The 144,179-nt window shown below is 39.9% G+C and overlaps 4 protein-coding genes across 8 annotated transcripts; 2 read left to right on the top strand and 2 right to left on the bottom strand.

Moving 5' to 3' along the window:
• The first annotated feature begins 37,305 nt into the window (after nt 1-37,305).
• hnrnpa3 (heterogeneous nuclear ribonucleoprotein A3) lies at nt 37,306-47,625 on the top strand. Of its 5 annotated transcripts, none has more exons than XR_014907838.1 (12): nt 37,307-37,538; nt 38,940-39,062; nt 39,176-39,322; nt 39,421-39,631; nt 39,725-39,814; nt 39,922-39,993; nt 40,638-40,685; nt 40,924-41,061; nt 41,179-41,295; nt 41,375-41,442; nt 42,903-42,972; nt 47,543-47,625. XR_014907838.1 is itself a non-coding variant. In XM_085383640.1 (11 exons), the coding sequence occupies exons 1-10, from the start codon at nt 37,533-37,535 to the stop codon at nt 41,425-41,427; spliced, it is 993 nt and encodes a 330-aa protein (XP_085239766.1). In that variant the 5' UTR covers nt 37,306-37,532; the 3' UTR covers nt 41,428-41,442; nt 41,545-42,243. The 5 variants fall into 5 exon arrangements, 3 of the variants coding, with proteins under 3 accessions (XP_085239766.1, XP_085239765.1, XP_085239764.1); XR_014907839.1 differs by lacking the exon at nt 47,543-47,625 and adding an exon at nt 44,115-44,291; XM_085383640.1 differs by lacking the exons at nt 42,903-42,972; nt 47,543-47,625 and adding an exon at nt 41,545-42,243 and having other exon boundaries at nt 37,306-37,538; nt 40,924-41,049.
• On the bottom strand, nt 44,638-51,634 carry nfe2l2a (nfe2 like bZIP transcription factor 2a). The gene is made up of 5 exons (XM_085383637.1): nt 51,426-51,634; nt 48,197-48,442; nt 47,827-47,916; nt 47,537-47,728; nt 44,638-46,553 (listed from the first exon to the last, which is right to left on the bottom strand). Exons 1-5 carry the CDS (start codon nt 51,459-51,461, stop codon nt 45,333-45,335), a joined length of 1,785 nt encoding a protein of 594 aa, XP_085239763.1. The 5' UTR covers nt 51,462-51,634; the 3' UTR covers nt 44,638-45,332.
• A 4,469-nt stretch (nt 51,635-56,103) lies between these two features.
• Nucleotides 56,104-84,527, top strand: agps (alkylglycerone phosphate synthase). The gene is made up of 20 exons (XM_085383952.1): nt 56,104-56,376; nt 61,513-61,602; nt 62,754-62,844; nt 62,932-63,052; nt 63,175-63,249; nt 64,305-64,376; nt 64,937-65,016; nt 66,195-66,275; nt 67,404-67,529; nt 67,655-67,763; nt 71,267-71,394; nt 71,747-71,798; nt 73,264-73,340; nt 73,426-73,538; nt 75,275-75,344; nt 76,293-76,354; nt 77,093-77,182; nt 78,614-78,713; nt 78,892-78,949; nt 82,612-84,527. Exons 1-20 carry the CDS (start codon nt 56,111-56,113, stop codon nt 82,731-82,733), a joined length of 1,983 nt encoding a protein of 660 aa, XP_085240078.1. The 5' UTR covers nt 56,104-56,110; the 3' UTR covers nt 82,734-84,527.
• A 3,886-nt stretch (nt 84,528-88,413) lies between these two features.
• Nucleotides 88,414-143,882, bottom strand: pde11a (phosphodiesterase 11a). Its single transcript, XM_085385134.1, has 20 exons — nt 142,745-143,882; nt 142,076-142,234; nt 129,942-130,031; nt 129,191-129,331; nt 128,972-129,036; nt 127,209-127,341; nt 124,390-124,465; nt 112,951-113,018; nt 112,768-112,860; nt 111,886-111,936; nt 108,735-108,881; nt 108,496-108,603; nt 104,017-104,126; nt 102,434-102,524; nt 97,140-97,240; nt 96,865-96,942; nt 96,705-96,768; nt 96,336-96,410; nt 95,394-95,477; nt 88,414-91,202 (listed from the first exon to the last, which is right to left on the bottom strand). The coding sequence occupies exons 1-20, from the start codon at nt 143,531-143,533 to the stop codon at nt 90,969-90,971; spliced, it is 2,757 nt and encodes a 918-aa protein (XP_085241260.1). The 5' UTR covers nt 143,534-143,882; the 3' UTR covers nt 88,414-90,968.
• Between the last annotated feature and the right edge of the window lie 297 nt (nt 143,883-144,179).

Here is a 144,179-nt window from a genome sequence, read left to right as displayed (position 1 = left end):
CTGTGGCCAGTGTTCTGAAGAGTGGTCACTTTCATTAGAGAAGTCATTAAAGGAATTACAGGAGCTGAGCCATGGATTTTTTTTTGGATTATTGTGCTTGGATTTAGCTCAGTTCCACAAGCACATGACTAAAATACCAGTGCAGCCGTTGCAAAAAAAAATGTTTCCCCTTGTGTGTGAGAGAAATGGGGGAGAAAACAGTTCTGCTGATGTGTGTGGCCGTGTGATTGTGCTTGGCTTTCAAAGATAAAAAACTCAACAAGGTGATGAAAACCTTTCTCGTGGATCTTGTTGATTCAGTCAATCCTTCTATGCACCCTTATCCTGATCCCAAGGGGGTCTTTTTGTCCAGTTAATTAGGATAAACTATTGTCTCTGGCACATCCCTGTATCCAAGTCTGACCAGTGTTTTTAGCCAATCAATAGTTTTTTCAGGGTATTCTGTTCATTATTTTTCGTAGTTTTTCAGCTCATCATTAAAACATTACGAACAAAGAAAAACAACAATTTCTCTTAATTATTTCTTTACTTTTCCAGCTCTGAACCGTGTGCCATCCATGCTGTCCCTTTTGAATGAGAGCCTTTCCATCTGGAAGCAGAATAAATGAAATCAACAAAAGCCTGTATCCCAAATGTGTAATTATAGAGAGGAGTTTAGGATACTCTATGTTACACTCTCGCCAGTAATAATAATGTATTATACAATATGAGAAGGGGATGTTAGACTACTCTATAATACAGCCTGCACTCCTAGTTATAATGTGTAATACAGTGTGAGAAAGGAAAAATACTCCATAATACAACCTATTCTCTACTTTGTAATTGCAATATACAATTTTATTTTAATACAATTTTATTTTAATACCCTAAAGAAAGCCTTACAGGAAAAATATTTAGCATAAGCATAGTATAGCATTTTCTTCTTTCCTTTAAAACTGCCAAATGTTATACTCTTGTTATACTCTAATTAGTAAGTAAGGCTGTAATTTTTTTGGGAACTAACAATTACACCCTACATGTCAGAAACGTGACGTGACTATTTTATTACTTTTAAATGTATTACAGAAAATATAAAAGTATAAAAGATTTGAATGTTGTGTTTCTTGCTATAGTAATCTCTTCAGATCAGATGCAGTTAGTAACTTGTCCCTGGACACTAACTCACTTTTTAACTCACTATTTTTATATAATAACTGTGATGTGATCAGTGGAATATCCTGTTAAATTTCAAAATAATTTCACTACAAAGTCCTTTCACCAGGTATTCAGGAAATTTCATGTGATTTGGATGAAATCGTCTATGTAGATGTTTCTTTCCCCTAAAAACTTGTAGACTTTGTGTTGAGCCTAGTTTTGTTATAGGTTATATACACAAAATTATCTAAGAAAATTTTATATGTAAAATAAGAGTAGCTTGATTGTTCCAGGTTCCCTTATCATAGTAACACAAATACAACTTCAGTAGTTGTGGCATAGCTTTCTAATACTCAGATTTTAACATTTGCACTACAGATGGCGGTTTAATAAAAAACAAACCAAAAAAAAAAACAATTAAATCCATGTTCAGGGTGTTTATTTTTTAATGTTTGTCGAATAAAAGTCACTGGTCATGAAAACTGCAAACAGTGTCTATGTGTGCATTTCCACCTCTTTCCCCTTCCGCTCATTTTTCATACTTACATTGTCATGACCTAGAAGTGTGTGTGTATTCAGGGGGATGTTTCTGATCTCGTGTCCCGAACTGTGGAATAATGTAAGAGCACTGGTGTGTTGCTGCTGTGGCTGGGGGAGCGTGTTGCCATAAAATATTAACGACTTGGAAGCCCAGCCACATGACAAGATGAATGTAATTGGCCCTCGCAGCTCTATCTGTGCATGTTAATGAGATAGGATGGTATTTAAATCAGTCGCACCCCAGACACTGTGGATGCAGTCTGGAAAACCACAAACAAAGACGCAGTGAGAGAGCACGGATTCAGTGAGATAGATACAGAAAATGTCACTTATTATTCAATGCGGGGACCTACTACTAGCATTTCCTTGTATTATGATTGCTTTTTGTTTATTTAAGCAGAACAGTATATGCAGCTCAGGCTTCAGCTCACCCTTTTGATTGAATACTGAAAACTGATTGTGAGATAAATTTGCTTTTCCAGAACATGCATAGTTTGAAGTTCACAGGCAGACGATGCAAGTTGAGAGAACCTGTGGACAAAATGCATATATAAAACCGTGGTAAAGCTGTGCACCTGCACAGCACCTGTCCTACTGGAGCGCCGAGGCTGAGCCCCTGCCTGTCGCCAGTGATATGGAACAAAGCTGTGGTCCCTAAAACAAACTGTGACCACCTCAGGAGAGAGGCTGTGGTAACTGCAAACAACAGCTTGAGTCTGCTCTCAGGGGACGAGACACAGGAAATGTAGGCGGTAGCAATAATATAACCTTAATCTTAAAGGCAAAGAAGGCCAGCAGTGAAGTGTGTGGGTGCTTCTGTGGGTAAAGCCTTTAAGACTTGAGCAAAACTGAATGAATTAAAATAAAAGTCAGCAGATGGGGCTCTGTGTCGCTTTACTTTCATTATCCTGACAATTCTTGCCTTTTACAGCACTGTGGTCATCCTCACTGGCACCTCATAAAACCACACTCGGGTCCTCGGCTGCAGACATGTGATGCCGGCTGGACGAAGGTGTGATGTATCAAAGCCCCAGACAAAAATCTTGGCATGCTGTCTTTCTGTGTGTGTGTGTGTGTGTGTGTGTGTGTGTGTGTGTGTGTGTGTGTGTGTGTGTGTGTGTGTGTGTATTTTGCGTATTTTTGTGTAGACCGGGAGAGACCTGACGCCAAAGGGTGGGGGAAGTGCAGGCAGGAGGACAGATGGTCTCCCTCATGGTGGCTGAAATAAAAGAGGGAATTAGAAGACTCCAAGGTGTACACTCTGACGGCAATTACAGCAAATAGATTGGAAGTGGACCTCCAGGCACCCGGGGAGACAGCTCTGTGGGGGAGAGCTCCACCTCACTGCATCTGGTCTGTACAGGCGAAACAGTCGAGAGAAACAAACAAAACAAAACAACACACACCTTTTCTTTCCTATCACTGACCAGACCATACTGGCTATTAGCATGCAACTGTATATCAGAAGAAGTGTCAGAATATCAAATAAATAAATAAACTTCATGTGTGCTGAGTCTGAAATGGATTTCTAAATTATCATTTTTCTTGGTTTGGATATGTGGTTGAAGGATTTGCAAAACCAATTTCAGACATCCCTGGGAGCTGTTTTGGTTAGTTATTCTGCTGCCTGCAGGAGTTTGAAAACAGTCAATTATTTTTGTCTTGCTTGCTTCCGCCCATTGATTCTCAAACGATTTTCACTGCACCTCGAAGTAAGGATATGCAGCAATTGAATTAAATAAGCCCTCCCAATCAATATAAAAAGCGTAAAACATTCACAGTTCACTTTCATAGCCTGTGGAAAGTGAGAATTCATTGCAGATGAAAATGCAAACAAAATGAAAGATACTTTTATAGATCTATGAAAGCTGTTATGAAGTTTATTGATAGCCATCAAATATTTTGAATATAAAATATTTAATGCATTACTTCTGGCGATATTTGTGCGCAGAATCTCAAGCAGGATTTGGGCCGCCGTCTTACTTTTCTGAAGCCATTTGGAGCGGTAGGGATCAGCAGATTCCATTAGCCTTGCCCTGTGGCTGAAATAGTGAAATACCATTTAGAGAATAAGTGTCTCTAACCCCAAAACCTTGTGTTCCCATCAGTGCATAAATGATAAAGACGCAGTCTAATGAAACAAAAGGCTCCCTGCCAAAGTCGGCCATAAAAATAACATTTGGGTAAGAGAGACCTTAAGCTTATCCATTAACCTCCGAAAAGTGTCTGTACTGTTACTCCCACACGGTACGCTCTGCAGTGACAACACCACTGAAATATACACAAGACAACAGTAATAAAAACTTGAGCGATTCAGTCTCAATCTCGACTTTTCAAACTATTTAAAGGAATATTTTTATGAGAACACTTGATTTTCGCTGTAAAAATGTGTTGTTTAATTACAAATGTCTTAAAGAATGTAGCTTGCAAGCTACGCATACTATAGACCTTACTTTCTGGTTAGTGCACAGTAAAGTTCTGCACTATTATCGGCTACATGTATTCCCATGAAGATTTACTCACCGGGTTTAAAACAAAATGAGGAATCAGGTTTGTGTTGTATACAATGTAAATAAGGCCAACTTTTGGCCTATGAGTTATGGCCTCCAGAACTGGCTGCTTTCCCTTCTTGCATATATTCATGAACAGTAAATCACTGGCTTCTGAAAAAAAAAAAAAAAATAGGGGCAAAGAAACAAATGCATAAAAGATAATTAGTCAGGGAGCATATGTAACCAATCAAAATATTTGTTTGAGTTTAGTTATTTTTAGATGAAAATGCAGTGAGAGAGAGAGAAACTTAGAATAACACCAAGAAAGAAAAATCATAACTTACAAACTCCTTTGAAAAAGTCAATATTTGTATTGATGCCTGACTGCATAGAAGCACATAATTATCAGTGAACAAATACAGTTAGTTTTGTGCTAAATTATCAGGAACCATAATATGGAAGAGGGGTTAGAAGAACAACAAGATCATATTTGCGGTGTCATCAGTGGAGGATATTACAATCCATCATGTTTATGGTGCTCTTGTTTTTAGTGATTTGGTTTCTTAAAGTATCTTGTGTCTCACACACCCTAAAATTGATGCCAAGTGGTTAGAGCCTTTTATTTTGCCATCTTATTTAAAGTTCAACAATTTGTTAGCTTTAAGCATTATAAGTTAAATTTGTGTCAGGAAGACTGGATTAGTACAACACAACGCTGCATGGGTGTCATAAATTTGGCACTGGAAGACTCAGGCTTAAGTTGCTGAACGGTGACAATGACCCTTTTTTTCCTGAACGCATCCCAGTTTTGCTCATGAAACTTTATTACTGGTTTATTCATCAACGGTCCTCCTCCTTTCACACTCAGGGCAATTCGAGGGAGAGCACAAACAATATTCAGATCTGCATGTACACATGTTGTTTTGTGACAAGTTTTCTGATGCAGCACCAGTATAAATCTAATAAATCTATGCTTTCACAGGCACAAATCAGTCTGTTCCACTTTAGGTTATTCATTCACTCTTCGTCTATAAGATAGGAGTTTATAGTGTGCCTATTTTAAGCAACTGTGGGAGTATTTGCAGCAGCTTTTTAACATGCAGAGAAAGAAAACATCTGACCTTCACTCTACATGACTCTTGTGTTTGTGTTGGAATTGAAGAGAGCCTGAGAATTAAATTTTAAAAAGTCTGTTGAACTCAACTTGGATGTGGTCATAAATCATCGGCAATATTTCTTGGAACAAGCAAAATCCAAGATGAAATGCTAAAGGCCACATAATTAAACCTAAAAACTGTAAAATCACAAAACCTCTGCCTTATTTCTGTTCTGAAGCTCTGCGGAGTAAGGTCTGTATTTTTTCCTTGACAGCAGGGAGTCAAAGGTACTGAAAAGAAAACGTAGTCGTATTTAGGTAAGAAAAGTAACTCGGTAATAGCTCTGTTGTTCCAGTGACTTAACTACCGGTGACACAGTGACATATTGAATATAACACTGAATTGAGGTTTGCAGCAAAAGAAGGGGAAAAGACAGTACGGTAAACAGCTGCCATGATCCAGCACAGATGGATGAATACCACTGGGTAGTTTGCTAAGTGCTCATCTCCCTGCACAGACAGTGTGTTTTGTCTGTACAGTTAAGCTTTTCTTCTCCCAGAGGTTGCCTGTTTGCCAGTCTGCAGGTCTTTTTGGATTCCTCTGAGAAGCAGCTGCAGGAACCTTGAACATCTCCTAGTAATTCAGATGAAATGACCCAAACAATCTAATCCGAGGTGCAACTAAAAGTATTCATAGCTAAAGCCAACTTTCAACATGCGAACATACTGTTTGCTTCAAAACCTCCAACTGTGTGATGATGATAGTATTTCATTTAGTCTAAAGAATGGTGTAAACATCTGCACAAATACAAGAATTCTTAAAAGCGATTGTTTCCCAACAAATCGAAACATCGCATGCTAGCAACTAAACGCTGCTGCAGATTTTGTCTTGAACGTGCTCATCGTAAAAATGTTTAATCAAATGAACATAAGTCTTATCAGATATTCGAAGTCTTTAAAGAACTATTCAATATCCTCCATGAATGATTTTAATAGAGTGAGTCATATTTCAGGTGGCCTGCTTTTCAGATTGTATCACTGCTCAACATTTGTCACCTGTCAAATTATTTTCCCCCCGCATGTCATGTTCATTTGTCAAAACAGCGCTGTTCAAAGTTGCCTACTGCTTCACGTCCAACTAAATCAGATTTTTTTAGGGGGGTGGATTTTTATTTGGATGTCATATTTATGGTAATGATACAATAATGGAATTGCACACAATTTTAAATGCAATTTATCTACGTCTTAACGTATTTACGCAAATATTGGGACTAATGGTGGGAACATAAAGTGAGAATAAACAGATGAATTTTTCAGAGGGAACGCATTTAATAAGCCATCATGCAGTAATCCTGCAGAACCAGCTGCTGCACACAGCAGCCTTTGCTGAGTATGAGTCTCCTGCCAAAAAAAAGAAACAGTTGTAGTCTTGTTCAGGTTGAAGACAAAATAAAAATAATTGCGTTCAAAAGCCAAGTTACCTTAATTTTAGAAGAACATTTAACCTTTTCACGTTAATGAGAGCTGGACTTGCCCAGAATCCAGACCACCAGAAGCAGTTCCCATGCTAGAGACTTACCGCTGCCTCTTATCAGGGTTTTAACGCATTAATATTTCTACAGGGTCTGATCAATGCCAGTGAAAGCCATTTTTTATCATTCTTCCAGCTACGTAGACAACATCTGAGTTACGGTTGGTGCATCCGATGCACATTTATTCTTCCTTCCTGACAGTTTTATGGAACTCATTATCCGCTTTGTGGCCATGGCTTTGAATGGAGGACCTGTTTGGGTTTTATGTGAAGCCAGTAGCTCCTCCACTGACCACATTTAATGTCCTCTCTGAAACAAAGAAAAGGAGGGGGGTAGGCAGGGTCAAGGGGGTGCATCCAAGCTCCTCTGATAACAGCAGCAAGTTCTACTACACACAGAGTGCCAATGTAGATGTGAGGGTAAGGGAGAGGACTGAGAGCCAGACCAAAGTTTTATTTACCTCAGGTGCTATGGCTCATTATAATGGTGTTAATGAGGAGCAGATGCAGCTGAGTGAAGAAAAAGGAGGGGAGGGGCTAAAGGAGCAAGGTGCTGCTTGTCCAGGGTAAACCTACATGGAGGTCTGTCCAGAGATCCCCAAATCCCCCTCTCAGTGCAACAAAAACAGCCTCTCTTCATGTGTTAATATCTACTCAGCAAGTGCTATTAGCAAACACTGAGAACTGCCTACCGCAGTGATTTAGCACATCCATCTAAACCTTGGCTATGCTGAAAGGTTGTTACTGTAGTCGTAAATGATTCAGACCTTTGAAAACCCCTCTTGTTTCATCTATGTAATGCTATTAGGGCTTTTGAGTTCAAATCCAGCTCTATTTTATGCCCTGGATTTTACTTCTAATTAACCATAATTAAAAATAGCCATAAATAGATTGATATCAGAAACCTTTGCATACTATAGGCCTGTGTTATTATGAAAATACAACAGCTCTAATGATGCATATCGCAGCGCAGAAGAAAGGATTATAACGTACACAGTTTTTTGGTCACTAAGTACTCACTGAATAACGAATATGAGTCAGTCGATAGCCAGTCTGGGAAGCTATCAGCTATGCTAACTTAGCGCCTGGGATCAATGACCATTTTTGAGGCCCAATATATAGATCTCTGAGTACCTGTCACTATTTAAGTGTACAGATAAATGCAAAAATGCAAATAAAATGTTGTCTAAACGTTGTTGTGGAAACAAATGTCAGCCCTCCATAGATCGCCACACTGGCTATTTCCTTGCAGGCAGTTAAAGCCTCCTCAAATGCTATTGGCCAAATGGAAATGGAAATTGACTGCAAATGGAAGCAAGAAGAGACTGAGCGGAAAGGATTTCCAGCCTAATGCATTGTTTGCTCCTGGTACAGTAAGTTAAAAAGCTAAAAACTACTGTGCTCAGCTGTTTCAAGAATGTTTTGTAAAAAATGAAAATGCATCCATTCATCAATTCTTAATCATGGAGGAAAGAGCAACAAACTATCTTTTGTTTCACAGTTTTAAACAGGAAATAGTCATTAATATTCTCAAGCCACAAAGGTGTCACACTACTTTTGTTTGAATTTTTTCAAACTTAAAATATGTATCAGTGTAAGTGGTATACAAACATAGTTTTCAAAGTAAGTTGGACACCAGAATTACAAATAAGGAAAACAAACCATGCTACTGTGCTAAGTAATATGATCCATTATAAAAATAAACATAGGTGGTGTAGTTAATTGTTGGTCTTAAGTACATTCATTCCGGTGTTGCAAAAATGCTCAGTGGAGCTCCAAATATGTAGTTATTAGCTTAAAATAGTCCAAAATAAATACACTATTTACTCTTGACTGAGTAACCTATTAGTAAAAGTACAGCCTCAGCTGTTTCAGGTAGAAACTGGGCATTTAAAAAAAAAAAGTGTATATTTGTGAATTTGTGATCCTACAGAAACGACTAGACTTGATGCTTTTAATTTGATTATATTTATCATGACAAGCAACTAAACAATATAGGGCAAAGAAGAGTCAATATTACCACACTATTGAAACAGCAAAGTCAATATCTAACAAAATTCTGAAACTATCAATAAGCTTTTCCTATCTAAAAATACATTTTCATAAATCGGTGATATGACCGTTTATCCCAACATTAACGCCTCCCTGGACTGTTTCAGTAAAGAGAAATGCAGCCCTCTGTTGGTGCCAAGCCTCTATACTCTGCTGACAATGGAATGGCTTCAGCTTTGAGTTTGCCATTGTGTCTTCTTCACTGAATGAGAGCTGGCAGTAATGATCTCCATGAGCCCCCCGTGCATGCCAGTGGTGGACCATAACAGTCTTTATTCACCATGAAACCTCCACTGGGAGCATCTCATGGTCCCCAGGACAACAATGCTGGCAGCCAAGCCCACAGTCCGCTTTACGTTTTTATGGGCTTGGCCTTCCCTCTGCTATTGAGGCAAACGCAGGCTATCAAACAGAACAATTTATGACCCAGCCTGGTTTTGACCTTGGGCCTCCTGAAATGCCATTGCTCAAAAAATGTAGAAACCTCATGAATGGAAGCATGTTTATATTTATGAAGACATGAACTGATTTCTTTATTTTGGATAACACTGGAATATTTTGCCCAGAAAATATGGTTGTTTTGCTCCAAGTTGCTGCACAGGATGGATCCTGTTCAACAGGCATGGGTTTTTTTAAGTATTTATTTTGTTGTCTGACCTCAGATATTTCTCTGGCATGAGTTGTTTCTTCTTTTTTTGAGTTCCTGATGCAGCACTGATCTGGCTGATAGCGTCTGGTTTGTTTGGGTAGTTTGACTGAATTCTGTCTTTACTGGAGGGGCGTGCCTTGTTTTCATCGGCCAGTTCATGTCAGATTTCTTTTTTCCCCTTCTTTTGCCGAAAAGTTTTGTTTTTTGTAGCTCTAGTTGTTAATGGTGCATACGTCCTAGAAAGCAGAATTTGAAATTTGGCTTCTCTTTGCCAGCGTCCCAGCGGTCATCATGTAAAAAACAAATCCCGCAAGAAACACCCATGTTTAAAAAGATATTTTAAAAGAAGAAAAAGCAGATTCAATCTGATATATATTGGAAATGCACAGACACACAGCGTATACTGTGAAAGAAAACAAAACCCTGCATATGCATAAAATCAAAGGTCAAAAAACTTTAGATAGACTTTCTGGCTTGATCTGTTTCGCTTGGACTTGAAACATTGTGTTGGCCTTTGTTACATCACAGATTGTTACATGCAGATTTTATTAAAAAGACTAGCTCACTTTTCACTGCAAGAGAACATCTTTCTTCCGAATATCTGTACACGTGTCAGCTGGATTCTTCAATGTGATGTAGAGAGTGACCAAGAAGCATGAATGATACAAGATGAAAGAACAGCTTTCCGTCTCTGTGTGTTATATGGATTCTTCTCACGCAATTCCCTCAGAGACAAGGGGGTTCAGTAATCTGTATCCTTTAGTGAGAGAACCCCATGGAGATGCATTAAAGAGATAAATTGGTATCATCCCCAGTGTGACACACTCCTCATCTGTCTCTGCTTGCCTCCATTGATCACAATTTATTTTATTTGTGTTGTTTCATTATTAGGCGGAAGAAAAGCATTGCATTAATAAAGCCCTGATTATAAAGTTAAACAGAAATGCTATACTGTTAGACAGGAAGCTGGGGTTTAAGCACAAAGCTCCGGCACGCCTGCCCTTGTATCTTCTTACACAATAAACTGAGATCACAGGCGGCACTGATCATTCACTGCGGATTTAATTTATTTCTTAACGATTATCCGGCTCTGGAGTGGACACACTTCTCTGAATAGATCACTGAAACCCTACATTTCCCAGTAGCCCTGTCATATTTGTGAGACAAAGCACTGAGCTGGACTGATTCAAATAATTTAATTGATATACAAAGAACAAAGGAAAAAAAGACTAGTTTGTTGTTTGAATATGCAAAATGAACACCTGAAAGATTTCACAGAGTCATAAAACTGCAGTGAAACAACAGAGAGGTCATTTGGTTCAGATCACTGTGAACAAATCTGTACATGTCTAGCCTGTTTTCTGCATTGGAAAAGGAATTTTTGCAACCAGTATCTCAACAATCATTCAACTACTATTTAAATGAGGAGTTTTAGAATCCCTCACATAAAAAGCCTATGATACTCTGCAAAAGTAGGGGTCTTTTATAAGTTATTTGAATTTGCTGGAAATCTAAAATCAAATATTTTACAGGTTTCAATCATACCTTGTGAGCATAAATGGGCTTATGAAGTTTTCAAATGTCAAATTGGTTACAGAGTTGTGTAAAACTGGTAAGTAAAAGACTTGCAAGAAAACAAAATAAAAAGAAATGACATATTTCTCACCAGGTTTAGTAGATGTGAAGTTGGAGAATTTGAGCAAAGTCAAGTCATGCCAAGATTCCCACATTTAACCTGCTGGCTGTATCCCAGGGTAACTGTTGTGATAAATAGGCTGATGATAATTTCTAACAATAACAAGGAACGGTACCATTTTGCAGGGGTGCAATTAAAATAATTGCAATATTTAGAAAGATTGGACGTCTTCTGTGAATGCTGGTTGTGTTTTTTTCAGGAGGCCGCCAGTAACAACAATGTGGTAAAGAGCTGGCCCTTGTGCTGTGTGCCCTCACTGTATGTCAAGAGGTGATGGGGTAATGTGCTGACAGCATGAAATTTCAACACCATTTTAGAGTGGCTTGACTTAATATTCTTCCTTATGAGCCAATCCATTTGACAATAAACATGTTCAAACTCACTGCAACCTGGGCTTGGACTGATTTCTTTATTTCTGCTCAGTTTTAGTGGTCGCTTGGGCTCAGAGACCAGTTTCCAGTCTTCACAGAGGAACAACAAATAGTCAAGTCAAACAGCCCGGCACATCAGGGGTCTATGGGGGTGGGGGGGTGGGGGGGCAGGTATAGTGTGGAAAAATGTAAATAATTTTGGTGTCTCAAGGGTGTTTTTCAAATGGAGTTATAAAACAGGGGTCTCAACTGAGGAAGACCAGACAGTCACGAGTAAGGGGTAGGAATGCATCCAGTGGGCTCAGTGATGGAAAATGTTCAGTCCCAGTTCAGTTTGAACTTTGACTGTGAACCTGAAAAAAAAGAACCAAATACCTAACAAGATATAAGATCATATACGACCTTTAGTCTTGACTGGATGTAAGAGGAAGTTGTCAGAGGTAAGAATACAGAGGTATGAGAAGTCAAATTAAAGTCACAATGAAAAAATAACACATACCTGCTGAATAAGACTGCATGATGATCTACAAATACATACGGACATAAAAACTTTTACATTTAGGTTTACACATGATGTAGGGTTGTGTAATGGGTTATATTTAGGCCACATAGTGTGCAAACATGCTAGCAAAATGTATAGATTAGCCCAAAGGCAATGCAAAAACACATTTTCTGTCTTAAGCTTTACCCATCCATCCATCTATTTTCCTCCACTTATCCAACTGACTTTTGCAGAGGATCTGGAGCGTCTGAGAGCAGGAGGTGAGGTACATCTAGGACATGTCAAACTTTGTTTATTTCAGAGTATGTATAAAGATAAAGCTAATCTATTGTAAATTGTGGGCATCATATGTGTCTGAAACATTAGACTACCATGTTACGCTGACTGATATTCTCATTCTTGAACATGTAATGCTGCAAATGTTAATTTCTGAAAAAAAGTATTGCATGTTTAGTTGAAAATTATCACTAAGATATCCACTAATTGTGTTTTTTATGCAATTAACTGGTCTCATCACTTCTTTGGCAACTTAAACTATTACAGTCCATTTGCTTTCGAGGCTCACATGCTTTTTTTTAAAAATAATGTGAACTTTCTCACATGGCAGCGTGAAATCACATTCATTCCACAGAGCACAGGTCACCCATGAATTTGCAGTATTTATATTGCTATAAACTGCACATCACAACAGTCACTGGAAGCTGTTTTCACATTCTCCAATCTCAGCTAACAAGCCAACAGGTATAATTTGAACCAAATAAAACATGTGATATAATGGTAACATGCCCTGTGAGATTTGGTTGTGAATGTGTGGCAGCCTGAGTGTGACAGAACTGGAATGGGGCGCCGTGGATGCCGAGATGTCATGTGCTACACACCCTCTTACAGCAGGAGCTCCTGTTAAGGTTATTTTTACCCCAGCACCTGGAGGTGCTACAGACCTGCTCCGACCTGCACATTCTTTTCCCTCAGCACAATCAGGTGTGAGAGCAAGTGATCTTCATTCACTGCAATTAAGATTCTGTCTTCATCTTCTCCTGGTACACAATTACTGCTCTGCTGCTGTTTGCTCTAATTGCTCTTTCTGCAGGGATTGGTGGGAAGCCAGTGATTGTGATGGGAAGGGGATTATCTGTTTCCTTTACTCTGGCCCCTTAAAAAAATCATCTGTAAACTCCCCGGTGTAATTACCGAGCCTCATGATTAATTGTCTATTGAAATTAGCGCTGGTCTAGCTTTCATTTTTACTGCTACGAATATTAATTTATGTTAACTCTCCCCTTTTCTTTTTTTTCACCCTTTCTAAGGCACATCCTTTGAATATTCATCAAGGTCTTGAAAAATGGGCACAAGCCAATATTTTGACTTGGAGAACTGACACTTGGCTATCACAAAAAAAGCATATCTGGAATTAAAAGATGTTCTTTTGGACCATTAATAATATTTACAGGAGGTCGACAGGTGAGGAAAGCGAGGTCTTATTTAAATCACGTCTCATCTGTTAGTCGAGAGATGTCAGAGAATATGCAAAGCAGCGGCCCGGCTTTTGTTTTCCTTTGGAGAGGGAAGAATTGTTACATTTAATTCAGTTTGTGTTTGTTTAACCCTTGTGAGAAATGACAAGTTGAATAAGTGCCATATAATCACATTCTGCATATTTTCACGCCATAATGTATAGATCTCAATGTCACCTTGAATAAAATATGCACCAGAGGAATACATTTGGGTAATATGGAAATTTACACTAAGGTCTGAATCAGATTAACTTTTGAATATCTCCATACTCTATCAAGCAGCGAGGACTCTTATTGGCCAGGATGGAGCATAGTTATGCACACATGTAGGTGCAAAACTGCTACAAGTCAGCATAGACTAAAAACACTTCCATTCTAGTTAAAACATGCTTTAATTGCATTTAATTACGTGAGTTATCCCCTTTGTTTGGGGCTTATGTTCTTCGGATAAAGAACTTTTTGTGTATTAACTGAATGTTTAATCACTTTGACATGTGTGTCACCTGTGAGATGGTTAACCAAAAAGTGCATTCTAATGTTATTCAGCTTGTTGGTGTATGAATGCATGCTTTTTAAACATTTGGACATGAAGAAGATCCACTGGGAGATCTCTGCATTTAAGTCTTCTTGTAGGAGTCAAGTACAACAAATCAAAGTCCTGCATATGTAGCCAAACTCTGGCTTCATCCTTATTAAAGCTCCACTGTTTTCCAAATATATGTGAAAACATATATAAGAGCCACATTTACTCTGTTCACTCTGTCCTTTTAATGAAAGGACAGAGTGACGCATAGTTTTGGTCTTTTTCATGCAATTTGTTGACAATGACAAACATATATAACAACATCAAACCAATTTTTTCTGCCTGATGATGTGGTGATGTACACTGTTTTGTCTTCGTCTCAGTTCATTCACTCTCTCTCTCTAGCCACAGTCACTCTATCATCTTTGTCCACCTGTACACTAAAAATCCAGTCGACCTTCATCCTGCCTCGTTCAATCCACATTCAGATAAAGGGATCACACCGGGCAGATCAAACTAATGTCTTCCCCCCTCAGCATCTCTGAACGGCCGCTGAATAAAATTGCTGCTGCTGTGAAACGGCTGTGACATAACTTGATCCACGCAACGACGGCACACACCACAGCTTGCTCTCTGCAATATATCAGTGCCAGGAAACAGTGGACGTGGAGACACGCTGATTGAATCAGTGGCCCTGGGGAGAGTTCATCTATACCAAACCAGAAGCAAACACACAAGAACCCCTTTAACTGTATCTGCTGTAACAATGTTTAAGGACTTAGTGGTCACTCATTCAACTTCCTCCTGACTAAGCACAGAAAAGAGTAAATGCAATGTAGAGCGTTTTTACTGTCTTCAAGTGGAATTCAAACCACACTAAAGCAGCCGAGAATTCACAGTAAAGCCACAGAACTAACTGCGTTACACTGTATTCTCCTTTTACTAAATACCCTAACCCACAATGCACCATTAAATGTGTGCATAATTTAAACGAAGCACTTAAAAGTTATTTTGATAAGCACAGACTCACCCTGAAGATTCAAATATTACTGTTCGTCGTAGTGGTTTTAAAGCAATTTGATTTACAAAAATTGCGCTTAGGATTTATTTTCTGTGGGTATAAACAATTCAGTATTTACGACTGTCACCCTATGCTCCAGTCTTTATGTCTTTATGAGTCACCAAGTATTATGCGTTTCACTGTACTGAGACATATTATCATTCTCCAAGGATAAATGACCAATAACGTTGACAAATGACAGTAAAACCGCCTTAAAGAGAGCTAATAGGAATCAGAGTTCCATGTTTGACAGGTTATGTTATGCAGTTCAGCATTTTTAACAAGAATGTTACAATAATATCTCATAAAAGAGTGCGATTGTAAGACTGACAAAGATATTTGGTTTTAGATTTAGCTGCTCAGGGAGTAATAAAATTGTTTGAAATCTTGGCTGCCGCTAACTGTGAAGGGTACGCGCAGTGGATGTACAATGATCTTGTGGGGGATTTTTTCCCAATAGAAGGTAAAATGAGTACCAATGAATGATTCATGTCATGTATTTTTACTTTTATGGTGAGAGTTAATACGGCTGCAGAGATTTGAATGCAAGCTGATGTTTCAGTTCAACATTTCAAATCACGTTTGCCCCTTTTTGACCCAAACAATATGATAAATAGCAGTAAAAACAAACAAACAAAGGAAATGTTGTGTACTACTATACTGCAATCGGGTAACAAACTATCATAACAGCAGGCTACGAAGTTATTCATAAAATAAATAAGTGTTTGTATAGATTACAGCAGGCATACAAAAAACTTTTATGTTTACTTATTGGTCGTTTTTTATACATCTGATTCTACAAAGCTATTTACAGTGTGTTTTTCATTTAAATGTTCTCACACAATCATACAGTTTGGTGCTTGCCAAAGTCCTCTCAGTGGGTAGAGGGGTGGGCCTTTGATGCTGCAGTTAACATTTTCAGATGCGGTTGCATGAGTTTATCCTATTTATATGTGATCATGAATGTCTTTTAAGGTTTTTTTAAGGTCATTGTTTTACCCTTTTATTTTAGTGATGTTCGGAACATTAGTTCTAATTAGCTGATGAACTCCTATATTATATTCTAATAATATATTTTGTAGGATCACAGTGGCCTTTGACTTTTGACCACCAGATCTTAATAAGTTCATCCTTGAGTCAAGCTAAATGTGAAAAAACTCCCTCGAGGCATTCGCGAGAATGAGATAAACAACCTAGCTGTCACCAGCAAGACTGAATTGTAATTTATGGAGAAGTTCTCTGAGAAATGAGATGTTGATGTAATAAATAATATGACACAGAAATGTTCTTTGTTTTATATTATGTAGTCCCCGAATCCACTTAAATTACTTTTGAAAATCTGATTTATTTTATTGGCCAAGTGGACACTACCTGTGCTGTGCCATAGTGCTTCTCTCTGAGAATATGAGGTTATTAAACTGTTCCCTCATATGCTAATTTGTTAATTAAAGTGTCTTTGTCTCAGAAGAAATAAGCGATTTAAAAGAAGTACTCTCATTTGTGATATTACAGTTAATAGTGACTGTACATCAGTGATGTTTCTGTACCCGTGTCTTCTGGCTGCGAACAAGGGCGAGTGACTAATTTTCCTTACGGGTGTTCGAGTTCACCGCTCCTAAAGAGAAAGCAGGCCCATCCCATCTTCTGCACCACTGTGACCCTGATCCTCTCTAGAGTTCCTATGCTCCACAGTAACCTGTGTTGCTATAGTTACCTTTTCCCGGCTACTCTGTAAGGTCACCAGCTCTGGTGAGCTCTCCCCTCAGAGAACAGGCATAACTAATGTCCTGCAGGTTCAGGCTTGATGTAAATAGTCTCAGTTGACAGCCTACTGTACAAATACTCAATTACATCTGCTTAAAGGAAATGATTTGTTGTAAGAGAGAGCACTCAACTTCTGTGACATCGGTGTTGCCAGGGCAACAGCAGCTGATTGCACAGGCTGGAATTAGGTATTGATCAGAAGGGGGGGCCCGGCGCCAGTGAGGGACTGGAAGCGATCCGCCGCTACGATTTACAGAGGATGGGGGTGGGGGTGAACCTGCACACTTCGCCCCAGCTCAGAGAGCTGAAAACCCCTCAGGAACCAATTTACACACCGCTACAGTGCAATATCTGCAGCAGTCAATAATGGAAATCTGATGCCCCCTCTGCCATCAATGTGACCGCTCCTCTCCCTCTCATTAGAGCACCTTGAAAGTTCTAGGCCAATCCATAGGCATGGTAGATCTTTCCAGTGGAGCAGGACTATTTTGACTTTGGTATTCTGTCTAATTACACCTCTAAATAAGGCTGCAGCCGTAAACACGCTCTCTCCTTTGTTGTCCTCTTCATCTTAATCCTTATTTAATTTAATCACTATTAGATCAAATTCATCCTCCTTTTTATTATATCTCTATTTACTCTTTCCACTCATCTAATAATCAGCAGCTAGTGTTTATTGTGAGGCTCCTGCTGATATACACGTGATTCAGAAATGCATCTTCACCTAATCAATTTTAAAGTATCTTACTATGGTCACATGGCTTTTATTTTGTGCAGTCAAGAGCATTTTGAAAGAATAATCTTGTGAATGATTAGCTCTGTAAAACCATTCCTAAAATGTGCTTTTGATTTGTTTGTATCACAGCTATTTCATATTTTCTGAAACAGTGGAAGAAATCGTCAGAGGGAGAGAAAAAAAGACATTGCATATCTAAATCTGTTTTAGTGCTGAAAATGGACACGTGATGACACTGTGGTTAGAGATGAATTAAAAACAATCTGTTTTACCATATTTGTGGAGTCTGTTCTTCTCGTGCTCATGTGGGTTATCTGTTCAGTTTGTCTTTACAATAAATATGGAGTTAACTATCAGCATAAAAGGAACTGGCCTTAAAACAAAGCACTGCATGGACCTAGTTTTCTTTTAACAAATGATGCGTCAAACTTGAACTTGTATCTACCAGACAAACTGTAAACGTCCTTAACATGAGCGGCAGATGTTTGTAAGTAGAGAAATCGAGACAGGCTACATCGCACACACCACACTGTGGTTTGACAAAATGTGTTTTGCATGAAGCACCTAGGAGCAGCTGTGGAAACCTGACTGCTAAGGCCTGATTTTCCTACAGAGAATTTCTGTCAAAAAGTAGCTCAGTCCATCCACACCACTGGGTAGACATGGAATAACTGAATGGTAGTGCACCACTATGTCTATAGACCCAATTGCTTTCTTGGAAAGAAAAACTCCCTCTCCTGGCAGTGCTCTGCAGTGCATGCCACGGTGTGAAGTAACACCCTGTGACATCTGAGGATGCTTAACCCTACAGGGCACATTGTGGCCAAATTTCCTCTATCCTCCACTGGAGACTACTGTGGTGTAAAAGAGAGAGCTGTCTCTTTTACATTACACAGACCTAGGACATGTCAACAACTTGTCTAATCACAGGAACTGATTATAGAATATATTTGCTATAATGTGATATATGCATATTAAAGTAAACTCTCAAAAGCAACAAAGATGGGCTCTTTAATAGAATCCAGCTATCATCAAGAGTAAATTCCAAGACCTCGATGTAATGGAAAAAATTCCTGTCTGATCTTCCCAAAGCTTTTGTCAGGAATCTGAGAAGCTGCTGGCTGCAGTTGTTGGAGTGTGAGCCTGGTCTGCAGTCACAGGAGTGTTATGGGTAGTCAACCATCCAGGGGAAGAGAGCGCGCTTACATTCCCTCCCTGATGGCAACAAAATTATGGCGCCATCACCAGAAAAGACAGACAGAAGAAATTGAACACATTGCAAGACAAAAACTACAATGCTGGGATGATATCTGAAATTTTATATGAGATGAATGGTGCTTGATTGGAATTCTCACATTGACATGCAGAGAACTGAGACTCTAATCTAGAAAACAGCCTGAAAAAACAAGCCTTTATAATGCAATAAGAACACTTTAGTTTGTGCATATTTGTTTGACAACATGTGTGTCGGAATGCCAAAGCAGCTATAAATTTTCTTCCCTTTGCATAGTATTATTATACATTAGCTGGCCCTGCCAATTTAATATGTTGTACATCTTTTTTGTCTCATTCCTTATAGTTGATTCAATGTCATCTCTTTGTTGTCTCAAAATGCAATCAATGAAGGTCTTCCTACCCCATCTACTGAAAGTCAAACCCAACCTATCCTGAGCCGCTCTGAGCTGTTCTGTCAAATCTTAGAATCAAGCCCATATTTCTTGAAGTCATGTTGTGCTAGTCCTCACTCTAGTTTGTGTGTGCTCTCGCACCTAATATACAAAAGATCTATTGAAATATGCATGAGACCCATGATGCCTGCACTAAAAATACACTCAAATAGGGAATACATTGACAGCTCTGTTATTGAGCTCTCCTTGAGTTTCCTCTGTCACAGCAGCCACAGATCGCTCTCAGGGCTCATGTATTATCAAAACGATGCAACACCTTTCTCTCAGTTTCCCTCTGACACACTCACAATTTATCTCCCCCTCTCCCTGCTCACTGTCTTTCTATCTATGCCTGGCAAGTAGATGCAAATGTCCCATCAAACGTTAGTTAAACAAATCTTCTTTTTTGTCAAATTCCCCAAATAATAGAAGTTAGGAAATGGTTGCACAGATTGCAATTCGATATATCTCAGATATAAGTGTAAGTGTAAACATTTATATATTGGATCAAGTTAATATACAGCTGTTAAAGATTGCTTCATTCTAACTGCGATGTGTCTCACTGACAAAGCTAATGTAATATTAAAATATAAGACCAGCTTAGACTGAAAAATATTGAGTTTGTCATATGTTTTTATCCTGACAAGTGTTCAAAAATATGTTAAATAACGATGGAAAATGACTGTAAAAGTACTTTAAAAGCCTAACATACCACAAATCAGTGTACCTCTAACAACAAGCTAAACAATTACCACAATCTGATTTTTTTATTTTTTTATAGAATTTCATAAAGCCTTGCACTTACAGCATAGGAAAAATGCAAAAATGTAAATAATTAAAATGAAATTAAAAATGTTAAAACTAAGTAGCGGCCCACTGGTGCTAATCAAATGCACTGGAGTAATTGATCATTAGAAAGTATGACTACCTCTATAATAGAAATTGTGTTTGCAGGTCAGCTTTTTGACAATTATCTCAAGCACAGAAGCAAATCTACAACAAAAACAGAAAAGAATCAATGTGCTGCAATGGACCAATCATAGTTCAGACTTCAACCTGACTGAAACGTGGTGGTGAGATCTTAAGAGAGCTGTGCATAAATGAATGCCATCAAGCCCCAATGAAGTGAAGCAATGCTGTAAAACAGAGGTTAGTATTAGTATTAGTCAGATTAGTTAAAGCTGCCTGCATTAGTACAGTATTTCTCCATATACCATAAGTTAAATAGCCTAAAAATACATTATCTGTTATAACCCTGAAGCTTTGTAAACCTCTCATTTAATCAAACATGTTTAAACCTTTACGGTGTAACAATGTTTATTAGTCACTTATATGAACTGAACCATAAACAATACTTGGTAATTGCCATCTCTTAAAAAAAAAACCAAGGCACCAAGTGAATGAATGTGAGAGCAGTTTAACCAACACCTTCAGTGTTCTTCCAACAATTATTCCTGTAATACAGTCAATGCTTCTTTTTACTGCTCTAGATGATCTAGAGGGCAGAGTTTTATGCCACATTAGCTGCTGCTCTACCATAAAGAATAGTAGGAGTTATAGAAATTGGCCACCAACATACAAAAGAGGACACTTTTTATTTGACATAAAATTACATTAAAAAAAAAAAAAGCAGAACTCAACAACCTTGCATTATTGGTTCTGTTAGGATATTTCTTTTAAGATAATCACTGTAAACTCCACTGTTATCATGTCAGCTTTGACAAAGGCGATGGTGTTTTATGTTTTAGAGTAAGGGCCAAGATGTTAGGCATCCGTAGCAGCTACACCTCTGTAATTGGGCAGAATTTAGAAAGCCGCTATGAAATACACCCCTGCAACTTTAATAAGTTCCAGAGTCCTAGGCTCCAGGTTGCTGCTCCCAAGGTGCTGGTCTGAGTTAGCTAACATTTATCACATAAACATCCAACAGCACTCCTGCTAAAGCAGACAAATGCCTTCCTGCTCTGCAATCCCTTCCATAGCCATCAGAATCAGGGCAACAAATCCAGCTTTAATAGTTATCTATGGAGTCTCTCGCATGCAATGAACACCCACATTTATTTCTCTGCTTTCTCCCGATGAGGGTAAGTGGATCAATTAGTGAAGACTACAAGTTCAGCATCTTTACACATAGTATCAATTGTTAAGTTGGGCAACAGCAGGTCCCCAGATTATCTCAGATCTGTGCCTCGCCTCGCTCCCATCCCTCCTTCTCTCCCTTCTCCAGATCCAAAGCTATCCTCATTACAAATGATCCTCTGATACACACAACCTTGGGACACACCTTCGCGCTAATGGCCCGCAGATTGATTTTTAATTAGTAACACTTTTGGATGTTGGCCAACTCAAATGGACTTTTATGAAAAACTAATCACCTTTTAGCTTTTAAGCGTTGAAAGCTGTAAGTGAATGGTTTAAAGCTTTACCGGTGTTCACATATTCACTATAAATAAAGGCTACTAATTATTCACAACCTTGCATTTGTATGAATTATAGCGGGAGCAGCCTTTCTCAAAGAAAAATCTCTACACAGAGTACAGAGATGACCTCAGAGTTCTTAAAGTTGTGTGTTGAGAGGGCAGACGTGGAGTAGATGAAAAGTAGGTCAGGTCAGATATCTTCTTAGGGTTCCTGAAAACTTTCAAGCCAACAAAATGTCAGTCCACATTAAACAAGCAGGTCAGATGAGCCCGAAACTCTGTGCCCTGTGAGTTCATCTGGCATGAGCTCATTATTAAAGCTCACCAAGCTTTTATAAACTGGGCCAATATTTATGATGGCAAAAAGAGACACAGACTACATCTGTAACATTTTAGTCCCAGATGTGCACAGTGCAGTTGCAGGGTCAAGCCCATGTAGTCTGCTACAGAGGAATACTCATCCTTCAAAATCCTGTAGGAGCTGCATTATCTCTTATTTAATTGCTTGGCATTATTATTATATTTTCCACTCGTCATACAGGATCCATTCCTGTGTTTCTAGGTGTATTTTGTTTTTTGGAGGATTGTTATTTGTTGTAGCTTGACTTGACCCAGAAAAGCGTCTTTCGCAGTTCGTTATCATCTACTAGGTATTCCAGGAGTATTGGTATGCAATATTTTTTTTTTTGCTGAATGTTTTGAGACTCGGATGCTTTATTAGCATGGCTAAGGTTTCAGGAACTTTTCTGTTTTCAAAAGTTCTAAACTTTTTGGAAGTTATAAAAGATTATGGTTAAAAATTAGCAGAGGTGCGCAAACAGGGATGAAATTTTGAAGAGTGCCCTTTGCATAAAAGGTGAAAACTGCAGTACGGCAGTATGCAATTTGTTTTAAAAAAAAAAACATATTGCATGCTACATATAGTAAATTTAGGATTAAGGACTTGTGCAACAGCTGTTTAAAAACACTGCATGTTCCTCAATATTTAAAGACACACAGCTTGTACTTGCTATTGTTTGCTTTTTTTTTTTGCCTGTGTGCGTTTACCTTGCTGGAGGGGTATTCATAGTTTCCTGGGTGCTCAGGGCTATCAAACATTTGCAGCAGCTCACACACACACTTCCACATCTGACCTAACAATCCACTCAACAGTAATTTATTGGTGTGATCCATCATTATCATGTTTTATTATGGCCACCATTGGAGATATAATTCACAAATAGGCACACTCTGTAGAGATGACAGTGAGGGAGAGGGATGTCCTTTACCTTCGTCCTCTGCCACGAGCCTTCAGGAGTCTCTGAGGGCCTATATGCAAGAGACCCAACCTTAGAATAAGCAGGAAGGCTCGTGATCTGGGGAACAGGAGCCTGCCCTGCTTGCCTATTGCATTGTGGGCCAGCAGGACTTTCCATTAAGTGCCAGAGAGAGAGCGAGAGAGAAAGACAGAGAGAACACACCACGGCAGCAGCAGAGCAGTGTCCGTGCCATGTCACATGACCACCTTTGTATTCAGTAGCCATAACTCACTGCTTGTGCACAGGGATTGATCCCAGGCTGGACACTCCCAGGAGAAGCCCTGGCACTCAGCGGACTTTGATCCCTCAGATTAATGCAATAGGGATTCCAGGCCTTTGTCTCCAGCCAAACACTTAACGTCCCCCGAATTTGTATCCAGCAAAGGTTGAGTCCCATGTTTATTTGGGTAATGAATTGCTGTAATTAATGCACGTATTGATTCCCCCTCAGTGTCTCTTGCAAAGGCCAGTCCGATTTCTAATTTAAAGGGAGTGGGAGTGTTAGCAGGAGGGTGAGAATAGGGGAGGAGAGCCCAGTATAGGCAAAACAATTGCACTATGTGCTTGCTGAATGAGAGTGTAATTGTTCAATGAATCACATTTGAATACATTCAATTAAATCCTTCAAGTCATGTGTTTGGTGTGTGCATTTGTGGTGTTTTATTATTTTGGTTTTCCTCTCATGTTGTAATAAAAATGTAAATCCTTGGAGGGCATCCGAGCGCCGATGAGGACATCTGCCAAGTAGCTTCTCTGAGCTCTGGCATCACATTAATAAGCACGATGCAATTTTCCCACACAAACAGGTAATACTACATTAGCATATAATCCTCTGGAATTATGACTATACTCATCTCCATCACTGCGCCCTCACAGAGGAATTCTGCATGCACTTTCAGAAAAACTATGCGTGTGAGGGAATTATCTCCGCGCTTCAAGGACAGGAAGTTTTCCAGTTTGCAAAAGCTATCCAGTGATTGCGCAAAAACATGTTATTGTTTTCAGTCTGGGTAGTGCGGCACAATACATTATGTGTCGTCTCTTTGATCTGAGACCTTTGCATGGCTCCTTTAAATGCTCTTCATGTCCTTCCCCTTGCTGTGATGCTGTGTGGCTGTGCCCTGTGAAAACACCTGGTCACCACCGCTGTGAAATGTCTGACCACAGAACAATGAACAGCCAGCTGGTCCATCTATTATTGTTTGTGTAGGTTCACCTCAAGAATTGCATTCCCCCCCCCCCCCCTGTGAGTAATTACAAGAAAATGAGTCTTTGACTTTTGATGCACATTGGGGGGGGAAAAAAACTTTAAGGGTAATACAGTATCGTCAATGTGTTTGTATTGATCACAGCTGTAATTATAACTGCAATAATTTTCAAAAGTCTTGAGCCACCTCCCATTTTTTAAGTTTTGTTTCCAAGGAGGCAGAATTTCTTGTAATTTTTAAAGTAGTAGTCTTGAGCAGTAGTTTCAGGTCTTTCACAGCTTTGGACATTGGCTGCTTTTTCACTCATTTTCTGTACAGTCATCTTACCTTACCATTTTCAAAGGAACGTTTTTTTGTTTGTAAAGCCACTTACCACTGACCTATGAATCATTAAAGCATAAAAAGTCACCTAACACAAGGTACTAATCTGTGTTGTGTCTACATATAACAGACAACTTAGCAAAAAAACAAGTTTAAATGGTATCTTTAGGCACTTTGTTACTAGCAGCCTGTTGCAAACATACATCATTTATTTCCATTTTTTACTTGAACGAAAAATGCCAACACTGATAACACAGGCTCTGACAGGCAAAAATAGTATTTCTGCAGCAACAAGATTATTCACAAATATTTATTACAAGTGGAGGGCAAAAAAAGTGACAGGCCTAAAAAGTTACAGAGGAACAGTCTTTTGAAAGTCACGCCCTTGAGAATTAGGAAAAAGTCCAATGAAAATCTGGACCTGAGATGCATCTGCCCCTTCAGTTTGAGAAGCCACTCTTAAGGAAGGGAAAGAGTGAGAAAATTCCTCGGTATGGCAAATTGCACAAGAACTGTACTGAAAGACAGTGGCAACAGGTCTAATGGAGTGACGAATCCAAATGTCTACAGCTAACTATCATCTGGAAAGCATCTGACTAGAAACAGCTTCATTTTTCAGTATGACAATAATCACAAACAGAGTGCAAATGTATCAAAAGCATACCTGGATGAAAAAGCACACAGAAGATCTCTATCAGTCATGGATTGCCAACATCCAAAGAAGGCCTTTGAATGTCCCTCAGGAAGCCTGGTGAGCTATTCCTGACAACTACATCAAGAAATTACTAGAAGCTTTTCTAAGAGGCTTCACACTGTATTGAACAATAAAAGGGGTCAAAGTAAATATTGACTTTTAAGTCTTTTAGAATTATTAGAGCTCTGTTGTTGACTTTTATTCTCTATTCCCATGTATGTTTGCACGTTTCAATAAATGACTGCACCTGTGTCCAATTTACATAGCAAATAATAAAGAAATGAGGGGTGATTCAAGACTTTGCCACAGTACTGCAAACATATTTACCATACCAGTTTTACCATTTAAAAGATGTTGAATGAAGTGTAATACAAAAGTGTTTAATATTTTGTGTAATATCAGAATAATATTCTAATCTAATGTAGTCCAATAGACTTCTTCCAGCTTACCATTACGTGTGATATTTAAATTGGTTTGATATTTCACGAGAGCAGTGATTGTGTGAGGACCAACAATGTAACAGATCTGCTTATTCAACTCATTAATAATACACTTTAACTAAATTATAGCCAGCAGTTCAGTCTATTACTCGGTTTTCGCGATTCTAACAACAGTGATGATGAATAATGATTCATTCTAGCATCCTAGATTTTCTGAGAACCTATGGCATGCCTTATTAAAGACAAAATAGGTAGAAGACTAATTAAGCTGACCAAAAAGGAATGACGGCATGCCCAACTGCCAGAGCCAAGTAAGGGCTTGAAAAATGGCTTCGCTGCAATTTCAATTAATCAGTTGTATTTTGCTTAATTTTGTTTGACGTTGGCAGAGGAAACGTCCTCTGGGAGTATCTGTCCTTTGACCACTAATGCTTTAGTAATTCTTCCATCAGTAGAGCCCATGATTGAAACAATCAAGTGTGTGTGTGTGTGTGTGTGTGTGTGTGTGTGTGTGTGTGTGTGTGTGTGTGTGTGTGTGTGTGTGTGTGTGTGTGTGTGTGTGTGTGTGTGTGTGTGTTCAAAATAAATTTCACTCCTATCAATTTGTCATGAGTTAATCAAAGAATATGTTAGTTTTGGAGAATTTGTAAGTTATGAAACTTCATATATTCTAATTTATACAAGCAGTGTGTGTGTGTGTGTGTGTGTGTGTGTCTGTGTGTGTGTGTGTGTGTGTGTGTGTGTGTGTGTATGCACTTTCACTGAGGGCAGTATTTGTGAGCATGTCCCTCCATGTATGCCTGTTCTTTAGCTTACATACAGTGTTGAGTAAGGAGGCTGATTGCAAAGCCCACACAACTGAGTGTGGAACCTGATTAACCTTACAGTGACTCCAGAAGCATGTGACCGCCACTGTTTCCCCTCCTTTCCAACCCACAGCCCAGGAAAGAGATGTTGAACTTAACCTCTGCAGCAGTGATGAATTAACAATAGAACAATTCAATGCCCCAGTAATTACAAAACACTTCGGACACGCAACATTTTTCAGCTCTGCCACACAGGTTTGTCGGTATTGGTAGCTTTCACCTGGAATGCTGGGGCTCTTTGCTCTTCCTAACTTTGTTTTCTCTCACGCAGATTAGATCTGCCACCCCATTACAGATTCATTTTCCTAATTTTTCATGTCTGCGCCGCGCCCCATCTGCACAGGGCTGATAATTGTGGGGACCAGCCCTGGTGATTAACATCAGCAGAATTAATTACGCCCGCCATTAAGGCTCCAGGTTGCACACAATGATCAAGAGAAATTAACTTTCTCCCAGGCCCCTAAATCATCTCACCTTCAAGTGGAGTGATGGCAAAGAGACAGACCCAGAGTCCTGGACCCCGCTCAGCACCTTCTTAACCAAACATGAGGTGTGCATCCTGCCTCCCACCAAGGAGATTATAGCTGCGGCTGATGGGTATCAATTACGCCACCTTATGTGGTGGGATAAGCGAGAGGTGTCCAGGGTCTGGTGACTAATGGACCTGGGTTAGAGCCACCCTGCAGCTGGAGACCAGGAAGCTGACTGTTTCTCTAGCCAGGGAGCAGCCGCCAGATGCTGAGAGCCTCAGTTCACCAGCCTGACACATACGTATATATCTGCACATCACATTTGCACTCTGGAGACCAGTGGCAAGGCGATCGTAAGTGAGACAGAAACTGATGTGCCAAAAAGACTGTCACCTTAGTTGGTCACAGAGTTTGTTTAACTGTCAAAAATATAATGTATTTCAATTAGAGCCATAATTAGAAAACACACAGGGTACAAGAAGATATTTCTAAGCCTTTTCAGATATCATATACAGTATGGCTATAGGTAAATGAGCACTGGGTGCCTCAGGGAGAGAGAGTGATGTGTTTGTAAGCTATGCTAATGGAGCAGACCCTATGCCCCTGCAGCAGGGAGAACAGTGGTAATGTCAGGAGGAGATAAGCAAATTGCGTCTGTATCATATTGACTTGTCAAGGTTAAGCAGTGTGAGCAGGGGGAGGAGTGAGAGGCGAAAACTCTCCCTCCTTCGCACTTGCTCTTTCCTTGACTACTGAAAAAGATGCATGAGAGGTGGGAGAAGAGGGCGAAGAAGTGAACAAGAAAAGACAGAGAGGTGGTTTTGCTTTGAAGGAACCCTGCCTCATCCTCCAAACAAAGTCCTGTTGAGATAGCAATCACACAGAGTATACAACAGACACACGCTTGGATAGGGAAGGTTTGTCTCTCTGCTCTCGTTTAGACTGATTTGATTTAGCTCCACAGGATCTAATTAAGCTCAGACCGAAACCTCTTTGGAGTTTCAGCAGTCATATTGTGAATGTCAGGCTTTGAGAAATGGCCACGAGCAATCAAACCTGTGTATGTGTGTTTTTATGAACACACATATGCAGCGATATAATAATAGCTGTCGATGGATATATAGCAATAAAAGCTGACAATTGTTATGCATGAGGGATCGTATAAATTTTAATGACAACAAATGCAATGCAGTATAGTAAAAATAACAACCGAAACAGTAACAATAATGACTCCAGCAAGTTAACTTGCACAAAAAAATTGAAAAGTGGTGTAAAAAAAAAATCACAGCCCGAGGTTCATCCCATGGTGATTGTCACAGTGCCTCCCTTTCCCTCTAATTAGCTGTATGCTTTGCTTGAATTCAGTGTATAATCCCCTGGATGAAGTGCAGTCAGCATCTTTCCTTTTCCTAAAAGCACGAGAGGTGCAGTATCATCAACTCCATCTTCGCTCCAACACTGCCTCTGGATGATTTAATAAGGTTAAAAGACTAGTCAGCAATTACCCCCTGCTCAGTGGAGGAAAACTCTGAAACACAATTGCATTACAGCTGTAGATAAATGCCAGACACCACATCCACAAAGAAAGTGGCTATCTCCACCTTTTTACAATCCGGGCACAAATAAGCTTTTTTAGTTAGAAAAGTACTGACGAGTTATTTCACTTTTGATTCTCTGCATTTGTGTCTCTACAATACAGAATCACAGTGGTCAGGGTGAGACAGTCCAGAGAGTGTCATAGAGTGGCATTTATTGCTTCTGCTGTGGGGAAACAGGTAAGCAGAGCACACCATCTACAAAGTAGTCCCCTTTGACACCAGCACTCCACAAATCAGGGCTGAAGGGCAGGCCAGAGTGGGGGCACTGACACAGAGGTCCTTTAGAGTTCCAGCATGCCCCAGGAATGTGGTAGAGCAAAGGCAGCTGCCGGCAGGACAACCAGACATCTGGGATTTGTCTGGCACCATGTCTGATTTTATTGTCCTAACCATAAGACAACTCAAAGGAAGAAACACGTCTGGCCAGTGCCTGTCCCGGTACACAAACTTGCTTCCCAGTGATGAAAGTTTCTAACTGGGTTAGCCACTCTACAGCGAGAAACTTGAAAACTGCTCGTGGGGGGTATGAGCTCCAGTGAAATTAGTCCTCCTTGTTGCACTTATTAGATAATACTTCCTGTATTAGTGGGGCAGCCGTGATAGCAGGCAGATTTACAGCTCTCTGTGGCAGGCAGCTCACTTTAACATGAGCTGTGTTAACTCTGGTCATTAAACAGAGGATGTCATCACTCCACGCCACCGCTGCATGTTAGATGTCACACACATCCTCCACAGGGCAGCCTCTGTCCACTTCCATCCACAACATCCTCTAAATCTGTCATTGCCACCTGGGCATTTGACCACACCACCCTGCCGCAGCTTTGTACATACATGTGGAGAGAGATACGCAGGTGTTTGTGTGCATGATTAAGCCTTACACGCACCCACCCACCCATTGCATGTGTGGACAGATGTGTGGGACAGTGGCCGGTCCATCCACACGGGGTGAGGTAGAGGCGTGACGCTCATTACAGACCCAACTCTGTACACAGGCCAGATAAGCAGAACAGGACAAGATAAGGACGCGTAGCTGGCTACAGCAAAGTGCAGCCAGATATTCTGATGGCACCGGCAGATGAAACATCCACTCTTACGCTAAGCATTTACTCTGTTGTTCACCAGGGAAAGTATTATTTTAATAGTGCTGCTGCATTTTAATCCTTGCAGGGTAAGCAACTAGAAAGTTGCTGAATCAGCAGGCTTTGCTCTGAATATTTTACTGTAATAAAAGCATGAAGAAAAACAGGAAATTTTCATGTAAGTGTACAAAATTAAGTATTTTGAATATGATGTCGACATTACAAAGGAACATTGCAAAGTTTATGAAGGGTCTTTAGATCAGATGAGTATCAACTTCATGCTTAAGGCTCCCTCCAAAGTTGTGTCTAAGCATTGCATGCAATGTTTTTTTAATCACTTTAAATTTTATCTTCAAGCATGATTTATTTCAAGAATTGTGCAATTTAATTTTGCATTTAATAACACTTGCATTTTAAAAATGTACTTAAAATAGGTCAAATATAAAGGCAATTCTTGCTAATATAATTATTCCCATGATATTTGATCAAATAAGTACAAAATGTATCACATTTTCCCCAAACAAACAAGGATATGAAAATCGTATTGTTTATCATTTCAATATTTTTTTGTAACATATTTTAATAAAATGCACTCTTAGTTGAGTTTGTATATTATGGTCCACCTCATGTTATTGTGGATATTATATGATCAAAATGGATTTCTTTAAAGCCTAAAAATGTGTTGAAACACATTGATAGTAATCATTTCTCTAACTGCATAAAAGACCGTGGAGGATTTGCTTGGGTCGACTTGCAAAATGACCCGTGCCAGCACTCGCTATTATACTACATTAGTCATCGACTCCTGGGACCATGGAGACCTTATGGTTATTCTTCTTTAAGTGGAGTATCATCTAATTCAAAACATTACATAAATGTGTGTATCTGGCCGGCAGTGCACATACATTATGTTTGCATATCTGTGCACCGCTTGTGAAGTTTATATGTATATAAGTGTATATGTGAAAGTGTGCGCTGATTTGGGTTTCTATATTGTGGGGGCGGATCCATGTGTGCCACACTGTACTCTAAACCAATATTCAATCACTATGTGTAAAGGTCATAATTCAGCAACTTCATAGCGTTGCAAATACTGTTTACTGTATCCAAGTGGTGCCGTTAGACATCATGTCTGTTGAAATTTAGCTGCCCCCTCTCATCCAGCACGCTGCAACTCCCATCATCAACAGTACAATCATTCTCAGTGATAGCAAAGCACAGGGGAGAGAAGAGGAGCTGGCCCTCCAAGATGGATGTGTGTTATTGTTTGTGGGATGACAGTGTGTTTCAATCAGGTCCTCTGAGCTCTAATCCCAGGTAGAGCTCTTAAAGTTGCTGAGTCAGTTACTGCTTCATCGATCCATCACAGTGGGTTAGTAGTGGGCAGGTGTACTCCCCAGCTCCCAGGAGACTGAGGAAACACCTGCCCTGCACTGCTCGGGACTTCATCATCCCGCCATTCCTTTGTCTCGTTCTGCAGGGAGCTCAACGTCGGGCCACAGAAAACTGTGAAAGCAGCACTTTTGTGGTCGTTTGTTGCCCGTACACAAGAATTAGGGGAAGAGAGATATGCTTTTCCCTCGCCTCCTGCACCTGTCCCCTCCTTTATTTCTCACCCAGGGAAAAGGGGCATGCACTAAATGGACCGCACACAACTGCCTTGGAGCTGCACAGATCACAGCAAGCTTATACCATTTAAACTGTGAGAAGTCACGCAGGGTAGCGCCGAACGACACACTGCCCACATCTTCATTTTATTATACAGTCCCTGAGTTATCAAAATGAATACTCTTTTTCAGTAGCTATAAAGGACAATGAATTTGGAAGTGCATTAAGAGAAAGCATAGTGGTTATTATTACATCTGAGAGAAGTGCGCCAGCGAGGGGTGAGAGTCTATGTTTCTCCTGCTGCAGGCAGTCAATTAGTGCCAGAGGGAAACACAGCACTCCTCTGTTGCTCTCTGCTAAGGAGCTGTAAATAAAGGTTTTTATTGCACCGCACTATCTGCGCCTCTCCTCTGGACATCAATAGGCCAATGCAATGGACTGTTTCCTAGTATAATCACTTTGTGACTTGTTTTTTCACTAAAAGGAATAGGGTTGAACAACTCAAAAACTCTCACATTCTTGGATCAATCTATATTTTCTGTCCTGACCTTCACAGAAATACCTTGAATCCTATCAGTCCATTCTTCATTTAAACAGGATTGGCAAAGGCAACAGTCTTGCACAATTTATTGCTCCCACAGAGCATTTGGAGAAAACCCACAATTTAAAAAGCCTTTGTTAGGCCTGTCTGACAGTATCAATGCAGACTGTAATGGTCCCAAGGTATCAAACTAGAGAAGTCAGTAAATATGAAATAGCAAAGTTAGTGTACTGCTCATGCTCATAGCAACATGAAAATGCATTTTAACCCTTAAATGGTTCAAGCAAAACTTAACTAGGGTGAGATTCAGCCTTGATACTTGCAGAAAATGCTTTTTAGTGATAGTTGTAAAAACCCTAAACCCCAAAAAATCAAGATGATGTGTGTAACACAAAACAGTAGAGAAATCACATGACTTCATGACTCATGCTATTTTTTATACCAAGACATCACTGCGTATGTTTTCATTCCTGTTTTTGCATGTACATATCTCACAGAGTATAGAAGCCAAAGAATTAATGTGTACGACTCTAAATAACAAACCTATCAATTTTAACCATTTATCATTTTCACTCTTGACAAGTGTTGCAGAATTCATATCTAGCAAAATACTCCACTGGCTACTCATGTTTTTCCATAAACAGTATTCTCTAATTCCCATGTCAATTACTGTAATAAATGATCTATTAACAGATTTTGTTTTTATGAACTGCAGAGAAGAACTGAAGAGTTAAAAACGGATCAATAAATACTCTCTGAATATTAAATCATATCTTAATGCTCATAGAATATTGGCTGTGGGTCTATCTCCATATTATTTGTTCAGAAGGCAGATTTATGCCTTGTGTTGGATCGAAGTGAGCAAAGTGTCTTCTTTCATCTTCGACAGCAGGGGCAGATACATATCAGTGACAGAAAGAACTAAAATCCAAGGCCACTAGTCACCAACTTTACCTCCTGTAAATTGAATGCTGATTCTATTTATATTTGGTTTGATTTACACCCAGTTTCCTCCATGCAAGTGAACAGGAAACAGATGCTAGGAATTGTTCTGTCCCTGAATTCCTTAGAGAGAGATTCTAGTCAACACCAACGTGTGAGATTTGCTTTGTACTTGCATGCGAAAAGGTAGTAGACGGTGACTAAATTGACTCCCTGGTTTCCCTGCTCTGAATGTCCATTTCCTCACAGTTTCCACTTGCGTATGTCCGTCTGCCCAAACCCAGGTTATGGCAGGCGGGCTTCCCTAATGGAGTCATGGAGCCAAGTCTACGATTTCTCAGGACAAGGTCAACCGTAACGCCTCAGGCACCAACAGCAGTGGGAGGTAGCATTTGTGGAGAATATTAGAGTTCATAACAAAATTTCAGTGATAAATGATAAGGCGAGGCAAACCCATATGACTTCCGTGGCTAAGAAAAAATGAAGCAAATCCAATTGCAATATATTATCCCCTGTAAATCTGCTAAAAGATAGTGAGCGGTGCTCTAAATGAATCATTTTGCCACAGTCTCCCTAAAGTATGCTTTCGCTGTGCAACAGCTAATAGGTGAATAATAAAAATGTGTTCTCCATAATTACATTAATTATGCAAACAAATAGAAACACACAGCAATAATTAAGGCGTTAAGATTATTGCGGATGATCAAGCACCCAGACATGTGACACAAGGGGAAAATAGTAATTTAGTATCGAGGAATATTGTTTGACATTTACAAGGTGATATGATTTGAAAAATAAAAGGCTCTTCTTTTCATGGACCATGGCGCCATCTAGAGGACACTGAAAAAAAACTAACCAGACTCAACATGGCCATCATTTGAGAGGTTATATTCTAGTTGGTGGGACTATTTGCGCTGAGAAAATTCAGTTGAGCAAATGTGGTGTCATTATAGCCTAGTAAAAAGTAACTCATTTTTCTCAGGCTTTGGGTGTTTGTGTGCATGTGCGCGTGTGTGATGCATTGTGTGAAGCATTATGATATGGTGCCACCTACTGTTAGATCCCTTGCCATATGATTGAAATAAAAGCACAATCCGTGCGTATATCCTGTTGATAAGATCAAATTAAAGTGAGACAAAGGTCAGCTGTACAGTGTAATATTACACGCCGCAAGAGAGGTTTTGTGTACGATGTGTGCTCCCATATTCTGTGCCACCAGATGAGAACAAAGGGCAAAAGGTTACAGTCATGTCATCCCTCACCTCACATATGATTTGCAACCGCTGGCCCCTCCCTCACTCAAGATTTATTGTACATTAAATTTCTGCTGACGTTGTTCTGCTCGGCCGCTCCTTAGATATATGGCAAACCATAATTTGGAGGTGTAAAAATGGGTATAAAACCTGTATTAATTATTTCATTGTGGTTCTACAGTAAGTGCTGTCTTTTAGCCCAGACGAGGATGTCATCCCCCTCTATTTCAGCAGATCATTATATCACTCATTTGTCAGAGGCTAAATTACAGTCAAGGCCAGTGCTGTACTGTTGTATGGTAAATCAGGGAAAACCAAGACTTTTTTATTGGTGTCATGAACTAATACTTTTATTCATTTTTTACTTTATTTGATGTAAATTAGCTGATAATTGCATTTAAATCTCTTTTTTCTAGCAGTGGACTGACAGCCTGGCCTATTGCTGCATTAAAGACCCCAAACTACAGTGATAAAACAAAAGCTGCAGGTTTTCGCTGGCTTGTTTCTTGAAATGGCATGAAAACAAAAAGCAGCCACAGTAAGCACAGAGACTGGAAGTGCCCATGACGGATAGCAGTGTGTGGGACTTGTGATATATCTTTGTGTCGCGGGGCAGTTAGGTACAAAGACTGAGGGGTGTGATCAACAACCAAACAAACACACTGTCCTGAAGCGAGGGCGAGGAAGTGTACACAGAGCATCCATCACACCACATCTGTGAGCGGCCGATACTGTTCTGTTTAGTCTCACTAACCCACTACACTCAGATCATGCCCCGCTGCCCTTGCAGGTCTCACATGTAGTTATAAAATTATGGCATAATTTATCAGCCTTGCAGCAATAGTTGCTTGTACAGCATCTCCAGCAAAGACATAATTAAGCTGAACAAGTAACACAAAAAGCAACAGTTTCTCTAAGTACCAAGTTACATTCTAAATACTTTAAGTGGTGAAAGCCACATATCAACTGCGTGCATGCTATTAAGATGTTCTAAATAACACAAGAACTACTGAACTTCTCATTTACAACCATGCATTTCTTCCCCAGTCAGTAACTCTTAAAAATGACACGTAAACACGTCATGATTCTTCTCATTATGTAAATCCTTGCTCCTGCTGAGACTTTAAATGCTCTTGTGAGCAGGAGCCAGATCAGTAGCTTGCAATTAAGAAGCAATGGCACACTTGACATGGATTACTCAAAAGCCGTTTTTTATTTGAAAGGGGTAAACACTGTATACCTAAATAGAGTTGAACCTTTCACTGATATCAGTTACTAACACTAGCTTGCAAAAAGGCTGTTGTAAAATGGATCTCTTATCACTGAGACTGAAACATTTATGTCTCAGTGATAAGAGAATGTTGCCATTTTATTGTTGCATAGGTCAAGCGAATTTTATCTACTGAATAAGCTCATCATATTCTGTATTATTAAGCACTGATTACAGTAGAAGTGTAATATGGTAGTAGGTTAAAGTACAAATATGGCAAAAATGTACTCTTGCATATAAACTCAGTATGTATTACTTTTCACAGTAGGTATATTTAAGGGACTAACATGAGTTTAACAAATTCTCTGCTATTTATACCAATCCCTAACCATACTGTGGAAATATACTATACAGTGATAGATTTAATAAAATAGAAATTTGATTTAAGGACTATCAGTCTATGAATGCAACAAGTACAGATAAGTAAAGACAGATTCCGGTATGCTGTTGTTGTTTTTCCTGTAGTGCAGAATGATTTCTTCTCATGTGTGTTGCATCGTGCTTCTTGTTTGTTCCAATACAAACAGGAAAAATTTATTTAAAAAATAAAAGCATGGCATTTGGACAGTGTTAAAGACCATCTGCTCTACTTCAACGGTGGTGGACGGGGCAGGATTCACACTCATCTTGCTAAACAGGCATCTGCTGCAACCAGAAAATGTATTGACCTTTATTGTGAGCAGCACCATTACCATGCTGAAATAGTCCAACGGGGCCCAGTTACCAAAGCAGAAGATGATTGTTATATGTTCACACACAGCAAGACCTTTGCAATAGAGGTTCCAGCATAGACAACCTTTATTTATGTAGTTCCAAAAAAAGCAGGACCACTCTCACTAACGTCTGATTTTTTTTTTCCATAATTTATTGTAGACTGATTTTCCACCATAGAAAAAGATCTGTGTTGTAATGCACAAAATAACTGATCAAGTGTCTGAAAGCATACATAGGCTGCAGCAGGACAGAAGAAGCCAAACATGGACTGGCTCTTGAATTTGAACTATGGACCGCTCATAAAAACTCATCATTAATAGTGTCAGTAAAACATTACCCTTTTTTATTGGGGCTGTATTTTCCTCACATACTACAGTAAAGTTAATGACAGACATTGTCTAAACCATAAAACCGTCATATATTTGGAGATGCTGGTCAGCTTCACCAAGGCTTAGTAGCATCTGGCTCATAGATCATGCCTGTCCAATCAAGTGTTCTCGTAACACAGAGGAAACTTGAACTGAAAAGATGGCTTTATGTCTCATTTCCACACTTTCAACTGAACATAATTGTTATTAACTATTTTCATGCAGACATTTCTAAAACTTCTTTAAAGGTGTACTTAAAAAAAAAAAAGAAAATAGAAAGTTGTAAACATTCTGCCATTAAAATACTAAAATATCTGATAAAAACAACTTTGTAGGGTTTTAAGTTTGTTGTGTTTACTGGTCGGGGTGGGGGGAGGAGGGGCTGAGTGCTAAGCTAGAGTAAAAAGCGCTATATAAGAAGTAGCCCAATCACACTTTGGTCCTCTTACTGAAATTACTTTGCTTGTTTTACTGTATGTGATAATAATCTGAATTCTAATCCTTTTTTGTTTTTATGTATTTATTTATTTTGCTGCAAATGCAACACAAAATTTGGAAGATGCCTGTTTTTAGGGTTTGGCTTGCATTGGAGTTATTTCTTTTTTTTTACTGACATTGAAGCAACGATTTACAGCCTAGATTGCATCAGCAGTTATTTCACTGAAATGAATCAAAGGCAGGTTTGTGTGAAAAGAAATGTACCTGGGAGTCCAGTAGACACTGGTCAGAGATATGTCGGTTATAAATGCTGCTTGTGCTGCAGACTAACATCAGCAGCACAAACATGAAGCATTGACTATGGAGGGCTTGATGGATGGAAGGGTTGATGGTTGGTACTCCAAGTCAACCAGCAGATGGCGCAAAGTAACATTGATTTGTTGCAGGAAACGAGGCGAGCAGTAAAAGACAGAGTGTACTAAGATAACTTTAATCAGAATTAATATTATACAAGAAGCTTTATATGGCAGTCTGTGCTCATGAGTCATGGAGGCTATAGAGTGCTGTGTTTTAAATTTTGACCACTGTAGTTCACGATTGTCTTACGACTAGCATCAGCAGCCACGCCGATTGGGTCACGTGATCCGCTCAGATCTGCGTCCGTGGACATCTGCAAAATGGAGGTGAGGTTCTGGCAAATGTTGCAAATTAATTACGGTTGTGTGAGACATGCATGGAGACAGTGGCTATTCTGTAACACTTACGCGACAGTGCTCAGAGGGCGTATTGTGTTGCATCATAACATGTGGCTGCTCTGTTACTGTAAAGCTGGTCGTTTTAGCTAAGACTGTAGCTAAGCTAATGGTGGTCCAACAAGACTAAACATTCAGCTCTCCGGCTATGGAGCTGGAGAGCAGTATATTGTGTTGGGGTTGGCGCTTTCCCAAATAAATAAATAAACAATCTCGCTGGAGTTTATAAACCAAAGGTAGTTATTAGAGCAAGTGCGTTTTGCTTGTTTATGTGTATATTGTTAGTGTTGCTAGAGTACCTGCGTCTGTCTTGAAGCGAGCTAATGCTAGCTGCTAAAGCTAATGCAGCTCAGGCTAACCCAGACTGTACTATGGACACGGACACGTTAGATGGTATATGCAGCATGTCACGTAATATAATTCCGTGTGTTTTGGTTTTTTAAGTGTTGTGGGGTTGTTGTTTTTTTAACTGAGTGTGTCGCCTAAGAGTTAAGGTCACAGTCTGGTATTAAGGGCTGACACTACAGCTGAACAGCCTAATTTCATAACTGATAAATATTCAAATATTGTTTTCTCTTTGTTTTTGTTTTTATCTTTTCTATAAATGATATTTTTAGTCTCACTGTGGAGGTAAATTTGTATATATTTGTGTATATTTTCCACCACAACCGATTTGTTAGTCTGTAGGTGTTGGTTTAAAACACGAATTACATTTTATTAACAAGAACAATAATTGATGTCTGAAGAAACCTTCAGTAAAACACTTTAATTAATGCTGAAGTTGAAATTTCAGGCTCAGAGTACGAAGAAACCACCTGTTGTGAAAAGCTGCCATATAAAAATATTGATTGCAGAATCCCATACATTTCATCTGGCCATTTATGCTTAACTCATTCACTGCCATTGACGTCTATAGCCGTCAATTGCAGTGAATGAGTCAATGGGTTTAACTCATTCACTGCCAATGGCTGGCAGTGAATGAGTTAAGATAATAAAAATAACCATAGGAAATTTCCTTAATCCGTTACATACATCAATATAGTTTTTTATGTATCTCTGTTTTACTGAATTGTTATATTTGATGTCTTTTTTAATAAATTTGTATGTTTTTTCCAAGACACAACGTTGTTTAAACAAAGACGGACATTTTGCTGATTTAAAAAAGAAAGAAAGAGAAAGTGTCTGAAACACAATTCTTGTGTGTAATGTCTTACTTTAGGGTTATTAGTACAGCGTAGTAGCAACTTCTTACGTGTAGGGTCATTTCACAGTTAGTTTTGTGATGCATCTTTAACCAGGTGGTGTGTTTGCTTTTTTTTTTTTTTTTTATAGGACCGTGGCGCTAAAGAGCCTGAGCAGCTCAGAAAGCTGTTCATTGGAGGTCTGAGCTTTGAAACTACGGAGGAGAGTTTACGGGCCCATTTTGAACAATGGGGTACCCTTACAGATTGTGTGGTTTGTATTTTTCTCATGGGCTAGTTTTAAAATGATTTCAAATACAGGTGACAACGTGTAAATGTAATAGCACACCACTTGAACTGTACCTGTTAAACCTGTTTTGTCCCTAGGTAATGAGAGATCCTAACAGCAAACGATCAAGAGGGTTTGGCTTTGTAACATACTCGTCTGTAAGGGAAGTCGATGATGCCATGAAAGCAAGACCTCATAAAGTAGATGGCCGAGTTGTAGAGCCCAAGAGGGCTGTGTCCCGAGAGGTAAAATAAAGGAAGAAATTAATAAATCCCAGACCAGAGCACAGTTACTATAGATATGTTATTGTTTGGTGTGTACTTACTAATGCACTCCACTTTAGGACTCCAATAAACCAGGCGCCCATCTGACAGTGAAGAAGATCTTTGTTGGTGGCATCAAGGAAGATACTGAGGAGTACCACATTCGCGAGTATTTTGAGAAATATGGAAAGATCGAATGCATTGACATCATGGAGGAACGCTCCACAGGGAAGAAGAGAGGATTCTGCTTTGTCACTTTTGATGACCATGATACTGTAGACAAAATTGTTGGTATGGGCTCATTCAGATTTCAGAGTTAGCCAAACTGTTAGTAAACAGAAAGCAGTGAATAAACATGTAATGTTTTTCCTATTTTCCTTGAAGCCCAGAAATTCCACACAATCAACTTCCACAATTGTGAAGTCAGGAAAGCTCTGTCAAAACAGGAAATGAGTGCTATGTCCAATAACAGGGGTAAGCATGCAATCAAAGAAAGATTAAAATTAGACTTACTGATTTGGCATGTACAGTATGCAGTTCATGTCATAAAAATCTTTAAAATTATACCTTTCTTTAAATAGGCAGGAGCGGGGGATCGGGAAATTTCATGGGCAGAGGTGGTAATTTTGGAGGCGGCGGCAACTTTGGCAGAGGTGGGTAGTTTGCATGTCAAGTCAAAGCACTTCTGGCCTTAAGCACATTAATTTGAAGTTTAAATTTGGGATGGAAGCACAGAAATAACATCAAAACTTCACAGTACTTGCAAATATTGCATATACGTGTGTTCTATGTGTCAGTACGAGTGTCTTTGTGTGGATGTCTATATCAAAGTGTACTGTGTATTTATGAATTGATCAATATAAAAGACCATTTGCTCTCAAATTCTGGTGCCTATGCTAATATAAACCTACCATCAGTAGTCTTCAGTAGATTACCGTACTGCATGTAAAAAGACAGTTTCAAATTAAGGTTTGCTATGTGAGCAGAAGTAATATAATTTCTTTTAATTAAGGCATTCGGTTTTAGATAATAGGAGTCTAAAACTATGTTTAGAATCAGAATCGCGTTTATTGGCCAAGTATATGCATTGTGTCTAGCATTGTGACAGTTCAACTGTTTGGGAGGGAGATGGCAAGGGGAAAAAACAGTTTCTGTGTCGGGTGGTCCTGGTCTGCAGGCTTCTATACATTTGGCAGCAGGTCAGGGTCGGTGTCCAGGGTGTGAGGGGTCTGTGATGTTGATTGGGATCATTATAATATGTGATTCTTCTTGGTAATCTCTTTATCTTGTTTTTTAGGTGGCTATGGTGGAGGACGGGGTGGATATGGGGATGATTTTGACAATGGTGAGCCGTTTTTCAAAGGTTTTGCCTTTTAATGAGTTTAAACTATAGCAGGTGCACTGATTTAGGGGTCAAAAGTCACTAAGGTGGTTATTTTAATGGGTTTAAAAGTCATGCTTACACAACTGGTGTGTCTGTAGAATACTCTTTGCAGTAGTGCCATGTTATAACAGTTTGTCTGTGTTATAGAAAAAAAATCATTTATTTTTAATTTTTATTTTGTTTCTTAATTAAATAATAGGTCCAGGAGGAAATTATGATGGCGGACCAGGTTATGGAGGTGGCCGAGGGGGCTACGGAGGTGGAGGTCCTGGGTATGGCAACCAGGGTGGAGGATTTGGTGGCAACTGTGACGGAGGCTATGGAGGTAATGGTGGAGGTAAAAGTTTTATTTCCTACAGAATTTTGATTGAATTGCCCGCGGGATGTGAATAGCGAAGGTGTGTGCGAGATAGTTGAAACCAAAGCTTTCCTTAAAATTGACCTGCATCTTCAGGATATGGAGGTGGTGGAAATTACAATGACTTTGGAAACTATGGTGGTCAGCAGTCAAACTATGGGCCCATGAAGGGAAACAGCTTTGGAGGCAGGAACTCAGGTGGACCCTATGGCGGTAAGTTTCACCCTGCAGTTTCTCGTAGTACCTTCAGACTTCAAGTCTGAGTAACAGCATCGTAATTTTGCGACTGCAGGTGGATACGGCTCCGGTGGTGGCAGCGGCGGCTACGGCTCTCGGCGATATTAATTATTTAATGTTGTGGTAAGTTGCATTCAGCTTCACACCGCCCTCGTAGCACAGTACAGAGTGAGCCCATAAAAAGTGCAGAATAACTATTTGTTCTATCCTGTATCCATTCAACAGGCTTCAGTTCTTAGCAGCAGAGGCGAGGAGGTGAGCAAAGGAATTGTCAGGAAAGCTGCAGGTTACTTTGAGGCAGTCATCTGAAAGCATTAGAGGAACACACAAGTCAGAAATTACTGCAGCTAAATCGGAGAAGTTTATGGAAGAAGGACTGTATACAAGACATGAGTGCAGATGATACTCTACCCTAATTGTGATAGATGTTTCCCTACTGAGCAATTTTTCCTTCTGTGCGTCTGAAGTGTGTGTGTGTATTGTGCCTGTGGTATCAGGGATAAAGAGTAAAGTGTTTTGGGGTTGCTATGTTTTTTTTGTTTTTTTTAATCTGAAGTCAGTTCTAAATATCTTTATTTTTCTTTTTTATATGGGTAAGTTTTCTGCTGGCCAATTAACCTTTGTCTTTTAACCTGGTTTTTGTCACATAGAATAATAATTTTAGGTCCTTAGATAAGATAGCTTTATACATTCATTCTAAAGTTATTATGATTTCACAATTGCAAGTGTCAAGTGTATTTTTTGATTTTGTATGTAAAGCTCAGTGTGTAAATCCCTCGTAGTACCAGTGTCAACAATTACAAGCAGTCTGGAGTAGAATTAAGGGAATCCCTCACTCTTCTTGTTCCCAGCAAACCGAATTATAGATTGTTCAAATATTTTGATTAGTTGAAAAAGACCGAATAAAATTGTGTAGTAAAGTAACATGAGGTTCAGTGCATCTTTGGTTCAGAAAAAGATGAAATGAGTTATTAATATATCTGTTGCTTGCTTATTGTGACTGAAGTGTAGCAAATCAGCTGGTCCACAACTTTCCCATCTGCTGGAGTATTATTTAGGAGCTCTGTGACGTGAAAATAGTGTATGCGTGTTGCATTCATGTACTTGTACCAGGGTCAATATAAAGGGAGTTTTGGGTAGTCCTAGTGAAGGGCCCAGACACCACTTACGCAAGTAGGATAACAGCTACAAGCACCAGCATTTTGGGCTTCAGCGTCACTAGTGTGGAAGATTTGCAGATGACTGTCAGACAGGACGTCTTCAGCCCCAGCACAGTGGACCAGTCAGCAGTTTGAGAGAGAAGGGAGAAGGCAGCATCGAGCACAACGCCCATGGAGGAAGCTTGCAGTGTCGTGCCTGATAGTGAGCATCTATCTTTTTTTCAAGACTAGCTAAACTCTCCAGCAGCCCGTGCTAGTGAAGAAAGACTAGGACACACTGGAGGTCCTGTTGAGTCAGAGATACCGCAGTTTTACCCGCAAATACTAGAACTCAGACATTAAGAAGAAAAGGGAATGAGTATTTCACAAAGCTGACTTGAGAAGATGGAACAGGTAAGAGTAACCATTTTGCTTGATTTACAGATGTGGAAAGAGGAATTCTCTTCTTGCTGAAAATCTGTAAAGACCTGATAACATGGAAGGTTCTGGATGGGTAAGACTTTTTTTTTTTTTTTTTTTTTAAATATTGTCCAAGCCTGCTCCTATTTCAATCTAATGCTGATTACACAAGGTGCAAAACACAGGGTGTTTTAAGATAAACAAAGCAGGTTGACCTTCAGTATTTGTCTACTTTGAGCAGAATCAGCATGTGCCCTTCACCCCACTGCTCGGTACGCTTTGAAGCCAAATACTCTTTATGCTTATCATCAGTATATTTTAAAGCTCAAATAAAGGTGGTGGTGATTGAACACTTGAAACAGAAAGATTATCATCCATTCCAAGAAAGGAAGTTAAGAAAGTTTTATAAGTAACTACTTTCAGTTGCTCCCCTACTTCAAAGGGTAGGTCTGCATATTTCATTTGACCAAATCCTACACCCAATGCCCTTCTTGGCACAACCCTCCAAGGGATTTGTATCTCCTTCCAGGATCAAACTGAGTAAATGTGTAAACCACTACACAAGGAGCTCCCATTTTTAGTTTTATCATGTATCAAACAATCCTAATCCCAAAAGGTGCAAAGTCAGAAAAATCAAGTTATAATATTACAGTATCAATTCACACAGTATAAACTGTGACTTATTAAATAAGCACTTTAAACTGGAGGCTGAGGCTCTCTAGAAAGCTAACATTTTTAAAAAGAAATGTAACCAATTTTTTAAAAGAATTGTTTAAAAAAAAACTATCAGCAGGGGTCACAGGCACGTATAGCATTAAATGTGAGTATACTCAAATATTGGTGTAATAGATGAAAGCATAGTATTTTTCCATTACAGGCCATTTACAAAGTGCTTCCATTTGTTTCAGTTCTCAGAGTAGCCAAGTAAGCCAGCAAATTGAGGGACTTTTTGTAAAGTTTCCATAATCATGACAAGTCCTCCTACGGCACATATACCGTGTAGTTTTTAGAAGTGATGAATGATCTTTCATCAAATGCATAAAAATAAACTTGACATTTAATTATTTTTTTAACTTATTTCTGATTTATATGTATTCATGTTTGTGATACTTTGGTCGTGTTGCGACTAGGTGGACAAAGTTTAGGTGTCAAATGTTTTGATTCCACATACTTTATGTCTAGACTGCTCAGTATAAAAAACAAAAACGGTGCCCACTGTTATCCTGTCTCTCCCAGGATATTATCTTTGCAAAGGCATGTAAAATAACCAGCCTCATGTCAGGAGAGACAAAGAGCGAGTCAACGAAGGAAAGAAAAGAAAAACTTATTTGTTAAGGGCACACCAGTGAACCATTTTGTCTGCTAAGCAGAATATGTAACGTTTGACTTATGTGTTTGAATAAAGGGATTTTTCATGATATGAGTGTTTTATTTCTTAAACTGTTTCTTTATTCCTCAGAGTAAATGTTATCAGAGCATTTTATTATTTGATTAACGTGTGTCCTTGGAATTTTTTTTTTAAACTCTACCCTCCAGTTTTGTTTGCCACGTGCAGAAAACAGGCTTGACAACCAAAGGGGAGAGTCTGTGTGTGAAAGTGCATGGCGTGGGGGCACATTGATTGCAACAGGCTTTGCCTTTGAATGCACTTTCCCGTTGGAGTATTGTGGACTTGTCATTCATGTTTAGCGCTGAGCATACTCGACTGTACCTTGACAATTGTGCCCTTTGTACCGCGTCATAAAGAATGCCGTGGGTGTGAGTTATTTTACCAGGAGTTTTAATAGAATAAAAAGATTTGGGTTACTGTACAAACAAGCTCGCTCCTATACAAGTTGAGCAGATTGTGAAAGCATTTCAATCCAGTGACGTCTTTGTGTCTTTACAAAATTCTATTCATTTGCTGCGCTGTAAGCACTTTAGCAAAGCATTCATGTCAGGAACGGTCTTGAACATGAAGTAGGTTATGCAATAGTATCTTAAAACTACATATCCATCTGGCACCAATCTGTTGTGGGCTGTGGCTGCAGCATAGCACGCAATATTGTTTTCAGTCAGCGGGAGGCTAAGTAGCTATATGAATAGTTTATTTCAAAGCACAGAAATCAGAATAAAAAAGGGGAGCAAATCATAAGGATAAAGTTATAAAATAAGTAACTGATTGAAATAGTCATTAGCATACAGAAATATAATATATATACAATATATATGTACAAACACAGTAACTTTTTTTTTAATCAATCTCAGTGCTTATATTTACAAACTATTGGTTAAAGAATCTGTGAAGGTGTCGGAGTACAAAAGAAGTAAAATATAAAAAAATAGTAGAACATTCAAGAAAGCAAAAACTATACAATAGTTCTGCTGAGCTATTAACGCTTAAAGCTGAGCAACTACAAAGTTATTGCATAGTATAGTATACTATAATAATGAAGTACCATATTACAAAGGAGATCAGTGTCTGTTGTCACTTTTAAAAGTCTTTTTAATGCGGGGAACGAGAAAGACGCTGCCATCCGTTGACTGCTGAAGGGAGTACTCTGATGGGGAGTAGGAATTTCCCTTCTCATCTCTCAACATGCCAAAGACCTCCAGGTACAAGTTGTTGAGCTGCCACTTCATTTCCTTCAGGTCTGTCATGTTCTTGCTCTTCTCACTCAGCAGGCGCTCTTTTTCTTCCTTCAGCGAGTCCAGCTCACTCTCCAAACCCACTATGTTCTGCATCTTGCGTTTACGGCAGTTCTGGGCTGCCACCTTGTTCTTTCCGCGGCGGCGTATGTCGCGGACCAGGGCCAGCTGGGCCTCGTTCAGTTGGTGTTTTGACATCATCTCATTAAAATCATCAACGGGGAGGTTGATAATCATGTCAACGGTAAAGGGGATTTTTAGCGCCTTGGCTCTCTGTTCGTCTCTGGAGAGACGCACATTAGAGCGTTTCTTCGCTTTATCTTTGGTGAAGGGGGCGTTCTTGTGGCTGCTCTCTTCTCCTGGGTCCACCTTATGTTTGGGATTCTTCTCGTGCTCGTTTGGTTGCTGAGATGGTATAGATACGGAAATTGCTGCGTGTGCGTCATCTGGTTGGAAATTTAATGAAAACATCTCAGAGTAGTCAGATTCTGCGCTGCCAGGGTTCTGGTCCATCTCCTCCATGTCCGAGTCGCTGCATCTAAAGGACTCGCTTCCATATGCAGATTTTGCAGGACTTGCATTTGTAGAGATCCCCGAATCTGAGTCTGGCTGTTCTGTTATTAGATTTTTCTTGCTTCTGTCAAAGGCATCTCCGGGTGAGAGGCTGTACAAATCCATGGGAGTGAAGGGGGCCTCGTTCGGGACATCAGACATGGCAGCACTTTCGTTTCCTTCGAGCTCATGCTGACCACTGCTCTCTTCCAATATAGTGTTCTGATAAAATATGTTACAGAAACTTTCTGCGCCTAAATTGCCATTTAATTGAGAGGTTTTTACTTTTATCGGGCTGAGGCCATCAGCTGGAGCCATGCTGGGAACGGAGCTGTCAAATGTGTTCATAAACTCTGTGGGATCGACATTTAAACTGTTTGCTTTCTCATCTGTCATGGGGTAAAAAGAGTAGTTTGGATTCTGTATTTCAGGGCTGTCTTGAAGGGGATAGGTTGTGGTCTCCAGTGTGTCCTCCATTTGCATGTTGAGGCATTCCTACAAAAAAAAATTACAATTTTAAAATAAATGCACTCATTTTAAGTACGGCTTAAAAAAATCTCAACATTTATGTGGTAGGATATTAAAAAGCCTACAAAAAAAGACTTATCACACATTCAAAACTGAATGACTGTTATTAAGTGGTTTCATTGTTGAAATATTGAAACCTAAGATTAGTATGTTTTATAAGTATAATTTTACTCTATTAAATTCTCCTTCTTAATCTGTTATCATCACTAAACAGGGTTTCAGCTAACAAAGTCTGAACCATTGAGCTGTTCAGTTGTTGCAGCTCCCTGTGCTCCACTGAATGCCGGTAGAGCTGGTTTTAGCACAAGATTGCCTACTGTGATTAACAAAACTATCCAGTTGTTGAAATGTCAGAACTTCCTACTGCTGTAAACAGAATATCTTATCTTCATGAAGCAGCTTTTACAAGTTTGAGCACAATTCCACTCAGCTTTCATGTCTACACTTTTAGTATCATCACCAACTAACTAGATTAGTCCTGCCAATTCTATTTTGTGGTTACAACCGCAGCCCAGTCCACTCAGTCAAAGGTCGAGGCAACTAATGGTGCAATGCTCCACCCACCAGCTAATGCAAATATGAGGTGCCTTGAAACAGAGCTGATAAAGCAGCTAATGAAAATGACTTCACCTTTCTGCTACTAAGCAAAGATTTGAAGACACACTTGATCTGAGCAAGCTATCTTTTGGCTCTGCGCAAAAATGTTAGTGGCTATTAATCACATGAATTATATAACCCCTGAGCAACCATGCTTCTAATGCTGTAAAATGTCTAGATGATGAAATTTAGTCGGAGTGGAATTAGCAGTGTGCACTGGATTCCTAAAGCAAACAACAACTGTTTGTCTTCTAATGTCAAGCTCCTGCCATTTATCCATTTTTTTTCTTTTTGTATTTGTTCCACCACACGAAATGCCATGTCGCTGAGTTCGTAGAATCTCTGTGTCATACCTGCAGCTCGGGGAGGGACAGAATCTCCATCCAGGCCTCCTCCAAATCTGGGGGCATTCCCTGTGGTGCTGGTGGTGGCAGCTGTCCTGGGGAGAGGGTGGCAGGTGATGGAGCTGGTTGTTCGGGGGACATCATCATGTTGCTGCTGATGGCTGCTGAGACAGCAGGTGTGTCCAGACAAACTGAAGTGTTCTAGGAGACAAAACAGATATGACAGTTTTTATACAGCTAAAAACGATGCCCAACAATCACGCGGTTCATTTCTGTTAATTTCTGATCAATGTTCTTACCTCAGTTTCTTCTACAGGAAACGTCTCTGCCAGTAGCTGCAAATATTCATCGAATGACATGGCGTCACTTGTTTCTGTGAAACTGGCATTCTGCAACAGAAGTTAAAATACCTTGTGTTACTTTTTACCATCTAGCATCTACCAGCTTTTTGGCACACCATGTTTTAACAGCAGCACATGATTGTGTATTTATAGCGCTCAGGTCCCTGCAGAGCACTGATGCAAAACTGAAGTCCAACCTGCGCTGCTGCATTTACACAGGATGAGGTGGTAACCTAGCTACAACACAGCCAGAGCCTATAAAATGAGGTGGGAGGGGTGTACCTTTGACATGAGTAATGATGGAGCGTGTATGTACCTGTGTACCTACCTCTAGAGGTGTGACGGCAGGCTGCAGCGGGGCTCGAGGTATGTATTCTCCCGTCTCCTCATCTAGCTGTAGCTGTGCCAGCAGGGCCTTCTCCTGCTCCCGGAGCAAATGCAGCTTCTTCTCCTCCTCCAGCTCCCGCTGCCTCTGGAGCTCATGCTCTTTCTGACGGTGGTTGTAGTCAAACACTTCACGCCTGGCACCAAGATCAATGTCTTGCTTCCACAGTATGTCAATCAGGTCCATGTCCTAGAAAGACAGCCGCAGATCGGTTAACAGAGTTTGCAAGCAGCCATGCTGTCCTGCATAGGAGTGTTCTGAGCATCGCAGCCAAACAGAACGTCCCTGCTGCGAAGCGTGACTGTTGCACCTGCCACACCCTGTCCCTCAGTATCTGATCACCGACAACAACACAGGCACTAATGTCAAGGGACAGAAACTGCATGAATAATGAACGCATTTCTCTCCTTCCTCTGTTGTCACCACACACCAGCAAAAGACACATATCCTCATTTGATACTTTTTCCAGTGAAGGGAAGTAGTCACTGCTTATCCAGTTACGCAGAAGTGTGAATTTGTTTGGCGTATTCAGACTCCCACACAGCCAGGGATCGTTTTTTAGCGAGTACTTAAAGTTCAGATTTAAAGGATGGTTCCAAACTAGTTTAGAAGTTAAATCATATTACACCATTTAGAAAATGTGGCCATAGTATACAGTATTATGGTTGGTGAAGAACATATGAGCGAAGAACATATAAACATATAAACAAAGTAGAATTGGCACTGTAATTCGTCAATTATGATTATGCGGTAAATGTATAATAGTGTTGCATTTACATTTGCCTATTTGGCAACAGCTACATTGATGCCAACCTATAGCTACAGTTCTTTGAAGGTGCTCAGGTTACGGCAAAGGCGTTACGGCAGGTTACGGCAAACCCTTCTGAGACCTTACGCTGTAGCGTAAGGTCTCAGAAGGGTTTGTGTTACAATGTACCTTTGTACCTAATCACACTATGAGGTCATAATGTCATACTGAGTGAAATTAAAATGCTTATTTCCTCAATTTCACCCTCACTAGGTATTTAAGTCAACTATTACAAGTACTACTAAATTATCTTAGCACAATAATAGTCTTGTCCTACATATATTTACACATTAGGCAGAGCATGCGATGACATTTTAGTACCATTTCCTGTAGATTTCCCCTAACTTGCCGATTGTTATTTGCCTTTTTAAACAAGGATGTCTAAAGATAAATTATGCTGGCCCCTTCTCTGGGCTTTTAGCAGAATTTATTTACAGAAGGAAAGTGTTTCACAAGGCCCAAGGATGTTACATAAACCCGCAATACTGGTTTACACAAAAAAAAATAAAAAATGAGCATGTGACTTGTTTGTGCCTCAGATTTGGGTGTAAACATTACTTATGAGCTTGGGTTTATAATACAAAAAAAGAGAGAGAGCCTAGAGGACACCAAAAGGGAACTCAGGGAGAATAAAGAACAAAGCAGAACAATGTACAATAAGGAGGATGTGGGACTGTTTAGAAAAACCCTGTCAGATAATGTTTTCTTCAATTTTCTTTTTTAATAAAAACAGGATGAGTCACAAGCCTCCGCAAACTAATAATAATGGCATATGAGCACCTATAAATACTTTAAGCCATTGTTGACACCATTTTCCTGACTACAGTTGTGGTGCTGAAGAAAAAAAAAAAAAAGAATCCACTAACCCTCTTTGCCTCTGTGTTGCATCAGAGCTATGACCACTGAAGGATTACACATTACTAAGGCTGCTCGCTGGTTGGAAGGTGAGCACACAACTAGACATTATGGTTTGTACAGGAATGAGGAAGTCCCTTAAAATGTCTGTGTGGGATGTCTAAACTCACTTCTTGAGGTTGCTGATGTTTTCTAACAAACAACAATAAAAAGAAGAAAAGAAAGAAAGAAAGAAAGAAAAAACACTCTTGTCTGTTGGTCACACCTAATAAGCTCATCAGACAAGTCACGCCAGTCCTTTAGAAAAAACAACCACCGCAAGGCCAAAAAACTGACTGTTGTCAGTCAGTGATTTCAGTGTGGTTGTTAAATTAGCCTGTTGTTATAATGCAGCTTTATAAACAGCACATTCTGTATTAATGGCAACTGGGCTCTGTGAATATGGGTGTGCTTAAGTAATGGTGTCACAATCAACTGCCACAAGACATGGACCGGCACCAGAACAAGGGGGGGGGAAGGCTGAGAAAACTACTTCCTGCACCTTGATGCCACACAAAAACCAGTCAAAAAAGCTTTTACACACAGAGCCTTCAGAATGACAGTTACCAGAGATACATATTAAACTTAACAAGCCTTTAGTGTTGGTTGTTCATTTACTTATCTACAGTTAAACACAAGGCCCCGAAAGAGGCACCCGAACCTGCTGTTGTAACATACCTTTTTTCAACACCATTCAGTGGACATCCAATCTCAACTGTGGATGATGAAACACAGCTGCACAGCCCTTTGGGCCCTCATCAGTCAACTGTACTTCCACTGACCCTCACCTATGACAAGCTTAGCGAAACACTAAAGATGCGAGGCCATGTCACAGGAAAAAATAAACTTCAACCAAGTTCAATATTTTCATTCAGTGTATAAGAACAGGTCTAGTAATATTTGGTCCTTTTTTATTAACTCTGTAAAACACACAGCAAAGACATAAGCAGCAGTAAAAGAAATCATTCATGGTGGTTATAAAAGCTATCAGATATGGGATCACATGCTTTGAGCAGGAGGAAGGCGGGGTGGGCAGGGGGAGATGATGACACAGTTACGACAAATGCTTCAACACAGTCCAGGTTCTGTTTGTCTAACTTGCCAGGATAAAATAACCTGTTATTTTATTCGGGCAATCGATCACAACACTAATATCTGAACCTGTTCTGTTAATGGGGATTTTTTCCTGTCCAGGAAAAGCGTCACAAGTGGATGACTTGCAGAACTGAAAGACAGTTAACATGTCTAACTCTAAGACAGCCTGTCGGCGTAGTCTACCTCACACTTTTAAAGCTATAACGTCTGTAACACCGGCGTAAATACACTAGTACTGTAATTTAGCTGTAATTTAACTGATAAATAAAAGTTTACATAAAGTCTATCTCTCTAATAGCCCGCATTAAAAAGGAAGTTGACAGTCAATGTCAGATAGTTTGTCTAATCTTTTCTAGAGAGAAATACTCTATTTACCTGTTGACCGGAATGCATCACCTCCATTTCCATCATTATGGAGCTCTGTCGTGAGGTTTTGAGGGAAAAAAAACTCCGTATGATTGAAAAATTTGTGAGTTATTCCTTATATTGGATATAAAAATGGCGAGCGGTCTGGAGGCGATATAGTCCGTCACGGGAGCTGAGCGGCGAGAAGTGCTGCTTCCTCCAAACCTAATGAGCATTACGGAAATGATGGCCCTCCCCACCGGGATCGTCCCCCTCGCAGCGGCCTATGAGGGCTGGAGATAAGGACTGTGTGTGCGTGCGCATGGAGAACACAATAGTTGCCACGCAAAAAAATTACACAACATATTTATGTGTAAGTTAAACATTTTATAATACATTAACCATTACGTAATTTGCAACATGTTATATCGTTCGTTTATAGACAGCTTTATGTATGCCAGCTCATAAAAGAAATGTGTACCTTGTATTTTAACTTCGTCACTGATGTGACCAGACTTTGTTTGGTGCATAACTCCCCCTGCTGGTGACCGTGACCAGCGTGGAGCTGGAGACCCTGGGGCCCTGATGTTCCTTGTGCAGCTGGGTAGACCATCACAAAATCATAAAGAGAGAAACAGAACACCCACCTATATGTGGTAAAAGTCCCAATGCAGAATGATTCCTGTTAGTTTATATGTTTTTGTTTGTTTATTGGCTTGTTTGTTTTTGGAGGGGAGGTAGGTGCATAAGAGATACTAGTTCAAATGGGTGGAACTGTTACTAACATCTTTTGGGAGGAGGTTGGGGTGTGGGAGTCAGACTCTGCCATAATTCACTGGGTGCTCTAATTGGAAAATCTTCATCTGTCAAGTAATGAATCATTACAGTGGGTTAACTAAATGTGCTACAAGCTAAATTATTCCCTGTTACACTATTTCTCATAAAATTAAACAAAACTGAAGTAATGATCTAAAACGTGTAAGTGAGGAATCTCAAAGATTTGCAGATCTGTAATTCCTTTCCATTATCAACATATATGTTTGTATTACGTAGTGTAGAAAAAATATATTAAAGTTTTAACCATTATAATGCACAAAAGGCTATTCTTCGAAACTGGTACATATATGAAGGTACTGTAGTGTGTAGGGTGTAGAAAAATTGTTTAGGTTATGTTAATAGTTTTATTGTTTAGGCAAAATTTGCTAAGCTTACCGAAATACTGCACATTTCAGTACATTTTGTAAGTAAATATGCAGTTTTTTACTCCATTTATGGGGCACTTATCATATGGTTAGTAAATGTATAGAATATAGTGCAATAATTTTAATGCATTTTATGCTATTTAATACTTATTCAATAGATAGATAGATAGATAGATAGATAGATAGATAGATAGATAGATAGATAGATAGATAGATAGATAGATAGATAGATAGATAGATAGATAGATAGAAACTAGTTAATCAATAGTAGTAATAATATAATATTCTAAAGCATAAGGATATTGGATCACTCTAGCTGTGTTTTATAGCTGCTTTTTATTAAGGTACAGTCTAATGATTTCTTTCACCACATGTGCTGTAGATTATTAACATTAATAATTAACATTAATAACAACATCAAACATTGATCCACCTTGACAAACTAGAACATTAAAATGCTATTTTAACAGTAAAGCATATCCATTAACAAGTTAAGAGTATGAAAGAGGACATTCTCCATAAGCACTACTTTTCATTCAGCTAAATGTTATTGGTAATTCCTCGGACCTTTCCAAAAATTGGAATGTGGGTTATAATTTATTATTACTTTTCCACTTACTAAGTAGGCTAAAGGATGTAAATCTTCAATCCACACTGGTGGAGAGCACAGGTATGCAATAAACGTTGTAGCAGTCGATCTAAGATTCGCCTATTTAAGAACATTAAGAGGAAGATAACCCAAAGAAAAACCCTCATTCTTAATCACATTTGAATCATTCTGAAACCTCGGCGTTAGTAAGAATTCGAAACCGAGGTGCCATTAAGTGGCTTTTCAGATATGCCCGCGTAATAAGACAGACTTGTTCCTGGTTGTAGCACCCATCTGTGAAGAGTCTCGCACTAAAGTGCAGCTCGCTGTGCCACTACGTGAAATTACACTAAAAAAGCCTATTTTTGCCTCTCGTGCGCGCTCCTGAATACGCGTTCACGTTTGGCAGCTCCACGTCGACATTCTTCCAGCTGCATATAGTGAACTGCACAGCACTGGGGGAAGAAAAGGTAAAAGCGGCGGCGGCCACCTTACGATTAGAGCGCTGCAAGTTCGCCGATGGACATCAACTGCAGTGAAAACAGGCGTTTGCAATGTGAATCTATCCGTGGCGTGCAAAGTCCTCAGCCCGCTTTCATCTTTTGCATTTTATGATCTAGACTGTTTTCCCCTCGTGTTGGATTGCAGCTGGTCCCTTGTGTCTACCTATATCAGGTACAGTATGACTTGCAAAGCTCACTTTGCCTTTAAAATCGTACTTCTTAAAGAAATAATCGTTAAGATTCCGGTTGGCACGTTGCAGTGTTGATTTTGAACGTTATTTCTGCACTTCTGAAGTTGCTGTCATTTGGTTGCTGATGAAGTGCCAAGTTTCCAACTACATTCAAACTGATAGAACTCAATACTCCTGGAGCTCAGCTGGCCTTCTGAACTTCCCTCATTGCTATCATATCACTCTTTAGTAAATGGGTTATTCTCAAGAGACTGTTTAATTCAGAAAGTTGTTAAAGCTCAACAGGTAGACTCATTTATACCCGGTGGTACTTGAAGTGGAGTAATCCTTTCAAAAAGGTATCAGCAACAGTGTAAAACTTAAAATATGCCAGCCAGCGTAGATGCAAAATGTAACCTTTGCAAGCAACCAGATGGGCAAGACTAAAGAGGTAAGTAAATACACTCAAGAACCATTTCTGAGGAGGTTGCACTGCAGGATCAACTTTTGCACACACCCAAATATTATTTAGGTCTTTAATCATTTCTGTATTGCTAACAGCGTGTAAAAAGACACCACCTGGCCTGCTATATACCTGTGTGGCTCTAGGGAGGAACCACCAAACAGCTCGCCTTTCTTTAGGCCCGTCCTTAACGCATTTAGATCTTAGCTCTGCTATTTTGAGCTGTTTTCTGTTATATATTTTTCAGTGCAGTCAGTATAGTGAAAATAAAAAAGATAATACAACATGGCTGTCCTGTTTTCCCTTGCTTTTGTGCCTTGCTGCAGGTTGAAGGAGCACCCAGTTATGAGGAGGATAAGGTTCCACACAAGGACAAACCTATGAGGTGGCACTGTGGCTTTCCAAATAAAGTTCTGTGATACACTTAGACTCTAACTGCCCGCAGTCAGTGCATTACAGAACTTTGTTTTGGAAGCTAATACTTTAACCTTTTGGAAATAAAACCTCAAACATCTGGACATTTTAGTTTATAGAACGTCTTATTGTTTCTGTTGGCAAATGTTGTGTAAAATAAAGTTTCTATTTTAAGATTTTTTTTACAGTCTCTTTCCTTCAGTACTTTAATCCTAATTGATATGTACTTCACAATAATGTTGCTTGTGGTGTATTCGTTTCGTGTCAAATCATTAGTTTAAAAGCAGCCATGTGGACCATATGGAAGCGCTAGTCACGCTGGTCAGGTGATCGAGTGGAGGTGAAGCAGAAAGGTAAACAGCGTTGACTGTTTCAAGTTACTCTGTTTTTACAACCACATCAAAAAAAAGTGCACACATGAGACAGGTGATGATGCAGCCACAGTAAAGGGAAATCATTACAGATGTACAGATGTTCTAGGATTAGTTTAAATCTTTAGATTTGGATTCGTCTTACATATACCTGGCTAAAACTAAGACAATTAAAAAATTCTGATACTTAACTTACAGGTTTGCTGAATTGCATGTTTCCACTGTTCACTTTCATGCATTTGTTTGAAAATGGTGTTTAATGTAGGGTATACGTGCTTCTTCATAAACCCGATAAACTCTTTAATATTCCAAACAGAAGGGTTACAGTTGTTTTATATAATTAACTAATTGCATTTACTATCTCAGCCACAAACTGTATACTCAGCCATATAAAAGATGCCTCAGCAGTAAGTGTAACATATGGAACCAGCCCTTTACAGTCTACGCTAATGTTGCAATGCATGCTGGGAAACGAGTTAAATGGTGCATTCAAACACTTCTCGGTAACTCCTCTCAGAATGAGGTGGGAGCTTTGCATTGATGTCAACGGTTCGTTTAAAGGTTGATGGATAAAATAAATAAATCAAATGTTTTATTCATTTATTTATAGTATGAACCTTATGGAGATTGTTAGGCACAAGTGCAATGCTTATCGCCTAGAATCGTGAACAGTTTTCTTTTCTTGGGTCCTAAGATGTGGAAAATCCTTAATCCAAGTTCCAAAAGCTAAACGTGTTATTAAAATCTATAAAAACGCAAAATGCTTATACTTGGGAAGCTAGAACCAGTCCATGTTTAAATAACTTCAAAATAACCTTAAAGAATGCGCTGACCTATGCTTTTCTTAATCGACTTACCGTTTTCATGCATAAACTAGCCCTGTGTCTAATAACAAATTAATTTACCCAAAATAACAACATTTATTTTGTATTGTATGCTTTAAAATCCTAATTTTTACATTTAACACTCGCGTGTGGGGTTTGTTATTTCCTACAGGCATTGAATGTGCCACACTTTCCCTGCTCTGACCTCTGACAGGAGCTCGCGGATCTGCTCCCTCCTGTACAAACACGGAAGCAGCATGGCGTCCAACAGCAGCGGCAGCGATAGCTCTGACAGGCAACGCATTGCACAGCAAAGACTGAGTGTAATTGCCGGACATTTACAGAGACCGGTGGAGGGTAACTCGGGCATCCTAGCCGCGGAGTGCAAAGCCCAGGGAGACAAGCTAGATGTCTCCAGCGAGCGGAGGACTGTGCCGAGGAGGAGGTACGAGGCTGTGATGGAGCGGTGGACGAGGGGGGCTTATCCGCTGTGGTTTTGGCTACTTCTTAAGTCAAACTTAAGTGCATTACCAGCTAAACATGAGACATTTGGGTGGCGTGCAGCGGTAGGCTGGTTGCTGTCTCCCCACTAGACATAGATGTCTGTTAGAAACGTAGCTGAAGCGGAGTTTGGTTAGCTTCATAGCTAACGTTTCTAGGCTACAGAGCAGCCATTCATTTGCTAAGGGGTGGGTGCGGCTAAGTGTAGGAGGAAGAAGTCGACTTTCTTAAAGTTTGCCAGCTGTAACTTTCATCCACTCTCGAAGTACATTCTTTTATTTGTTATGTAACTATGTTTCCTTTCAGTGAAGTCCTTAGTGTTTGATTAATCCGATTTGATATTCATTAACTGTTACTGAGCTGTCCGATTTAGTGGGGTTGATAAGCGGTTCTCCTTTTTTTGGAGTTGACCCGTTAGCAGGTTCACCAAAATTTTGTCTCTTGTGAGAAGACATCTTGGGTAAAATAGTAAAGCAGCCTGTAGCTAAAGTGTAACAACAGTCAGAGGAGACAGAGAAACTTCTGTCTCTTCCGTTTCTCTGATTGGTCAGGACAAGTGGTGGTCTGACTTTCAACCTATTAGCAGCCTAGTGCCTTTTGAGGAACCCCCACCAGAGCACTGACATCTAGTGTCTGTGGCAGATAACAACAGCTAACACAATCGGCAAAAGTATGTGCATCTGGCCTTGTAATGCGTGCCCCTTTCAGGCCAGTATGACACAGTGATAATGCGGCTAAATATTATGTCTTATACCCCTGTCTGCTATACTTGTGATAGTTTGATAGTTGAGGAAATGCAAAGCAAAAACAGTTACACAGCCACTAGCTATCTGCCAAACTTATAATTCAAAGAATCAATTGACAATGTGAGACTAAACTAGTTATATGGTGTTAGAGAATTTCTGTTTCAGTGGTATAACTACACTTCTTTCATTCAGTCCTGTTAGTGTCTCATTTAGAGTGAGGCAGCTTATCTTGTAATTTAAAGACACTACAGCATTACAAATGGAAGCCGCAGGGACTCTCTTATCAGCAATTACTTGGTAAGACTAGGGAAAGAATTTCCTTGTGGTGAGAGGAAACCAAAGCGAGATGCCAAACACGTAATACAAGAAACACTTGGAAGGTTGGTTAGTCCCCATAGACTGGAAACATACAGTTCCAGAGCCAGAGGTGCTTAAAGATGATGAAGTACAAACTGTGGCGGATATGGTATTTGAAAATGTTTTGCATCACCCCTTTTTGCTATATTTTGCTAGGCAAATATGAAATTGGTAAAGGAATTTATCGAGACATGTACAAACATACATGCAAATACAGTATATAAGTCAAAAACAGTTTGTACATTTCTAACAGCTTGAAAATCAATATTTGGTATGACCACCTTTATTCTTCAACAGACCTTAACCTCTCTTATTTAGCACTTCTTGTAATTTCTTTTAGTAGTCTTTGGGAATAGTTCTTCAGGCTTCTTGAAGGAAATTTAGAGCTTTTTGTTTGGTTTTTTTTGATGATGGCTACCTTTTGTTCAGCCATCATCTATTTTCTATCAAGTTGTTCCCACAACGCTTCAGTAATGTTGTGCTCTGGGGGGCCCAATCCATGCCTGATAGTTTTGCATTGTGTATTTGTTCTATCCAGATATATAAGGTGTGCTTTTACTGCTTTGGCAGTGTGTTTAGAATGATTGTCATGCTGAAAAATAAAGTTGTTGTCAATCAGATGCTTTCCAGATGGTATTTCTTGGTAGATCACAGTTTTGACAACACCACTGGCTTAAATGTAGTTCCAAACATGACAGAATCTTAACCATGCTTTACAGATAGCTGTATATTGTTATACACCTCTCCCGACCTTCTCTGTACTATTGATAACAATTTAAACCAAAAACCTCACATTTGTAACCATCACTCACTGAGACCTGTAGCCCTTGATTTTCAGCCCAGTTCTGGTGTATTTTGGCATACCTCAGTCTTTTTTTTCACACTTTCCCTTCTTTAAGAATGGCTTCTTGACAGCCACACTTCCACTGAGACCCTTTCAAATGAGGCTTCAGTGAACAATAGATGGATGAACTGAAGGGCCAGGTACATCTCTCAGGTCCTTTGCTAGGTCCTTTCTGGATTTTTTTCCCCCAGTTTCTCAAGGACATCACTTTTTTATACTGTTTATCTGGTAAAGATATCTTTTTTTGTCCTCGACTTTTTCCTCCAGTTTACTTTTTAAGGTTAGGTGCCAAGTTTTTGTGTAATAGCTGGTTGGGAATCACTGTGTTGCTGCAAAAAATACAATTTAAATTTTTAAATAATTATGTGTTTCTGTGAGAGGCTGCTACTAAGTTTTTTGGTAAGTTTTTTAAGGACCTATATAAATACAAGTTGTTATTATTAGTATGCTTATTTTTTATTATTAAAAGTTTTTAATAATAGAATTTCAAAATTGATTGTTAACTTAGTTGATTATGCAGCCTTTTATCCTTAAATGATTCATAGGTCAGATTTATCGTGTAAGATAACGTTATCTCACTTTCTTTTGTTACAAAATAAGATTGTCAGGCATACCAACAGTAAAACCTGCTCTAAATGTTGCCACAAGATTGAGTCAGTCTTTGAATCGGGTTAAGCAATTACCTGCAGTATCATTTTTTTCCTCCCTCCCCCAATGTTAAGTGGATTAACAAACAGAAAAAAATTCCTCTGAATATGCTCAGGTTCAAGAACTGGGCTGAAAATGAGTGAAAAACAGCCAATACCCAAAGAAAACTTTAAAAGACTTTTAGAAGTCTGAAGAACTATTGCTTAAAATCAGTTAAAAATACAAAGGTCTTGCTCTTTGGATGCTAAATATAAAGAAATAATTGGCAACTCAAGACTTTTTGCACAGTAATGTTGATGGCATCTAATAGTAACCTATAAATGAATGGAAAATGAAAGCGAAAGAGGAGAGTAGGGAAAGGTACCTAATGCCTCACGGCAGGAATCCAGCAGCCTGAGCACATACCAGCATAACTGGTGGGGTTGTTAGGGTCACCTGATCCAATCATAATTGTAAGTTTTATTAAAAACGAAATGTAAGATTCATTGAAAGATGTGATTATATCCTGTTCATTCGGGGCTTTGTGTGTGATGGGAAGCATTTTAGCTTCTGTTTTAAAAAGCATGTTTAAGCAAGAATCTTGATGTACAGGTTGTGTGTTCTCCTAAAGTGGAAGTTGACAAGATGTTGTGTCATCACACATGTAGTAATCTTTCCGTGAGAGTGAAGTAGATTTCTGTCACGCCTTTGGGCTTTGTTTGCTAGGTACTAGAAAGTAGTACGAAGAGCAAAAGTCATGCAGGAAACGGGCTGAGCAAACAGCTTTTACTTGTGGAAGGCATTTTTCAGTCAAAGCATGCCTCATTCACTACGACCATCACATTAACTAGATTGCATCATTTTAAGGCAACTTTACTTTTTATGGATCAGAAATGTTTGCACGGATTTGCTTCTCTATCTGTACAACAAATGGCGTCATCTATCTTTAGACCAGGTTTTGATTAGAAAGAAACACTTGGAAAAATCTTTAAGGGAGGATAAAAGAAGAAACTTTTAGAAGTACAGCTTCCAGGATGGACAGGAATGTAACAGATGTTGTGTGGAGACAGAGTTGGGGTGCACACAGACTATGTCCACCCAAGCAACCCTGCCCCACAATTTAGGAATCCTTAATAGCCGGAAAGAGAGTTTCTGTTTTTTGGTACCTGTACTTTAATAATAATGATAATAAGAATGGATTGCATTTATATAGCGTTTTTCTAGGCACCCACTATTCATTCACTCTCACATTCACACACTTTGTAGCCACAGCTGCCCTGGGGCAGACTGACAGAAGCGAGGCTGCCATATCGCGCCATCGGCCCCTCTGGTCAACACCAGTAGGCGGTAGGGTAGAGTGTCTTGCCCAAGGACACAACGACCAGGACAGAGAGAGCAGGGGGATCGAACCGGCAACCTTCCGGTTACAGATGAGCTTCCCAATCCCATGAGCCAAGGTCGCCCCTATGAAAGTTAGTAGTCTGTACTTACTGGCTTACTGCCAAACACAATGCCCAGCTATGGAGACAGTTTTATTTCGCATGTACAGCAGCTATTACACTCCATCAGTGGTGGTGAGGATTCAATAAAGTATGACTTAGTGTGTCACTCCTGCTCGTAATTTAGAGAAAACCCCATTTTGGCATGTGTTAATCTTAATAATGGCTTTTATGCCAACAGTAGCATGCCATCCCAAGTGACCCGTGATTATTGATCTGTACATGGTTGTACAGCTGTCTTTCTTTAAGAAGTACAGCACACTAGCATTGTACAGTACAGTCATAAGGCGGTAAAGCCAGCATTTGTATTTTGATATCTCAGAACAGTAACAGAATAGTGACAGTTGTTGAAATTTACATCTTTGCAAAGCAAGCACAGCCACGTAGTATCTGTTGGCTAGTTCCCAACTTGGTTCCTGTTTGTACAGTGGAAAACACAAAGCGTAGTTGGTGTCTACGTGCCATTTTTGTTAAGTGTAGCCTGGAAGTTCAGCACACACATTTAAGTCTAATCCTAAAAAGCTGAGGAGTGTTAAAAGTAGCCGTTGAAAAATGTCTGATTGGTGCCATAAATGTAAAATATCTAATGTATTAAATGGAGCTCAAGGACTGTATGCTCACTTCTTCTGTGGATGGACAAGTTGTTTGAATGTGTTGCCTTTGCAATACTAAAAGAGCCATGTGTTTGCTAACCTGTGGGCAAAGCATTTGGGTGTGCCTGTCTGCAGCCTCCCATTTTGTAAATTTGCCACTTCATAGCCACCTCAGGTTAATGGAAAAGCTGGGAATGGCTTAATAAGATTAAGGGATATTCTATATGTCTGGCTTTTCAGATAACATCATGAGATTGTCAGGAAGGATGCTGAGCCAGTATCCAGCCCAGAGGGACTGGGATGGCAAATTAACCAGGGCACCACACCCTGGAATAATCCCCACATGTTCTATTGTAATTTTGAGTGATAATCTGCCCAAGTCCTAACTTGTACCTAAATTCATTTTTTTCACAGACAGGAGATTATGAAATGGAATGGCTGGGGATACAGCGATTCAAAATTCCTGTACAACAAGAAAGGCCAAGCAGAATTTACTGGAAAAAGGTAAAGTATGAGAAAGCAGCCAGCACTCTTAGGTAAAGCTTATTCTTATCTGTTGGTGAAAAATCAGTCATTACTTGGTCTCATCCACTCCCTCTAATCTAGTGTTAGCCACTGTGTTGAGCTTTAGCATTCATTCTGTTTGTGTAACTTGAGGCTGCAGCTTTGCATTGATCTTTTTTTTTTTTTTTTACAGCCCACTACTTGAACCCAGCCTTTGAAAATCAGTTGCTGTCTCTGTGCTTGCTGTGTGCTCACAACAATGTGGTGCTACTGCCACCTAGTGGTTGGCATTTAAACTGTTTATTGTCATCTGAGAAGGTCACTGGTTGTGATTTTCAGCACTCAGGTGCCCATTAGCAGAAACAACTCACCAATTTCTTAAAAATATAAGATGAATATTATGCTGGCAGTCATGTGTCTGATGGTAAATGCAAATGTAGGTGTAAGAAAAAACGTACTTTTAATTGCTGCAGATTCCCAGAAACAACTGTTACTCAGTTCCTCTGCATATCCTTTATCAATGTCTGCCACGACAAGAGCAAAGGTGTAGGTGGGTCTTGTTTCCGTAATCATCACAGACAGCTCTGGGAGAGGTAGCTGTGCTTGTGAGACAATCAAAACAGAGAACTGGCACAGTATGTACGAGCACGTATTATCAAGCAAATTGTTTCCTCCTGTGTAAGCACTTACCATAAAGCCCTCAGGGCTTTCCGTGCCCTACCAACAAAAAAAGCTATCTGGGTGTTGTATATCAGCTGAAGCAAGGGTGACGTCCTCCTTGGCTCGCTTGCTGCAGGAGGGTTTTTTTTTTCCTCACTTAAATACTGCATATATTTTACAAAGGTACACCATAGTCCCCGGATGGGCCCAATCTGTGACACCAGCACAATTATGAAAGTGATGGTAAAGGAAAAGCAATAACAGCACTGTCACTGCTGCTCTGCTTGTCTAATAACCTCACTGGACTCAGATCTCATACTGTATTCTTATTAGCCACAGGTCTGGTTCTCCAAATGAATTTGCCCAGTCAAGCATGGAGATATTTTCAGTTTCAGAGTTTCACTTCTGCTGCATTGAAGCTAATACATGAGACTCGGTTGATTATTTTTAATTGGTAATTCAAACTTTCTTTCCTCTTTTACACAATCCAGGTATAGGCTGAGCGGTATGATCATCCCCGGCCTCAGAGAGTGGATGGAAAGCACGTTCGGTGCCAATCTGCAGCACAAAACTCCAGCAGCAGTGAGTAACAGCTCCTGTTTATTTGTTGCGACTTCGATGAATGGCATTGTGCAGAAGCCATAACCGCTGTGGTTTGTTTTGTTTAAGCCAATTCTGAATAGCAGTGCTGTCCAGCCTCCCACTCTAAACGAGGCCTTCTTGAAGGAGCTAAAGTCCACAGGCATTCCCTTCTCTCATGACGCTGAAGACCGGGTTTTTCGCTCTCATGGTAAGGCAGAAAAAAGTCTTTTAATGTCTGTGAATTGTAATTTAATTTGCAACATTTTTTTCATTTGTTATGAAAATACTTTTAAAATGGTGACGTAATTTCATTTTTAAATTTTTTTCCAGGCCATTGCTTACACGAGATCTTTGCTTTGAGAGAGGGGAAAATTGGCCGTGTTCCAGATTTGGTTGTATGGCCAAGTGAGTTCAGAAGCTATGCTGTCACTGTTAAACATGTGTATATATAATTTCTTTCCACTGTGTGTCTGCTTTTCTCCTCCTACATAGCATAACTGATCCCTCCTACTGGCTTAGGTGATTTAAAGGGTTAATCTCTGCAGCGGCAGGGATATTAATATGTATGAGTAGAAGCTTAATAAGAAGCGTCAGGGGGAGGACGGTTGACACCCAATACTCCACAGTCTGGCCCTGCATAGTACACTCATGAATTATGATTCTGAGATTGGTTTTCTCTTGTTATGGCTAGCACTATTTTATCATGCAAATAAATGTTGACTGATGGTTGAAACTTGATTAGCAGCCTCCCAAATGGGAAGCGAATCACCAGGCAACTGTAGGCACATTCTCATCCACAGTGGCTAATCCCAAGTTTTAACTTTTCCAACCGTACAAATGCACTCTCATCTACTAAATGTGCAGTAGATGTTTTGAGCTATAATTGCCATTCCTCGGTAGCCTCTACAAGTGAATTTTAAGTGGATGTTTAGTTTGTGGAGCTGTAATCCTTTGGCCTACGCTATGTGTTTAATTGGATGCCCAAATGCAGTAGAATGTAAGCATTTCTCACTGCCTCTTAAAAGCTCTCGAGGCCAGTCAAGCACATCCATGTACTTTGGTATTGCTGTTCATCCCACTCACTCACTGCCCCAGTGTGAATGTATATGGGCTCTGATTGGTTAAAATACATCTGTATTGATCTAGCATGTCCCACCCAAGAGAGTGTAGCTTCATGCAGTTTGACTCAGCCTGAAGAAAGCCCGAGGCAAATCAAAGGATGCCCTGTCTCCCCGCTGCCCCCCCCCCCCCCCCCCCCGCTCTAAAGGTTCACGAAATATACATTTTTACGTTGTCAGTGGTATGCAGATAGTGTTATGTGCCATCATTTTTTCCCTTTCCAGTGTGTGCATGCTTTTTTAAAAATATTATTTTATGAATATTTAATATATAAACATTGTAGCAGATGGTAAAAGAGTTATGTTTCAAAAAGACAAAACAATCTTCTATGTTTTTTGCAGACTGTCACAATGATGTAGTGAAAATTGTGGAGCTCGCATGCAAACACAACGTTTGTTTGATGCCATATGGAGGTGAGCTATGAAATCAAAGGCGTTAATCTACATAATTAGCTTTTATGTAAATTACTATGGGGCTCTAGTTTATTTGCATTTCGCAACTTGTAACATATAGTGTAATTTCATCCATCAGTTATCTGTTTTTTATGTGGGTGGGTGAGGGCTTAGTGAAAGCTTTATTATCTATATTATAGATGCTGCTGTTAAAAGTAGAGCAGTGGACACTGCACTAATTGTGGTGGTTACAACCATAGGAAATGATTGTAACTTTTTTGTTTGTTTTCTTCTGTCAGTCACTACTAAAAAATGTCATGCTAATAATATGGGAGAAATAAATCTTACGTATTGTTAGTTTTATTGCAGTTTGCGAACAGGTTCGTGACAATCATATCAATAAAAGTCAGTCATTCATTACTGCAGTGAAATCCTGAAGTGTGCAGACGTGCCATAAGAAAAAATTATATATTGCACCTCAAGGATGAGCTATTCAGATGGTGCTTTTCCTCCTGTAACGTGTCAAAATGACTGCTGTGAAAAGGAGTTTTATTGTAACAGTGGTTTTTATTATCTCTTAGGAGGGACTAGTGTCTCTAGTGCCCTCGAGTGCCCCCCAGAGGAAACTCGTTCCATCGTGTCGTTGGATACCTCACAGATGGTACGTAAACACCTGCGCGATCAGCGTTAAGGACAACTAAACTAAAATCAATCTATCTGATCTTTAAAGTTAGAACAATAATCTGAAAAGAGACTGAGAGAGAGTCAGGCTGGATCAGTATACTTATTCATAGACACCAGGCCATAAGCTGAAATGGATATTAAGATTAATATTCAACGTGTTGTTTTCTGTGTCTATTGTTGATATCTCTTCAGGTTTGGATTACTAAAAAAATGTGTCAAGTAAAATTGTGTTTTTGGCAAAACATGATTGTAGTAATAGTACATGTACATTATTTGGGCTCAGGAATTCCTTCTTTTTATCAGCTGATAACAGCCAAGTAATAGTGGAAACTGTTAGTGTGTGCTACAAGCTATTGCATTATGAGACTGAGTGTTTCCAGTGTTCTTTTTTCCCATATACATCTTTTTTTTTTTCAGTAACATGAGTGCAGCCAGAGTTAGAATTGGTAAATTAGTTGTGTGGATAGGGACAAAACCCAAGTGATGCACCAGCCATTAATCTCAATACAATCCCAAACAAGTCCCCATAAACATGATAATCTTTTATCGGATACAATATAAAGTGGTGAAAACTGTCACTGTACAGTAAAGCCCTTTGATCCATGCTCACCCAGAGGTGATATGCAAGCTGTCTACAAGCTCCTAGCTCACCACTCATTGAGTTTGCTGCCACTGACATCAGTGACCAGCGTTCTGTGTCAGGGATCAGAGGTCAGGTGTCTCCAGCTGAACCACATGAAAGGAGCAATGTAGTAGGAACGTAACGTTTATTAGCTCTGGGGACTAATTTATGACCTCCTATAGGTAGGGCTAAGCCTTTGGGAAACTGACAGTTGTCTCCCATCCTTGTCTGCACACATTCGTCCTCAGACGTTTTGATGAAAAACATACCGTGTTGTAAGCAAACTGTGAAGAGACTGTCTCCACAGCCTGCTCTTGAGTGCAATGTTTATGTCTGAGTCTGAGATATTTTAAGTCAACATAACAGATGTAGGCAGAGCTCAGATGACAGACATGGCGATATACAATATGTGTTTGAAAGCAGCCGTTTTACACAAAGGAAACAGCTTTAAAAAAACATTTCTCCCAAAAAACTTTGTGAAATATAAAATGTATGTTTATGACGTCCTCAGACATGTTGTTTGTTTGTCACAGAACCGCATTCTGTGGATTGACGAGAAAAATTTAACTGCCCATGTGGAAGCTGGCATTGTCGGTCAGGATCTAGAGAGATTGGTAAGTACTGCTCGCCCATCCATTTTAATTCACCGAAAGAGCTTACGTTAATATAAAGCGTTGTGCCAACAATCAAGCTGTGCGCCTGTTCCCTAGGAGGCTGTCTGTGCTCATTCACCTTGGTACTCTTTGCTCAGTAGATCTAACAGGGTGCAGGAAGGAGTTTGCGGTAGGAGCAGAGCGCTGAAGGGGAGAGATTAGAGTCTGAGACGGTGGTCATGAGCAGATGGCACCATCAAGCTAATTCAGAAAAATGGAGAAGGAGCAGGCGTTTGATGTAGAGGAATGCGTGAGCTGCATTTAAAGCAGACTCCACCTCTGCATTTAGACTGGGCCGATTTCATAGAGCAGATGGGTCTGCATTATAAACTGCCTTCCAGAGGAATGCTGTGATAAAACAAGGCTTGACTTTACCCTTGTGCTTCTGGGGAGCATTGTTGTTGTACTTTAAGATCTTAATTATTATTACTGTTGAATGTTCCGCCTAAAGATGCAATCTTTCAGTGCTACGTCTGCCTTAAGGAGAATGTGTGGGCTCCCAATGACCTACACATTCTCCTCAAAGCCTTGGGGATAGTGAATCTGATGAATAGATTTCTCAGAAGTACATTGTTATTACTGCATGGCAAGGAACAAAGCCATACAGTGTGTTTTCTGTTCTTTTTTTCTTTGTGGAAGAGGAATGTGTAAGCAGTCTTGCCTGCATAACTCATACACTTAAATAAATATGTAAAACTTACTATTATTTTAGTTTTACTAACAAAGGCTTGTGTGTGCTGGATGTATCAAGTTTACAGGCATTATTTTTGCACATGACAGCAGAGCTGCTGTCAGACTAAAGAGAGAGAGATCAGTGCATTATTTATTCAGTCTTTCCACTTGGTTTATTTTGGGCCATTATAAAACCACCAATGCCATAAAACCGCCGTTTTTACATTGCGGTATAACTAGAGCAGTGACATGCAGCAGCAGAGGTGCAATTATATTTTCCCTTTGCTTGCGCATTCTCTTCGCTTGTTATTAAAACATTCTCGTGGGTTTACGACATCATTGTTTACCACACATTTCTGGCTCCCTTTTAAGTTAAAAACAAACATGTTTTTTTTATATTTTTCCATTTTATTGCAGCTTAATGAGAGCGGCTACTGTACAGGACACGAGCCTGACTCCATGGAGTTCAGCTCCCTGGGGGGCTGGGTAGCAACCAGAGCATCAGGTATGAAGAAGAACATCTATGGCAACATTGAGGACCTGGTGAGTGCGCAGAAACCTGTAGAAAGAAAATTATTACATTAGGTTTTGTGGGCTTCACATCTTTAAGTTTGGGCAGGTGTTGTTTGGTTCTAAAGCTGCTTTATCGCTGTGTTCTCACTGAATAGGTTGTCCACATAAAGATGGTTACCCCACAAGGTGTGATTGAAAAGAGCTGTCAGGGACCTCGCATGTCCACGGGGCCGGATGTTCACCACTTCATCATGGGCTCGGAAGGTTAGATGACTTTCTCACGTTATTCCAGTTCAGGAGTGCATGTGGGCGTGTGTGCAGTTGTGTAAACATGCATGTCAATGTGGGTTTGTGTGCGTGTCTTTGAAACCTCTGTGATAAAACGGTAACATCAGGATGATTCTCATGCTCTCCGCTTCTTACACATTTACTAGCATTGGTGGAAATGTGATCTGGAGAGGTGTTAGTTAGGAACCAGCAAGTGTCCTCTGCTCCCCATCTGCACTGTCCTGTCCTTGTGAATGCCCACAGAGAATACTGCCATATGTCAGGTTTCCCCTGCATAATGAAGAGGTTCAGAGACTCTTGGCATCGTTATGTTAAACAGCTGTGGATACAAACTTTTTATTTGCCCTACAAAGCTCAGCAATCTGCTCCTCGACTGGGCTGGGACTGCTACAGAAGTCTCTATTTGCGTTCAGCGAAACTGATCTCAGCAACAGTATCATACCAAGAAACAGGGTTTGAAGGTTGGAAGTTGTGTCCTGACCGCGCAGATTAACTGTGAGAGGTCATGTTTTGACTGACAGTTGCCATATATGGGTAGTTTCAAATTAAGCTAGCCACATGTATTTTTACTCTTTATGACTCAGCCACCACAGAATTAAAGATCTTCTCCAAAGAATTTTGCTCTGCCTTAAATACGTTTGGCACTTTACACTTCATGGCTTGAACATGATTCTGCACTAGTAGACTGTAGGGTGCTCGGGACAGCCCTGCAGAAAAACTTTTGTTGTGAGATGACTGCAGTGTCCAAAGTATCTGGTACAAATGATCTGTGGGCTCTCAGTTAGGTTGTTGATGGTCCTTCAGCCAGATGCAGAGTAGTTATAACATACTAATACACATAAGTTACAACATACAAAGAGCTGAAGTGAAACCGAGCAGATCTTGGATGTTTGGTTATGCTTCTCCCATTCCTGGTGAACTCCTGTGAAAAGCCTGTGGCTCCCTTCCCTGTTCCAGCCCACTTGTCAGCCAATCAGCATTCGACCTACGCATAGCTGAGCTCTGCACTGTTGGGTTGTTGGATGCATGGGAGCATTTTTGCATAGGCTGAAAACCCATCTCCTCATAAGCTCTCCGTGGGCAAATACCTACAGAAGTACACAATGACCAAATCCAAGAATTCCTTTCCCAAAGGATGAATTTCTAAAAGATACTTGCAATGGGTTCCCTATTATTTATGCACTATGAACCCTTAGAGCCAGACTGTTTTATCTGCAAATACTATTGGCTTACAATAGCTATTTGTTGATCTGTCCATATCTGCATTTACATCATCCAATAAATTTAAATTTAAAAAGTAAAGAAGAGTTGGTAGGAACACAGTTCAACCATGTAATGAGTGTTACATCTTTTGTCCACTAAAGGGCATTCTGCAACTTCCCTGCAACGTGTTGGAACATCACAAACACATCGAGCTGATCCAACTAAGTGAACAACTACACATAAGCAGATTTCCATAACATCAGTTATATTTCATGTATCTGAAAGAAAACCTCAGCTGATTTGTAAAATATTGGAAATTTAAATATTGAATAATCTAATATCACAGTAGCACATTTTTTCTAACATGCTTCATATCTTCAAAACCCAAGCTTAGAGAAGGAGCTTTTTTGCAATTAAGGTGAGTGAAATTGAAGATGCTCTTGCTTCTGTGGTTGCTACACTGAGCAGAGATAGGACAGGACCACACCTCAGTGGTAGAGCATGTTGTTCTGGGAGGCCTAACTCTTTTGCTAAGAGGTCACACCAGCACACAGTCTCATTAAAATTATCTACCTCCTCACCGAAAGAATCCCATCCTGGTGTCTGACAGTAGGCCACAACAACAGCAAAGCGCCACGCTAAAACCCTCAACTATGCTCTGCATGTTAAGTGGAACGCATCCATTTCATTAGAAATTACTGTGAAACCTCAGACTTCTTATTCTCTGCACAACAACGGGTCTGTGTATCTCTCTGACCTTGAAGTAACCTGAATGCAAAGTAGTTCTTCCCCCTTGCTACAGCCAGTGTAAACAATGATTGGAATGATCAATGCTAATCCTTTTCTCTTTTAAACTCCCCTCAACCATGCAGAAAATACGATATGAAACCAACTAACGCTAACCTAATGTTGAGAGTTAAATGATTGATTTAAAGCAGTGGTTGCACAATGGTCAGTGGCTTTTTTGGTCAAAATATTTGCTGCTAAAAACGCTCTTCATTGTGAATATTCCCTTTCCGCAAATACGTAGCCTTTAAGATGAGGTTAGTCTAATAGCAAGAGTTCCAGTAAAGTTAGCTTAAGCTGCACTCAGTATTTCATTGCATCTGTCCCGAGAGAGTTTTTCCAGCATTGCTGTTCTTATTGCCTCCATTTAGCCCTCACCCTGGCTCCTCCTACAGTCTTTCTTTCTCTCCTTCTCTAGATCCCCACCCCTCTCTCATTAAGTGGCTTCTCCTGCATGCTATCAGGAGGGGGGGGGGGGGGGAGAGAAAAAACCCTTCTTGGGGTGAGGCCCAATGCAGTCACGTTTTCCAGTGTGCCACTAGGGAGCAGCATGTGGCATACAGTGTCACATTAGAGGCCTCATTAACAACCATAACAGGCTGATGAAGCCTCCTGATGGACTGTGTTCATGGGGGATACATTTATAAATGAACGTGATCTATAATGATACAGAGTGCACAGGGTGCAAGAAAGCAATTTGGATCATAGCAATAAAATTCACAAACTAGCTCTAATAGCTGTTGTTCATTGTTGAGTGTGTGGAGAAAGTGTAAAAATGGCAATTACGTGTTGTGCAAACCCATCAGATATTCTCTTTTGTTGTCCAAAACCCTTAAAATGTTTGTACAGTTCACTTTAAGAATAGATGTTTTTAAACTGTGCTTGTGTTCTTGTAGAAAAAGCAATGTTTTAATTTTTTTTTCACTCATTGTAGTTTTCATTTTTCATCTGATAACAAAAGAAAGCATTTTGATTAGCCACATCTTTTTCAGAAAAGTCATCTGAAAGCAAGTGCTCAAAGATTGAGCTTAATTCAATTTTTTTTATGAGAAGAGATGGCAAACATCCTTTGCTACCCATAGTTTACTTTCAAATAAACATTGGGTATATTTGAACCAAGTGGTGTGAGGATTTCAGCAGCAGCAGCAGGTAATTGTTGAAAGCTTCCAGGTCATGAGGTCAGCCACAGGTTTCCTTCTACCTTGTGTGCGTGTTGCTGTTGTTGGTCTTGGTGCCTTTGATATACCCCTGCTTTACTTCCTGGTGTTCTTAAGCTGATAAATCTCAGTTATCCCCCAGTGTGTGGTAGAAAACCAGATCTGCTAAGTGAAATGTGAGACAAAGGTCACCAGAACAACCCCTGGGACATGTACCAGAGCCCTGTAAAACAGTCTTGAGTTCCGCTTAAAGCGGGTTAGGTCATATAAACTCTGGGAACTGATGTACGTACTTTTGTTCTGCTCAAAATCTCTCACTGTGATTTTCCACAGGAACCCTGGGCGTGGTTACTGAGGTTACAATGAAGATTCGTCCCATGCCGGAGTACCAAAAATACGGCTCTGTGGTGTTCCCTAATTTCGAGATGGGAGTTGCCTGTCTTCGAGAGGTTGCCAGACAGGTAACAGGTTAATCTCCCCTTCAGCATGTTGTGCTCTGTTGCTTCATAAAGCCATGTCTCAACATGAGATGGAGGCTAGAAAGTTACTGTGTTTGAGGTATGCACAAAATAAGCACTTTCAGGTCTTCGTTTTACCTCCTTTAAAGCTAACCTGGCAGAAGAAAGCAGGGAAAAACTGATTTATAGACCAACTTGCAAAGGCATCTGACGTCGTCAAACCTCATTTGGCCTGAAGTGTTGTCTCAGAGAGTCTGTATACTGTACATTTAGGACAAATAACCAAAAGCTATAAAGTCAAAGCTCTTTATTGTTGTTCATTCGACTAATTCGGGCCAACTTCTTTTCCCTGCAGAGGTGTGCCCCAGCTTCTATACGACTCATGGATAATGAACAATTTAAATTTGGTAAGTTTTATTTGGAGTTCACATTTAAGCCCATCTCAGTTATCACCTCTTTATGTGTCTATATGACTTTCATTTAATCTACAAATTCTCAACATTAGCTTTTCCCGTTACAAGTAGGACTTAATTTGGCTAGATTTTTATTTTTTGTTTTTCCAGGCCCCAATAAAACCTTTGGCTTTGATCAGAGAGCTTTGCAACATGAGCCACATGATGTGGTTTAATCATTTCTTTAGTTTCTCCCATTTTATTTTGTTTGGTGTTCCACCTAACCATGAACGGCACTTGTGCAGCAGTCAATGATGTCACAACGGTCCATGCCACTGAATCGTTAAATTGATTATTATTTTTGCAACCGAATATCTGCGCGCACACACACACAAACACACAGTTTGAAGCACGATGAAAAATAAACCCGACCAGAATTAAGTCATTATTGCACTGAAGTTTTATGATGTTGTTTCTTCGGGTCCAGTGGAATGCATCTGGCATTCCCAGAGATCGCTGCAAAGTTCCCCAGTCTCGTGGGATCTCATTATCTTCCCTGTATTTCCACTTTTCACAGAGTAGGCACTTCCTAGCCTTAAACAGGGAAGACAAAGTGACCAGGATCTTTTTTTCTTTTTCTTTTTCTTTTTCTTTTGGGAGGGGGGATAAAAACTAAAACTCATGGCACTATGATGCATTCATGGATTTAGTAACTTGTCCTTACTTTTTAATAATGATTACTGTGGAGAAAGTTTGTGTACTGTATAAAAGGGTTGGGGTTTTTTTTTTAGTTTGAGACTACACAAACAATTTAGCTCTACCTGTATTAATATATAAAAATAAGGATTTTGTATAAAGGAAAGATAATATAAACATATGAACATATCATTTTTGTTCATTGTATTAGCAATTTTTTCTCTCTGGATTTTGAGTATTTAATTAACGAGTATGATGGCTGTGAGGGACCTTAAGACCCACAATCACAGTTTGGAATGGAAACAATTAGGACACTAAGTGATGAAGAGACTTGAGCATAGGGGGAAATAAATGAACTGTTAAGTCTCGGCGACATCACCCATGACTTCCCTGCTGTGATTGATAACCATCCCATTGGCCCCAGCCCCTCATTTTCCCTTGTCCACAGGCGCTTTTGTGCGTCCGATCAGGAATAAATCAAAAAGGGTGGCTGAGGAAGACGGATATCACTGTGTCAACCCCACTTCCCTTCGGAAACTCTCTGATTTATAGTCGCTGTCGCTCGCAGCCACTGGCCAGTTGTGAAGTTATTCAAATGTTACCATTTATTTCTTCTTCTTTTGTTTGCAATTCCAAATATATCAGAGTTGCTTTGCTCTCTCAGAACACTGGAGGATGCAAGCAGAAGCAGAGTTTGCCTAATTTGTGGGAAATTTTGTTTTATTTACTTTAGGGCTTCTTTTAGGTGAATTAACTGAACTGATTTTAATCTGATATTTAACAGGTCATGCCCTGAAGCCTCAAGTATCTTCAATTTTCACTTCCTTTTTGGACGGGTTGAAGAAATTTTACATCACCAAGGTAAAAAATAACCAGGGGTGAACACTGTAAGGTTCTTGCTGCAGGTGTTTTACATGAAAAATGAGCCTACCTCTTTAATTCTCAGTTCAAAGGGTTTGACCCCAACCGCCTGTGTGTGGCCACCCTGCTGTTTGAGGGAGACCGCGAGAAGGTCCTGCAGCATGAAAAGCAGGTTTATGACATCGCTGCAAAATTTGGGTGAGTAGTGGCTGCTGAGTTTGGTATTTTTACATCTTTCTTCTATATCTCTATATTGTTGGATCATTTAAAGATCAGAAAGGTTAGAAATGTGCCATAAGGTGAGGCTTTATACACAGTGGTGGCACTGCTTTCAAGCAGCCTTGGAGTAGCAGTGATAAGAATTGAGAAGCACAGTTACACACTTAAGATTTGTTCTTCGACTCAGTAGCTTGTCTCGATGTGGATTGATGGATCACCTCTGGATGTCCTCCTGTCAGGCTAGCTTTAATGTTAAAGTAGGTGTGAGGTGGGCAGAGATAGTAGGGCACAGCTCCCCTTAGGACAGCACAGGGCCACAAAACACAGCTGGGGAGTGTTTGGCTCTTGTGATTGATCATGAAACACATCAATAAGGACTTTCTTGGAAATCTGTTACCAGCCAGCCAGAGAGGAAACCTCCTTCATCCAGAACCATTTTTAAGCCCTCAAAAAAGAATATTCAGTTCATTTGCCATCTGTGTAATTGTTATGAAAATAATTACTTTTATTTATTGGTGAATTGTAATTGGTAAACGGTAAAAGGTTTTTGGAAACCTAATATGAATATATCTGTGTAGAAATCTCATATAAACATTTCTCATCTATAACTAACTCCAAATAATCCTGATGCACAGTTTCCTCAGACATTTTTGTCTGTTCCCATTATTTTGCACAGCCACATAAGAACACAAAACCTCGGTCCTAATTTACTCAGATCCAAAATCTTCCACACACAACAAAAGAAAGAAAGAAAGCTTTAAAGTTCAAAGATGGATTTTTATGGTAAACTGGACATTTAAAAAACTGCAGAAACATATGAATGGATAAAGATATCAACCTTTCATCTCAGGTAGACCACAAATGTGATATGTTTGGTCTGAAAACTGGCTGCAAGGATTTGTACAAGATTTGCACCATCATGAGTCATGACATAGCCAATGCATAAATGTGTTAGTCATTCATTAAAGTGGTTGTGGCAGTAACCTTTACGTTTGCAGATATTTCACATCTATGTGAAGCGTTTGTAAATCTATAGATCTCAAGTGTTCATACAGTTGCTACCAAAACGGACTCTGGATTTTTAATATTTTTTTTAGTTAAGAGAAACAATAAAAAAGTCCAGTGTTTCATTGTAATTAATATCTTGTGCAAGGCATTCCCTGTTTTGCCAAATGTTTGATCAGTATTTGATTATACATGCCATACATTATATTCATTAAGTCTTATTTGACACCATTGTAGCATTTCATGTTTGCTTCTATTTTAGGATCTTGCTGAGGTTCAAACAATGGTTTTGTGATAGAAAGGGGTTAAGCCATACCAGCCAAAACCTGTCAGATGCAACATAGTCTTAATAATTGCATTATTTTCATTAAATGGCCATCACCCATCAGCTCAAGTGCCGGTGATGGATTGCTTAGGTGTGGTGAGGAACGTTTCCTGCAGTGATGGGAAACAGGAAGAAGGGTGAAAATCAATATAGTGATTTTCTAATGAGCTTGGCCTGATTAGTTTGGATGGTAGATGAAAATGTGATTACCCACCGCAGGTGATAGATGTGTGGCTGACCTATGGCGATGCAAGGAGCATAGCGCCATTGATCTGTACATTGTTGCACTGACAGCCTCCAAGACAGCGGTTGTGAGAGGGAGCAGCCGGAGCAACAAAGCTGAAGAAAAGATCTGTTAAATATTAACCCTGATGTCTCCTCGCAGGGGCCTGGCAGCTGGAGAGGACAATGGGCAGAGGGGCTACATGTTGACCTTTGTCATCGCTTACCTCCGGGTGGGTCACTTCTCTGGCTTTTTCCCTGCCTGAGCTGATGGGCAGGTGGGGCAGGCAGGGAGATTGCAATTTGACAGCGGAGAGGATAGCGAGCAGCAATGAAAGCAGCGGAATATGACCTCGGGAGGGCTTTGATTTGATCTGGTCGCAGTTGTTGTCAAGGCATTGAACAGCAGTAGAAGAGCACAGTAAATGCAGACAGAATGACAATAGAAAGTTGACTCAGGTCATCCCTGTTAGAAACCTTTCTGATAATCATCAACAAGCAGGGTGTTTAAATATACTTAAGCAGGTCATCAACAGCTTTCTGCTTTTTAGTTTTTTGTTTTTTTTTATCTCAGTTGTCAAAAGTCCTTCCTCAGTGGCTCCATATTGTAGATGTTTACACATTCGCCCAACAAGCAATAATCCCGATTTCAATCCCAGGAGGAGCCACAAACCCTTTTGGGGTTGCATCGAAAAGGGCATCCAGAATTTAAAGCCCTTTTCAATAAAGCAACAGCTTCTATTCAAAAATGCCTTTTTGCAATACAGGTCTGAAAATGTCTCGTTGAGATGTCTACTAGTACTACTAGTTATTTATGTAGTCATTCTTTATATTCTAGTTTTATGATAGTGGTTTGTTCTGTTGAATGTAAGCCGGTGGTAAAACATCACAAAAAAGCCCAAGATAATGTCTTTGTTTTATCGGTACAGAGAAGAGAAGCTGCTTTCATTTCTCTTTTTTTCCTTTAAAAAAGAAAGTTGTGCATTGCCTTTAAAAAAAAAAAAATCGATCGAATGTCACCCAGCTCATAAAAATAAGAAGCTGTGGTTTCAAAATAAGATCACAAGCTTGGAGGATTTCTGCATACGCTTGATTTACAGGGTTACCACAGTTCTCATAAAATGTGCTGAATCACATTAACATATAAGCCTGCTTATATATGTGCATTTCATTCCAACCAGGACTTGGGAATGGACTACTATGTGATTGGCGAGTCCTTTGAAACCTCTGTGCCTTGGGACAGGTAAATACATTGATTCACTCGCCTCCTGCAGAGTCTGCCCTGAGCGTCCTAATCCTGTTTTTCCCTTCCTTTCGTTTATTTCTCCTTGCCTCTGTCTTTCACATTCACCTTCATGCCTGCCTTCTCCCCTCATTAAATGACCCTGCGTTGGAGCTTTTCCTCCTCAGCATACAAACGTACCACTACTGACATACTCACACACCCACACACATACATAGAGGGGAGAGGTGTGTGAGTGTCCTCTGTATGTGTACCATGTACTATGAGTCACAGGCTCATCTCACACCCATGTACTGTGATCTGCATTTTCTACATGTTTTCATTGTCCTGCTTTCTCACACAACAAACAGGAGCACATGCAGGCTCCTTGTTGTGTAACATGCCTGATGGGGAGAGACCAAGAGATCAGGCAGTGAGGCGAGCATATGTGCCTGGCTCATTACCCAGCCTCCTCCCCATCCTCCACACTCCACGCACGACTGCAGATGCTTAGGACTGGCGGCCATTTCCACACCAGTGGGAATCTCTCCCACAATGGTCTTCATGTTAGTCAGTCTGGTCTCTACCTCCTGCCTGGTCTCTTGCCTTTCTTTAATGTTTTTGGTCTGTCTTTCTTTTATTATTTATATTTTTGCAGTGCTTGGTTTTAAATACACATTGTTGTCATGTTTTAAACACACAAATATCAGCTTAAACTCCTATTAATTTTCTTGTCTTTTCTTTCTTTCTTTTTTTTAGGGTTTTGGACATTTGCAGAAATGTAAAAGCGCGCATTGTGCGAGAGTGTAAAGACAAAGGAGTTCAGTTTCCACCATTATCCACATGCAGGTAATATTTAAAAACAGTTTCCAAAAGACTGAGCCTGTACAAGCGCTCTGCCAGTCTCCTCACCATATTTTAATGTTTAACACTAGTGCAGAAACGACACCTACAGTATAGATTTCATATTGTTCTTCCCATGAAAAGAACACAACAATGCACTGTGTGTTCTAATTTGTCCAAAGGCTATTAAAAATATGACACTCTCAATCAGGTCACACATATGTAACGAGCTCAGGTAACTTATTAAACAAGCAGGGCAGTGTAGTTTTTAGCAAATGATACTCAAGGATTAAATGGTTTTCTTGTTGGATGCTATTTTAAACTGAGGAATAAGATGTAGTTGTTTGTCACAGTTTGTAACAGTTTTTGAATTGTTTAAATTTTACAAATATAAATGCTTCTGAAAAAAATAATAAACATCATGCTGTGATAAAATATCATCACATCAATCCTTTAAATGACATCTATACACAAATAATCAAGAGCATTCCCCAAATGAAATATTTTGAAGAAGTCGGTCAAAATTAGAAACAAATGAAAAGCAAAGAAAAAATAGAATGACTATCAGTTGCTAACTTTTATTGTTTGACAGCAAATGGCATTCAATCCTAAAGATACATTTCAGTTATAACCTTGGAAGTACTGAGGTGCATACCAAGTGTGACCCCTGTTGAGTTTGCAAGAGCCACGGAGACAATGCAGTCGGACGTTGTGACAGACAGACGGCGAGCTGGTTGAGGAGCACCAGGCTGCTGCTCACAGATTGCGGACAGATTAGGCCTCAGCCTGATTATGCTACAGCCATTCATTTCCCGGCTGCAGTCTGTCACATGATTGATTTGTCCATTTAACCTCCAGAACAGTGAGTGTGCCAGGTGATGGGCCATGTCAAATGAACAAGGGCCCAGCACCCTGCTCCTCCAGAGGGAGCAAGGCCAGAGAGAGAACATGTAAACGGGAAAAGCAGCATTATATTCTCAACACAAAGGTTGTTACACAATATGTTCGAAAACCTGAGCGTAAGCTGCATTTAGTGGTGTGGGGAAAACACAAATATTATGATGTCAGTTGAATCACCCTGCCTGCATCATACCTGAGGAGTAAATGTGGCTCAGATGATTCAGTAAAAGGATTTGATCGCCATTTATTATGTGATAATGTTGTGTTATTAAAGGCGATAGTGCTTCCACGCTGCCTCCGCTTTCTGCTAACCATGAATGGAATTGAGGTCAGAGGTTCGCTGGGGAAAACCAAACCTCCCACTGCACTTTGTCTTCCGATTCCAATAGAAAAGAATCATTTATTGTATGTAAAATGGAGCAACTTGTCAAAAAACTCCTCCTTCACATGCATGTAAATTGGATTTTCTGAGAGACGGTGGAAAGAGAAAGATTAAGGTTTTTTCCGCTCGTTTGAACGTGTTTCTTTTTCGTGCAGGGTGACTCAGACGTATGATGCCGGTGCCTGTGTCTACTTTTACTTTGCCTTCAACTACAGAGGACTCAGTGATCCAGTGCATGTGTATGAACAAGTGGAGGTAGATCCAGTTTTATTTTTCTGCACATTATGCCAAAAACTGTTAAATAAAATTAGAGCAAATTGCATCTGATGTGATAACATGTTGAAACGCCAACACCCATCAGAACAGATGTCAGAATATAACATTATATAATGTATAAACTGAGTGTTGTTTTGTTTTTTTCCCCTCTTCACAGCATGCAGCTAGAGAGGAGATCCTTGCCAATGGAGGGAGCTTGTCACATCACCATGGAGGTACCCAGAGCTGAGAATTTTGTGCTTAAAATGTAGAGCCTGTTTTCACAAACTGCAGAAAGCAAGTGCATATAAATCACCAAAAAAGCACAGTGATGTTATATTTGGAGATTCAGTTTTGTACTGAATTGCGATGACAGCATGGCGAGCCTACCTGGCGTGCTCTTCCATGCTGGCAGCCAGTCGTGCTGTAAATGTGCATTTGGTCGTGGATCTTTCATCGCTTCCTTCACATTTCCAAAATCTGTTCCCACAGCTCAGATGAATGACTCTGACTCGGCTATTTGTTCATTTCAGCAGTGACCAAATGAAACGTGAGCAGGGGAGGGCGGCGAAACAACTCTCCTGGCCCCATCAGGGCTAACCGAAACGGCTGCCTTATCTATATTGCCATCCGCCTCACTGTTTTCATACATCACTTGAGGCTATTCATCACACCTGTCAAAAACAGTATGTAGTGAATCAGCTGCGATATTAAATCACAATTTTTCCTGAAGGCGGGGACGGGTTCAAAATTAAAAGATTGCTAATAAAAAGGAGGCAGCGGGCCGGGGTAAATGATGCCGCCGTTATCGCCGGCTGTACACTGACCTCCAAACGGTGGCCCGGCCACCCCGAGCGGCACGGGGAGGTGACGCTGGGGAGAGGGGGGTGGGATATTGATGCAGCTACCGTGTGCGAGGCCCATTCTGTAATTGTGATTAATAACAGCGGGGCTCGCTATCTGGGTGCAGACAGGACGGTTTGTCTGCCCACAATCAGCGCTTGACAAATGGAGCTAGTTTCCCTGGGTTTTGTGTATCAAACAAAACAGATGTAGTCAAGGATGGTGAGGTGGGAGGCCAGTGGAGAAAATATACATTTTTGTGGCCCTGTATTTACAGCAGGTCAGCACGGTGCTGCGTGGGCAAACGAAAGGGAATCTCTGCATGCAGAGCGCTTCGACCCCTTTCACTACAGGACGTAATACTCACCTAACAGCACTGTGTGTCAGCTGCTGTCCAGGGGAAAACCATTTTTCATGAAAAAGGAGTCAGTTTTAACAAACTGGCTTTAAAAAACCCCAAAACAAACATGTTAAATGTTTAAATATTGGCCAGTGCTTAAAGACAGAACACCAGGAGAAATGTCCTCTTTAACTAGGTCACCAGTGTCGCAGCAGTGAAGAGTTGTCGGAACATCCATCACCAGGAGAATCATCCATCTATCAACCCTGCACCGCAACTCCTCAACCAGTACTCCAGCTTGGTCATATCAGAGGAATGCATGGCCACTGCCTTACCCTGTCTGTCATGTCCTGACCCCCATTTGTTAGAGAAACCCCAGGAGAGCGAGAGCGGGGTGTGGAAGCGGATGAGCCTCAACCCAGCTTCTCTCTTCTTCTCCAAATGAAGGCCATTCGAGGGTGCCCAGCGTCTTCACCTCACCTTGCGGCTTTCTTTTTCTTTTCTTTTTTTTGCGGAGATTCTCTCTCACCTGCTCCCCACACTGCACTTCCACTCAGGTCACTGCTCTCAGGAGGTAAAAAGAATGACCTGATTTGGTGAAGTTCCGCGTTTGCCATTCGCCCTGAACTTCCCCGGGCTTTTCCACATGGGAGAAATGTCAGTTGTTTGATTTTTGAGAAGGAGGGGGGGATTTTCTAAAATAGCTACCTGCACTTCTTTGCATGTCTCAGCTGCACACACCAAGCCTGGTGAGATTGATTGCAATAGCAAGCAAAAAAGAGAGAATATGACAAGATAGATGTGTAAATTATCACAGTGATGGAGGCAATGATGCAGTCCCAGCACCTTCTGTTTTCTCTCCTATTCCTGAGAGGAGGGTGGGATGGAGGTGGAACGAGGGGAAAGAAGTGGGGAGGAGGTGGTGGTGGTAGAGAGCTTGGTACTTTCTTAGTTATTGGGTAGCAGCTGATTGGTCCCCTTGTCCCCATCTGGAGGTTTGTGTGGTATCAGAGTCCCCAGTGACCCCGCTCTCTGCCCTGTTTTGTCAGGAGACGGGCCTCACTAGCCTCATGGCTTATCCCCATCTGGGTTTCCTGGCCAAACTCTGATAACATAGCGTTGTAACATGTCAGGGTGGCCCCTTTTTCTCATCTTGCCCTGGGAGCACGGGGGGGGTAGAGGCTGGAGAGAATCGTGTGGATTGGGAAAGGAAGGCATGTGAAGACACGTTTTTGGGGGGTTTTTTTTGGGTTTTTCATTTCGTTTTTTTTCCTTTTGGCCTTTATAATCTTATCTAAACTGATTACACTGCTGGTTTCACATGTTTACACAGAGAGCAGCACCTGTTCTGAGCTGCTCTGTTCTCAAGTCTATCTTTTTTTTGCGTGGGTGGGTTGTAGATATCGAGTATTTCTTTTAAAGTGACACGACGTCAAAAGTTAAAATTTACTTACTTCCTCTTTGCTGGACTGTTATTAAAAGATGACTTTTTCCAAGAATGAAGCAGCTTTCCTTTCCCGGATTTTTAGTTATTAGTATCACACTCTGATAATGACTACTTGCTCTTTTTGAACTGATTTTGCAGGGATTAAAGCTAAAACAGTGACCGAAATGATCATTCTCACTGCTATTATCTCACATTTTTCAGTGTTTTACACTGAAAAATGTGAAAGTTGCCTGTCAGCTTCCCAAATCCCACATTATCCCCCCAAAAAGTTGCACTGATAGAAAACAGAGAGAAGGTGAAAGCTTCTCATGTATCATTTATTATTTAAGTACTTGGTTAGGCCATAAAAGGCAACGTTAAACTTGAAATTAGATCAATTTTCGTGACTGTGCCGAAAAACATTTGACATGAACCTAAATCTACATATTTGGGGTTTCTTGGGTCTACTGACCAGTTGAGTAAGTCAGTGTTGTTAGTCCCCAGTAGCACCACTCTTTTCCTCCTCTTATTGCCAAATACAAAAATATAAATTAGTGCTTTAATTTGGTTACATTTGCTGTTAAATTCTTCTGTTTGAAAAGTTGCCGGCTCCACTCTGCGGGACCCTGTCAGGTCCAAATGCTTTGGAGAATGTCGAACTGGACAGCTGGTAAAGTAATGGGCGCTCTCACTGGGCTTCATGCCGAAGGCAGTCTCACTCCTCAGGTTGGGGGGTTTGGACGACGATGATGAGAGGCCGCGAGGAGCGGCTGAAAGCCAAACTCCCGCTGACAGAGTGCCATTGTGTTGGTGCTCCACGGCTGGCTGTGGCACCCTAATGATGATCGGGCCAGTGTTGGGGCATAGAGTGACGTTCGGGACAACGGAGCACAAAACCCTCGCGGGTCAGCTGGAGGAGTGCGGCCGTTGGCACAATGAGACAGAAAACGCTCCTGTGACTGTGGACAGGGGGGGGATTGGAGGGGAGCGGTGGCTCAAAAAGTGAGGGAGCCGGGGACGGCCCGCTCCAGCCGCCAGCCGGCCCCTCCTCTGGGAACACACAGAGCCTAATGAGTTTGATAGTCTGCTGAGCTCCATAAATCATGCCATGCAAAACATTTCTCCTCTCTGAATAAAAGCATTTATCACCCTCTGTTTATTCACTCACTCTCACAAGATTGATTGGCTCCCAGCAGCCTGCTGAGCAATCAGCCGTGCCGATTCCTCTATTTCTCCCCCTCAGTCGTCTTCCTTGGTTTTTTTATTTATTTCTCTCCTCTGTCATTCAGTGGGGAAACTTCGGAAGGAGTGGATGAGAGAGACCATCTCCAGCGTCGGCATGGGGATGCTCAGGTCTGTCAAGGACTACGTGGACCCAAATAACATCTTCGGCAACAGAAACCTCCTCTAATTAAATAATTCTGTCCATCTTTAGCTAACCTTTTTGTTTTGTTTTCTGAAAGCATCTTGTGCATTTTTGATTAATAGATACTAAATGTGATTTCAAAACGGACACAGATCTTTGTCATCTACATCAAAAGTGTCATCCGGTGCCATTTAACGATTCACCCAGGCTTTTTCTTGCTTTGACTTTGTATTGCACTTAATCTGCTGTAACAATCATTGTCGTCCATGTTGAAGCTCATTTTTACTCGTGTCACGGTCTCATCCTCCTAAGCCACAACTGTGATGCAACAAAAACCTTCATTTTTCATCACATTTTCTTTTGTTAAACTGCTAAAAATCCTTGCCAACATTAGCAGAAACAATTTGTCTACATGATCCTGTCTTGTGTGTGAGTCTGTGTGTGTGTGTGTGTGTGTGTGTGTGTATGAGTGTATGCAATTGAGTGATTGGCATTTCTTTAGTGGTAACTTTCAGCTCAATGCGCTTTCTGAAGCTCTGTGCCTTTCTAAAGCTTTTGTCTGCCTACCCTTCTACTACACGTGTGTACATTGAAGTCCCTTTGTGAAGGTCATCAGTGTCTTCTGTTCATCTTTTCATGCCCTCCTGCCTTCTGTTGTACTGACCAATTGCCAAGAGACTTGTTTCTTGTGTATGCGTGTGTGTGTGTACCACTGGTGATGAACTTTTTCGAGTTAAATGGGACCTATTATGTTCATATCTAGCCCCACCTTTCTATTCTTGGACTCTGCTCGAGTAGCTTGGCACGATTCACAGGTCACAATAATCGTTATTTATCTTCTGCTGGACCTTTGCGTATCTCATCTCAGCTAGCTCTCTTCTAATTGGCTGCCAGTCACAAACAGTAGTGTTCAGCAGCAGGTGGGTGGGGTTGATGTTATGGCAACATTAACTACAATAATAAAACCATAATAGAAAATGATGAAAAAACATAATGGGTCCCCTCGAGTCTTTGTTCTGCACAACCAAAATTTCCCCACCCTTAGATGAACAGTATGAGGATAAAGACTGATGATTCCCAGTGTGTTTAGCGTTTGCACTGAAGGCATCAACCTTGCATGGTTTGTTGAGAGAGTGGGGGGAGGGGAAAAAGCCATTTCCATTATGACCACGTTTGCAGTGTAGGGCCTCTGGATTCTGGTGCTCACGTTGTACCAAAGACTCAACTCATCAGATCATGCGAGCATACTGTACATGTGTTTAATGTTATGGCAACTTACTGCAAAGTTAAACTGTATTTTTTAATTAGCATATGCAAAGATAACCATCTGAAGAGCTCTAAAATGTAAATATGTGTGACTGTTACACCTGCTAAAACTTTGTATTAAAACACAAGTCCATGTTTCACTTTTTTTTTTCTTCCTGCCATGTAGTTGGATCATTTGTGTTCACCCCAAAATTCTTCAGCTCGTCAAACAGTTGAATAGTGTATTGTATGAAAGGTTTTTTGGATCGGACCCTGTAATGTACTACATTTTGATACTGGACTTTTTGCTCTCATGTTGAAGGTCACATTGTTAACTATGTGTCATGTTTTCCAGGATCCCTGTGTGCTTTAAGGTCAAAAGAAATCCCCCAAAAGTAAAAAGATTTGTTCAGGACCCCGCCCCCAAACTCTTATCTGACCTTCTACCCTCTTGTGTCAAAAATATGCGAGAGCTTGTTTTTGAATGTTATGGCTGTACCCTTTTTGGTCAATTTTTCCACTTCTCTTAACAACATAGTAACTTCTAAGTATGTTTTGTCAATGCTGTTTGTGCAATAAATTAAAGTAAAACTTCCCAGTTGTGAATTCTTTATTATTTTCTTTGGCTTTTTGTATGCACTCCACATTGTTGCGAGAGCAGAAAACTTTTTCCTCATACATCATCTTAAATTTAGCCCTTCAGTTCTTGTCTTTATTTATACTGTCAGGCTGTTAGGAAGGTCAACGAGAGCCTGAGAGCAGCTTTTTTTTGTTTGCTCAGCCTTTACCTGCACCATGCGGAGCTCAAGGTAAAACAGCAGAGCTTAACAGAGCCTGTCTTTTGCTTCCTGGCAGGCTTTTATTTTTTTATTATTTTTTTTTCTACGCACAGGCTCATTTGGGAGTCATCTTCACCCACACAGCCACCCACACACACTGCTGGCTGACGTCAGCACCACCAAGATCAACAGCAATCGAGCTCAGACTTGAACTGTGAAATGCGCTGCAGCTTTCACAGTCTAACAGTCTAATGCTCAGAATTATGTGTGAATAGATATATCAGATAAAAGACACAAGGGATCCATAATTAAATTTAGGACTGACGGTCATATTTCCCGATATGATTAGATTGATATATTTTGCAGGTAATTACTATCTTTTCACTAATATCTTTACATCTTTGTAACCTGACCAGTCTAATGTTTGTTGTGCAATTTCCACTCTTTACAAATTCAAAGATTTCTCAATGAAACGCCCTATCTACTGAATTTCATTGAGAGATACAGTTTGTGTGCAAGGATGCATTTGTCCACATGAGGTCAGTACTGCACTGAAGAAATCAGATGTAAAACGGGAGACGGTGTCCATGGTGAGGAAAATTTTAATAAGCATCTCTGATGGACTATTTGGTACTGTGCAAAAGTCTTGGGCTGCCTCTTGTTTTCTTGAATTCTTTTGAAAGTCAATATTCAGTAACGTCTTCAAGCAACATAAAGAAGTCCAGACGCTTTTTTCTTTCCAAGCTTCTTAGACTACCACTGATAGTGTTTTTCTATCTAGGTATTGGAAGAGTCTTTGGGATTGTTGTCAAACTGAAAAATGACGCCACTGCCCATCAGAAGCTCCAGAAAGTTGATTCTGTTTATCTGGACATTGCATTTTCAGTGGGAGAAACTTTTGATCAACCATCCAAGTCTCTGCGTTTTCATCTGAAAATGCAGCATCCAGATAAACAGTATCAACAGTATCTGTACGAGTGAGCATCTATCAATACAGGCCAATCAGATGCTTTTCTGATGTTATTGCATAATGGATCAAAACCTTTTTTTGTGTGTGTTCATAATTTCATCAAAAGACGCCAAGGTCACTGGCTGAAATAAAGCCACAAACCATGACAGAGACTCCCACCTTTCCATTTACACCATTTCTGTTGATGCTTTAATCAACATTAAAGCTCAACTAATGGGCCAGATACAGATCATGTTTCAGGTCATGATTTCTTTGTATTTCTTAAGGATATGACTTTCAGACACTGTTCATTTTCTGTAGATGTTTTTTAAGGCCTGTCATTTCCTCTTTTGTCCTCCACTTGTTTTTTTTTTTAAGGGCACACTCCACACCATGCTGAGATATGCAAACTTTTCAGCTAATAGCTCTTTGAGAATCACCTTGTTGAGGCAAAAATACAGTGTTGTGTCTGTCAGACTGTTATCGTTGACATTTTTTTTAGATTTACTAAAGAAGTGGGAGCAAATTATGTGTTTTTGTGCCTAAAGATACAATTTAAAATGAGTTCTTTGCTAAGTTGTCTGCTATCTGTAGACACAACACTTGTTCATCCCTCGAGTTAGGTGCTTCTTTTACACTTAGATGATTCATAGGTCAGATTTACAGTGGGGCAAAAAAGTATTTAGTCAGCCACCGATTGTGCAAGTTCCCCCACTTAAAATGATGACAGAGGTCAGTAATTTGCACCAGAGGTACACTTCAACTGTGAGAGACAGAATGTGAAAAAAAAATCCATGAATCCACATGGTAGGATTTGTAAAGAATTTATTCGTAAATTAGGGTGGAAAATAAGTATTTGGTCACCTCAAACAAGGAAAATCTCTGGCTCTCACAGACCTGTAACGTCTTCTGTAAGAAGCTTTTCTGTCCCCCACTCGTTACCTGTATGAATGGCACCTGTTTGAACTCATCATCTGTATAAAAGACACCTGTCCACAGCCTCAAACAGTCAGACTCCAAACTCCGCCATGGCCAAGACCAAAGAGCTTTCGAAGGACACCAGGAAAAGTATTGTAGACCTGCACCAGACTGGGAAGAGTGAATCTACAATAGGCAAGCAGCTTGGTGTGAAAAAATCAACTGTGGGAGCAATCATCAGAAAATGGAAGACATACAAGACCACTGATAATCTCCCTCGATCTGGGGCTCCACGCAAGATCTCATCCCGTGGGGTCAAAATGATCATGAGAACGGTGAGCAAAGATCCCAGAACCACATGGGGGGACCTGGTGAATGACCTGCAGAGAGCTGGGACCAAAGTAACAAAGGTCACCATCAGTAACACACTACAACGGCAGGGAATCAAATCCCGCAGTGCCAGACGTGTTCCGCTGCTGAAGCCAGTGCATGTCCAGGCCCGTCTGAAGTTTGCCAGAGAGCACATGGATGATACAGCAGAGGATTGGGAGAATGTCATGTGGTCAGATGAAACCAAAGTAGAACTTTTTGGTATAAACTCAACTCGTCGTGTTTGGAGGAAGAAGAATACTGAGTTGCATCCCAAGAACACCATACCTACTGTGAAGCATGGGGGTGGAAACATCATGCTATGGGGCTGTTTTTCTGCCAAGGGGACAGGACGACTGATCCGTGTTAAGGACAGAATGCATGGGGCCATGTATCGTGAGATTTTGAGCCAAAACCTCCTTCCATCAGTGAGAACTTTGAAGATGAAACGAGGCTGGGTCTTCCAACATGACAATGATCCAAAACACACCGCCCGGGCAACAAAGGAGTGGCTCCGTAAGAAGCATTTGAAAGTCCTGGAGTGGCCTAGCCAGTCTCCAGACCTCAACCCCATAGAAAATCTGTGGCGGGAGTTGAAAGTCCGTGTTGCTCGGCGACAGCCCCAAAACATCACTGCTCTCGAGAAGATCTGCATGGAGGAATGGGCCAAAATACCAGCTACTGTGTGTGCAAACCTGGTAAAGACCTATAGTAAACGTTTGACCTCTGTTATTGCCAACAAAGGTTATGTTACAAAGTATTGAGTTGTATTTTTGTTATTGACCAAATACTTATTTTCCACCCTGATTTACGAATAAATTCTTTACAAATCCTACCATGTGGATTCATGGATTTTTTTTTTTTCACATTCTGTCTCTCACAGTTGAAGTGTACCTCTGGTGCAAATTACTGACCTCTGTCATCATTTTAAGTGGGGGAACTTGCACAATCGGTGGCTGACTAAATACTTTTTTGCCCCACTGTAAGTGGTTTTTGGTTTTGCAAACAAAAAAAACATACAGTCAGGTATAAAAACTGGACTGAAAATGTGTGAAAAAGCAGCCAGTCTCCAAAGAAAAGCTTTGAAAGACCTTCAAAAAATCTGGAAAACTACTGCTCAAGACTACTTTAAGAAGTTACAGGAAATTCTGACTCCTTGGAAGCAAGATATAAAGAAATGAGACATGGCTTTGGCACAGAACTGTAAAAATGCACCATTAAAATTAAAGGTCAGTTAAAATCTCGTTGAATTATTGATTATTAAAAAGGCTATCTAACAATGAAATATAGTTTGTGAGCCTTGTATGTAGTAACAGGTAATAATTTACATAGAAGCAGCGTTTTACTGTTTGTTTGTTTTTAAATAAATGCATAAAATAAAATGCATACTTGACAGCAGCGCAGCTTCAAAATGGATCACCACAATCAGAGTCAGAGCAAACCAGAGCACGTGTAGCAGCAGTTTTTATTTAAACTCTCAACAGAAACATCGCTCATTTGCCTTTCCATGCCTTAGTTTTCTTTCAGTTTAGCCTGCCGTGAATAAATCCAGAGTCCAAACTGGGAGAAAGTAGAAACACAAAAAGCACGTTACACTGCGGGAAAAAATGAGTAGAAGTTGGCCCTGCACGGAGACCTAATTGGAAAATAGAACAGTGATATTCATACGTAAATCACATAACATGATGCAATAGAATTTAAGTCATGCATTTCCCATGAGATAAAATGTTTACTGATGAAAGTACGAGGTATTTCTTGGCTCACTTATTTGCTACATCCTTAGCAAGTGGTTGAATTTAATACTGCATAAAGACATGCGATTTCTTTAAAAAGAACAAAACAAACAAACAAAGAAAAAAACAAACAATCTGGCTGACTTCAGTTTAGCTTTTCAACTAAAATACAGAGCACACAGATCCATGCCACACAATGTGCACAGTCACGTTGTAAAACTCCAATTAACAAAAGCTACAACACAATTCATAAGGCAAACCCCCACCCCAAAATAACACTTATTATAATTGTTTGATAATTTAAATAATGTCCAATTTAAAGCCTAATTTAGAAATGGCGTCATCACATAGTTTGTCCATAGGGTGGCTCCAACTCCAAAGCTCTCAGGACTGTGCAGGAGCACAAGAGTATACATCTCAGCTGGGTATAGACTGTATATAAAAGATATATGGGGAAGCCAATGTGGAAGTTCTTTAAATAACCAGCAGGGGGCAGCACTGACTGTCAAAAGAGCTGCAGTTGTATATATATTTACAGGAAAAATGCCCTGGGCTCCCTTGCTCTTTAAGCTCAGCATATACTTCCCTGATTATTTTAGTATTTTAATTAAAATTATCATTAGAATTTGAAAGTAAGTGAGTCACATGTTGTTAGCCGATGACTGTGTGGTGTCTCTCAGTTTCAAAGTCAGATCTTCTTCTTCTTCATTTCACTAAAACAATACGTTTAAGACTTAAGTCGCACATTAGTTTACTAACTGAAGGGTGGCTTAACGAAGGCTCTGTCCATCCTTTATATAGAGTCTAACCGTGGAGTCAAGTGGGGTCGTGATAGTAAGTTTTTTGCTATTTTATGAAATATTTAGTGATGTTAAAAATGAATATATAACTGACATTTAACTAACATATTATGTTTCAATATCTTCAAAGAATATCACCCAATATATAGGTACTGAAAGTTTTTACTTTCTCATTTAAGTCCCAACAATATATTAATGACTGGGCTCTAATTGAAACAAAAGTTTGTGACTACAAGTGATATGTCATTGTCTCAGGAATTTTTTTAAATAAAATGCAGTATACAGCTGGTAGCATTTGTGAAGTTTAGAAAAGGCCAGAAATTAGATTGAAACGTTTTACATTTTAGGAAATACCCTTAACTGCTAGACAATAAACAATGAGAAACAGCAATGCTATCTGCTTCCACGTGTTTGCAGTCTCTATGCTATCTAAGCTCTGATCACCTGCCTGTTCAACAGATAACCACAAGAGTGGTAAGGATCTTCCTTTCAAACTGATTGGCTATAAGCAAAAAAGGGCAGCTCTTCAAATGTCCAACAATGGCTTTTGATATTAAAGAATATTTTATTTTTAGGTAACAGCTGCGAGTGTTAAATTAGTAGATGTTAAGATTTTTCCTGCAGAAGTTAATATAATATCAGAACAGCTTCATCAAGGCACGTTTGTGTGTGTGTGTGCGCGTATGTAAGTTTGTATGTGATAAGTCAGGCCCTGCATTTATAAAACTAGGCAAATATATATTTAAGTTTATGGGGGTCAAGATGTTAATTGCAGTCACTGGTTTTTACAAATTATGGCAAAAAAAAATACAGCGTGGTTTGACACACTATCTAAGAACCTCAGCACGGAGGCCATGCATGTTTCATTAGGATCCTAAAACAAGGCACAGGAAAAGAGGGAGTGGGAATTCAATTTGCATTGCAAGCACTGTCACAGGTCCTTGTTGTTCCTGTGACAGTCTACAGTCACATTACAATCCTTACTCTTTTCAATAACTCGGTAGCCTATTTACAGATTTACAAATAATAATAATAATAATCTGTTACCCTGGACAAAAAGAATGACCAACAAGAGGGTGCCAAAAGCAAAACAAACCACAGCAGAGACAAATATTCCTCCCCTATATTCTCCACGACTGTGCTGAAAATCTGTACACTGCCGTGGAATTGTTGGTGTTAGCTCACTGGCTGACATGTTGACACAGTGGTTTGAGTTTCCTTTCTGACGTGGCGTCATCGGCTGATTTGTAGTTGCTCTGACAAGCTTGCCAAACACAGTTCTGTCACCCTTCAGCACAGGGAATCTGAAGGCAGCAGAAAAACCTCTATGATAGCGCCACACTCAAGTCTGAAGCTCATCCCTAGTAGCAAAAAGCGAACAGGAGCAGAGCCCATGAATCTCTGCATGCACTGCACTTCCTCCTTTGCAAACTGCATTTTGGAGGAAATAAGCCTAGGAAATCAGCTCAGAAGCTCGGCAGCAGAAGCTAACTAGCTGCTTTAGATGGTGATCCGTCAGCACTGCCACTGCAGCAGAGTGTGCTGCCAGTTTTGGCCACAGTGCAGCCACTGGCTTCTGTGCTGTCACCACTGCAGGGGCTCGCGGGTGCAGAAACACTCTGGCCACGTTGTCTCTTCCTGTTCAGTTCCTCCCATTTGGCCCTGTTAGCTTTGATCATGTCAACCATCGGCTGAAGTTTGGGATTCAACTTGACCAGAGTCTAGAAAGAGAAAGAGGGGGGGGAAAGGAATTAACACTTACAGTTGGCTACATGTGCTTACAACGGCAAGATACTGCTTAAAAACAAATGTTTTGAAATGCTACTTTTGCAGGGTTAAAGGGTTGACAGAAATAAATAAAGGATAAAACACCACAAGCAAAAAAAAAAAAACCCAAAACACCCAAAAAGTTTTCGTAGTATACAGCCGGGACTGAGGAAAACTTCTTATTTTGCTTCCGCTTGTCTGGATTCAGGTCACAGGGGTAGCAGTCTAAGCTAAGAGAAACCCAAACATCTCTCTCCCCAGCCTCCTCCAGGCTATCCAGAGGGATGCATTCCCAAGGCATTCCCAAGCCAGCTGAGAGATATAATCTGTCCAGCATGTCTTCCTCATGGTCAGCAGCCTTCTGCCAACAGGACTCAGAGTCCCTCCCAAATGACTGACCTCCTCACCTTATCTCTAAGGGAGAGCCCAGTCACTCTTAGAAGAAAACTCATAGGGGGTATTTTTATTTGTTTGTCTGTCTGTCTGTTTTTTTGAAGAGGAATGGATCTTATGGACGAAACAAGAAACACTGCATGCTGAAGTGATGATGCATTATTCCTTAAAGCATGGCTCTGCTTTTTTGTTTATTTTCCTCTTAATAGGACTGTAATTTCTGCAATATAGACTGGCAACTTGTCTAGCGTGTACCCTGCCTCATGTCCCATGACAGCTGGGACAGTCTCCACCCTCTAGCCATCCGCTCTTCATTTCCCCCTCATGAGGAATGAATGGCTGGATGGAGCATAATTTATTAAATCAACTACTCCCAAAGTCAAGCGTACTGCAGGCCACTTAAAAACCAGAAAATCCCACGCCCCCCCCCACTCTAAGCAAAATGCATAAGTGATGTATTTCCTTAAAGAGTTTTCCTTAAAACACATAAACAACACAAGCTATTGGCTATAATATGCTAATGTTACACAGTCACTGGGACGCAAACTTCAATACAATAGCAATAATAATGAGTAATCTCACAAAATAACCGCTCCTATTCCCAGTTTCAATTAAGTTATTATATAAATAAATACGTTTATATAAATATTTAACTGTACATACGTGTGAGGAATGTCAAACTGAATTACTCCAGTACACATGCAGTACCTTCACAGCTCACCAGGGGCCCCTCAGCCCAATGTACTGAATGAATTGTCACCCTTTGCATTACAAAAAAACAAGTTCACATTAGGTCAAACCTTTACGTCAAACTACCGTAACTCTTGACCCGTCAATCAAAAAAGTTCTAATGGTTCCTGAAAGCAGCAACTCTATGCTTGTGATATTAGGGTCATTACAGTATAATCCCAGGCAGAGCACCACATTCAAAACTCAATAAGACAATTTAAAAAAACAGTGAAAACAACCCAAATGTCCAATAAAGTGTCTGTTTTCTGTCGAGCTCCGTCACTTACTCACTCACTCTCTCTTCCCAAGCAATTACTGTACTAACCGTAGCAACGCGCAGAGTCGCTGCTTTGAGGAAGCGTTGGAATTCTTAAAATAAGCAAATGGTTTTGGAGTTACAGATGTTTAAAAAATGCTGCAAAACACCCGTCTGATGTCAGCAACAGGTCAGGCTTCAGAGGGTTAAAACCCGAGGCTTAACCTTTTTTTAAATACAGTCTGTGTTTTAGCAAAAACTTTTTTTGGTACTTTTTTTCCTTTTTTAATAATCCAAACAAATATGAATTTACACAACAGAAGGCAAAAAAGCAAAATCGCACACATTGATGTATTGTTGCCAATATTTTTTGATACAGAATAACATTTTTTATTTAAGAGTAATGCTTTACAGCAGTTGCAGTACTTTGTTTTTGCACAACAGTGGGAACATTTTTTTTTTATCCAGATAGTTGAAATAGTATATACTTATTTATTTTTTAGGCTCAGACTGGGGCTAGAGAAGCTGCACATTATTCATCCACTGCATTACATGGGCAAACAAATGAAACAATACAGGGGGAGTAGCCGACTACAATAACAGCGACACACAGCCGGTTCATAGCTGCAGCCCATTAAATGGCTGGTTTCTAAAGATTAGAAGCACATGTATGACTGAGATTAGTTGCCTTTGTCATTTTTCTGCACTGAGCTGCTTGTGGCAATGTGGTCAAAGCTGTCACCCACTGTTTAATAAATTACCTGCAAGACAGAACTCTATTTTTCTAACATTGCCTACTGGATATCCAGGGCAGTCAGCCAGTGTAATTAGTTATTATTTCAATAATCTCTTTTTGATGCTGAACTTTAACAATTGAATATATGTCCAACTTACAAGGCAAGTTTTTTTTTAACATTCATATGGGAGTCATACAACAGCAGTGTTCCTTATGTCTGTTTCCTATTGTCAAGACAGGAGCGGCATCCACTGTAGGTAGGTAGATATTAACGTTTCACGTGTACAAACATATATGAATGTAACTGATGTAACTGGTAAATCAACTGGTTCTTTTAGTGCTTTTCTACTCTGAGCACTCAAAGCACTTATACACCATGGCTCATTCATTCATTGACACAGCACCTTTTTCTATGCTTAAGTGCTTCCCACCTATCATTCAGATAATGAATCTGAATGAATGTGAATGTGTATCACTCACAAACATTCACATGAAACAGAATTATCATATAAATGAGTTTTAATCCTTTTTCTCAAAGCAGTTGCATGCACCACATGCCTACATAACAGAGTTATTTTCACATTTTCTACAAAACCTGATGAGATTTGTCTCATCTGCAGGTTGAGAGAGGGGGCTTTTCTGGGGAAAAACATGTTCCCGCTTTCTACGCAGCAGAAAACCCTCTGTGGCATATCCTCACTGGTCTGCGCAGCTTCATTATTCCACTAAGGAAGACTCAGAAGAGAAGAGACTGTCATATGGTGGGGTAAGAAGAAGGGAAGGTTATATAATGGGGGGATTAATATTCCAGAAAATAGCGAGTCACCACCAGGAGAAGGAGATCAGCGAGATCACAAACGAGATCTCTTCCACCCACGGATAAAAACCCTGCTGCCTCTGAACTTCCTCTGTACTCCCCGTCGCAAGTTTAATTGGCAGCAGCGTGATCGTGAGCTCCATATCTGGATTCTCCAAACATCAGCTTTTTACACGAGCCAGTGTGAAGACAAACCCCCCACGCAGACGGCGCACAGCTTTGATGCTTTTTATCTACACTACCCTGGCAGTAACAATGGCGTAACCAGAGCCTGGCAAAGATTAGTCTGCTCGAACTTTTGACACTGATCCTGGGTTAATTTAGTAGATGCGAGGATGATCTATGGTTTGTTTTCTTCCCGTGACAACTAAGAGTAATATGTGCAATATGACAGTAAAAAGGAAGAGAGGTTGTGCTGTGTAGTCTCACAGTAGAAAAAGCAGAGGGAAAAGGCCCCGGTTCTATAAAACTGAATGATTTGTTTTATCCTCGACTCCTTTCACAACTCCTCTTCTGTCTGACTTTCATGAATTTAACTCCAGCACGTCTCATCTCTTAACAGACCTGATCTCACCAGTAAGTCAGCCTTTTTTCTTCCTCCCACACAGCCGCCGCTGCTGGCAGTGGGAGGGGCAGTGAGGCTCTGTTGATGTCATTCAGAAACACATGCACACGCGCATCACTGTACTAGCAAGGACACAGTATTAGCTTGATCCTAATATTTGCTCATGAGGGATCTAGAAATGAAATGAGATTTTCTTTCTTGCTTGCTTGCTTTTATTGAAATTTTTTGGTATTTAAAGAACCGAACGCATCAGTCCTTGCTAATTTCATTTGTGTGCGGCGAACAACGAAGAACACTGTCTTACTGAGACGTTTCAACCCGACTTACATCACAGCTTCATTCACGCACTCGACTACCTCTGAGCTTTCTCACACCCAGGAAGTGCACACTCACACTGCTATTCTCAAAAGAGCAGGATGCAACCTTGAAGTTGTTCCACAGCTTTCAATAAAAGAAAAAAAAAGTGTTTCTTTTTCAGTGAGAAATCTGTTGCTGCATAGAAAGTTGAATAGCTGTTGGTGACAGTTTCATTGCTGGCGTCAGTGGAGGACAATAACGGGCGAAGGACGGTGACTGCTGATGTCAGAGGCGGATGTGTGACAAGCGGCACACAATGAAGGCCAGAGAGCGGCGGATCTTCAAGCGTTACCTCGTACAGCGGAGAGCAGATTCCATCAATCCATTCTAGCTGAAGCCCTGGCAACTCATCCTTCCTGTTTCGGTCAAAAATGGCCTGAAAGACAAAAGACAGAATTTATTTACATCTATATCAGTGCTCACACTAGACAAACAACGGTTACAAGTTAGCATCATGGTCCCTAAAGTGCTGCCGTTCTTGCTTTTGTAAAAGAAAATTCTCATTCAGCTCTCAAGACAGCTTTATAACTTTATTTTCCATTCCGCCTCATTCTCCTGCAGCCGGAATTTAAGAGCCTCCACCGAGGCTGTGCTTCAGAGATAGTTACTGGGATATGACTTAGAAGTTAATATTTAATTTCCAACACCCACACACAGAGCGGTAAAGGTTTGACACAAGCAGCAGACCTGAGGCTACTGAATTAGTTATTTCAGAGAGGAGGCAATGTGGCCTGGCTCGATTACTCAACAGCCATTAATTGTACGTGGAAAGCTGTATGTTTTCCCCTTTTAAGGACTTCCAACATAATTCAAGCTCAAAAACCCCTCAGTCAAACAGACAGTGCTCTTTTGCTAATTAAAAAAAAGGAAACATATTTTCTTGTAAAGTCCCGATACACCAAAATAGCGTTAATGAATAAAAAGGTCACATTTTGCTCTAAATGCAACCGGGGGCAGTTCTTTTCTTTTTCTTCTCTCCTTTTTCTGTTTTTAAGAATTACTGCAAGTCTGTCCACAGTTTTCTTTTTGGCACAGCAGCAAGGCAGTGGAGCAGTCAAGCTGACCATATGCTTTTCTCACACTATGGGACGCAAGCTCTCGTGTTTCCTAAACAGCCACTATGTGCAGCAACTGCAGCGAAAATCTATCTTCAGCATCATCAGCTCTTAGAGGTCAGCAGAGGGGAGAGAAAGTGCAAAAAAGCACAAAACCAGAGCTGGCTCGGTTTACTCACAGAGGGCGTGAGTTTCAGCTCCAGTCTTTCTCTGTCGCCCTGCTCAAAGAATTCGCTCGTCACCAGCTCAGCCACCTGAAGAGAGACAATTCAATAAGGTGCTAATTCAGTCAACTAAGTGATTAATCGCCAATTACGCCTCAAGTTATTATGTCTGTCAAAGAAAAGCAGCAGATTACCACAATTTATATGCAGCGGCTAGTTAAACTTTTTTGCTTCAAAATGCTTTAAATGATGATTTGATTATGAATGCAGCGTATCTTTCTGCTGCTCAGCCATTTCAGCTCCACGTGAATGGATTTGAAATACATCCACACAAATGTCGCCTGTGTTACATATGAGCATGAGAGTTCACACTGTTTTTGTCACCTTTCGTGATATTTCCCAGGGCTTAGTGACAGCACCGAGATCACATGCTGTCATCATCATGGATCTGCGAAGACATATTTATTTTAAGAAGCATTAATAATCCCAAAAAATGTAACATAAAACCAAATTCAATCAGGAAGACAAAGACATACACGATTACCTGCACATGTCTCTATGTGCCTTCACATTCCAATTGTATTCTCCATTGCTGACCAGCTCAAAGAACATGTTTCTATTCCTGAATGAAAACAAGAAATCCTCATATGTACATGTAAATTACATAAATTCCACAAGGGGGCGATGTTACCTAAAAGAAACCCATAGTAAGCTGTGAACAGCTAGAGGCTCTGTAGCTGTCAGTGTGCTACACTGTCAGGGCTCTGTGGACATCTCACTAACAGTTTAATAAGCAGTGGTTTTTTTAGCGGTACATACTCAAAGTAAAGTGTGAGGTCTGTGGCCAGAATTGACTGTTTCAGCAGCTGCATGAGGTCGCTGTACTCTGTGGACGAGAGGTTGGAGAAGATATTGTGACCCTGTGGAGAGACACACAGAGACACCATAAAGAAAACATAAGCCACGTTTCTAAAAGCATACAAGTAGCCTGAAATGAATGATTACTGTCCCTGGACATTTTGGATAAGTACCATTCCTATGACCTGCTGTATAATTTTTAAGAGAAGCACAAACCTGTCGTCAGATATACAAACTAAAGCAGCTGACGTGATAGCAGTGTGGGATATCTTTACAAATGTATTACCCAATCCGTCCACTTAAATGTTTTTACCGCAATAACTATTAACATTTGATATTTAGTCCCAAAATTTCAACTTCAACTCATCTAGGCTTGCTCACATTTGGCCTTTAATAAAAGTTTGGGCTAAATTTTGTTACAATCTACGTGTTAAAATAAGCATTTGTCAACTAGAAAGGTGGCACAGAGATCAAGGAAACTACTGTCAGTGTTGAATTGGAAGCGTTTTTGTTTTGTTTTTTACAGTCAAAGTTCTAGTTGGTTCCCAGCCTCTTTTTTTTTTAAATTTAAAGATTCTTTTAAAAAGAAGAATTCCAGTAATAATGTATACTAATACTACTACTAATAATAATACTTTTACTAATTAGAGCAGGGCGATATGACCAAAAATATTTATCACGATATACATTTGAAAATTTGCGATAACGATATAACTGACGATATAATTGACACTAGACAAATGCTTTACAACTCCACAACTTTATTAGTGCAAAAAACCCCATCAATGCATTTTGACTTAAACAAGCAGCTGCTTTTTATGTGCATTAAAGTTATATAAAAATTTAACAGTGCAAATGTAAATTCCTTGCTGACAGTTTAACCAAAAGGCATTTCCAGTGGAAATTCCTCAGCATAACCATGTATAATATCCACAAAACTTAAAAAGAGGTTATACACACACAATACGGCAATGTTATGTTGAAGCACAGTAGGTATCACTCCGCGAGGCTCCTGCCTACGATAGCCGTAATGCTGCGACAGTCCATCAAGCGGTGCAGCTTCGTAGCTTAGCAAAGTCGTACTAAAACATTTGACAGATTTTCGAGCGCCATGTACCACATAAAATCGTTTCGAGGTCAGTAAACACAACCAGAATTAATACATTAGGCACACGGGATTATAAGGGGCACTGTCGATTTTCAGAAAAATCAAAGGATTGATTTTAAGTGTGCTGTATTTTCCAAACAACACGGTAATAACGATGGCCCGCTAGGATGCTCTACCAAAAATAGTGCTTTGTTGTGTATCTGACCGATGAAAGCCAAACCAGTTCCACACCACTGAAGTTGCAGCATTTTTACAAACCAATTCTGGTTCATCCGTTTCATTCAACGATCCGCTTTCACTCTTCTCATTCTGTGTCACCGCCATGTGCATATGTAAACAAAGGCACTGCGCACGCACGTTTTACCCATATTCTATCACGATATTTCATTTTCCTATCGTTGTCCAAAGTTACACCGGTATTACCGTGAACGGTATGATATAGCCCAGCCCTATTACTAATAGGTACTAATTCATATGTGGGGAAGCATATACAGAGCATTTTGTGACCAGAGAGAGCTGATAAACTGAAACAAAAACCTTCAGTTCAATTTTACTTATATAGCTCCAGATATTATAGAGCATAGGTGTCAAACTTTGGCCCGCAGCCTAATTACATTTGGCCCGCGAAGCCATACCAAATTACTATTAGAGCTGGCCTACTGGTATTATACAGCTAATATATATATTGTTTAGTATTAAGCTTTGCTTGTTCCATATTCAGTTTTTCAGCAAAACGTGTTTGAGTCCATAAGAAAAGATTCATTCTTATATCTGGAGGAATAAATATATTTCAATAAATATTAACGTTAGCCCGCAACTTTGTTCCAGTTTTGAATTTTGGCCCACTGTGTATTTGAGTTTGACACCCCTGTTATAGAGAGATATCAAGTGTATCTCTCTATAACAGGGGTCAGCCCCATCAGCCCTTTGTGTCAGCACCACAAAGGGCTGATGGGAGAATTTTAAAAATCAGGGGGTGTTTGAAGGGAGTGTGCTTACTACACCTGGTATTCACCCCTGTTAGAACCATTAACACGCCTAAATATCTAACCAAATTGTCAGTTCATATGGAAATTAAAGCCATATAAAACTACACCACCATAAAACGTTTCTGTGTTATAGAGAGAAGAGAATGAGGGAATGTGCAGTCCTATGAAGTCTTCACAAATTTGACGTGTGAAAGAGTCATAAAAAGATCTTATTTGGACAATTAAGCCATAACAGTAGAACACATAGTTAGAATATAAGCGATCACATTATATCCACTCTCCTCTAACGGATGGTTTGCAATTAGCAGAGGTTTTTAAATGCTGATCGTCACCGTTTTCCCTTTCGCAACCTGAGCACTGAACTCTAAAAACTGTGCCAACATGCTTGTAATTCCTTTCATCAGCTCATGGGTTCCTATGAAATATTGAACTGCATAACATCAGTAACACAAAGGACATCTCTCATTCTGTCACAACTGGAGCAGATGAAGGAAGGAGGCGACTGAAATAGAATGACTAGCGGGATCTGAGAGATACAAAGGAAGCGAGTGACGTTTAAAAGTTTACAATTTTATTAATGGTTTGCGCGGGCTGGCGGATTGAATTTGAGCTCCAGCTTCGACTTGAATTAGCCCCGCTGTTCATTTATATGCTAATGAACTAAGGATAACAGTAGTTCAACCCCAGTATCAACACACACCATTATGATATTCCAAGCAAACATTTGTCAGCTTACTGTGTTGTCAGCACCACGATAATGAAGCCTGTGGAAACTACCGCTAAGCTTCGCCTCAGCTGCTCCCTCAAAACGCCTTCAATTACAACTTCACGGAATCCAGTCACCTGGTAAAATGTCTCTCTCAACCAATTACCACCGAATCAATCATCTCGGTAATTACATTGATTTGAGAGTAGCGTGAGCTATTTGTTTATTCGTTCACATGTAGCAGACAATCCACACCACTTGTCTGCCTCCAAGCACTGTGAGTACAAACTACCCCCCTCTCCCCAAACACACACACACACACACACACACACACACACACACACACACACACACACACACACACACACACACTGTTTTCTTTTATGAAAAATTTAGCATTTATTCATTTGGGATGCCAGAGAGTTGAAGAGCCACATTAGGTGCACAGGAGTTTGACAGCAGGGAAACACGTGACTTCTGCGCAGTCATGGTAAAACGTAGATACTAGTCGTGTTACTTTAAGAGCATCCATCCTAAAGTCTGTGCTGGTTGGCAGACACCCTTACAGAGCCATACAAATTTTAGGCAAGCTTTCTTCTCGTCTCTATCCGGTCATTGAGTCTGACGTCACTAGCCGTGTCTGGGCCTAAACTCCGCTGCAGGTCCATATATCAAACGATCACTATGGCATTACTGAGAGTTGAAAAACTGTCTAAAGTCTTTCATCTTTAATAAAATGATCAGCGTTCTGCTCTACCAGGTGTAACAATTGAGTTTAACATCCAGGCATCCATGAAAACGGAATTTATGACATTTAACCGAGTTAATAGTTAGCAGGAAGTTAGCTCGCTAGCTTCTATCTAAATACAATATAGCATGTCCTGACTGCGGGGTTTTGTAAACAAATTAAAATGTACAGCTCTGTTATCACTTCCAACATAAATGAAGACAGAAAACTAAACAGCAGTGACGTTTGTAGGGTTACTGAAGTTTGGCTAGCTGGTATATAATGATGTGCTACGTGACCGCTAGCGACACAGCTATGTTAGCATAATATAAACAAGCTAACTTTTTTTTCACTCGATAAAAGTTAACTTGAGTGTTCTCGGTGGTCAGGAACAAATGTAATCGCATGGCAGGATGCTGCAAAAGGACCAAACTTCAGCCAGGAGAACAACTGAGGTGGTTCTTTTCTGCATTTCCCAGCACCACTGTCTTTTACAGATGGCTATAGATGCTCACTGTTGGACCTCTGCACTGACTTCCTCCTTATGTGCAGAAAATCTGGATTTGGATTCATCACTCCATAAAATCTATTACCACTGATTTTTCAGTCTAGTTCTTGTGTAATTTGTTATACATCAGTCTTTTCTCCCTCTTTCCCATTTAAGAAGAATCACTTCTTGACAAAAACCCTTCCACTGAGACCATTTCTGATGAGGCTCCAGTGAACAGTAGATGGATCATCTGATGGGCCAGTTTCCTCAAATATATTAGGGACACACCATACTGAGATACCACACCATACTGAGATTGGACAACATTTAAGCTGATAGCACTTCTAAAATACTATTTATTAATACCATTTTATCTGTGGCAGTTTTTCATAGATTTGAGTAAACAAAGGATTTATTTTTACGTCAGATACTAGTAACAAAGTGCTTAAACGATTTAAAATTGCTTCTCTGCTAATCTGTCCATTATTGGTCAACACAACACTGGTTCATCCCTTGTGTGAGATGACTTTTTAATGCTTAATCATTCATAGATCAGTGTTAAGTGGCTTCAAAACAAAAAACATTCCTCTAAAAATATTCAGGTACAAGAACTGAACTGAAAATGAGTGGAAAAAGCAGCCAATGACCAAAGAAAAACATGTCTGGAGAGCTACTGCTCAAGACCACTTTAAAAAAAATAAATGTCTCTATTTGGAAGTAAAATATAAAGAAATGAGGGGTGGCACAAGAATTTTACACAGTAGTGTATTTACCAAAAAAAAAGGTAATATCAGTCCTTTAAGGTCATAACTTTAACCTTCTATCACTCACTGTTCAACCTTCAGGATTAATAGGCATTGACATCTACTTCATCAGGGAAACCATGAGTGTTACTAAAATTATTGCATTTAATTTTTGGACCTGGTGGTTCCAGGTTCCTGGTACTGTGCATGCTGCTGGCAGCTGGCATCAGTAATGAAATTAGTTTGACCATGTAAAATATCAGGGCAGTGAAAAAGATCTGCAGTGCAGATATTAACAGACTTTCAATATAATGAAAAGTAGCACAAATGTGAACATGCAATGCACTGAAATACAAGAGTGCTGCAAAAAATGTCTTTGTGAAGAGATTCTGAATGTTGGGTCTTTCTGAATGCTTTCTGTTTTGTCTGAGGTAGGCATTAGCAAACCGTTTATGGTAACTGCATTGCAGCAGATATAAGAACATAGCCCACCTCGCTCTGCAGGATCATGACAGCATGGTTGAAGTGGTGGTGCTCCAGTGTAGCAGAGGTCCCATAAAGCAGAGCGAGAGCTGAGCCCGTCCTGCCAAACACACACACACGCGCACGCATATTGGGATCAAAAACGAGGGATAACATAATCAGGATTCAACACATGCAGAGAAACTGATTGAGTTTGGTATGATTTCCTCACCAACCTGTCACCACGTGTTGCAGTACAGAAAACAGCTTGAGAGTCATATCCTAAACTACAGCAAAGACGGAGAGGTTTCACACTGAATAAGATTGTCGTTTAATTTAGCTTCTAAAAAGAATACTCAAGAGAAGTGACACAGCCACAAACGACGCATGCGAGCTGGATTTAAAATGCAAAAATATCCCACATTTTAGTGCCGTCTTTAAATGTTATTTATTACCCATGGTAAAAATCAGCATTTCTTATAATGAGGGTTTTACAAATGTCTGGATTAATAGGTTGAGGTGTACATGCAATTGCAGCAGATCTGTTGGCTGCTCATCCATGATGTGTGTCCTGTTCCACCACATCCCAAAAGTGTTGTTGGATTGAGATCTGGTGACTCTAAGGGCCATTTAAGCACAATGAACTCACTGCTCAAGAAACCAGTTTGAGATGATGTGACGAGAAGATGGGTACAGTGTGGTCATAAGGGGATGAGCATGGTTAACAACAATGCTCAGGTAGGCTGCAGACTTTAAACAATGCCAAAGTCAGTCCAAAAAATATAATTAAGGAAGCAGTACACCACCAGGAGTTTGAACTGCTGCAAGGCAGGTTGAATCCACATTGTCGTGTTGTCTGGCCAGCCTCCTCATCAACAAGACATTTTAACCCAACTGCTCACTTAAGAGTTTCTCTTTTTCAGATCATTATATCACTTTTCTTTCCCATTCTGATGCTCACTTTGACCTTGAGCAGATTTCCTTGTCTACATTGTCTAAATGTACTGGGTTGCTGCCAAGTGATGACATTTGCATTATCAAGCAGCTGAACAGGTGTTGGGCTGCTAAAACCAACACTACTGTGCCCAGCTTGAAAACACTGGGTGCATTCTGAAAGTCAAAATACAATAAAGGAACCCTTAAACTGTTGAGCAGCTGAAATCCTACATGAAACAAGAATAGCGAAAGAAATCTAACTTTCGAAGCAATCTCCTCAGCTGCTGTACATTTACCGTGTTATTGAAATAAAAACTGCAACAGCGCTGTGATAAATGCCCATTCTTTATATAAACATGTTGCCAGAACAACATTTCTCATATCATTTTCTGATATATTTTCGATCATGTTCCAACATTTTTGAAAATCAGCTTGCACTATAACAATCTTGATGGAAGCAGAAAATATTTATATTCAGTAATTTATTAGCTTTTTTTAATGCACCCAGAGTCAGCAATGTTTACAGTTTCTTCGTTAAGGAGACTCTTATATAAGCCTTAAACAACTTCCGACTTGACTCTTGCTGATCTGAGCTGCACTACTGCAGACTGCTGCAGATGGGAACAGCAGTGTGTAGATTGCAGTATGTTCGTATGTGTGTGTGTGTGTTTCCTTACTTTGCTTGAAAAGCGTTGTTGGTGCCCCTGTGGTCCAAGTCATGGCACACACATCCGACAATAAGGGCTAAGATCTCCACGTCTGTCAGAGTCTCCTGGAAACCTGCTGTCTGATTGGCACAGAGAACAGGAGGCAAATAAGAAATCACACACACACACAGAGACACACACACACACATTCCATGTGCTCCAGAGCTGCATCTATTACTCTATAATTTTATGAAGCTGTAAGCAGTACATTGAATAAAATGAAAAAAAAACCCCACTAAAACAGCAGCATCATCCAAAACTATATCCCTCTAAAAATGAGGGGACTGCAGTAACACAGCCAAACAGTGAGATTTATGGCTTGGATGAATGGATTCTGGAGGCCATGTGCTGAGTGAGTCACTATAGGTCATTGTCGGGATAGCGGCAAAGATAGCAAGGCCCTCAGCCTGTTCATTAAAGCACATGGGAGAAGAGCTGAGGGGTCCACAGGAGCTTACACACTGCTATTTCTTTCCCCTCTGCCAATAATCAATTCAGATGGGATGCCACACATTAATGCTGCACTTGATTAAGTGAACTACACTGTGGTGTTTTATACGAGTTTGTGTGCATGTCTGTATGCATGTGTAATTGTGTGAGAGTGTGCGTTACCCCAAGGACCTGATAAATTAAAAGGCCTGCTGGAAAAGCAGAAGTAATTCTCTTGGGGTCTCAATTCAAGCAAACACAGAACTGGCTGTTTGTACAGTTAATAATATAGTGAGTCATCATTTAAATCTCTGTGAGTTCAACGTAGATCAAACTGAAATGTAGTATTACATAAAATAATACGATTTTAACAATCTTAACATTGATCATAGGGTCATTCATCAGCTGCCTAGTTGCAAGCTGGCTAGTTATTTCCATTCATATTCATGCCAGTGTGCAGCAAAGCTATTGCAACCTTATCTTTTAATGTCTCTCATTTATATGCTACGTTAACTTGATTTTCTGTACATCCAGCAACATCCAGGTCCGTCATTTAAATATACTTACTATCCTATCATATGTCAATCACCGGTATCCTGCGCTCCTATTGGTAGTCCTTTGGATCGTTTTCCTCAAAGTTTAAAAAAGTTTAACTCAGAATCCACCCCTTTCACATCGCCAGTGATTTTTCATCCATGGTTGGCTAAAGGCACTAAATGCCACTGACTTTCTATGGCCTCTGGTCGCCATGATTATGGTGGTGATAAAAAACTGTCCAACTTTGCTGCAGACATGTTCACAGCTTGGTCTGAAAAATCTTTAATTTCTTCACTAATGTAAACTGCAGAGAGGGATTTTTTTTTCACCAATTTTATTTGCATTAAAGTTTAAAGTTGTGAATTACTGGGTTTCTTTGCCAACACCAGCACCTGTAGCCTGCTTTGAGGCTTTTTAGTGTGCTTCTAGACCTAGAATTTATGGTGTTGGTACCTTTTGCAGCATTTCCAAGAAGATAATGGGGAAAATAAAGTAGCTTGCTATATGGTTAACTCTATTCACTGATTGTGCAAGACATTTGTGCACCAGATTTGGGAAGTGAAGTTCATTGAAAATGACAGCGACTTCACGTGACATCAGATGAAATAACCACTGGTTCAATTCAATCCTTTTATTGTGCCTACTGGGAAGCTCGGTTTACAGACAAACTGTCAAAACTTATCCACCAAAAAGAAGGATAAGAAAAATGGTACAAAAAACAACAACAAAAAAAACTCAATTTGGTCCAACGAAGTGGACGCAATCAGACTTAAACTTTAAGCTGTGGGACTGAATCATGTGACAACAAAGAAAGGGTACAAAAGGGTGGTAGCAGGTTACCTAGGCAACCAGAGCAACTCAAATGTCCACTAGCAGTCAACCATCAGCACCAAAGTGACAAGTGGCAAAATCGCTTTCCCCTTTAGCACTAATCAGCAAAACAAACCAAACTGGCATTAGCTGATAAGTTAGCACTCACAGTCTTGTCTTGAGATAAGTCAATTTTGACACCAAGAAAACAGGATAGTACAATTTTTTCAGCTTCCCACGTAGAGTCTATGCTATACTATGCTAACACCACAGAAACCAAAGAATTCTCACACTCCTCCAACATGATTTTGCTTGGTACTAGCTAGCTACACACTGTGGCACTACCTGAGCAGTGACTGTCCTCTCTTTTTTGCATATTGGTGGTTGTCAAAATCATTAAGGTACAATATCACTACCTACCACTTTGGAGTGTCAGCCATTATCATATCTGTGCTGGTTTTTGCTGGTGTTAATAATATTAAATGTAGTAAAAAGCAGCGTGGTTTTTGCTGCAGCGCTTTTTGAAATTCTTCATTCTGTATTTTTTCGTGGCCCAAATAAAATTCCATCACGGATACAAACTTTGGTACGTTGCGTAGGGGAGACCGGGGATAGTTGTAACGTGGGTCAGTTGTAACACTTCCAATTTCTCCAATCAGGGCTAAGTTTCAAATGATGTGACTCATCCTGTGCATGCCCAACTCAGTTCTGCTATCACATGTGAAAAATCAGCACATTTCGTCAAACACAGACAATTTAACATGAAAAAAAGTAATTTGTATGCCAAAAAGTAAGTTTTTCTACTTTATTTCAATTTGTAATAGCATTATCTGCTTTGCAGTTAAACTCATCAAACTTAAATTATGTTATTTGTATGTCTATGGGGATATATTCTGTGTGGGTCTTTAGTGCTAATGTTTTAGCCGTTGGCTGTAATGTTAGCTAGTTCATGGCTATAGGAGTCTGGGTTAGTTGTAACAGCAACAGTCTGGGTCAGTTGTAACAATAATGCAGATGTTACAACTTACCACACTATTACTTTAACTTATATTAAACAAGTTGGGGCAACGACATCAGCAGAGAGAGGTTCACTGGTCGCATTTGTATATGCGGTTAATGCCATTGGCAACACAATTCCTCCACTGTTTGTGTTCCCACACATACATTATGCAGACCACTGTGTCAGAGATGGACCAGCAGGAAGTACTGGTAGTGAAATAAATCAGGATGGGTGCAAGAAACAGATTTCCTCATCTTTCTGAGGCACTTTGCAAACCACACCAAGGTAAGCCATGATAAAAAGTAATGGAATTGCGATGCTGGTGAACAACTACATTTTTTCAGCTCCATTGTTATGTTCAAAATTGGTGCAAGAGTTGTAGGTTATAATGCCCACTGAGCCAATGAGGCCAAACTCAAGGAAGACCAACCAAAATGAATGAAATATTCAGTTGCAGAAAATTCCATAATTTGTCTTTTTTGGGGGGTTGGAATATGTTCAAAAGCTAGATTTCTGCATTCTGTCACACACACACACACAGCTACATTAATGGCTCTAAGTGCATTCATGTGTTGAATAAACAAAGATTACATGTTAATATTTTGTTAGTACCCTTATTTCATTGTGTTACATTTCACCCCAGGATATGTTACAACTAACCCAGACTATGGGGTTAATTGTAACATTTCACTCTTCGTGTTTGAGGCCATACCATGCAATGGGTAATTGTGCTGCAGAGAAAATAGCTGCACTATTTAATAGCAGAGACATGTAAATACTTTGCATTACATTTTGAATCCACTACCTTAAAAGAGCTCCAATTTACAGACAGAAATGTGAAAAATGTTACTACTATCCCCGGTCTCCCCTACAGGTGATGTATGTTGAACATCATAGGTGAAAAAAAAACGCAAATGTAGAATGTAACATCATATTTGCAGGTGGATTGTCAAATAAAGACTATTTATAGGAAATTTTTAAAAAATGACATCTGTAAAAATGGGGTTTTTTGTCTTCTAAATTTATTGTCATGGTCAGCTGTGCTACTGACAGTGAAGGATTAGAGGAGGACCCAAATGCAGATGTGCAGAGGCAGACTGCATTAACTGAAAGTGAGCTGTTTAATGACTGTTTATATTCAAACAAAAAACCAAAACATAAGGTCCAGAAGAGGAAATTCTAAATTATAAAACTACAGGAACATAAAAGCTTGAATAAGCAGTAAGACAAGAGGAACAAACACTCAAACTAAGGACAAAAGGAGACAGCGATTATATGTACACAGAAGTGCAATCGGGGAAGTGGAGACAGCTGGAGAGAGTGAGAAAGCTGAAGTCAATCATAGAGAAGAAGACGAGGAAAGTAAAGCTAAAAGCAAAGTGGAACGAACAACTAACTCTAAGATAGCGAAAACATATGGATATGCAACATAGGATGCATACAAACATATATGTAGATATACACTACGATCATTATAGCAAACAAATTATTTAATTAAGTTTTCCAGTTATCAATAGCAGTTTATATGGCAACAGCCCTCATATCGTCACTGCTGGTCAGATCAACTTTCTCAAAGCTTTTCTATTCTTATCTCTAACTGTATGTTGAAATGCAATGCCTTGATCTAACTGTGTTTAGAACAGAAAGTGATCAAAAATGAGCATGACCATTACCGTCAGCATGGCAAACATGCACTGGCAAACGTTGAATGCGTGTCTCCAGTTGTGATAGAGAACCATTCTGTAGTTTTTTCTGACAGTCAGCAGCCATCTGCACAGCGTCTGCAGGGTAAGACAGGTGGCGAGATGAGCACATGGGTCAGCGGTCCTCGTGCAGTTCCAAAACTGTTCGGGGCAATCTCAATCAAGTATTAAAGCAAAGGAATTAAGACAGGGAAACTCAGTGTCCTCACCTCATAGTCAATCTTAAATTTCTGCACCATTCCCAGTTCCATAAACATTCTCAAAGCTGCCGTTATCATGGCGTCAACATCCAGAGAGAAATCATCAAAGGAGAGGTTGTCGATGCCCAGCTCGCAGACTAGGGGGATGTTAGCAGCCTGTTTCGCCATGGCAGGAGGAAACATACAGGAGAAGAACAAGAGCAGAAATGAAGATGAAGAGGTCAGAGGATGTTGTGCGATTTTCAGATGTTATACGGAAATATAAAAACATGCTAATTAAGACCCGAAGCTTCATTTGGAGGGGTTTAAGATTAATGAGGGGGATCTACTGGAGAATTTCATTGTTGTTTACTTTCAGAGCTCACTGACAATTGTGGCAACAATAATCAGCAGCAGCTTTTTTTCTGTGGTATTCAAACAAAAATATAGGATTCCAATTAAGCATTTTCATATTGAAGCACATCTTCTATCTTTAATCGGTTCTAATGAGCACAACGTCTATCTGATCAGGAGATGCTCTTCCTGACTTGAGTCAGCATTTATAATTGAAGGATTTTGAGCTTTGCAGTCAAATATATCTTAGCAGAGTTAAAGTTTCTGTAAAGCTGTGTTTCTCTTTCCTCTCTATCTGTCTTCTCTAACAACCACCATTGTTTCCTGCGCAAACATTTGCCTTTCTGGCCAGCAGGTATTCTTTAGATCTTAATTCATAGCCCCGGGGTTATGAAATGTCAGCCAGATTTGTTTGCCACTGCCTTTTTCACACCAGTGGAATCCCAGGCAAGCGTGCTCAACAAGGCTACTTATGTAGTGCAGAAAGTGGAGGGAAAGGCAGAAGCAGAGAGCAGTGCTGCATGAGGGGGCTGAAAGATCACACAGGCACACTAGAGAGCAGGGATCCTACTATGCAATAATGGCCACAGGGGAAAATCCTAAACATGAAAGTGCAGGAAAATAGGTCATATCTATTTTTCAGAAATGTCCTGCCAATTAAAAATGTAGTCATTTTCCATATTTTCATCTTTATCAATAATGCATTGTGAATGAATGCTTATTGATTGAAGTAATCCATTCCAAATGCTACAATTAGTTTAAATTCGCAGGGTACTTCTCAGCTCCTATTTATGCTTGTGCGCTGCTGCAGTTCTTTTGAAGCAGAAGTCTGCCAATAATTTCTCTCTTTTGCCATAGATTTTTTTTCCCTTCTCATTAAAGTTAATAAGAAATTGTTATTTAATTAGAAAAATATATATCTTAGTTAAAGCACCTACGAGGAAACCAAATACATTGTGAGTATCTTAACTTTCTGTGAAAAAACTTTCATTTTATGTATCAGTAAAAGTTTATCTTAGATCAAACTTTTGTGAAATCGGGTTGCAGCAGAATCCTAATACACCTTTTATTTCATATGTCTTAATTAATTATTGATTCTTATTATTGTCTTATTATTATTATTAATTAAGGACAGCATTTAGAAGAACAAAACATTAGATCATGGTAATTATCTGCACCAATACAGACATCAAGAAGCCTCCCTTAAGACCTTTTCTCTTGTCTTACTTCTTGTCTTTGCTTTTGTGATTGTTTGCTTCGGCCTCAATAGTTTCCTCCAATGTCCACTAAACAGTGACTCCAAAAGTTAACCAATCTCTACAAACTCCAAATTTAAAATGACCCACTTTGGTCTTTTTTGGATAATCGGATGCCAATATGATCGATCGTTTGTGGATGCTAGCCGTCAGGTTCGTGATGTACAAAGTTTATATACCTATATACACTCACCTGCACATAATTACATTAAAAACAAATAAGCAGCAACATAACAATAACAACAACCACAGGACAAGAGGGGAGAAACCGTAAATAGGAGATTAGTGGGCAGGAAAGGCCAGAGTAAAGGTGGTTTGTGAGCTTAGATTTAAAAGCAGAGATGCAGGACTTTTTTATGTGAAACTGATTCTAGAACTGTGGAGCAGTGACTACAAAGGTTCTGTCACCCTCTTTTGTTTGAGACATGACCTTGGGTCATATGACAGATCTTTGCCAATGGACCTGAGAGACCTGGGAGCTGATAGAAAACGAATGAGATTGGTGATATAAACTGGGATCTACCCATTAAAAGCCTTAAAAACAACCAGCAAAATCTTAAACTGGATTCTAAAATTGACAGAAAGCTTATGCAGCAAGGCCAGGACTGGAGGGATGTGCTCATATTTCTTACTACCAGTCAGCAGTCTTGCTGCTGATTTCTGCACCATCTGCAGACGTAGGTATGGGAAGATTAATCCAGACGTGAAGTAATAAAGGTACACATAATTTTTTTTTCCTGATCATAAGAATGATAATCTTAGTTTTGTCACTGTTTAACAGCTTTAGCAGTTGTTAATCAGCCAACCTTGTTTGTCTCCAAGACAGTCAAGTAGATGCTATAGGGAATCCTGATATTTTACTGGAAGATATAGCTGTAAATCATCAGTATAGAAATGAAAGGCAATGTTATATCTCTTAATATTATTATTAAATGGAAAAAAGTGCAAAGACCCCCGAGGGACCCCACAAGAAACAGGGGCAGAGAATAAGAAAAACTGACACCTTAAGAGAAGAACTGAACCAGCTGTAACCTTAATGCCAACCCATTGTTAAATGCAAGCCAAAAGAATGTGAGTAACAGATCAGTGCTCACTGTCGACAAAGCCATTTCAAGTGCTGTGAACAGCTTCAACGTCTAGCCCCCAATAACTAAGTTGCCAGCTACCATCTTTTTAAAAATGAGGCTTCAAAACAGGATTTTAGTAGCTTTTAGGGGGTTTAGTCCATTTTTTATTTAGAGTCTATGGAAGTTACCTCATTAAAAGAATACCCCACAAGGTGGTGCTTTCTTCCAATGCCTTATAGGTTTTTGATCAGGTTTATTTAGCCAAACTAAATGCTCAGTTTGTAGCTGCAAGTAATGAGTAGGATATGGCACAGCATGCTAACTTCTCTTGTGCAGTGGCCAATTTGCACCAGTGCCTCCTTTTTTGTGTTTTTCCAAAAACACAAAAAAATATATATTACAAAATACTTAAAATAAAAATATAAAAACTTGATTGTGCCACATCTGCAAATCCTGAAAGAAAAACAAAAGTTTCTACTGTGAACAACAGTGAACATCTATTACCTTGAATTTGTCAACTTCAGTCTTGGAGCAAGTGGCATGGTACGACAGAACCTGCAAAATGATGGCACAGTGTCACTCAGTGTACTTTTCAAACCCTTACCAGTAAGGCTCTACAAGACACCCAGCTGTTGCTGCAGCTGAAAATACTGCCCGTTTGTACGTTTTAGTGGATCATCCAGATGATGACGGTAACACATCTGGAACAGCTTACAAGAGCTGCAATGTCAGCGCTGATTCCATCGCTCATTCCCCGAGAGAAATACTTTGCACAGGCCTGCAGTTGCTTATTTGATCATGTTTATTCAGTGCTACCAGACGCAGTGCATCAACATATTAGTTCACCCAGTGTCTCAATTCTGTTCTCTACTTGTCCTATTTGGAAACAGCAGTGCTAACTACCATAATGCACCTGAAAGCTCCCTATTGTAATCTAAGGACATGCTGTAAAGGCTGAATAGTGCTGAATGGCTTCATACCGCAGGGCAGATGAGGGATTGCTTTTCACTGCCTCTCATTAATTTTCAATAAAACCTTTGTGAGAAGGTTATCTACAAAGAGAGATCAGCACTTTTTTTTTAATGCGTACATTCTTCTGGAAATATGAGACAAAAAAGAGAAGCCAAGTACAAAAGACCACTGAGAGAGAATAAGTAGGAAGGGAGTTTACATTTTCCATGTAGCAGCTGTTGTTTGCTGTGACTTCTGGTTAAATGTGTTACCCCTGAGCATATGTTGATCGGAACGCAAAGTAAAGATGCCGTTATAGTGAATGAAACAGAAAAATAAATACAGTAGGACTCACAAGCACAAATAAACACGTCAAGCAGTTTGCTTAGCAGTGTTTTTACAAATATAAGTGGATACACAAAAACGCGCTCTTACATCCAAAGCCACCGACTGCTTGGCCCAAGACTTTTTCACCTGGTCGTACATGATGGTGTTGTTGATGCCCAGTCCACAAAAGATCACAAATGCCTAAAAGGATAAAACAGAGAAACTCCCATGGTTTCCAAAATGTTTAGAGAATTGCTAATGCTGAAAAAAATACACAAGCAATTGTAATACCTCAAAAAGACGCTGGTCTGCATCATCGAAGGGTTTCCCATCGAGCCTGTTCAGCACTTGGGCAACACCTGTTACACAAAATAAGTTTACCCATACCAACAGCATAGCAGTAATGCTTTAAGGTTGATACTGGCAGACTAGTATCAGGATCAATATTATGAATTATTAAAGAAAATTAAGGGAAGAGGCAACAATAGTGCACATAAATGTGGTTAAGAAACAAAAGTCTGCAGTGCAGCTATCTCCTGTGTTAAACATTTGGAAATCAGTGAAAACAGAAGAATAAAATGATTGTTTAATAGTGCTGAAGCTGCAAAATAGATAATGTTATCTTTGACCGAAAATCCAGTTATTCTCCACAACCCTGTAGTGGGGTTTAACAAAGCAGTCTTTCCTTTTTAGACCGCTTCTCTCATTGTCTAATCAAAACAGAAAGAACTCCGGTAATAAAGGAGAACATCCAATTAATACAGCAACTCTTATTTCCACATCATTACAATTTTTATTTATCTGCAGGAGGTGAAAGAAGCCTGTCAATGGGATTATGTGTTCATTTCAACGAATAGTGTGAAAAGAATTTACAATGCAACTATGATCAATTTTCATTTTGGTGCCATTAATTTTTAATGCATGGCAAACATTCTCTAAAATCTAATTTTGCTCCTTCTGTATTGAGCTTGTAATTTGTGATGAGTTGCAGCATAGACAAGCTAATTGGTTTAACGAGGCTATATTCCTAGTGCCACAAGTGTTTCATTTAAAAAAAACACACACACACTATCACAATGATCACAGCACTAATACGGGTTTTTACGCAAACGACTTATGGTCTTGTGTGACTGTACCGTACAATTTATTCACTGCTCTGGTGGTGTCAAATTTTGCTTAGAGCTTCACAAAGCATTGGGCCAGACCTGAGCTGCAACCAGCTCAGCACTACATTAATCCAGGAGGAATTACAGTGTATCAAAGAACTAACCTAAACTCAAAGTCATCTTCATCCAGTAACTGGCAATGTTACATTCTGTGAAGCAGCAACCAGAGCACTGTTAACCTATCCCTCTAAGAAAGCACATTTTAAGTCAAAGCTCCACTTGATTGGCTTAGAACAGCAATTATAATGCCAGTTTTTTATATACATTTACCTACAAGAAAGAGTTTCTGCTGGTCAAGAAGTTGAATGAATGAATATTTAAAGTTATCAAGAGTTGATATAGCCTTTATTCAAGAAACACACATCTGTAAGTCAGAAACTTTAAAACTTAAATGTTCCTGGGTAGGTAAAGTCTTTTCCAGTCCTGGAACTGGTAAAAGCAGGGGAGTGTCGGTTCTGATTCATAAAGCAGTTAGCTTTACTGAAACAAAAGTAATACCAGATAAGGAAGGTAGATTTATATTGGTTTATGGACAATTACTGGACACACCAATAATTTTATGTAATATCTATGCACCTAATGCGGACATACCCGCCTTTTTTCATAACCTGTCACAGTATCTTTTGGAATTAGAAGGTGCACAAATAGTGGTAGGAGGAGATTTTAATCAAATACTGGATCAAGACCTAGATAGATCACTTCCTAGGAGAGGCACAGAGAGTAAATCTGTAGTTGCCATAAGGCAGATGACCTCAGATTTGGGTCTGAATGATATTTGGCGGACAATGCATCCAGAAGGCGGGGAATATTCATTTTACTCTCCGCCTCATAATGTTTATACTAGAATCGACTACTTTCTTATTTCTGAAGCCTTAGTGAATAACTCTATAGATTCAAGTATTGGTAATATAGTAATTTCGGACCATGCGCCAATTTTTCTATGTCTTGGAAATATTTTACAGATTCCTCCAAGCCGCAGATGGCGTTTAAATGTGTCCTTAATTAAAGACTCTGGTTTTATTAAATTGATAAGAGATGAAATACAATTTTACAAACAGACAAATAATCGAGAGGACACTACATTGGCTACTTGGTGGGATGCTATGAAGGCATACTTAAGGGGGAGAATAATTTCTTACGCTTCCTTTAAAAAGAAGGCAGCTAACAAGAATATCATTACGTTAGAAGCCAAATTAAAGGCACTTGAGGCAGTACATTCCCATACAAAAGACAGAGTTACGTTGAATAAAATCGTTAAAGTTAAATATGAGTTGAATGTACTGTACAACAGAAAGGCAGAATACGCTTTATTTCGCATTAATCAAGCATATTGGGAAATGGGAGAAAAGCCGAGTCGTTTATTAGCATACCGTCTTAAACAGAAAGACAGTATGAACCATATCCCAGGCATACGACAATCAGATGGGGTTATTTCAACTTCTATTAGACATATAAATGATGGATTCAGGGCCTTTTACAATAATCTTTATTCTACGCAAGGTAGTTTAGATGAACAGAAATCCGAAGCATTTTTTACTGATTTAAACCTGCCACAGCTTTCTACTACTGACCAGCAGATTATAGATGCTCCAATTACAGTGGAGGAGATTACCCGTGCAATTAACAGTATGCCACTTAATAAAGCTCCAGGATTAGATGGGTTACCATTGGATTTCTATAGAGCATTTGAAGATATGTTAAGTCCCCTGTTGCTCAATGTTTATAATGAGGCGTTCAAAGTAGGCTCATTACCTCAGTCAATGCACTCTGGACTTATAACATTTATTCTTAAAACTGGGAAAGACCCTTTAGACCCAAGTGGTTACCGCCCTATATCTTTGCTGAATTCTGACCAAAAAATCTTGGCAAAGGTCTTAGCGGGCCGATTAAAAGCAATAATGGCGAAAATAATTCATGCAGACCAATCTGGTTTTGTTCCAAACCGCTATGGTCCAGATAATATTAGGCGGTTGGTTAATTTGCTAAATTATGTATATGATTCAGTATATCCAACAGTGGCCCTATCGCTGGATGCTGCAAAAGCTTTTGATTGTGTTGAGTGGGATTATCTGTTTAAGACATTAGAAAAGTTCGGTTTTGGTGATAATTTTATTAGGCGGATAAAGATATTATATGATTCGCCTTCAGCGCGAGTATTGACGAATGGGCTCATATCAGACCTATTCCTTTTACAGAGATCCACAAGACAGGGTTGTCCCCTTAGCCCCGGTCTCTTTGTAATTGCTATAGAGCCTCTGGCACAAAAACTGAGAAATAATGTAAATATATTTGGAATTTCGATGGGTAATAGTCAACATAAGCTTCTATTATATGCAGATGATATGTTGTTACTTATGACCCAGCCTGGGAAGTCAATTCCAGCCCTATTAGAATGTATAGAAAGCTTTACGCTGCTTTCAGGGTATCGTGTCAACTGGGATAAATCAGAGGCAATGCCTATGTCAGGACACTGCCCCCATACTTTATTTAAACAGTGGGAGTTTCGGTGGTCCGTGAATAGTTTGAGGTATTTGGGGATACAAATTACCTCGGATTACACTAAGATGGTTCAAGCAAATATGGAGCCAATGATTGAAAGAATAAAAATGGAATTTGGTAGATGGTCCAGAGTGTGTCTCACAATATGGGGTAAAATTAGTTGTATTAAGATGATGACTGCACCCATGATCTTTTATATTTTATCTAATATTCCATTACACATTCCAGATAAGTATTTCAAAGATCTAGACTTTTTGATCCGGCAGTTTCTTTGGGGTAGTTCACCACATCGTTTAAGTATTAGGAAACTTCAAGCGAGTGTAAAACAAGGAGGTTTTTCATTGCCTAATTTCCAATGGTATTATTGGGTGATGAACGTGAAACAACTTAGAGCTTGGTTACCTACTGCACCAGTTAAACCCATCTGGTCCCATATAGAGACGGAAGTTAATGGCGGTATTTCTCCTTGGAGGGAGCTGTTTGATACCAGTCATAAAACTACCCATCCTATAATTGCAAACGCGAAGACATTGTGGTGTAAATTACATAGGGCAGGTCGCTGGGACTTTATTAAATCACCTTCGGCAACCTTATGGGGGAATAAAAGAATTTTAATTGGAGGGACATCGGTTGACTGGCTACAGTGGCGTAAAGCAGGCATCCTTAATGTATCAGATTTATTTGACTGTGGGACTAAATGTTTTTTAAGCTTTGATAAAATTGTGGAGTTATATAAGTTGAAGCGTAATCAATTCTGGAGATATGTCCAAATACATAGTTCATTATCGAAGTGGCTGGGAACCCCCTTGAGTTGTCCTGTGGGCAGCCCTGTGGAAGTCCTGCTCTCAAGATCACCCTTGGGTAAAGGCATTACCTCTAAGATTTATCACTTATTGCAAGAACGGTCAGCTGACCCTCTCCTTAAAGTTAAGGGCTACTGGGCCCAGGACATGGCATTGGACATATCTTCAGTTGAATGGGATTCATGTTTTCAAAGTGTTAATACTATGTATAAAGAAACAGGCAGTAGATTTATTCAATTTAAGATAATCCATAGGTGGCATCGAACACCGCAACAATTGTATAAATGGAACCTGGCCTCTACGGACAAATGTTGGAGATGTGATGGTCAAAATGCCTCGATTTTACATATCTTATGGAGCTGTTCGGCACTTCGAGATTGGTGGGAAAATATAATGGAGGTAATTTTCAGTGTTTTAAAAAGGAGATTTGGTATCTCACCAAAACTGTCCATACTTGGTATAACCACAGAACTTTCTGATGGAGATTTTTCTAGTTATACAAAAAGATGGATTATTCTGGCTCTTACTACGGCCAAACGGGTCCTACTAAGACATTGGCGGAAAAAGAACCCCCCTCCCTATGAAGAGTGGCTAAAGACAACGGCTAAGTTGGCGTCTTATGAAAAAGTGACTTATGGTTTATTAGATAAATTGCATCAATATGATTGTATTTGGTCCCCCTTTACAAGCTGGCTTTCTGTAACTTGAAGAACAGAAGAGTAATGATAGAGTGGTGGTGTGGGGATTGGTGTGCGAAGAAAGAATCCGGTTGTTCAGTGATGACGCGACGAATCCTACTTCCGGGTCTAAAGTAGTCTGCGTTTAATATGGCTTTTGTGTTGTTAACATGTTTAATGTTATGTATTTTCTTCTATTTGATCTCAAAAAGCTCCTAAAACAGTCAGTGATCACTGTTGATCTCCCTCGGCTTTTATTACCGCTAATCATTTATTTAAGCTCAGTTTTTAAAACCTTAGGATGTAACTACAGCCCAGCCCATGCAGCAGTATATGAATGACTAGGGTTGCCAACCGTCCCTTAAAATACGGAATCGTCCCGTATTTCGAAACAAAAGTACACGTCCCGTATTGAGCTAATAAGGGACGCACTTTGTCCCGTAATACAGTGAGAATCAAAAGTAGTCTATAAATGTTTATGGAATTAACACTTTGTTTGAAAACATAATTCCCAGCCCCTCTCCTGCTTTGTGACCAATGAGCTGACAGCACACTTATGACAATTCGAGTATGACAATTCAGATTACCGCTCATCTCATTGGTCGAGGAAAGGTCGCTTGCGGAGAAAATACCGGAAGACAACAGATGACCACAACAAGAAGCATGGCCAACAGGGGAACAAACGCCGACTCTGCGGTGCAAGTCTCGGATGACAGTACACCTAAAGCTGGGCAAACACTGTGCGATTTTTTTCAGTCACGTTATTCAGCTCCTGCTCAAACTGCACGATTGACTCGCAGGGGTTAGAAGTTCGTATGTCACGATGTACTCTCACACTATACGGCCCGATGCTCTGATGCGACCTGAGTGCGCACACTGTGCCTCCATAACATGAAGGTTATAACAGAAAATCTGTCGCTCGCTCTCTCTGTCTTTCACTCACACAGACACACCACTACCATCAACTTTGCTAAATTGCTAATGAAAAACATTGATCAGGCAGCTGTGATTGAGCAGCAGTGTAAATCCAACTATTTTCACGGTTGTTGTGGTCGTGATAATTTTGTGATGCCACATCGAAAAGGCTCGGATGAGCTTTCCAAAGTTCTACAAGTTGTGCCTCCATCGCTTGTGTCCAGATCACACGCTGCACAGCCGTGCTGCTCCATCTTTTACACCAACGTTTACGTTTGCGCGTGAGCAGTGTGAGCGCCTGTGGTGACACCCTCACGAGCGATTGATGATCGGGAGCTGGTCGTGAGGTGTTAATCACTTCTCGTTACCCCACGTATACTACACGACGCACGATGAAGGTCAAAATCGGTCCGATCACTCAAAAATCGGCTCAAAATGGGCCAAAAATCGCACAGTGTGAGCCCAGCATTAGAGCAGCAATGTTTGTTCCCCTCAGAGAAAGGGAAGAATGGGAAAAGCAAAACACCTGGCTGGAAAACGTTAATATGGGCATGTGCAGTGAATATCAGCGCTATGTGGCCAGAAGTGTGATAATATAATTTATTTTGTGTAATAAACAACTGCAAGGATAGATGATTACAACAAATTGATGACTAATACATAAAAGTAATACATAGATGAATAATGATGATGAGTTAAGATGCGTAATCATGGGAACAAGCGGGTTTACAAACAGGAGCAGCTGATTAGCATTAGAAAAGCTGAAATAATACCTCAACTGAATAGTGATGGGATTTCCGGCTCTTTTTAGAGATCCGGCTCTTTCGGTTCGGCTCACTAAAAAGAGCCGGCTCTTTCGGCTCCGAACCGGCTCTTCAGGTTGTTTTGTTGCTTTAATTAATTTATTATTAACAATAATATAAAATTATGCACAAAAGGAATTACTAACATAAAAACAAGTGGTTTTATTTATATATGTTTATATATAAATATATGCGGTGGCCCCTAGAGACAAAACACGTACAAACTCCAAAACACATTTCTAGCATGAACTGAACTTCCAAAGCCGAGCTACTAGATCACTTAAATTACACAATTGAAAGCATGTGTGTATTGTTTGTGTATTTATACACAGGCACTCATATATATATTCAAATAATTTAAAAAAAAGTTCATTTACCTGTTATTACCACACACCAAATCCGGTCGTTGGTACTTGCTGGCTTGTGTAGCCACAAGATAACAAAGGCTCAACACTGCGCCCAGCATCCTGGAGCACTTCTGTTGTCTTTTGTACGTGTTTTGAGTTTTTATGTGCTTCTGAGTTTTTACGTGCTTCGGAGTTTGTACGTGTTTTGGAGTTTTTACGTGTTTTGGAGTTTGTACGTGTTTTTACGTGTTTTGGAGTTTGTACATGCTTCAGAGTTCATACGTGATTTGAAGTTTGTATGTGCTTTGTCTCTAGGGGCCACCGTAAATATACTTTTATTTATTCACTCCACATAAAATGTAATAAATAAATCATATAATACAAAAATCAACTATTCACATTTCAACTTTTAACTATTTAAATTTTCAGCTTTTTCCTTTCACAAATTTAAAGTGAAAAGAACACAAAACACTGCAAACCACAACACAATTAAATATAAATTATAATATGAAAACTAAAAGAACATGCATATTCTCTGTCATATGGACCTGCATGAATAAACTTTCTCAATCCTTTATCATCTGCAACTGAAAATAGTTGTGGATGATTACTATACCTTTCTAATGTTGTTGTCCCTGCCTCTCTTTCTCTCTCTCTGGCTCTGTTCCTGTGCTACTGAGTGTAACTACCGCCCCTCCCCCCTCTGCCCAGCGTAAAGCACAAGGCTCGCGTGCAGAGTGAAGCGGAAAAAAAGTGCGAGAGAGAGGCTGAGAGAAAGAAAAAAAAAAAACCCACGTGACGGCTCGCGATAAGGACCCGGCTCGCGTCGTTCACGTTAAAGAGCCGGGTCTAAGAGCCATTTCGTTCGCGAACGACCCATCACTACAACTGAAGCCAATTGTACTAAATGCACTAAATGTGCACTGTTACAAGAATATTTTTCTTTCTATTGTTTTCTATTATTTTAAGTTAAGCAGGACAGAGTGCTTTTAAAGAAAGATTTACTTATATTCTCAAAAGTTAAGCATGACAGGCTTCTGTTTAAGAAAGAGACCTGTTTTACTGTGTTAATGTTGTCATTTTGAGCTAAAAATAAATGGCTAAATGATCATTTGTTTCACATGTGTTCATATCACAAAGAATAGAATATGCATCTACTTAAATCAACTTCAAGTCAAATGGTTAAAAAAATAATTTCACACACAAAAAAAGAGCTAGAAAATTCACCACACTGGGAAGGGTGAAGACAACTGGGTCGCCCGGCCCTGGCCACGAGGTGTCCCTTATTTATTTTTCAGGGAGTTGGCAACCCTATGAATGACTAACCTCGTATTGTGGATGGATTATCTCAGTTGTTCTCCTGGCTGAAGTTTGGTCCTTTTACAGCATCCTGCCATGCGATTACATTTGTTCCTGACCACCGAGAACACTCACGGTAACTTTTATCAGTGGAAAAAAAGTTAGCTTGTTTATATTATGCTAACGTAGCTGTGTCGCTAGCTGTCACGCAGCACATCATTATATACCAGCTAGCCCAACTTCAGTAACCCTACAAACGTCACTGCTGTTTAGTTTTCTGTCTTCATTTATGCTGGAAGTGATAACAGAGCTGTACGTTTTAATTTGTTTCCAAAACCCCGCAGTCAGGACATGCTATATTGTATTTAGATAGAAGCTAGCGAGCTAACTCCCTGCTAATTTCTAACTCCTTTAAATGTCATAAATTCCGTTTTCATGGATGCCTGGATGTTAAACTCAATTGTTACACCTGAGCAGAACGCTGATCATTTTATTAAAGATGAAAGACTTTAGACAGTTTTTCAACTCTCAGTAATGCCATATGATCGTTTGATATATGGACCTGCAGCGGAGTTTAGACCCAGACACGGCTAGTGACGTCAGACTGAACAACCGGATAGGATAACTTTCCTTTGGGTTTTTTTGTTTTGTTTTGTTTCTGTTGTTGTGTTTTGTTTTGTTTTGTTGTTGTTTGTTTTTGTTTGTTTGTTTTTTAAACTATTTATTTATGTAGTTATTCTTAAGTTCTGTTATTGAAGTTTAAAATGAAATAAATAAAAATTGTTGATGACAAAAAAAAAGAAGTTGAATGAAAAAAAGTTTTCCAATAATTTTCCTTATAATTTAGATTGAATTCCAGAGGTTATTCATTTTAGCTCCTGTAGAACATCCCAAAAAATAAATGAATAAATAAATAACTGTTAGGAGAAGGAGGCCTTTAGTGCTAAATGCTAAATGGAAACAAATGAACTGCTACAGTTTTAGATGCGGGGATAGCGCCTGTGCCGATTCTTTGTACCATAACAGATGTGTTTAAATCTTCTACCCAATGCAAAAATCCCAGAAAAGGTGGAAACAAGCAACAGTGCAGCAATGAGCGCTTGAGTCTATGGCAACTTTCTATAAAGTGGACTCATGTCAAGTCAGATTTATTTTTACAAAACAGTTTTAAAAAAAAACAGCTGATCCTGTAAGTGCGGCTGAAATAATAAAACAATATAAATCAAAAGCAATCAAAACGCAGTCTGGTTTAAAAGCCAAAGTATGAAAGTGGGTTTTCAAGCGGCTTTAAAAGTTTCTAATGTTGGGGAGATCCCGATGTGATGTGAAGAGGCAGTTTGTTACACAATTTAGGAGCAGCTTCTGTGAAGACCCAATCGGCTCCATGTTTTATTCTGAACCTCACGACAGCTAGGAGCATCTGTTCACCAGACCCCACCGGTAAAGTGGGAGCATGCAGGGGCAAACAATCAGTGAGGTACGCAGCACCAACCCAGGCAAACACTTAAAAACATCCATCCATCCATCCATCCATGTTCTTCCGCTTATCTGGGGCCAGGTCAGCAGCCTAAGCAGAGAAGCCCAGACCTCCCTCTCCCCAGCCACCTCCTCCAGCTTGTCCAGGGGAACACCAAGGCATTCCCAGGCCAGCCAAGAGATATAATCTCTCCAGCGTATCCTGGGACCGGTACAACATCCGCATCACTGCGGCCGCAGCACCAATCCGTCTGTCGATCTCCGGCTCCCTTCTCCTGTCACTCGGGAAAAAACTAAGAATAAAATCTTAAAATCAAGATTTAATTTTGAGAATCATCTGCATAAAAAGGAAGTGAGGGGCCACGCTTTCTCATGATTGAACTTGGGCCAAGAACAGACACCTGAGGAACCCCACATAAACTGAAACGCTTCTCCCAGTTAAATACAGGGATACTATGGAAATAAAGAATTTAGAAATTGGTCCAAAGTTGGGTAGAACTGTTGGGCTGTGGTTTTTGCATTTTAAGATTGAGAAGGTGCTACAAACGTGATTCAGACTTCAGACAAAACTACGCTGTCAAAACACATACTACACAAATAAATAGGTAGTGTACACAGTGTACTACATTAAAGGGACTAGGGATTTAAGTATAATAAAAAAAATGTTTTGTTCTCTCTGTTTATCTGGATAGCAAAATAATTGTTTTTTTTTAAAAAGATATTCATTAAATTCAGGAAAATAAATCATTAAAAATACCTGGTGAGCCATCTGCTTTTATTAAAGTCAGTTTCAATGATGCATAATATGCTAAGATGGATTTCACTAATCATTATTATTGTTAAAGTATTTATTTTGCTTATATTTTGAATGAGTCTGCTGGAACCTTGCGGATGACACAAGGGCTTTAATTTTTCTAGCTGAATGTAGCCTTGATATAAGAATTTCATCTTCTGCTGCTTTGTTTGTTTAATGGTTTTTCACTCCAGATCCTCAGGTGCCACCCACACACTGTGTTTCTTCCTCACTCTTTGTGTTCTTCTTCCTCTCCCCTCCCTGACAAATGCACTTACACCTACGCAAAGATGCACACAGGTCTTCACCAACCATCTGCACCAGATATGCTGATCACTTTGCACTCAAATAAAACTAATGGCTTCCCGCATCAGATCTCAGTGGACTGAATAGAGCCGCTATCGTCGCTCCTCCTTGCAATATCCAGCGCCAAAGCCAGACGAGAGATCAATGATTTATCAGAGTGTCAATGTGGTGTTAGCCTGGGGCTGATTCACAAACACAAAGCACGCTGCCAGAAGAAGGGAACCACCTCTAAGTCTGGCGTGATGGTGCAGCATGGAGTTAATCATGCAGTCTCGGCTGGACAAATTTTCAAGCCCTCCCCCTCTTATATTCTCTGCCTTATGCAGCAAAAAGGTGCATGCCTGTGCAGTATTAGTGGTAATGAAATTACTGCAATTGAACACAGCATGCAGCCAAAGGTATGTGGAATGTGGTGATGTTTTATGGCTTGACTTCTTGCTATTGGTTCCAGCTAGGGACCCTTCTACAAATGACTTTTAAAATGATATTTTAGGACATTTTGCATTCCTTTGTAGCAACATAAGCTATCCAGAACCTTAGTAAGTGCCTAAAGACATCCTTTAGTATCTAATGTCATTCAGCCACACCAGAAACTTTTAAACAGAAGAATTTGAGAATCTAGAAGATTTTTTGTGTATGAACTTACCAATAATTTGGTGGTTGCTGTTCCATATAGGGACACAAAGCACTGAGCGGATATGGAAGTCAGAGAACTGGTCTGCCTGCAAAAAGTGGGAGAATAAAACATTATAATTATTCTACATAAAATGTAAATAATAAATGTTTATTTACTTTATTTAAAATGTTTTCATTCTCTTATGTGATCAGTGTTTTGGGTTTTTCTCCTCATCAATATCATGAAAAAATGAGTGAAAAACCTGTTAAATTTGCTTGTAGTTATAATTATTCTTCATCTATACAGTGCAGTTTTTTTTGTTGTTTTTTTGTTTTTTTGCCTGTGCAGTTTAAAATAGTCCAAATATAAAACGTGAAACTGATGTACTGCACAGAAGTTTATAACTATAAGCCATAAGTCTATAGCTATTGCTGTAATAGTTCCGAATCACTTTCTTTAAAATCTCCACTTTGGGGCAAGGGCATGGACAGAGGATGTGCACTCAAATGCCTTTAAAACAGATTACAACTATTCTGAATGGCTACTGCATTAAACTGATGCATTTGAGACTGATTTTAAGAATATGATTTTATTGTAAGTGCGGCATTGACAGAATACTTCTGTTTGGAAGATCAAGTGCAGTATGCACACTCAGCTGGACACTAGCCAGACTTTTACCCGCCAGCTACACTCTCCATCACCGAAACCCAACGGAGTATTTCAGTTAGTGTGAAAGTGTCTTAAGTAGAGCATTTCCTGCAGTGCAATGAGAAAGAACAGCTTCGGAAAATGTACGTTTATGTGTGCAGAGAGCTATAAAGACATTTTCAAGAGGCTTCACCAGCTCAAAAAACTGGCAGCCAGTTTAATCTATATGAGCACTTCACTATTGTGTGAATCCAGGTTAAATGTTAAACTTAAGTAAGTTGCTTAATGTGAAAATTATTAGGAAACCATCGTACATATACACAACATAGCCATGTATTTGTCCCAACAGATTGTCAATGTGGAGAACTGTAATGTCTTCAAGTGTCTGATGTAGAAAATTTGCTTCAGACCAGCTAACATGTGGCATCACATGACTGCTCACAATGCTGTGAAACTTTGAAAACAAAATCACTGTTTGCCACCTGTCCTACTTGGCAGTTTTGGCTCCCCTGCAACTTCCTTCTGTTTTTCAAGTTTTGAGACAGTGAGTTACAAGATATCTTTAGGACAGAGAAGTGATCAAAACAGGTTTATCCAAACAAAGCAGGGCCACGTGAAAAAGGCCAGAAGTGCACAAGGAAATGACTCTGAAGAGCACAGTGGGCAGATTTAAATCAGGTATGTTTTTATTGGTCTCAGCTTTTTGAATTCACGTTGTATATAATACACTGAACAAAAATATAAACGCAACACTTTTGTTTTTGCTCCCATTCCCCATGGGATGGACGTAGAGACCTAAAATTCATTCCAGATACACAATATAACCATCCCTCCCAAACAGTGGTCACAAATCAGTCCAAATGTGTGGTAGTGGGCACATCTGCTATATTGAGATAATCCATCCCACCTCACAGGTGTGCCACATCAGGATGCTGATCTGACATCATGAGTAGTGCACAGGTGTACCTCAGACTGCCCACAACAAAAGGCCACCCTGGAATGTGCAGTTTTGTCTCACAGCAAAATGCCACAGATGCCACAAGCAATGAGGGAGCGTGCAATTGGCATGCTGACAGCAGGAATGTCAACCAGATCTGTCGCCCGTGCATTGAATGTTCATTTCTCAACCATGAGCCGTCTCCACAGGCGTTTCAGAGAATATGGCAGCACATCCAACCGGCCTCACAACCGCAGACCTCGTGTAACCACACCAGCCCAGGACCTCCACATCCAGCAGGTTCACCTCCAAGATCGTCTGAGACCAGCCACCCAGACAGCTGCTGGAACAATTGGTTTGCACAACCAAACAATTTCTGCAAAAACTGTCAGAAACCGTCTCAGGGATGCTCAACTGCATGCCCGTCGTCCTCATTGGGGTCTTGACCTGACTCCAGCTCGTCGCCGTAACAGACTTGTGTGGGCAAATGCTCACATTCGATGGCGTCTGGCACGTTGGGGAGGTGTGCGCTTCACGGATGAATCATGGTTCACATTGTTCAGGGCAGATGGCAGCTGAGAATGTCCCAGTTCTTGCATGGCCAGCATACTCACCGGACATGTCACCCATTGAGCATGTTCGGGATGTGCTTGACCGGCGTATACGACAGCGTGTGCCAGTTCCCACGAATATCCAACAACCTCGCACAGCCATTGAAGTGGAGTGGACCAACATTCCACAGGCCACAATTGACAATCTGATAGACTCCATGCGACGATGTGTTGCACTGCATGAGGCAAATGGTGGTCACACCAGATACTGACCGGTTCTGGGTCCCCAGACCCCCAATAGCGCAAAAAACTGCACATTCCAGGGTGGCCTTTTGTTGTGGGCAGTCTGAGGTACACCTGTGCACTACTCATGATGTCAGATCAGCATCCTGATGTGGCACACCTGTGAGGTGGGATGGATTATCTCAATATAGCAGATGTGCCCACTACCACACATTTGGACTGATTTGTGACCACTGTTTGGGAGGGATGGTTATATTGTGTATCTGGAATGAATTTTAGGTCTCTACATCCATCCCATGGAGAATGGGAGCAAAAACAATAGTATTGCGTTTATATTTTTGTTCAGTGTATATCACAATGCAAGACAATCACAGCAGGTGTATTTCATACAAGTCCCACAAATCATTTCACCTTTTTTTTTTTAAATCCTAGTGATGTGAACTTTAGGAAGTATGTTACTGTGTGGTTACCTCAGCATCAAAGCGAGGATCCTGATAGGCGTCACTAATGTTTACAGGCAGTCCTGTGGAAGCCACCAGCTCCGCAATGCTGTTATTGATGAGCCAGTCTGAGTAAGATGATTTCTCCATGCTGTCTTTGAAACTATGGTCAGAAAAAAAAACAAGATAGATGACAAAAGACTCAACCAGTTCTCAACCAGATTTGTTTAATTAGACTGTGTGAGATGAGGTGAGGATATGTGAAATGAATCCTTGTGACCTAAAGGTTCAAAGGTTCAGTCCCAAAAAACTGTTGTTCAGACCTTTAGAAACAAGCTGGCTTAGAGGGAAAGGTAATGTAGTTAAAACAACTTTTTTCAAGCCGGGGAACAAGCCAGTGTAGAATACATTTATAAAGGATTAACATGAACTTTGATTCACACATAGCTGCTCCAGCAGAGTCCAAGAATAAAACAGGGAGCTGGAAATGAGCACAGGTCAGACCCCCTTTATACGCATTTAGAAATGTTACAATAAGCAAACAATCTTATTTTTAGCTACTTGATTTTTAAAAAGTAATGAAAGTAATGAAAAGTTAAGCATACAGTATGAGCTATTTTCTGATTAGACGGTGCCCCCACTCTCTGCCAGACACCTGCATCACTATTCAGACTGTTTACATCTTATTGCAGGGTGCCATCACTGAGTTTTTACTTTCAAATACGCCAAAGTAAATGTTCAGTGTGGCTCATTTTGTCTTTTAAGGTTAGAAAAAAGACGGAACGACACAGATGTCAGATCTTTTGGATCCCTTTGATCTAGCGATACAGCTGTGTGTAGATGTGGAACCACAGCACAGCAGTAATAAACCACATGGGTGTGATGGCAATCTGCCTTACCTCCTGTTTCTTTTATTTTTACTATGTTTCTCTCCTAATTCTCTCTCTGTCTTCCTCGGTTCATCCCTCTCATAAAGGAACATTGTTCTTGTGGGAGTAGCTGGGGATTTTAGGCACATCAGAAATCTTACAGTATCCTCACCTTTTGTCACCGAATGCATTTATTTAATTACACACATAAATTTCACTAGCTCTCTTGTTACTGAGATGAGAGCCTTTAGGAAGAGGTGCTTCAGGAATTTGTGCAGTTTTATTTACAAACTGGCTTCATATTTAAAATGTGACAGTAGCAACACATATCGGAAAGGAGCGTGCAGTCAGAAAGAATACATTTCCCAGTCTAGCGGCTGAAAATTTCTTTCATCATCGCTAATTTTTTAATATTGGTATTTCTTGTGTTATGATATTTTTAAATTACTGTTATAGTGACCATTAATGTCAAAGTGACCATATCAGTTACAGCAAGTGCAGGACTTGGGGGGATAATTTGTCTTCCTTTTCAGCCTTTTTTTTTTCATCCATAAACATCCTACGCAATATTAAACCTTTCTTTCTCCACTCAGCCATGCCTAGCTGTAGAGAGAAGCTGGAAAACCCAATTAAGCAGGGCTCCCACAGTATGCCTTCTATTCAGAATCCGCATATTACTCCCACAGCACTACATAATAGTCAAATTTTATACAGATTTTTTTGTCCTTGATGGACGCTCTGCAGATTCAAAAAGGCTCTGTGCCAAATGCACAGGTGCCATGTTGCAGATATGACTATTTAATGAGAAGGGTAATGGTATGATGAGTGAGGAAATGGAAGGGAAAATTATGGAGGGGGGGTTGTATGAGGGGTTTTTTTTTTAATCAGGCCAAATGTTACCGAGGTGCTCTGAATGAAACATACCTGCTTTCAGTGTCTGCGCTACACTTAGGGGAGAGCAGCTCGAACGACTTGGTGAACTTCACAACCTGAAAGATGCAAAAGGGAAGAAATCACAACAGCTCATGGACATACAAAGTATTTACTGGGAAAAAAGGGGGAAAACAGAAAACAAAAAAACAAGAACGCACATGCACAAATGCATTGACATATATGACAGGACAGCAGAGAGAAAAACAGTACCGGTGACTCAATGTCCTCCAGCAACTGAACAGAGCAACGCTCGCACTTAAGCAGTGTCTGTGCACGGTGCATGATCTTCCTGACAATCTTCTCCAGGTCAGTCTGTTCTTCAAACAGGTCATTGACTACTTCCAGGAGTGCCTAAAGACCAGTGACAGAAAACGTTACCACTGGCATTATTCCCAACAATCAAAGGCTGAATAAAAAAAAAATTGGTCAACAGGTAATAGTGATGACCCTTTGAATAAAGATGTTTTGCCTCGCTCAGCTATTGAAACTTGATTATTATCATTATCTCTAAATCATAAACCAACAGCACGATATAATATGATTACTTTGCCCAATAAAAGAAAATTAGGCCCTTTATCTTAGCGAGTGCCAATCGAATTTAATACACAACCACATAAAAATCATGCGGTTTCTTCTCTACTCACTGAACTGTGCACTCATTATGTTCTCTTCCATCACAGATCAATGCCTGTGACATGAATTAGTGCATCTCTTAACGGTCCCTAAGAGATTTAGATCATGAACCAGGCCCCTTGCTGGATATGTGCCCATCCCCCTCCACAGGTCCACAGAAAATGTCCAGACAGGGCTGCATGCTGCTCTGAGATTCCCACTGCAGTGGCAACAAGTGGGCTGCTGCTGATCAATACTCAGCCTCAATGTCAGCATGAGGGTGGAGGAAGTACCGCTGATCCTAGGGGTAGGTGGGGATTATTATCTTGGTTGGCCCTGTTGCCCTTACCCGACTCCTGTCATACTCCTTCCTTGAGGCGGCAAATAGCTGGGCGTTGGAGATTGCAATACCACAGAAGGGCAGGTACATCTGCAGCACCTGTGGACATATTCAACAGATTTGCTGACTAAATAAAGCAACAGGTTTGAAGCGCTTGTTGAGATGAGACACATAGCCCCCACATTTAATCTTTGAAACTAAACTGTAAGACTTCATGAAACATCGTTTGAAGTAGGAGGTATGCCACAAATAACACATTATTGTTGTATAAAAAAATACAATATAATATTAAATCTCATTTGACTTATACGGACAGTTTGTTAGGTACACCTGTTCCACTGCTCATTAGCACAAATATCTAATCAGCCAATCACAAGGCAGCAAGTCAGTCCATTGGAATATGAAGACATGGGCAAAATGCCCTGCTGAATTTCAAACCGAGCATCAGAATGAGGAAGAAAGGTAATTTAAGTTTAAATGTGGCATTATTGTTATTGCCAGAAACTGCTCATCTACTGGTATTTTCCCACACAACCACCTCTAGGGTTTACAAAGAATGGTCCATAAAAGAGAAAATATCCAGTGAGCAGCAGTTCTCTGGTCAAAAATACCTTTTTGATATTAGACATGAGTGGAGAATAGCCAGATGGCTCGTAGCTGATAATTAGGCAACTCAGAATAGCACTCATTCCAACCACGTTAAGCAGAAGAGCATCTCTGAGCACACAACACACGGATACATACCAGATTTCACTCCTGTTAACTACGGAAGCTGAGGCTACAGTAAGACAACGTAAAAGCATGAATCCATCCTGTGATGGTTCAGTCTGGTTTTGATGGTTTAATGATGTGAGGGATATTTTTTGGCACGTTTTGGCCCCCTTAGTACTAACTGAACATTTAACATTTAACCAAAAGACAAAAGTTTTTGCTTGTTTGTAACTCTTCTCTTTTAGCATTAGGAAATTAAAACACAAGTAATATTTTCATCCAGGAAAAACTTAGCTGTTAAATTAAATTGGAACAAATAAGAAATGGCCTTTCATTGGTGTTATTACTTGCTAGGACAAATAAATCAATTCAACTGACATTTTACCATTTGACCAAATAGTCTGACTTACTGTGCCTTGGGCTCATAACATGAATTCCTTATTTCCCTCATATTTTCTTCACATAAATAATGTAATCACTTGATGTGGTCTGATTGCTGTAGCTAATATGTATGGTATGTATAACCTGAATTGTATTACTGGTTCAGAGTCAAACTACATTCCTTGCTTCCTTACCACAGTTGATTCATAATGAATATCAATACGCACCTTACCTGTATAGAAAGTGCAAAGCAGCGGCTGCAGTGCTACAAAAATATGTCTGTGATGTGAACGTGCGGCTTGAATTCTATATGACCGCAGTTCTCCAACAATGTGGCCTTATCGGTGTGACACTCAGCTCCATAACATTAAATCAATAGAATTTAGGTTGTGTGCTTCCTTGCGCTGCCTCTTTGTTTAGTTGTCAATCTTTAGCATCTGGCTGCTGTGTAAACAATACAATCAGCACAACAGACCCACCAATATTTACCAGCCTTCAGTGTGACCTGAGGGTAGGGACATTACAACAATACATGAATGGGAAGTTACTCAGCTGTCGCCACTGATACAAGGATATCGCTTTCATTTTTCAGAAATTATAATCTATCAGTTTCTCATCAGCTGCAAATGAACATGTGGAGAACACAATGCTAAAGCCTTCTGTGGAAAACTATACGCCTGTACCTGTGGCCTACATGGAAAATATTCTTTTACGTTTACGTACACCGTCGGTTCACAGCACTTCTGCTGCCATGTGAGGTGATAATACCACCTGATGTTACCTACTGAAGTTCAAACCAAGCAACAGTCTTGGGAAGAAAGGTGATTTAAGTGACTTTGAATTTCTTGAACATGGCGGTGTTCTTTGTGCCAGATAGGCTCATCTGAGTTTTTTCAGAAACTGCTGATGGGATTTTTTTTTTTTTTTTTTTGATGCCAGAGGTCAAAGTAGGATGGCAACATTGCTTTGAGCTGATAGGAAGGCAGTGAGTAACTGCAACCAAGGTGTGCAGAAGAGCATCCCTGAATGCACAATACATTTAACCTTAAAGCCAATGAGCTTCAGTTGTAGATGACCACACCAGGTGCCACTGTTGGCTACGAAGAGGAGGCTGAGGCTACAATTGATACAAGCTCACCAAAAATGTTGCCTTCAGGTGGCAGGCAACATCCTGTCTTGTATTGACCATTCAGACTGGTAGTGGTAGTATAATGGTGTGGGGAATATTTTCTCTGCACAGTTTCTTTCCCTTATTACTAAATGAGCATTGTTTTAACTTTACAGCTTGCCTGAGTATTGCTATTGACTAAGGTAGTCCCTTTGAAACCACAGTGCACCCATCTTCTGCTGGCTCCTGCTTAAGGTTAGTGGCATATCAGTAACTTCCTAGTCTGTATTACAGTGGTAGTGCTACTACTTTGAACCACTAATATAGCAGAAATTGATTGGGGATAATGTAGTGGTATCGAGTGTAGTGGTATCAAACCTATGTCCTGCTGGATCTGGAACTGCAAAGAAGGTCACTTTTTCTAGACCAAGGGTACCAAACATAAGGCCCGGGGGCCAGAATGAGCTTGCAAAAGACTGCAATCTGGCCCACTGGGCAGCTTTGGAAAATGTGAAGGGGGACCTCAATTTTAGTTTTATAGGTTTTTCTACTGATAAAGACCTGTCCCATGGTCAATCTTACTACAAAATTGCCAAAAGGTAATAGATAAACAATTAAATGACATACTTCTTGTTTCTTTCACTATCTATTTAGATCGTCAGTTCTTAAAACTGGACCATACCACAGCAGTGGGTTTCCAAAGATATTACCAATGACTTGCAGGTCAAACTACTGTAAGGTGGTCAATCCAAGGAGGTGTGCCTTTAGTTTACAACAGCAAAAACTGAAGCTGTTGTGTTTTCCTCTCAGGCTGTCCATCGTCTTGTATGACTGTAGCGTCTTTAGGTTACCGGCCTGGTATACATACTCAAGATCAAATTCGGGCTGTATGTGACCCATTACTTTGGCATCAATACTCTAGTGACTGAGGAGTAAATTAATGGGGGATTATTAATTAATATTCAAAATGGATAGAAATGCATAGATTTTAAAAAGATAGCCTGAAAGAAGTAAACTATGTCACTCATCTGTTGAAACTCTGCAGGGCAGAGTTATAGTCTTGTGTATTTATAATTATTGCGTTGCGTCAGTAAACGTTAAAGTGTAAATCCTCTGCTCTCCCATGTCCTGTTGGTGTGCATGTTATGATACATTAACTACATGTTAAGCCACTGTAATTAAAGACATATTTAATCATAACGTGACACGAAAACTTACTCAGTCATGCTAATGGGTAAATTAACTTTATGCACTTCATTCAGTCATTATACATAATCCAGTGCCTTATGCAACTGTTTTCAGATGCAGAAAACAGATGATGCTGAGCAATGAGTTCATACATAATGTATTTCAGCTGTCCTATGGAATTCTCTAATAATGATCTTCCAGAAAGGCAGTGGCCATCAATAGCCCCAGCAGGAGCAGATTCATTAATGAGCAGGACTTGGGGGATGTGGCTATGGATCTGCCTGTGGAACTAACAGGCATAGCCAAGAAAAGCACTGCTTGCTCTAATTACATTCTGTCAAGCAGGCCATTATACAAGGTTGCATTACAAACAAGACATTTTTTTGCCTAGAGACCTCTGGGCTGACCAGTAAAGAGCGGTTTAATAACAAAGCTAACTGGCCACCGCCTCAGGGACTGTCAGTTCCTCTAACCTCAGTGACTTCCTTCTCTGTAACTGGAATTTCAAATGAGAGAAATCAAGGGGAATTACACAGACAATACTTTTTGTCTCCATTTCTCTATGGATATCTTTTAAAGTTGCGCTTTAAAGCTTTGCATGTGTGAAAAGAGGAAACAGTTGTTGTTTTTAACGAGGTTTGTAGTCAGTGACAAAAAAGAAAATTTCTCCTCTTCCCTGACATTACATGGATCTTGATTTACAATAAGAAAAGAACTACAGATTCTTCACTTATCTTAAATAGAAAAATATATTAAATATATTCATTCAAGCAACAAGTAACTCACTGAGGCTGAAGTGCAGTTTGGGATAGAAAAATGGACTTTGTGTTCCATCAACCAGAAAGCTGATTTAGTGATTAAATCTACCCATAGAGGCATCAGGTGCACTCTATTAACATCAGTGTGCTGCCACTATATTTGGCAAGGTGGTTTACATATGCTAATTTCTTAACTGAGAAAATTAGAGTAATCAGTTATCATTAATAGTTTGGAATTCAGAATGGAAATGAATTTACTAATTAACCCTAGAGCATGATTTTGTATCCATTCAGAAATTTTGAAACATCCTTTTCTGGCCGCTTATACAACCAACATATTCCACCTGCCTGTGGAAATTAGTTCAGATGTTTTATTTGTTTTATTTTTATCTAAACTTTGATGGAATTAATAAGCAGGTTAATAACAAACTGTGAAATATGAGGATTTAAAAAGGAAGACATAAACTTAACTTAGTTCTCTCTTCACAGACAATGTAACTGTTATCCTCAGCTTTATTCTGCTTTGTTCACTGGAAGGACCCACACTCTTCTAGTTTTTACTCAATACTACACTTTCTGTACTTTAAAGGTTTGCACACTTTTTATTTGTCTGACACAAACACTGCTTTAATTTAATCTAGTACAGGTTCCACTGTTACCGACATGTTGACCTCAACAAGTCAGACATCCCCATCACAGGTTTTATTTTTTATTTTTTTTATATACTCATAGATTAGTTTGCATACAAAAGGTGAATGTAGCCAATGTCACATCACCCAGCATTTTGTAGAGTCATATTCTGAAGCCTCTGATTATGAGTATTTGCCTATACTGCAGCAACTTGTCAGTCACATGTACATGTCTTAAATAGGGATGGACCAATCCAATATTAAGTATCGGTATCGGTCCGATACTGACCTAAATTACTGGATCGGATATCAGAAAGAAACAAAAAATGTAATCGATCCATTAAGTATCACAAAAGCATCTCACAAAACTTGCGACATGACGTAATCCAACTCATGACCTTAGCACGTCGGAGAAGTATGTCTCGCGTGATAGAGCGGCTGCGGTGTGCCAGACCTGTCGGTGGTCTCCCTGAGCATTTGGAGCCTTGCTATGTGCTTCCAAACCAGCATTTCCTCTCCGACAAAGCTATCCCAGAGAAGTAAAGCAAGTGTGTAAGTTCGTCTCGGAATGTTTGTAAAGCATTCCCACGTTAAGCTTAACAACCGATATATGGAGCAACTGCCTCTTCTTCGCTCCCTCCCTCTACTGTTGCTACTTGAAATCATGAAACTGATCAATGATCAACTGATCGGCTTTTCTGTCGCGACTCCCGTCTCTCTTGTTTGTTTTTGGCCCACTTTTGCCAGAAAGAGGAAACCAGCGGATGTTGCACTAAACAACAGCAGCGCGTTCAAGCTTGATAAGCTGTTGTTAGAACTTATTTAATATTACTTTCCACACCAGGATCCTTTTCTAAGTAGCTGACGGCTGGTAACTGTGCAGGGGCGGATCTAGCAAAGTTTTGCCAGGGGGCCAGGTAGGGCATTAACAGGGAAAAGGGGGCACAAAGAAATACTTTTCTTTCTTATTCTCATGTCTAGCTTTTAATAAATAATTTTCTGAATCTTACAACAAAAGTTTTTATCTGATGTAAAATGTATAGAAAAACAATTTTATTGATTATAAAATACACTATATCGGATTCATATCGGTATCGGCAGATATCCAAATTTATGGTATCGGTATCGGACATAAAAAAGCGGTATCGTGCCATCTCTAGTCTTAAAGTATAGCCTATGTTGATATTCTGGAACCATAATGTACCAAATAAGCATCTTGCTGCATAAAAAAGACTTGAAACTTGAAACTGTAACCATAAACTCATAGATGAGGTATTAAAGCAACTAAGAAGTATCATTTGATCCTAAACTTCTACACAAGTGGACTTTTGCAGGAGTCACATCCTGCTGGATGTTAGAAATAATGCAAGTTTAAGGCTTTTCAGACCTAGAATCTACATCCATCTTTTATATACAGTTTTTCTTCTCAGACTGACCTGGTGCACCTCGCTCCCTTGCATATAAAAAAAAGTAATGTGCATATATTTAACACTGCTGTTGCCATCAAAGGTAGATAACACAGTGAATTGTTAAACCAAAGTCCCCAGAAAGCATAACAGAAGACTAATTTTAACCAAATATGATGACTGTTAGATAAACATGATCCAGTATTATTCCTGGAACATCAGAAGACAGTCGGATAAAGAACAGAATCAGACCTTTTGTTAAACATCTGAAAAAAATATTGAAGATTACATTTTTCTCATCAACTGTTTATTTAGTGGCTGGGGAGGCAGGTCTCCTTTTACTGTGTGTGGGTCACCCCTGTACAGTATACACAGAGTTTAATACAGCAACATGCAAAGATTTAAGAGGATTTCTTGTGATAGTTCCCTTCTTTTGCTTTGCAATGAGCAACTCTGGTATGATGCACTCCTTACATTTGATTTGATCTGATATCCTCTAGGATTGTTTTTTTTTTTTTTTTTAATTAGGTGCCAAGCTGAAATTGTGTTCTTTGTTCTTTAGCTGCAGATTTACATTTGGAAATTGTATGAAAGTGGTTATTAACTGAAATGCTTTGAGCCAATTTGACTGGGAATTTGGCAGCCAGAGGGAGCACTGTGGTGAGGGGGGGACTGCTGTTTGACAATCAGCTCACACAGATGTTGAGATATATTGGCAGATGGAACCTACATGGGAGAATTAATAAAAGTTAATTCACAAGAATAACACATTTCACATCGGATGTATTACAAGGCATGCAAGACAAGAATCAAGAAAGTAATGCAAAATATAGAGATAGGAGGACGGGGTCAGTTTGCACTCCTAAATTAAGTCGGTAGCCAAATTCCTTTGCAGAAGATAATGAGACACAGCAATTATACATGGGCTGAACCATTTTCAGACTTGCCAAAGGTCTCAAATCTTGAATGACAGAACAGAACAAATTTAAGGCTGTTGGGATTTAAAACCAAGCATGTAATGTGTTCAAAATCCTGTAAATTTTCAGCACAATCATTTAAGGATAAACGTAAGCTTATGTCTCTAAAGGAATCTGCTTCGAAAGGTATGATAAATTTTCTTATTACAAGGTCTTCCATAAAAGCAGGGCTGCAGCTGTGCTGTACAGGGAGATTGCTGTGTTCTCTGACACTCACATTGCATTTCATTACTAATTCAGCTGCAGCCATCCCAGGCATTAGTGTGATGTTAACGAAATGTGAAACATACTCAAAACAAGGGAAATGAAAAAAAGAATTCCTAATCTGCATCTATTATAAACAACGCATCGAGTCTGGAGATGTAATTTTGATGGCAGAGCAGCAGTGGAGGAAAAACATACGACAGATCATTTTTGCCACAGTGAAACCTGACGCTTAAATAAAAGCACAGCTAGCTTTGTGCTTTCATGTTTCATCTTTCCTCTCCTTTAGGGGCCCCTGCAATAAGAGAACAAGTCGCTGTATCGGCTTTTCACCGCCTTCCTGCTACGTCTATTCAAGCGCGCTGATGGACTCAACACGTGCTCCTCGTGTCTCTCTGACAAACGATCATTCACAAACAGAAGGCTATCTGGATCACTGTGGGAGATGTTGCTCCCCTGACAGCTGCTTGAAATTTAAATATTACATTAACTCACAGACAGCGATGGCTTTGTGCTGGGGCTGAAAACTTGACCAGTGTGTTTACTAACCGATGGAGTAATATCCTGGATGGTTCTCATCCAAGAGTCTGCTTTCGTCCTCTTGCCCCAACACTGCCACAAATCCCATGGTGCTGCCGTTGGCAACCATTCAAAATCACACAAATGGCGTAGTCCAAAGGGGTGACAATAAATTAATTGCTGACACACTGGATATTCTACTCAGCAGTAAAGTGAAGCATTAACCAATGCGAGAGTCTTACCAGCCAATACTGGTGGTATTAACACAGTGCCCCGGCCCTTTACATCATACTGCCTTGGGAAAATTTAATGACAGATGACTCAACCTTGGTTTATGGATTCAGACAGTGGGGTTAATTATTTAAATAATAAATACTGAGTCAGTTTGGACTCAGGAATGAAGACAGAATGAGAAAAAATGATCTGCTGTTTATCAGATTACATATATACACTCACTTTTGCATGTAAAATATGCCTTAATTCTTCATGGTACTGATTCGAAAAGGTGCTGGAAACATATTCACAAGATAGCATCGCATAGTTACTGCAGATTTGTCAGTTGCACATCCATGATATAAGTCTGGTGTTCATGAAGCTAGTTTGAGATCATCTGAACAGGTCAGAAAGGGATGGACATGGTCAGCAACAATACTCAGGTAGCCTGTGGTGTTCAAAAAATGCTGTTTGGTACTAAGAATCCCAAAGTGTGACCAAAAAATATCCCAGACACTATCTTACAAGGCATGATGGACCCAAGTTTTCATGTTGTTTGCGCAAACTTCTGACTCTACCATCCAAATGTCACAGCAGAAATTGTGACTCATTACACCAGGTAATGTTTTTTAGCCTCAGATTCCTGTTCTTAGCTGAAAGGGGTGTGATCTTCATCTGCTTCAAGGTGTGGCAGGCTGTGTGTTGAAAAGTTATTTTGGTTGATGCCCTATTCACAAAGGGTTGCCACGCTGGATGGATCCACATTGTTAATTTGGAACATCCTTTTACACTTACATAATCCTCCAAAGGATTTGTTTCAGCTCTCAGGCTCAAGCCAGAAATCTTTTGCATTTTAGGTGAGTGTGCTAACTGGTTATTTGAGCTACTTTTCCTTTCCTATCAGTTCAAAGCTGCTCAAAGCCGTCTCCCTCTGACCTCTGGCATCAACAACATATTTTCTCCCAGAGAAATGCCGCTCACTGGGTATTTTCTCTTTTTTGGACTATTCTCTGTATACCCTAAAGATAGTTATGTGGGAAAATCCCAGTAGGTCAGCAGTTTCTGAAATACTCATATCAGCCCATTTGGCAGAAACAACTATGCCACATTGAAATGAACATGAAATCATCTTTCTTTCCCATTCGGTTGCTCAGTTTGGACTTCAGCAGGTTAGAGTTGAACTACTGCCATGTGATTGGCTAATTAGATGTTAAATTAGATGTGTTAATGAGCAGTTGAAGAGGTGTATCTAATAAAGTGGACGATGATGTCTTCAGTTAATGTTGTTTGTCAAATACTTTATGACAAGGGATGATAGAAGCAAGAACAGCTGTGACAACATTACATGACCTACATTCAGTATTACAGTATGTAACATGATAATATTTACTGTTGTTCATGTAAAGGTAATATCCATTGTGATGATGGCAGTTAGGCATTCGAAGAACCCTGAATTGAAATGTGACCATAAACATGGCGTGTGTATTAAAGATGGAGACGTGTGTAATTAATGTAATTTTTTGCTTTTGTTCTTCCTTGGCTTGCTGTATTTATAACATGAATTAGCATGGTATTTGTTCAAGTGCTCTGGTGGGATGAGGCAATAGGTGTTTTATCATGTCAGTACTCTGGACTGAGTCGTTAATAAAGCCATTATGTAATGCAACTTTGCACATGTGCAGTAAAAGTATGAATTGCATTGAAAAAAACTTTCAATGTGCAAGAAGCATTTCTTAAAGCAGATTTTTTACTAGTGACTCGGTTGTAATATGGCCTAGTCATCCTTTAAATTACAGTTTTATACATTTTGACAGAGGTTTAAAATGCCAAAATAACTGAGAGGAAGTGTTTTCAAAATAGGTTCCAATCACTTCTACTGGCGTGGCCTACATTAAATATTATGATATTTTTAAGATGTAGTTACTAATTTCAGGGTTTTAAGCAGTGTGTTAAAACATTAACAATGACTTTCAACTGAAGCCAAGCAAGATCTTGAGAAATTAATCAGTTGTAATAACATTTAAAATTCCAAGATGTACATCTATTGTGTCATCTGATAATTAAAAGTAATTTAATAAAGCAGATTTATTTATCAATTTAAATATTAAAAACAGAATGGAGGCTAACTCTAAGTTTAATGTCACAGAAACTGAAGAATCACCCAACAAACTGGAGGGAATAGAAAAAAAACTGTTCCCTGTTTGTAGGTCACAGTGCAAAACAAAACACGAAAGGAGGCAAAATATGAAGAAAAAAACATCCTGTTCTTAAAATCTTTACAACTGTAAACTCATGAGTGTTGCAGCGCTGACGGTAATGAAAAATGACAGCTGGCATCGCTACAGCCCTGCTGCTTGTGTGCCGCTAACACCACAAAACAGTGTCTATGTACCAAAAAAAAAAACTGAGTAACATCCCTGAAATGCCACACATGAATCATAAAGCATGAGCATTACTTCAGGGCTATTCTTTCATCTGTACTTTACTTCAATGTGCTGCAATAATAACAAAAAAAAGTGAGAGTTGGAGGCCTTGCTAGCAGCTCTGTAAAGCCATGGTTAAGAAGCGCTATCATTATCACCACAGTTTCCTTGCAATGGAAATTATAACATGCTGATGGTTTGCAGGTTTACTATTTTCACAGTCTACCTGCAATGTGTTCACATTGTAATCTTTTCTCTGGTGTTAATACTGTTACTTTTGCAGGTTCAGGAAATCCAAATAATGGCACACTTGAAATTTGATCTGATCATCGTGCAAGAAAAGTGTGAATGAATTTGAATTGATGGCAACCATGGTTTTTGTGATTTCATCATCAAATCCTCTCTTTTACTATCTGCGACTAAATATGGGATTTAACAGATTTTTTCAGATCTTGTATTCAGTTTTTTATTTAAGTCCTATGAAGCATACCAACTTTTATGAAAAAGGCTTGTATTGTTGAATTAAACTATGGAACAATAAACTGGCTTCTTCTTAACTATAATAGCTGTGTTCTCGTTTTGTTTTTGTTTTTATCAATAGATGTAAAACCCTTTTGTTGGACAAAATGCCTGTCCCCACGTGTTTGAAGGCATTTTTGAGACTCAAAATTGGGTTTTAGTGTCAGGGTTACAATTAGGTTAAGGTTATGTTTAAGCTAAGGCTTAGGGTTAGGCATTCATTTTTGATGGTTAGGAATAGGGTAGGCAGCAAGGGATAGCATTATGTCACTAAGACATGAAAATGGGACTGTGTGTGTGCATGTGTGCAGGTTCTAGCCAAATATTCTAAAAATGTTTGTGCCAAATCTCATCGCTGTTCATACAACAGCTTTCATAAAACATCAAGCCAGTGACCAGGTTACTAAAGTGATCAGGTGACATCTTCAAACATGAAGGAACCATATTTCATGCCTAGTGCTTGAGAAGAGGTCACAGGATCTCTGCAGTTCAACCTGCCATGTGGACCAAAGAAGTGCACAGGCCAGTTGATGTAGCTCTTGCACAATGTTACAAGTGTGGCTAAAATTCATGCCCAAACTACCATTTTACCCCATATGGCTTTATTTGTTTCACTGTGATTAAATGCAGTCTGTCACATTTCCTTCTCTTGCTTTGCCAGTCTATGAAATGTAACATTAGGATTTAAGCACATAAATGTGTTATTTCATCTTTGCAATAATTTAACAAAACAGAATAAAAATGAAATAAACAGTATGCTTTTATTGAGATAAATTACCGATTCACTGTGACTTCCCATCCTTTTACCCACAAGCATTGTTTCTATTTATGTAAGAATGAGAAATGGTGTGATCGAAAACTGCCCCAGATATTATTTTTATTTGTATAGCGCTTTATAAAGTCATTTGATTCACGTGCACAAAGTTCCTGTGGGAAGGTTTAGTGGTGTAAGATGTAAGAAAACAGAGAGGGATCAAACAAAGAACAAACACATAAGCTTATTCTGCACACACCAGGGAGGATGCACTGTATTAGAGAAGCATGTGTGTGTATGTGTGTGTCTTCTTTACTCAGTACGTATGCTCATAACTGTAATGATTAAATTACCTTCTCATCATCTTCAGTGAAGAGCTCTCCACTTGAATTCTTGTTAATAGCCTGAGCAACTCCGATGATCTCTCCATCACTGTTGCGAATGGGCATGCACAGCAGTGACTTGGTTTTGTACCCTGTCAGCTTGTCAATTTCATCGCTGAACCGACGATCCTGCAAGCCGTAGGCACAGAAGAAAAGACACAGTGTAAGCACTTGTTGGAAAAGAGCACTTGCTTCCTCTATTTTTCAGATGACGGGGCACTAAACATAAAGATCATGACTGCGTGTCTACAGGAATGTCAGTTTGATGGACGTCTGCAGAGTTTGGAGCTTGTTCTACAAAAAGTAGTAAAGTAGAGCAATGTGGTGAGGCATTAGTGTAAATGTTTGGCCAGCCATTAAGACTTTTACATCTAAAAAGGCTGTTGCCATTATTAAGCACCTTTATGTAGTTGTTGTATTAAATCACAGTGGACTTGAGGGGGAGAAAGAACAAAAAACACTTTTTTTATTACTCTTATGTGATTTGTGTGAACGTGTGGTTTTGGCCCAAGCTATCAGCAGTGCTCTTGTTCGTCAAACTGTGAGAGATAAAATGAAAAGCTGCACGAAAACGATCTGACTCACTGCCTGTGACAGATGGAAATGCACAAAAACACATGCACACAGAGCAGAAGGCACCTGATAAGCGTCAGGGATGTTCACTGTCTCCCCGTGCTCGGCTACATAACCAATGATCCCTTTCCCCCACGGCACTTGAACTTCGTCTGAATTCATTGAGGGTAAAACTGTGGTGCCTGCGTGCACGTCAAAGAATTTGGACACTAGCGTTTGCTTGTTGCCTGTTCCCTCCACTAAAAACAAGGAGCACCGGTCTGCATCCACCATAATGCAAACAAACACGAGGATCTTGTAGCTGAGACTCGTTAGATCCAAGTCGTTTGATATGTCTTTTACAAGCTCCAGGAAAAACTCTCGCTCGTTGTGTTCTTTGAGGTAATATTTAAAATCCACGGCTGTGGAAGGGTACTGGGGGATGTTGACTCTGGACTCCAGCAGTGCGCTCAGTATGTGCGCAGTGGTCGGGGGCAGAGAACTCGCTTTCCTCAGCAGTGCTCTCCTCCTCATGCTTGTCAGCGGCTCCTGCGCCCTGGTATTAACATGTTCGTCGTATGTCCTGTTGATGTTGATTGCCTTGGATCTGGCGAAAGTTTTACGCAGCTCCTTCTGAGACGCTCTCCGCTGCAAACCGTCACATTTGCTCGCCCAGCTGTCCTTGTACGGGTTGCTCTTCTCCTCTCTTGTCTCGGCCGGAGCTGAAGCCGTTGGACTTTTGCTCGCCTGGTGATTCTTGAGCCATTTCTCCACCATGCTATAATTCCCCTTTCTGTTCAGGTAATCCTCGAATAACTCGGGATGCGAGTCCAGAAAAGTTTCCACGTCAGAGAACAGCATCTTTGACACTGCCATGTCTGTTCTTCAGATGGTCCTCAGAGAACCAAATCCATGAAGTCGCGCAGAGAAATATCATCTATGAGGCTTTGCTGGGGGGTTGAAGACAAGAATCGTTTGACAACTTCCAAGGTGCAGTACGCTTGGAGCATCCCTGGAGCTTCGGCTACATATCCAGCTCCACTCTGTGGCGATGGAGACTCCCTTTGCGCACCAGCATATTCTTCCACAGCATGTCCACGCCGTTTTCACTTAATGTAAGATCATTTAAGCAGATCTAGGTTAAGCAGCGTGGACGCAAACTGATGCTCGCTGGGACTGCCACGGGCTTTGAAAAGACAACAAACAGCAACTACCGAGCGTTACTGTCGTGTGCGTCTTCTAGTTTGCAAATGACGCTGGCTGTGGTTGGCTCGGTCCCACTGATGCTCGTTTCGTCACACGAGAAGGAGCTCAGGGTTGCTTCAGTACGCAGCCCTCTGGACATCTGAACCGTTTGGCCCCTATTACAGGCTCCAAGTGTGAAAACGACGAGGATAATACTAACGTCTGTCCGTCCAGCACATATTATACAGAATGCGTATGGTTACATATGCAATAAGCTACACAAAAATATAAAACAGTAGACTATAATGATAGATTTGTTGCACACTGTTCATAACTT

This window comes from Rhamphochromis longiceps, linkage group LG16 (assembly GCF_057381845.1).
Source record: "Rhamphochromis longiceps isolate RC_006_pf linkage group LG16, R_longiceps_female_GT1.1, whole genome shotgun sequence".
Lineage (NCBI taxonomy): Eukaryota > Metazoa > Chordata > Actinopteri > Cichliformes > Cichlidae > Rhamphochromis > Rhamphochromis longiceps.
This window is presented reverse-complemented; position numbering and strand designations above follow the sequence as displayed.

Bases quoted from the DNA above. Each gene is read 5' to 3' on its own strand.
- hnrnpa3 (XM_085383639.1), top strand. The intron at 39,994-40,637 runs GTGGGTAGTTTG...CTTGTTTTTTAG, and splicing joins CGGCGGCAACTTTGGCAGAG to GTGGCTATGGTGGAGGACGG. The intron at 40,686-40,923 runs GTGAGCCGTTTT...ATTAAATAATAG, and splicing joins TGGGGATGATTTTGACAATG to GTCCAGGAGGAAATTATGAT.
- pde11a (XM_085385134.1), bottom strand. From the start codon at position 143,533: ATGGCAGTGTCAAAGATGCTGTTCTCTGACGTGGAAACTTTTCTGGAC. The intron at 108,882-111,885 runs GTAATAGATGTT...ATGGCGAAACAG, and splicing joins CTGAAGTTGACAAATTCAAG to GCTGCTAACATCCCCCTAGT. The intron at 96,943-97,139 runs GTATGTACCGCT...GTTTTCATTCAG, and splicing joins GACCTCACACTTTACTTTGA to GAATAGAAACATGTTCTTTG.
- agps (XM_085383952.1), top strand. From the start codon at position 56,111: ATGTGCCACACTTTCCCTGCTCTGACCTCTGACAGGAGCTCGCGGATC. The intron at 63,250-64,304 runs GTGAGTTCAGAA...TGTTTTTTGCAG, and splicing joins AGATTTGGTTGTATGGCCAA to ACTGTCACAATGATGTAGTG. The intron at 75,345-76,292 runs GTGGGTCACTTC...CATTCCAACCAG, and splicing joins TTGTCATCGCTTACCTCCGG to GACTTGGGAATGGACTACTA.
- nfe2l2a (XM_085383637.1), bottom strand. From the start codon at position 51,461: ATGATGGAAATGGAGGTGATGCATTCCGGTCAACAG. The intron at 47,729-47,826 runs GTAAGAACATTG...TTTGTCTCCTAG, and splicing joins TTCCTGTAGAAGAAACTGAG to AACACTTCAGTTTGTCTGGA. The intron at 46,554-47,536 runs GTATGACACAGA...TTTTTTTTGTAG, and splicing joins TGTCCCTCCCCGAGCTGCAG to GAATGCCTCAACATGCAAAT.